A 144,179-nucleotide genomic window follows, 5' to 3' on the forward strand; every position below is an offset into this window, starting at 1 on the left:
AATATATACTGTAATAGCAATTATAATGTTTAAGAATGACAAAAGTAATAAATGAGATGGTAGTAACCATTCTGACTATTTAAAATAATATACTAGAAAAAAATAAGATTTGTACTACCCTCGAAGTGATACGTAAATATACAGCAGCAAGGTCCTCTAAAAATACATTTAAATGAAAATATTTTACTGTATCAATTACAGAATAATGTTTCTTTGACCAAAGTACCAAAACAGCTCATGTGCCAGATCAGGAAACCATAGACATCAGGTCTTCCTTCAAAGAATGATACCATAGAGATCAGTTAAGACTGAGTTCTGACAGAGCTTCTCTTACTGTTCTCAGAGATTTTCACTGATAATGTCTGAAGACTGTAGGATAGCCAATGTCATTCCAATCTTCAGAAAGGGAAAGAAGGAGGATGCAGAGAACTATGGGCCAGTCAGCCTCACCTCTGTCCCTGGAAAGGTGATGGAACAGTTTGTTCTGGATGCCATCTTCAGGCAATTGGAAGACAAGAGTGTTATCAGGAGTAGTCAGCATGGGTTCATCAGGGGAAGATTGTGCTCAATCAACCTGGTAGCCCTCTATGATGTCATTACTGACTGGGTGGATATGGGAAGAGTAGTGGATATAGTCTACCTTGATTTCAGCAAGGCATTTGACACTGTCTCCCACAGCATACTTATAACTGAGGAAGTGTGGAATAGATGAGTGGACACTGAGGTGGGTTGAGAACGGGTGACTTGCAGAGCTCAGAGGATTATGATTGGTGGTGGAGAATCCGGTTGGAGGCCTGTACTTAGTGGTGTTCCTCAGAGATCTGTGCTGGGTCCAGTCCTGTTCAACATCTTTATCAATGACCTTGACGAGGGGATAGAGTCTACCCTCACCAAGTATGCCAATAATACAAAGTTGGGAGGAATGACTGACACAACAGAAGACTGTGCTGCCATTCAGCGAGACCAGGACAGGCTGGAGAGTCGGGCAGAACGGAAACAGATGAGGTTTAACAATAGCAAGTGTAGAGTCTTGCATCTTGAGAGGAATAACCACAAGCACCAGTACAGGTTGGGGGATGACCTGCTGGAGACAAGCTCTGAGGAGGGGAATCCGGGTGTCCTGCTGGATGACAGGCTGCCTATGAGCCAGCAGTGTGTCCTGGTGGCCAAGATGTCCAAAGGCATCCTGGGGTGTGTGAAAACGAGTGTGTCCAGCATGTCACGGGAGGTGATCCTCCTCCTGTACTCTGTCCTAGTGAGGCCTCTTTATCATCTCATGACAGTATATGTGCTGGACTGCAGTTATTTAGCAACTCACTAGACTTGGTCTGAAAATTTCTGCAATTTCAATTCTCACTTCATGTATAAATCTTCATAGTTGATTTTGAATCTTCAGAAGTTATTTCTGTTAATATATATATAACTTCAGGTGACTCAATATATTAATGCATGACTTCTGACTCTTGATCTTCAACTGGGATAAACTTTCTCTACTGCTCTATTATGCCACCCATTCGAGTTGACAGTATATAAACACTCCAAATTCCTTATGAAAACAGCACAAAACCTTCAAATAACGCTGTTTATGTTTTTTTGTTTGGTTGGTTGTTTTTTTGTTTTTTGGTTGGTCGGTTTTTCTATATATAGTTTGGTTTTGGCCTGTTCTTCTTTGTAGTTGATTGTTGGTGCTTTTTTTTTTTCATTATATTTGTCTCTGGCTGTTCATCATAATATAATATCTGTGAATTCTATTTTTGTCACAAAAGATTTAAATTTGCAAACGCAGACACATCAGGATTTATTACGAAATTATTCCCCCTCTAATCTCATGGAAATTTCTCAATAACTCATAGTCCAAAACCAAGAGTCTGCCATGCTTCATTTTTTATTCATGTTTTTCACATTCATTTTTGTACTTAATCCTTTTAAAAACTTGTATGCACATACACACACAGCTTGAAACAGCACGGAGATGATCTCAGGGTTCTGCATCTTATATATTATACATGCGCTCCATTTCCTTACCTTTTCTTAACCTGAGTGCGCAACAATCTCAAACCAAATTAATGAATCTGAAAGAAAATGAAAAAATAACAGAGAAACCCTCAGAGATAAAAGGTACAGTATTCATTAGCCTGTGCTTGGTGTGTCCAGCACCTGAGCTATCACTACTTTGGAGTATTATGAGGCCTACTTCTAAAGTAATGTCTCTTATTTTATTACTTTGGACTATGGTATCAGAGGCATATGCTGATGGCATGGCAGCAGAGGCTGAACCTTTTCTCCAGTGTTCTGTTGCATTTTGTTGTGACACAACAGATGGCAACAGAGAGGCAATACGACAAATGGCATCTGATAAGGAAATGCGTATGAAGCAAAGGTGGGTAATTGAATTCTTCCATGTGGAAAAAATGGCACCCCTTAACATTCATTGTTGCTTGATGATTGTTAATAGAGACCAAACAGTGGATATGAGTACAGCGAGGTGGTGGTGGTCCATTTCAGTAGTAGAGACAGTGACAGTGTGTTACCTAAACAGGCAAAATTTTAACAAGCAAGTCATGAAGGCGCTTGTTCATTACTGGTGAAAATGCACAGCTAATGGTAGTGACCATGCTGAGAAACAGTGTTTCATAGCTGAGAATCTGCTATATCAAATAATATTATTCTACTCTTTGTATCTGTTGTAGATTCAATGGAAATGAAGATATTACTTCTGAAGCAACCTACATACACTGTGTGGGACAGATAAAGCATTGCATTGTAGAATTCCAATGGGTGAAATTTATATAGTGTTACATCAAAGAATAAAGAGATAAATCCAAGACATAGATGTAGCAGCCAAGAAGCCAATTCTCTGACATTTGAAAGTACTTTAATATTAGGTAAAAATTTATTTGCAAGTATTCCTTATATATTTCCTCAAAAATATTTCTGTAGAGGCTATTTAACGGCAAATGTTGAAGCTAACAAAAAAAAAAATCAAAACTTTCTGAAAAAGTAACATAGATGTTTTGGCATCTATAGACTTCCTCAAATTTGGTTGTATGACTTCTGCTAAAATCAAGTTGGGTTTCCTGTAAGTTATGTCAATTTTTAGATTTTTGAGGTTAGTTCTTTTAGCTCTTCTTTCACATTACCAGTGAGGTTAAAAATCCAATACTTTTTATCAGATATATAAGATTACTACACATCACATTTTTCTTTGATGCCATTCATTTGATGTAGTTCAAGATTTGAACTAATAACTTTAACTAATAACAAGATTTGAAAGAATGAGAACATTTAAGTTTGCCAAGAATTTCATGGCTTTAGCAAAGCAATGCTGACTGTCCACAAAATACTAAAATCTGGTTCTACTAGCCCAGCACTTATACCAAGAAAATACTATACAATAAATACTGGAGATTTTATACCAAAGAAGTTATAAAAATATATATATTCTTCATTATAAAATAAAGTATTTTGTTTTGCAAATTTTAAAGGAAGAAGAAGGTGTTTTAGCTGTCCGTGCATTCTAAAGGCAGCTCAGTAAACTAGAAATGCCGTGCTCCCATTGACTCAAACAGCAAATTAGCTGAAACAAAAATAAAATAAAAATTTGCTACCAGAAGCTGCCATTTTAAATGTTGATGGAAAATTTGATTGATGAAAAGAGTATGCCTGTATAATAGTAAGAAAGTGAATTATTTGTTATGTTGTTGTTGTTGTTGTTGTTTATTTTTGTCTTTGTTCACCTTCAACTGACTGTGACTGTACTGAAAAATAATATAAAGAAAATGGTGCTTGAACCGTATCCTAAGAAATAAAAGGTTCCACTTCTTTCCTGCTTGAAACTTAGGGTAACTGCTTATCTCAATTAGACTAAAAACAAGAATGAATCCCCGAAAACTTGATTTACCAAGTAGTGTGCTGTGTGACACTAGTACCCTTGAGAAAAAAAAAATAATCATAAAACATTCATAGAATATTTACATGGCAAAATGACAATACAGAAATGTTTTGCTTCCCGCTTTTTTTTGTTGTTGTTGTTGGTTTGTTTGCTTTTTGTTTTTCAGTTAGTAGGGACTAATAATGGGATATAAATTGCATCGGATAAATAGTTTTATACAGCTTTATTTTGAAAAATTATTTTAATTAATAAAATATCCATGGGACCAGATGGTATTCACCCTAGCGTACTGAGGAAACTGGCAGAAATGATAGCCAAGCCACTTTCCATTACTTATTAGCAGTCCTGGTTAAATGGGGAAAGGACAAAAGGTAATGGCTCAAGTTGTGCCAGGTGATGTTCAAGTTATATGGTAGGATAACCTTCTTCTCAGAAAGTGTGGTGAGATATTGGAACAGGTTGCTCAAGGAGGTGATGGAGTCACCATCTCTGGAGGTTTTCAAAAAACTTATAGATACGTAATCCAGCGACGTGGCGTAGTAGGCATGGGTGATGGGTTGATGACTGGACCAGATGGTCTTAGTGGACTTTTCCAAACTTAACAATTTTAAGATTCTGTGTGAAATTCAACACAGGAATCTGTCAGAAGATAGCTTTCCATTTGGAACAAAAAGAAGTTATAGAGTCTCCTTCTCTGGATATGTTCAAGACCCTCCTGGATGCTTACCTGTGCAACCTGGTTTAGAGAGCCAGCTTTGGCAGGGGGTTGGACTAGATAATCTCTAGAGGTCCCTTCCAACACCTATAATTCTGAGATTATAATTCTGTGATTCTGTGATCTTGAATGCAATCAATTAAGTTGATATACTTTATATAAATAATTTCAAAACATTTCCTTTGATACATAAAAGAGAAAATTATGTAGAACTTCATATAGAATCTTCAAGTGGAAATATCAAAGTATGTTCAGACATAGAGATTTAATTGCAGCACTTGCATGTAAAGGTTTAGATTCAACCGTGGCTTTCTCCAGCCAAAGCAAATATAAGATAAATTCTCCGTGTTACTATGAAGTAGCGTAAGAGAGCTATGCTGTCAACATAGAAACTATTATTACAATGCTAGGAGCAAGGGTTCTTAAAATAAGATTTCCATATTCAACATGCTTTAGTTTGGCTTCAAATTACCCACATCTGAAGCCTTTTAATTTAAGTTTTTGTTTAGAATGAACTTCAGATTCTGGTAATATAGTATCCTTTACCTGTTAAAGTTTTCAATTAACTAATACAGATGTATGGGAACGATTTTGCTTCCTGAATCAAAAGGACCACATTCAGGTGGACTTTTAGAATCTCCATGGACAGAGACCTTACAGCCTTTCTGGTCAGCTTGTTCCTGTGTTCAACCACCCTTATAGTAAAAATGTTTTCTCACATTTAAGAGGAATTCACAGTGTTTTCAGTAGTTCCCATTGCCTCATCCTGTACGTGAGTACTCCTGAGGAGAATCATAGAATCATAGAATGCCCTGGGTTGAAAAAGTCCTCAAAGATCAACTGGTTTCAATCCCTCTGCTGTAGTCAGCATCGACAACCACTAGACCAGGCTGTCCAGAGCCACATCCAGCCTTGTCTTGAATGTCTCCAGGGGTGGGGAATCCACAACCTCTCTGGGCTACCTGTTCCACTGCATCACCACCCTCTGAGTGAAAACCTTCCTCATAACATCTAATCTAAATCTCACCTGTTTTAGTTTAAAACCATTCCCTTTTGTCCTGCCACTATCAAATCTTGTAAACTGTTGTTCCCCCTCCTGTTTTTTTGTTACGTCACGGTGCCAAATTTACAAGCATATTCAAGATCTGGACAAGTCTTACCAATGTTCTAACATCACTTAGGAATGATTGCCTTTATGAAAATGTATGTGCACACAGATTGTTGGTTTCAGTGTTATTGTATGCTATAATTCGACCAAAGAGTGGCCAGAGTTCCCCCTGGAGTAAGAGACGATGTTAGGCCAATGAATTACAACTTATAACCCTTTAGTGTCCGAATTCTTTGGAGAATTTAAGCTGTCTTGCCTTCAGAATTAGAGGAAATGAGAGGAAATCCTACTACACCCAATCACATTGATGGGGTAGTGTGATGTTTTCTATTCCAGTTACTGCTGAGATAACAGTTTCAGCCAGATCTAGCATCAAAATCATGACCAGATTTGTATAACCAGCAGTGTGTTGGAAGGCCTAGCATATCATGCAACTGAAAATATTGATTTGGAATGATTTTGGTTTACTTTGTCTCCATACCAGTACGGATTATTTTGTTATCAAAAAATAAATAAATAAAAGGTGAAACTACAGAACTCCCATGCTGTATTATCTGATAGTGTGTGGAGACAAAAAGTGTGAAATAGATTTAATACAAAGCCAATTTCTTTGATTAAAAAACAGGCTCTGCTTGTTTTCAAGTTATAGTAGGTGATTGTTCTGTAACTAATGTCCCAGACAGTTTTGCTAGAGTCAGTCTTCAAAAGCACCCTCAGTTAAAGGCTATTTGCTTTAATTTTGGATTTGACTGTGTAAACAGCAATTCCTAATGGTATTTACTTGCTAATAAGAAGTACAGCCATGTTAAACAGTACATGTCTATCGTTTTTTTTTCCTTTGTTTTATAATTTAGTTTTGCTAGGCAAAGACGATTTAAAAACACAAATCAGATGCCAGGGAAGAAAATATTTCAAAGGCTCTGTACTTGGAAAATGCATAATACTTTATTATTAGCTGGCATAAAATTAGCAACCTGAGTTTTTCACTCTGCCTTTCAGAAAAACAATTGTTTTTGATAGTGGAAAAAAGGAAGCTAAAATTAAGACATGGGAAAGAAAAAGTATGGAAATATTTTTATCTTTTGCAGTATCATTTTACAAAGCCCATGATTCAGGATTTCATACACTTGATTTAGAGAATTTCAGTAGATAAAAAATATTCAAATTCACCCGTGGAATCTTTCAGATTTTTGTCAGGTCCTTTTTTAATTGACAAATTATCAGTTGGAATAATGTAACTAGAACATTGTTTTGGACATTATGTTTAACTATTGCTACCAAGTAGGAAAAAGAAAACAGAGGGTCTTGAATATCAATTTAAGTAGGAAAACAAGTTATAAGCATTCTTTTTCTGATTATCATTCTTAAACTTGCACCACAGCTAAATTATTGCTTCAAGGGGTTAAAAAAATAGAAATTAGTATTTGTGGTTGCAGTTTACAGTTTTGTTCCCTAAGATAATTTTCAGGTTAACTTTCTTCAAAGGCCATTTGCACTCCAAAGTCAATATTTTTACTTGTACATTTCTTTAACAGTTTGCAAAAACGTCTGGTCTTATATTTCAAATATTCTTATTATGTTCCAGCTAAATGAATAAGCACATTTTTTTCTCTTAAACCAATCTTTTCTAGCAGATTAGGCATGTGGGAATGTTAAGTGTTCTACATTGTCAACAAATATCTCCTTCTTAAATTCATAAAACTGTAATAATACTAATAAAATATAGCAATAATTTCTTAATAAATATACAGTAAGTTGTTACGAACAGGCAGAAGAGAAAAATACATTGTGTCCGACTGCTTCATATAGCATTAGAGTATTCATGCCCTGAGACATTTGGGGTTTGTGTATGATTGAGGAAGCCTGAGCTCCAGTTGTAGTCCCTGGAAAGAGCTGTGTTCCTCCAGAAGAGCCTCTCAGCTCCTGAGAATGTGCCTATGCTCCTTTGTGAACTGTATACTGTGGCCTGCATTTAGCTATCTGGTATGCAGCACGTAGATTAACTCTTTAATAACCAGAACAGCAGGTAGCAGAGCATTTGTCAACCTGTTCACTTAGAATACATCTGGGTGTGTAGATTGGACAGTCACCTCTGTAGTACAGTCATAGCTGAATGCCAGAATTGGACACAGCTCAGCCATCCCCTCTGTGAAGCACACAGAGTGAGTGCAAAGCATTTTCTGAACAAGATCCCAATACTTGTATGAGAAGTGCAGCAATTCAAAATGCACCACTGAGAAAACAAAGCACTTCTGACATGTTCCATCCTATAGGGCTCAATTTCTACTCTAAGATGAAGACTAATTAACAAGAAGAGAAGAGGTGCTAGATTATGTCTTTAGACCAAAGGAGTAATGATTGCACCCTGATTTTTTGTCTTCAGACTCACTAGAAAGAAGTTTTAGAATGGGTTTTAAAGGTAGAGCCAGCAAAGATGTGAGTATCCTTCCCAAACCTGAAAAAATGTTTTGGCATATATGTAATTAATATTCAGAGAACACTATCTGATGTTTTCATGGATGCCAGTCAACCTCAAATGATCCTGTCCATAGCCCTGAAATCTGCCATTCTCAGTCACTGCATTTGTTCTTCCCAAACTTTTTATTTTATGGCTTTTCTGTCTCCTACTCCTGCTTTTTATTTTCACTTCTACTCAGAAAGGAGTATGTGTCACTGGTTAGGTAATGCACTGAAGCGGTCTCTAAATCAGTATCACAATCTCCAGCTTCCATAAGATCTCACCTTCAACAAAGATATATTTTTCCAATTTTTGTCTCTCCCTTTTTCCTCTTTCTCACACTACACTGTATAAATTGTTTTCCTAAGTCTGGTCTTTGTTTATAAAAAATTCAGGGTAATGAAGATATCTTATACCACCCATGTAAAATAGTGGGTATGTTTACATCTCTCTATAAATGATGTTTTAACAATGGGAAAAAAATCCAGAAAATTATCCTTTCAATTCCTATAGAGGCAAAAATCTTTCTTCCTCATATAAATTATACTTAGATGAAGTCAAAGGCAGCAGTCACTAGTATAGCAGTAGTAGCAATAATGATTAATTGTTATGTTAGTTTATTAAGGCACAAATTCTGAAATCAATTGTGCAAAGTTAAAGAACTGATAGCAGTAATAGTTCTATGTGAAGTATGGTAATAGTGGGAAATTATTCTTAACGCGCTTCTCTTGCAGGTCAAAGTAAAATATTCCTCATGTGGAATTTAAAACTCTCAAATAAATCTAGTGTCTCAGGGGAGTCACTCTGTAAGGGAAATATCAGTTTTCACCAAGACTGTTTCAATTAAGGGTTTACTTACATACCAGTTTGCTGAGGGGCACATGGGTAAATAAAATAACTGTCCTTCAAGATCAAAAATCTTTTCAGCATGCGTATATGCACACACATACAGTGTTGCATCTTCCCAAGGTTGTTTTTTTGTGTGTGTGATTTTTTCCCCAGTTTATTTATTGCAATTTGAGACTTGCCATCTATTTTCTGAGGTTTCTGTGGTTATTGTAGTCAGAGGTACCAATACTGCAGTAAAGTGAAGAAAAATACATCTCATATTTTCTATGTGCGGTATAAAAAAATCCAGACTTATGCAGATTTTTCAAGTATTGGTTATTTTATAATTTCCTTCCTTCTCTCCTATTTCCAACCCTTGTCTAGATTGTATGCATGCCAGACATAATTTTCAACAAAGAAATATTGAAATAGGAAATAGTTCAGAGCATGTTCTTGATGTTGAGTCTGCAAATACTGTAGTGCAAGTCTTCCACTTCAAAGATATACTCAGACTTTAGGAGTCATTAAGGAGGATGGACATACTGCAGGTTGCAAGTAGCATCATTCATTTTTTTTTTAATTAGGACCACAACTACCATGCAAAAATGTCAATGCTGAGCAAGGACAAAATGCAAGGAATCAACTTAAGAGAGAACAGCTCTCTGATGTTTGAAACCAGAGCAAAGAAAGGCTAGCATGGAAGAAATTTCAGTAGTTCCTTGCTACAGTGACTGAACAATTTCTGGCCAGCAGAGATGCGTGCATGTTGTGGTTTATCTTGGCTAAGCACCACAAAGTGATTTAAACACTGCCCACCTACCAGTGGGACAGGGGAGAGTACTGAAAAGAAACAAAAACAACAAAGTAGAATTTATGAATTGAGAAGTAGAATTTAGATAAAATTCTAGAAGTAGAATTGAGATAAAAACTGTTTACTAAGACAGAAAAGGAGGAGAGAAAAAAAGTAATGGTAAAGATAATTTTATATATTATACATACATACAAATACATATACATATACATATATTATTACTTTTTAAAATAAACAAAGGATGCATAAAGAATTTTTCCCAACCTACATACTGATGCTTAGTCAGTCCCTGAGCAGTGACTTCTCCCTTGGCCAATTCCCAACCATTTTTCAAAGTTTTTTTGTGTGTTGTCATATGATATAGAATATCCTTATGACCAGTTTAGGACAGCTGTCCTTGTTCTATCTCCCTCCATTTCCTTGTGCCCCACAGCCTCCTTGCTGCCAAGACAGTGTGGAAAGCTGAGAAACTGAAACATCCTTGGCTCTGTACAGCACTGCTCAACAACAACCAAAACATTGGTGTGTTGTCGACATCGTTTTTCCCCTAATAACAAAACATAACATCATACCAGACTAGAAATAATAAATCAACTCTGTCCCAGCTGAAACCAGAACACTGCATCAAAAGAAACATATAATATATATAATTCCTCCTGAGATCAAAATGTATACTGTTCCAAGTAATTTTTCATTGTTCATGGTAAGACTTAATCTGACTTCCATGGTGTACCACAGAAGATCAGTCCTATAGATCAGTCCATATGATGGGAACATCCTCCTTTTGGAGTGTAAGAGAAGGAGTGACCATACTCTTTGTGACATGAGAGAGAAAGTTTTGAAGAGAAACACTTCAATATCTACAGATTACAAAGGCCATACTTCCATGAGTGTGGATTTGGTGAGGATAACACTTTTCTTGTTTGTCTTTTCTTAATATAGTTTCAATTGGCACTCATTTTAAAACATAATTACTCTAAATACAATATTGGTATTGCTTCCTCAATGTCTTCAGGGGCTCATATTCTTCATTGACATTCCAGATTCTGGTGTATAATGACTTGAGCCATATTGTCTCTGGGGAATTTCTGGAGGTTGAAGGCCCACCAGTGGGACATGTACACAGCACTCAAAATTGTCTCTCGTATAATAGTGCAATGAATAAAAACAGGAAATTACTTCTGTTCTTTAAAATGCCAAGTCTGCCACATAAAATTATCAAAGTCTGAAAAGGAACAGTATGTTCATGTTTCATATCAGAAGTTCATAATAAACTAGAATGGCAAAGAGCTGAGTTATTTGTAGTTTGCTTTGAATAACTGGCCTAGAATTAGAGTGTCTGAATTGTCTTGGCTTGAAATAAGGATTTGAAGATTCATGAGAACTTAATAGTGCTGGCAGGATAAGTAGTATCTGACTTTAATAGGATCCTCCACAGTTCTAACACTTTGATTGTATTTTTAACCAAACAAGTACATAGAGAGAAAGAATATTGGCTTTTATTTGATGTACATAAATTATGTAGAACTTACTGTTTGGAAACCAGAAGAAATCTCCAACTCCTATCCTTATACAGAAAAAAAAAAAAAAAAAGCAACATGAAGCACATTAAAACAATACACCCTTTTCCTTGTCATCCCTTGAATATAAACTTGACTCTTTGTTTCTGATACTGGCCTAAAGATTGCTTCAATGACATTTTTGAAATCTGGCGAACTTAAAATGACAATTCTTGCTTAAAGTATGGGGGTGTTTAATATTATTTATTTATTTGATGTCTGAAGAGATTATTGCTTTGGGTATATATTTTATTTTGTGTTGATGCAGGTGAGAGTACATTTTAAGGAGATGACGGGTGGGGAGGAAAGAAGAATATACAAGAATTGCAAGGATTATAAGAGGTCAGAGGCTTACACTGTCTTGTATCTGAGGTGTGGCTGCACCAGAGCTGAGTACAGGGGGATGATCACCTCCCTGCTCCTGCTGGCTACACTATTTCTAATACAGGCCAGGATGCCGTTGGCCTTCTTGGCCACCTGGGCACACTGCCGGCTCATGTTCAGCCAAGCATCAACCAATACTCCCAAATCTGTTTCCTCTACACAGTCTTCCAGCCTCAAACCTGTAGGGCTTCCTGGGGTTGTTTTGGCCAAAGTGCAAGACCCAGTACTCACCCAGGTCTTATTAAAACTCATCCCACTGGCTTCAGCCCAGCAATCCAGCTTGTCCAGATACTTCCGTAGGGCCTTGCTACCCCCAGGCAGATTGTCACTTCCAGACAACTTGGTGTCATCTGCAAACTTACTGAGGGTGCATTCAATGCCCTCATCCAGGTCATCAGTAAAGATACTGAAGAAAACTGTCCCCTCTACTGACCACTGGGGTACACCACTTGCGACCAGTTGCCCAATGGATTTAAATCCATTCACCACCCCTCTACAGGCTCAGCCCTCCAGCCAGTTCCTTAGCCAGCCAAGAGTGTATCTGTTCACTCCATGGGCTGCCAGCTTTTGCAGGAGAATACTATGGGAGACAGTGTCAAAGGCTTTGCTGAAGTCTAGGTAGACAACCTCAACAGTCTTTCCCTCATCCATCAGATGGGTCACTAGATCATAGATGGATTAAAAATGTTCATAAACTTTTCCATACATTTTATGCAACATCTTAAGTCTTTTAAAAAATCCCATTCTTTGTTTATCTGAGAGGAAATAGGAATAATAAGGAGTGTCAGAGGTCAAACTTTTGCATACACTGTGTAGTTTTACAGGGTGCCGAATTGATGAAAGAGGAGAAATCTAAGACTATTATAATTTATGAGTCACAGCCTTAGAAAAGCTGGTAAACAGATGCTCTTTTCTAGCAATAACACTGATTCCTGAGAATCAGAACTAGGCAGTGGTAAAAATACATTTTATTATTCATTAGATGCCAGAGTCCGTGGAAGGAATTTCAGTGCTACACCCCAGTTCCTCCAGCAATACCTCACATAATCCAGAAAGTTTTTTTTTCAAGGCTGTATCACATTAGTGACTGCAGATAGAGAAGTCTGAACTCCACTTCCCAAGAAATCAAGAAAAGTATTGGGAAACAGAATTGACTTCTGATTTAGTAACCTTTGTCCAAGGTAGCACATATTTATTTCAGGAAGAATTAATCCAATAATCATTTTCCTGAATTGTTCCAAGTCATACTGTTAGATCTAAATGCAAAAATATCATGTTAGTAGGAGATTTTTCTAAACTTGATTAAGATTTCTACCATCACACTTCTCTGATAACATTGCATTAATACAGAACTCAGCCTTCTGGAGTGGCTTTAGAAGAATAATACACTTAACCTGAAACAGGAAATTGCCTCTTTTCATTGATGAGTCTATTACATGGATGTATCTTAGACTGCAAAGGGATTGCATCCAGTATTATTGTATAAAATCATTAAAAATGTAATTACAAAATATGAATTTATTTAATAGTTGCTCTGATTAGATAGTATAGGACTAGTATTTAGAAACAACACCAGACTGGATGTAGGTTTTGATAATTCATAAAAGCTTTTCTATTCTAGCAGGTCTGAGTGAGATATGACCTTCAGAGATAATTTACAAAGTTAGATAAGTGATGTTTTATAGTAAAAGTTTCTCAACTTGAAACAAGTTAAATAATATATCCGGGAATTACACTTCTCTTCTATACCATACTAATATCTCGTCAATACATCAGCTGGTGCATCTGGGACTTCATTTCCTTATATTGTCTCTAACAGAGAAGATACCTGTTTAAAGTAGAAAATCTTGTTAGCAAACTTAACTCCATGACCCTGAATTTGTGTTATCAAATTGCTATTTATTTATTTGTTTGTTTGTTTAAATTGTTATTCCTTCAGGATTTTAGCAGCATAACGGAATTTGAAAAAAATTCTGAAGGAGTCATAGGGACTTGGCAACCAGGACTTCTTTGCCATTCAGATAGCTGGATGTCTTGTTAGGTATTCCTTCATCAAGGCTGCTAAAATCCTCTCTTTTATATAGCTGCCTTTTTTCACAATGCTTGTTAAAAGTCTTAATCTTCTAAACCTCAAACCCTCTCTCAAAGAGGATTCAGACACGTATCAAACAAAATCATGGAAATTTTGAGTTTTATTTTATTAGGAAAATGAGCTGAAATGCAATAAGCAGCAATAGTAGAAGGGCATTTGAATTACAGGAACCAAAGAGAGGTTTAATCTATTAAGTAATCTATTAATTTTCTCACTGTATTACTGCCTAGTCCTTCCTCAGAACTAGTTTTTAATATCTGAATGTATAGATCTTCCACTCACTACTTCCTTTGATATATACTGTTCCCTGATATAACATATCTCACTGATAGGAATTTATTCCATCTTAATTTCAACAAATTATTCATAGAAATGTTCTCCTTTGCCATCATAAATAATTTCTCTTCATTCTTGGATTGAAGTCTCAGCCCTTCAGAAATTGTAAAAGTTTATCTGTACTAGGTTCAGAATTTTATATTTGTTTTTATGAGCTTGAAATACTTTAGAAGGTTATATTATCACTTACGTAGACTAGAAATATATGTCTGTTTTAATCAAGCAATGAAGAGAGCTTACAGGAGATAGAAAGACTTAAATATGAAATCAGAACACCTCAATGGAAAGGCAAAGGCACTTATCCAATAAGCTGTCATACGTCGTCAAACAAGTTAGAAAAAAAGACCATCACACAGGTGGAAGCTAAAAAAATGTTGAACAGTGATTGAAATATATAACACAAATGACCTCTTAGAATACAAAATCCCTCCCTTTGTTGAAATGTCCTTGTGAATCTATGTACGAAGCCTTTAGAGCTGAGAAAAAAGGACAAGTGTTTTCCACTTGTTGTTCCACTCCAAGTTCCAGGGTTCATGATTATCCTTCAACGTTTTCCTTCTCTCTTATCTCTACCATGACATTCAGAAGGAATAATTATTGCTTCAGTTGCAAATAATATAAGAAGCAGAAAGTAGAAGCTGAAAGGCAAAGAAAGAATATGTTGGATGATATAATTTCTTTTATAAGTTTCTTTCTTTTTTATTTTTCAGATTTCCTCTTAATATTTCTGACATTGTTGAACTTTATTCCACAGTTATGTTCATGTCACTAGTTTTGTGCTGTTGCACGGGTAGGTAAGTTAGAGTAATAAAATACTGAAAAATCAAAATCCCTGGTGACTACGAAGTGTCACAATATCCACCCTTTCAAAGAACATTCAATCGTTATGTGTATGAGAACATAACAGAGAATTCCAAGTGGTCTTACACAAAGCAAGCTTTTCTGAGTTGAGATTCCTATCACTACGAACTAAATAATTCATATGATTTTTTTCATTTTTATGCTGTTTTCTTTCTCATTTCTTGGGCTTTCAGAGTACAGGTACAAATATCACAATGTGGTAAAGAGCACCGGTGAATATTGTATTGGCATCTGATACTGAAATGCTTTGCTTTTAGATAACAATGCCAAAGATAAAAAGTTTTTGCAGTGATGGAGTGGGTTTACCTGTAATTAAGGGCAAAATCATGTTTAATATAAAAGATCCTTGGAATTTTTTTCACATTGTATTTTGCAATATGAGCCTAGAGAGAATATTTTTCTAGCAAGATATTCTGGATTATTTGCCGTAGATGAGTATTTTCAAACCACAGTAAGAGACACATAAACCAGATATAACTAATTTCTTTGCTTGAAGATGTGTCTGTTACTGGATCAGAACAACTCAAAAATTATAAACCATTGAAACAGTCAACAGAAAAAGGCTAAATATGCCATCATTCAATATTAAATTTTATAAACAACTAAAATTACACAAATCTTGGGATCTTAATCTTTCAATCTATAGTTATTGCCTAGCATAATAAGAAAAAATTAACCCTCTACAATTATGTAAATATATACAGATGAAATTGTTTCATAGTCTGCATTCATTGTTTTTCATTAGTCTCATTATTCCTACCTTATTTACAGAAATCACATTTTCGAAAGATGTAGACATTTAAATAGATCACTGACTAGATCAAGTACTCGTTGTCTTAAGATAGAAATCCCATCTTTTTTGACTTTTGTATATGAACATGTTAGAGAGTCTGGGAAGTATGCTTATGTGGATGCAGTTTTCATATTCATTGAGGATGCTAGTCCAAGGGTAGCTCTCATTGCAATACTCAACCACAGTCTGAATTTAGATTAACCAAAGTTGCTAAAGAATCCAAGAAACCATCTGTTCAGATGTCCTTTCAGTATCATTTGAACTAGCAGGAATCATATTAATTAGTACTACTACTACTACTACTAGTAGTAGTAGTAGTAGTAGTAGTAGTAGTAGTAGTAGTAGTTAAATACAAGGTTTCCCATTTGCCTACATTTGCTAATATCTAGAAGCACCCATTCTGAAGAGCACAGTGCAGTCCTGCACTTTGCTCTGGGGGCTAAGCTGAGGCCCAGAAGTGGTACTTTCTCCAGTCTGATTAACTTGAATGGATTGTGCATTCTCTGGACATAAATTTGGGAATAATGTTGAATTCCTTGCATAGTGAAATGCTTCCTGACACTTTCTTTAAAACACAAGTAGAAAAAATACTATTAATGTCATCAGCATCCTTCACATAAATCTGCCTCAGGTTGTGCATGAAATAACATTCAGTTTTTCCTTGGTGTAAGGGAAACTGAGTCGCATCACTGATGTCCAGTGAAGCACCTCTGTCACAGCACAACTTAATGATGACCAGGGTTGGGCTAATGCTTCACTCTTATGATGAAAATCACACTGCCACAGGAAGGAACTTAAGCAGGAGAGGAAGAGTAAATTGCATGGTCAGTGGAGCATGCTTTTGAGAAGTAAGACTCTGGAGTACCATTTCAACTTCCAAACAAATGACAGGAAATTCAAACCATGATCATAACTCCAGGGTAGGCAACATTTTGTAAGGATTACATATACATTTAAATACTCAGATTTTTCTTGTTAGCCAACATTTTATATTCATCTTAAAACAATTTCAAATAAATAATAATGTAATTTAAAGTTTGAAATGTATTTATTTTCTCTGTATTCCAGAACTCTGCATAAGTTTTTAATGCCCCATATTACATGTCCAACTCAATTGTAAATTGTAGATTTCATTATCCCTCTAGCCATGAAAATTTAATCTCTGATACACCAATAGGAAACAGAATTTAACAGAGCTTTAGCATTAATCTTCAAGGAATTAAAAGTTTCCTCGAGTAGAAAAGAAAATATTTTTATCTCCAGAAGTCACACAGAATATTGGTAAGCATCAGAATGATTTTTTTGTTGTTGTCTCCAGCCATTAGGCAGTCTTTAAGGGAGCAAATCTGAACTCACTATATATATTTTCATGGACTCAGCAGAACCTTTTTTGATGCCATTCTAGCTAAGAATTTCTCATTAAAAATGATGGAAATGCAGTTCAAAATAATGGAGTTTTCCATAATGTTGTGAGTTTTTCATAACCAAGATCTTTTCTAAAAGTATTTTTAATGTTAAAATATAGATAAATGCACTTAGCTTTATTGCTTGTTCTTGAGATTTTTTCATAAAGCAAATGGATGAATAAAAAACAAAGAAAAATCAGATTAAAAGTACACCAAACAACAGGTATTTGTTTTGTTCGGAATGTTTTTCCAAAATTATTCAAAATGAGTAACAGCAGCAACAAAAGCCGATTAATCATGATTTATATTCACTCATGTAAGAAGTTAAGGAAACATCAGGAATTAAGATGAGGATTACCTTTCTACTAGAGGTGCAGGACAGAATATTTTTGTGACTGAAAGGAGAGGGTAAATTCAGCTGTCAAATGAAAATTATTTCTACTTTTTTAATTTCAATTTATTTGCCGAGTCACTTGGAACAATAGAAGAAGAACAAACGAAAAGTTAGAGCTCATATACACTATATGATGCACCATGCTTATTCTTAGCTATGTCAAATCCCAAGCATAGCTGCAAGCTAGCTTGGGGAACACTATTTTCTTTGTCTATACGATCTAGAAAAAATGGCTGATGAGACAGTTATTTTCCAAATAAAATCTGTAGTATAATAAGCTTTAATTATGTTATGAAGATGGTGGTTAAAAACAAATTTTACATTTATTTTTCCACATAACATTTATTTTAAAAGTTAAGATATTGTTTTAATTCACATTTTGGGAAAAACTTTTTCTATCATTTAGATTTCCCAGTATCCATTAGAATTTGCCAGAACCTTTTTGCAGCCTAATTAGCCTAATTTTTAGGTTACATTTCCTTTTTTCTCTCCTTCCTCCTTCATCTGATAGTATCAATAGATTATGCTACTTAGCAGAAGGAACCCAAAGATGACTCAAAATTGATGCAGAGATTCCTTTTTTTTTTTTTAACATCTCTTTGTTTTGTTTTGCTTTTTTCCAAACGAAATCTATAGACAGGAATTTTTAAATGGAATGAAAACAATATAAATTATGTTCTTTCTGCCAACAGAAGTATTCTGTTGTTCCCATAACTCTATTGTATATCACTGAGATAGAAACACTGTTTGTCTGTCTGCGTAATTTCACTGTCTGCTCTAGCTAGAATACCAATGGCCAAAACATAAAATATAAATAGTGACACATAACGATTTACACTAAGCCTGGTACACTTGTGAGAGGTCAATAAATGCCTGGAATATTTTTGTCTAACACGTAAATCTAACATGTAAAAAAAGCCTAAAGCCATGTGTATACAAGGTGATGATAAAGTCAACTCATTGTTGCTAGTGTACAATAATATATAGGAATAAGTGCATTTAATTCAGTATTCATGAGATTCTGAGCCACATTCTCCATGGTAATTAAGGTATCGTTTCTGACATAGCTTGTTTGTATTAGTGATGCTATTTCATGTTTTTCAGTGCTTCACAAAGTACCTCCACTGAAACCCAGAATTTACCCCTTCATTCAGCAGATTTTTGTGTGGTCAGTAGGGTCAAAGTTCATTCAGATCTGTGACTGGTAAGGTGCAACGCAATAGGTTTTCTTTTGCAAGGATAAAACTGAATCTAAATGCAGAGGAGAAGATTTCTCAGCCAAGAAGTGACATGAGTAAGTGATCATGCTGCCTTCAGTTACACGTTAATATAGGACAAGACTGCTGGAATTGGTGTAAGTGCAGACAGCTTTGTATTTCCATCAGTAAGTGAAGAATTTTTGACCTTCTGTAGTATCAGGTAGATAGGAGCTGTACTTTCTGCATCTGAATGCTTTTTATAGCCAAAGGGAAATAACCCACAATCATATAGGATCACAGGAGTTGGAAGGACCTCAAGAGATCATGGAATACAATCTCTCTGCTAAAGCCAGATCCCTACAGTAGGTCACAGAGGAAGGCATCCAGCTGGGTCTTGACTAGTTACCTATGAACAATACAGAAGTATCTTACATTTCAGATGTAATTCAGACTAAAAAGGACTTGCTAGTCCTTCTCTGACACTGCATTTGTCACCGTAGGCAGATTTCAGTATCCCGCCAGGAATATGGTCCCAGAATTGAGAACAGCCTCTTCTCCTAAGCCATGCCTTTCATGGACTAACACGTGTAGCATGTGCTTTGCATAACATGTGCAAGACTGCCAAGTGCTTGTATGACATCAAAAACTTTATTTTAATCTTCTGCTTAGCCTACAAGGCAACAGTAGGCATTACTGCACCTTATAACCAGGAAAGATTGCAACAGACACATTCTGTCTGTTGCTCTGATAGACACATTCTGTCTCAACAGTCTCTCTTTTCCTTCCTCTGTCTGCTGGGACACAGAAGGATGGATAACTTGAGCCATCCTTCAAAATCTTCCTCTAGCAGCTTTCAAGATAGCTCTGCTCAGTGAGGGTTGTCCCTGTCATTGTAAGTCTCAACTCCTTGCACCCAGCATTTCCCCATGCACCACTCCTTATAGAGCCTCTGCAGACTCTCAGAGCTCATGCCTTCAGGCACTGTAAGCCTAGTGAGAAAGTATATTTTTGTAGATGCCAGAGACCATGGAGGACTTAATGTCTCTCCGGTATGTTAAATTTCTCCCATTTTTAGATCTTTTCTTCATATAAGGAAGGGGTTGTCATATGAAAACAAAGACCCTTACTAGCTCAAAGGAAGACTTAGGAGGCAGAAGCTAGCTCTGCATAAAACAGGATGTAGAGAGCTGTCTGCGTAGAGTTGAAAGAACCACCCCAAAAAAACCAAAGGCACAAAATACTTAAATGAAGCACAGCAAAAAGGAAGCCAACAGGAATGGGGCTTTCAGAAAAGGATTCTTAGACAGGAGCCTGGAGTAGGTTGTAATGTCACCTCAGCACTAAACTTTACTCACAGCCCTGTAGATTTAGCAGCCCCTAGAGGGGACAGTATTTTTCTGTATGACTCATTTGTTTAAGACTTTGTGCTAAAGGAGTGGGAAGTAATGAGTGTAACTACTGTATAGGGTCACTGCATCCAGTTGAACAGTTATTGGTTTTCAACTCACTAGTTGTCCTTTACAGAGATGTGAAGAGGCATCCCTGTATTAGATTCTGAAAAGCTGATGTCTCTAGCTGATATTACATAAATGCGAAATATTACATTATTTTAAAACATACTAACATTAAAACCTGAGGTATGAATACATCTTTATTTTCTTAATTTCAGTGGAAAGCAGGCTGAAGCTGAAAATAAAATATGGTTCCTGGATAGTCAGTCTACTGTATACAGTGGATGGGGAAAACTCAATGAAACCCATTCACAGTAGGTTAAAGTTGGCCACAGGAACAGCTGACATTGGAACATTACTAGAGAGACCATGTTGTTGTCAGTTTATTAATGGATTCATGAACAGCAGAAATAAAGAGAGCATTGGGTTTTAATTTTAGGTTATATTTGTACCGTACTAAACTGAAGAGCCCAATGACGTCTGTCTCAACTAAGAGGCACCACCTCTGTTTTTTTAGCAGACCTTGATATAAAATGATTCAGTACTGAAGAAACGCATTGTATAAAATATAGCTCATGTGCTGTACATCTCAGTTAACAATACACACTACTATCAAGAACTGGTACAATCTTATTTGTACTTACTTTCATTTCCTCTAACATACTTAGAGGTGTTCTAATGTGATGACAGCTAAACAATGATTGGCTGGACTTTCTATCTTCCTTAGCACTGTACTTCTGCAGGAAAACAGCACAGCTCTGATGAGAAATTGGTGCACAGTTAAAGCATTTTGTACCCATTAAAAACCAAAGGGTAGGTATCGAGGGTAGATGGGATTAACTAGCAGGGCTTCTTTCCTTTTTTTCTTTCTCCTTGCCTTCCCTTCCCTTTTTCTAGACGTGATGCCCTTCGTTGGATGCTACAAGGAGGCAAGATGATGATCAGATTGAAAATCCTTGCAGGGTTCAAGAGTTAGACACAAGAAAATCTCCATGCAAAGTGTCTTCAAACATCAAATGTATTTGAAACTTTCTTTTGAAAATTAGATACTCTCGTTCAGTTTTTCTCGTGTTAAATATATATAAATTATTATATATATTATAAATATATATATATATAAACTCTCTCTCTCTCTCTACATACATATAGGGTTTTTTTTTCTTGTTTATTTTTAATTCTGCTGCTTCTGAGCATCAGTCACCTAGGTAAATCTAAATGATATGCGTGAATTTAGATGCATATAAGAGTATTGTATTTCATGTAAATTTCTTCTGCAGAATTATTCACAACTCAGAAATGTTTCATGACATGGTCTTCACTATTCCCTATATATATGGCACAAAAAAAAGATAATTCAGATTGGACACATATAAGCATCTATGCTTCCATGGGGGCAACTCATGTTCCCTCACATTCATTTAGCATCTCTGTCCTTCTTCATCACAAAAAAAAAAAAGTCCCAGAAGTCAGAATTGTACATCTAAAAGAAGACATACGCCTGCTTGTGCCCACCATGACCATTCTTGTCTTGACCTGTGCAGCACTACATGAGTTGTGTTGCGCCTCTTTGCTTAAGATATGAAAATTACTTCTGAGTAAAACTTCTGAATAGAAGATTCAGTCTACCTAGTTTAATTGGTTTTTATTAACTGTTAAGAATATAAATAAGCAGCTTCTCTTCTGTAAAAAAGAAAACAGGAAACAGCACTAATTATATTCAAAACTGGTGATAATGACGCCAGAAAAAAAAAATCTTTCAAGCTAAATTCTTAGCTTCTTAGGTAATAGGGTAGGGGGAACCATGGATCCATGCTCCAGGAAAAGGGAAAGTGGAAAAAGGGAGAGGTAAAGGAGATGGGCCTAAAAACAAAACAGCGGCAAGAAACTGAGAAGAAAGCTCATTTATTAATAAGGTATTGGAATGCAAAACAACACAATATAATACAATATAATTGGAATTGAATCTAATAAATCAATACAATGCGAGAGAGAGTGTCCATAAACAGAAGACCTTACTCTAATGCTGAAGACGAGACGGCCAGGGAGCACACACACTGTTGAGAGGAGCAGAAAAGGAGAAAGAGGCATCTCTTAACCTGCAAACAGTTACACCTTTCCCTCAGAATGAAAAACAGGAGGTAGGTAGTAGCAGTAGTATAGGGGGTAGGTAGTTTTTTTCTCTTCTGAGAGGCATGTACCTGGAAATTTGGCAGTCCACAGAACTGGAGCATTAACCCTTTAACTCCCAGTGCACCACATGATGTTATGACATAGAATACCGATAACAAAAATCATAACATCATGATGCTTAGAAATAAAATAAAACATTGCAGTTCAAAAGACTGATCTGAAGTCAAAGTGATCATTTTTTGCATATGGGAATTATAAAAACTTTTGATAGAAGCTGAAGTTTAATTTTTTTCTTATGATCACGATGGGAGAGACAGAAATGTAAGGAAGTTAACATGTGCTAGAGAGTAAAATATTATTTTAATAATTCCACTATTGAATGCCCAAAAGTACTAGTTTGCCATTCCATAAGTTGCCACCTTTTCCAAGCACATGAGAATAGCTTGTGTATACTGTACTAAATCTTCTTACAGTAAAAAGCATTTTAGTCTCAAACTGTGAAAATTAAAGTTGACCACATGACAAATCTCCTCTCCACAATTCATTCATAGATTTATTGTTGAAAACAATACATTTAGCCTAAAGAAAAGAAAGTTTTTATTAGGTTGAATAGAGCATAAGTGCTCTGACAATTATTTTAAAGAAATAATGAGGCAAACTAACACTTCAGAGAAAGTGTTTTCTAACAGGAAGCAGGCAGGATAATATTTGTGTTTGTCAATGTCAGATGTCATTAAACATCCATTTCTCCAAACAAATGCTTTACTCTCTCATGTACACAATATTTTGTTGTTGTTGCTCAGCTACTGATCTTTAGTTAAGAGTAATTTTCTTAACTTTTTGTTTTTCAACTATAATTCTCATTTTTTGATGAAAATTTCCCCACCACGGATTGATCACGAACAGTTCATTCAGTACTTCAGCCTCAGGTAATTGCAATTTAGAGCTGTGTTGCTTAATTGTAATTATTGTCTTATGTCACATGTTGTTTTTCCTGACTGAATGAATTTAGTGATTATAATCTGTCCAAGGGCGTAATGAGGTCAGTAGAGTCTGTGTTTCCCAGGAACAGGAATTCATTTAGTGAGCAGTTACAAATAAAAACTGCATCCTGAGGGTGCTGAATGCATTGTCTTAAAGTTCCATGTGGGGAGGAGCAGGTCGTTTTTATTCTGTCACATTCAAGGAAAAAAATCACTTATACACTAGGTCCCATTATGTCTATGGCCTCAAAACAGATGGGATGAAGAATTTTTTTTCTTAGTTTGAACAGTCAAATTGCTACTTTGGTCCTACTTTGGCTGTCCCTACTACAGCAACAGGCTTAGACCAGAAGACCTTTGAAGATGTCATCCAATCTTAGCCATTCTGTGGTTCTTTAATTCAATGTGGTGCTGTGAATTTTTCTAGCATATACCAATTTTAAGTAACCCAGGAGCAGGAAAAAAAAAAAATTAACCCGCTTTCTCCCAAACCAACTGCTCAGCTTGTCCAGGAGCAAGAATGAACTTTGAAAAAGATACTATAAGTAAACAGGGGTGAAGTGTTTTGTGGTTGCTGTTTGGTTAGATTTTTAGCTGTGTGTATGACAGTAAGAATGTTACTGGAACTGATTATTTTCCTACAATTCTTCCACCATATTCTCACTCAAAATATGGTTAGTGAACATATTTTGGACCTCAGTATGTAAGAAGATTGTCTGTGAAATGATAAAGAAGACATGCATTTGCACTCATGTGGCAAGCAAGTCAACAAACAGAATGAAATAGATAAATAAATAAGCACTCAAGGACCATTTTAATTTTTACCTGTAAAAAGGTGGGGCTGAGAGGTATGTGCTACTCTGCAGAAGATTTTATATCAGTTGTTTTGGAAAGGTGAGACAGTGAAGATTTAAGAAACTTGTCATTCATGATAAGAAATCTATTCATAAGACACAGATATTTCCCCCCAAAAAACTCACTGAAATGGCTGAAGAAATTCAGCTGCCTCCTAAAAGTCCTTTTTTTCCCTTGCAAATCTCTCATCTCCAAATTTTCCTTAGTAAAAGTCAATTGGTCACAGAGTTTACAAAGTATTTTACTCTAATACTTAAGGTTTACAAAAAATGAGTTCTCATCTTAGAGTTGGTAAGATTTTGTAATTCTATTTTCAGAAAAATTTGGTGAAATATTTTCACTAATTAAAAAAAAGAGAACAGAATTCAGCTTTTCTGTACCGATTTTTCCTCTATTTCCCATCACTTATAATGATTACACCCAGTAAAATCTGGATTAATAGTGAAACTGAGAAGTTAAATTGTTTGCCTGAGGTCTAGATATGTGATTTTCTCCCATTTCTATGCTTTTTTTTCCCCCAAAAAACTCCAGTTCTTTTCTTATTTTTATATTTCAAAATTTAACACCATTTCCAGATCTTCCTGTGCTCTAAGATACATTTTCTTTTTGCTTTGTCAGAAGGTAGAATTATTCTACATTACACACTTTTATGCATAATAGAGAACATCTCCATACAACGCTGACCTTCCTCCACTTTCTCCAAACAAAAAGATATTTTCTTTCACCAGAAGACTAATGCCATCCTTTCAAACCTTGTTTCAAAGTTCCTGAGGGGCAAAACCTCTCAGCTTCTAAAAAATGTGGTTTTTAAACTATAGCCTAGGATCACTGGGGAATTCCTCTGGATGACCACAGTAAGTAAGTGAGAAAAGTATGCTGACTGAAAGCTTACATTCACTATTCTTAGACCTATTACCTCTGTGGAAAAAAATATCAGGTGTGTGCTTTTTGTAAAAGTCAAAATCCACATCTAGACTCCCTGAACTGTTTGTAAACAAACACTTGCATCAATAAACATTTATCCATTTTGCTTATTTTACAGTGTAGTAATGTAGCTATCATTATTTAAAGTACACAATTAGCAAGAAAAACATACATATTAGGAAAAACTAAAGAGAACGTGAAGTAAAATTACATTAAACTTTTAGTTAAAAGTGGAATGGGCCTCCAGGGTCAGTTCTTATAACTCTGATCTGTGGAGGCAATGAATTCCAGGGCAGTCTCTAGAGAATATCTTATCTAAGTAAGCGCAAAGCTTAAGGCCCTTTGACAAATATCTGGCTATCATTAAGTGAGAGATTGCATCTGGAAGAGAAAATCCATATACAGGAGTTAATCTGCGTATGTTTTCTATAAAACCCACATGGCAAATATTCTAAATTACAAAAAAAAAAAAAAAAAGAATTAATCCTCTTTCAAAGTAAGTACTATTAAGAAGTCCATTGCCTAATCTCTGTATTTTACTATGATGCCTCCAGAAGTTCATCTGAGTGCCTCCATAAACTTAGTGTTCAAAACTTTCTGAATCTAAATCACAGATGGCTTAACTTTTGCCATCTCTTGGCATGGATCTGTTACCACAGAGACAATCAATTAGTCTGAATCAATGCAGTCTGAACAATGGAGCAAATGGAAAAGTTTTCTCAGCAAGAAACATTCAATTTCATTCTTGAGCAAAGATAACTCAGATTGTTTATTCTGCTTGCCAAGCAAGACAATTCCATTGTTTGGGACTTAACAGGCATTGTGTCAAAGTATATGAAAACACGTTTTTGTTTCCAGCAATGTTAAAGCATAGCACTCTGCATCATAAATCTGATAACTATTATGCATCAGGTCTTCTCAACTTTGAAGCGTAATATTTGCCATCATGATCTTGTCCCATCTCTTCACTTCTACTGCCACAAATAATTTACCTGTTTTTTAGTATTTTTATACTAAACACTATAAAGAACAGAGTAAAGGGTTCACAGTCTTGAATAAAAAACAATAGTAATTTTAATAAGGCCACTCAGAAAGTGGACTTATAAAGAAAAAATTTGTGTTATGTGATATGAATGCAGTGGGCTAACTCTATTTTTTAATGGAAGAACAGCAAGTAAAATATAAAAATATGGGAGGGTTCTGATGTCTACCTGATTACACTTAAAATTATTGTCCCATTACCTACCTGATTCTGATATAGAAATCCTTCTAGCTTTTTGTCCCGATTTCAGCTGTGACATAGGTAATTTTCTTCATGGTGTCTAGTATGATGTTATTTTTAGTTTTAGAAGAAAAACAGTGTTGATTGCACACTGATTCTTAGTTGCTGCTGAACAGCAGCATACAGAGTCAAGAATGTTTCAGCACCTCAAACTGTCCTGATAGTGAAGGAGATGGGAGAGGGGTCAGAATCAAACTATGTGAATTAAATTGACCCATGGGATATTACATACTGTGTAACATCATGCAAAACTATAAAACTGGGGGTAGTTGCAGGGAGGGGACTACCATGCTCAGGGACTGGCTGGGCATTGGTCAGTGTGTGGTGAGCAATTGCTTTGTGCATCACTTGTTTTGTGAATGCATATGTATATACATGTTTACACACACACATATATATGTCTATTATTACCATTACTGTTGTGTCTCTCTTCCTTTTCTATCCTCGTAAGAAGTTTTTATTTCAGCCTACAAATTCTACTTTTTTTCCTTGATTCTCCTCCTCATCCCACTGGGAAGTGGGAGACCAAGTGAATAATGATGTGGTGCTGATCTGCCTGCCAGATTAAACTACAACAATTTTCCAAGTGATGCAGTTTCTGATATATTTAATCCATTGTTATTTTTTTCCCGTAAGATATATTGAAAGACTCTGTAACTTCTGATATCTTGGAATGTTTCCAAAATGTTTCTGTATCAAATCCAAGTTCCTTGGCCTGAGGTTATCACATTCCTTTGAGTTCAATCCATTGTATTGAATATTAGGATTGTCAGAAGGTGATTAAAGATGTGCTGGTCCATCCAGTCCTAGTCCCTGAGCTAGGATTAAGCCCAGGGACATCTACTTGCTGTAATTATACATGATTACCTACAAATGACCTTACAATAACCACACCCAGCCCTTACTGAGTTCATGAGTAAATTTTGCAAATATGCATAAAGTAATTTAAGAACATAAATTTGCCATTTAAAACAGTTAAAATTAAAAAAAAAATAGTTGTTTACATGCAAGGTTGCATAAATAAGATTGGCTGACTTTAATAAATTCCCTCTCTTTTTCCCCATTGACTGCACTCCCTGCTACAAGGTGCCTTCTCACATTTATAGCTTGATTGCAAGAAGACCATAAAATGCTACTTTTCTGATAGCAATTTACATGTACTTTGTGTAAAACAAATACAAGATTATTTGTATGACCTTAAGAATGCATTTCCATTTTTGGAACCTTTTCATCTTATAGTTGAAGTAAAACACATTTATACATCATATCAATTTTCTGAGAGATATCAATGTCTTTAGTTCGTAATCAAATGTTATTAAATCTTTTATTTTCTAACTTACGCATTGATAGCAAGTAACTGTATTTTGAGGGTCACAATTTTGTCACAAATAATTTGGCAAATCTCAAAAGAAAATCATCTACTTTCTCATTTCCTAACTCCTCAAAGCTGCCTTTTGAATACTCTATTATTTTGAAAATTTTAAACAGGTGTAAAGCTGGCTTTTTTGATTAGGCAGCCAGTAAGAAAGGATCCATTTCCAGCAACAATCACAAGGATCTATAGTATGCTGCAAAAGCCTGAAAGTTAAATACTCACTTCAGAAACTTAAGACTTGACATTTATTCCAAAGATGGTATCCAGTTATTTTTGCTCTTACTAAATAATCCTTAAGCTTTGTTTTAATATTCTTCAACTTTTCTCTGCTGGCTATGTTAAATTAAAGCAGATGAGTTAGCAGTGGCCTGTCTGATTATATGGTCAAAAAATTTTGGAAAATCTATATTCTAAAGCAAACTTTAATCTGTACCAAAATTTGCCATATTTAATGTATCAAAATTTCCATGCAATAGAAATCAAAGCTATTTTTTTCATCGAATCAGGAAAATAAAGATTATTTATTTTGCAGAGTTATCTAAAGCACAGGCCTTCACAGCAATAAGTAGTGCAGCTAAACTCATATTAGTGTACAGAAATTGTCTCGTTTTGAGATGCTCTGAATACTAAGAATAGAAAATTTAAAAAGAAAATCATTAGATACAATGAAGTCTTCCAGGATCTCAAACTCAACAAGAGCCCCCCCAAAAAATGAAAATTTGTTTAACAGTAAGGGATATTACAGTACATGAATGTGAACACTCATTGGAATTTACTGGTAGTTTACTCTCAAATTAGAGGGATATATTCAGTATTATTCCATAGCTGCCTTTCTTGGGTGTGGTCTATTTTTTATTAATGATATGCACGACGAAACAGACAGCACATTTGCTTAATTAATATAAGAACAATTTATGCCAGGGCAACCCAGAAATATTTGTCAGGGCAGGGTTAAAATTCAAAGTTGCCAGAACAGAAATGGTATGAAATAACAGAATTTGCTGCAATAAGAGAACCAAATGTTACCTCTAAATCAGAATAATCAATTGAATAAATGTATGAGGAGAACAGATCGACAATGGCAAGAAGAGATCTGAGAAGAATGAAAACTGAATGTGAAGCACCACTACTGTATTCTATCAGTTTTAAACTGTATACATCAATCCAGGTTGGGAGATGATCTGCTGGAGAGGAGCTCTGCAGAGGAGGACCTGGGGGTTCTGATGGATAACAGATTGACCATGAGCCTGCAGTGTGGTCTTTTGGCCAAGAAGGCCAATGAGATTCTGGGGTACTCTAAAATGCATGGCCAGCAGGTCAAGGGAGGTGATCGTCCCCCTCTACTCTGCCCTCATGAGGCCTCACCTGGAGTATTGTGTCCAGTTCTGGGCTCCCACTTCACAAAAGGGATCTCTCAGGAGTTCAGCAGAGGGCCATGAAGATGATAAAGGGACTGGGGCAACTCCCTTATGAGGAAAGGCTGTATAACCTGGGTCTGCTCAACTTGGGAAAAAGATGGATGAGGGTATCTGATTAATGGTTCTAAATATCTAAATGGAGGTGGTAGGCAAATGGATGAGGCCAGGCTCTTCTTGATGGTGTGTAGCGATAGGAAAGGAGCAATGGCCTGAAACTTGAATATAGGAAGTTCCGTACAAACATACAGAAGAACCTATTTACAGAAAGGTTGATGTAGCACTGGAACAGGTTGCCCAGGGAGATTGTAGAGTGGAGATATTCAAGACAGGTTTGGACGCCTTCTTGTGAGAACCTGCTTTAGCAGGGGAGGTTGGACTCAGTCCCTTGAGGTCCCTTCCAACCCCTGCAATTCTGTGATTTATTAATATTACAATGTAATATTTTTAATCTTTCACAACAAAATCCCACTTACATTTTAGATTTTGGTACACAGTGTGTTTTATCTAACCATGGTGGCTACATAGTCAGATTTAGTCAGTAAATGAATCAAAAGCTCCAGGGGATACTATGTGCTATTGGGCCAAGCCAAGTCATGCTGTTTGGAGACTCAGTAAATACTTAAACCACAAAAACTGGATACATTGAACAGTTTTCCTTCAGGATTCATTTCACTACGAAGCTGAAAGATAGAAATAAAAACCAGCAGTAACAGTCAGAAATCCTGTTCAGTTCCACTCAGACAATTCTACCAAGGAATTAAAAATAAAAGTTGGTCATTTGTCATTACTATATCGTTCTAAGCAATTAAGGATCACTGGGATAAACAACTTCTATAACACTCTCCAAACTCACCGCATTTGTATACCTGTTTAAAGAAAAAGAAAAAATGTCTTTTTGAGCCTCTTTTCCTTCTTTTGATTACATACTGTTTATGCAAGAAATAATTGGAAAACCAAAGTTACAGAGGGAATTAATTTAATTAATCAAATTTCAAAAGTATGATAGTTAGGGACGAACAAAAGAAACTAAAGAAATTTCACTTGCTTTGGTTATTTTCATCAATTGCACTGTAGGAGTACATATGAAGGATCAGAATTTTTTAATTCCTACAACTACTAATATAGTTATTTAATTCCTGACATACACCATTACCTGGTGTATGGAGCCTGCTTTGGCAGGGGGGTTGGACTCAATGATCTCTTGAGGTCCCTTCTAACCCCTGTGATTCTATGTTTCTATGATAGTGATGTGACCCTTTCTGAGTTAGAAACTGAGAATACACAGAAAGAAAGATAGATCCTAAATGGAGATGATTCTGCCCAAGTGTGTACTAATCACAGACTTTTTTGAATGAAATAAGAACTCTAAATGCATTAGAATAATAAAAGTCTTTTCAATTGGCATCATTTCCCAACTTACGGTTGTTACCACACTTTCACTCCCAGCCAGTGAGTAACCATGTGTTGGAATTGAGTTTCTAGGAATGCAGGGTGGGTTATTTCTCAAAATTACCTTAAATTTTGTAAGTTTTCTCTGATGAGACATTCCAATAGTGCTTCATTTTTAGATTTTTTACATGAAAAAAATTGAAGGTTTAAGTTTCTCTGAATTTTGCAGTATTTTTTTGTTATTTTAAAATGCTCATTGCAATTAAGCAGATTTTCTGCAGCAAATTGTTATTATTCTTATCCATAAATTGATTAACCCATCAAAAAGTATTTTCAGATAAACTAGCAATATATCATAAACAAGGAGCAAGTATGCATTATGTGAAGTATCACAATAATATAATCAGACAGAAAGCACTAATTTCATTGTCAGATACAAAAGCAGCGGAAACTAACCTAAGTTATAGACACTTCAAGAACTTTAAATATCATGTTATACACAAGTAGTGTTTTAGATTTCTATAAGCTGTGACTTCTCAACATGTCACATATTTATGAATGATAAGCTAACTTAATGTTGCTGTGAGAACTGCAATGTCATTGATAAGTTTCTGAATTGTGCTTGGTAAGTTCTCAACACAACTCATGAGAAATGTTGCATAAACAAACTATTTATACAAAGTTTTTTTCCTTTTAAAATGTGTGTGTGACTGCATGTAAAGTGGAAAGGCATTCTGTGTCTCCTTTGAGTATGTGCAATATTTAAATCCTTAAAAAAAAAAAAAATGGGAGAGAGAAATTTTAGAGAAAGAAAAAGATAAATTTTGATTAACTGCAAATTGATATAAAGGCACAGAATCATTTCTTTCAGCATGCAATTTGAGGACCAAATGCAATAATATGGACACATCTGACATTTTGCCAAATGCTTTCTGAACTGATTGAACACTGAAATAAATTGGTGTGTTTTTGTCCAAAGAATAATCTTTCCAGAAAATAATTAAATCTTGAAAATTTCTCGTCAGAATATTTCTCCTGACCCACAATGATAGACAAGTTAATCTGAAGTTTCTCAGTATTTTTCAAATTAGTGAAGGGCTAGAAAGTAAAAGTAATAACAATTAAAACACACACACACACACCCTAAACAATTTTGAGTGCTTCTTCAATTATTTTGTCAAATGTATGTAGACTTCTGTACAGACCTGATCAAATATCTTTTATCATGAAGGAACATCCACATCAAAACAGGTATGTTGAAAAACTGGATTCAGTTTATGGCAGTTTGTCCCATTGTTTTTTCACAATTAACAGAATCTCTTTGCCAAACTGTGTTTTACTTAACCAGGTATAAGTACAGAGAAGAATTCTGAACATAAAAGCACTTTACTTAATAAAGAAAGCATAAGCAAGCTTATAGCTGACTCATATTTTCACTATTACAGAGTTTCCAGAAAATTAATTCTTGGAGAAACTAGGACACTTCAGTCAAAACACTGGATGTTCCATGGGCATCGGGTATAGTACTGGTATAAAACCAAGTCTATTTCAGCTTCCTATCCAACCTAGTAAACACATTAATGGAGTGAACAAAGCTATGCTAAAGGCTTTGCAGTTACATTTTTGTTTCAATATATCTTCTCTGCAGTAGTACATCTTTATTGGAAGTCTGCAGACTGGCTAATGATTGTTGTGGCATCTGATCAGGAAAGGGCCAATCAGCCTAAAGGTTATACTGAAGTCCAGTGTCTTGAAAGTAAAGTGCATAAACGGATTACAAACTGAAATGCATTTATGTCCTTGCTTAAAGGCAAGTATGTGCACAGACATTACTGAATTAATATTTTTGTGATTGCTCATTGTCTAGAATAATGGCTCTTTCACAGTGCAAGATTCTTATGTAACTCCCATTTACTTCAGTGGGAGTCTTTTATTAGCTTCAAGGAAAATGGGAATGTTTTATTTGCATGCAGAGCTAGATGCCACCAGTTCCCTCATCACCTGACACTCAGCATATGCTGAAACAGCGTTCTTAATGAGGAGAGGAGGCAGGATGGAGGGGGAGAAGGGACTAAAGCCCATTAGATTCCCTGTTAAATCCATGCCTGGGACATTATGAAAGGACTCAAAGAAATTGTAATGCAATAGTATCCGGTCCTCACAACTATTTGCTCAACAGTCAGTGACAAGTTCAAATGATGTAATGCTTCTAGCATGTACATTGTTACTTGAGTGAGTTGCTAATTAATACCACGTTGAAAGAACTTCAGTTGGGTGTCAACATACCCAGAGTTGGTCTCTGCAGCTTAGGGAATGTTTGTGCTTCAGCTCCTTCTGTTCTTACTGTCTGCAAAAAGTCTTTTCAAAGCATGTCTTTCCCTTTTCTTTCTCGCCTCCCTCCCAACTCCCGCCTCAAATTGCCTCAGGGCTCTCAATTGCTGCATGCAGCACATTACTAATGCTGCTGCTACATGATTTTAGCAAAATGAAATTTCTTGTGTCCTGGAAGATTATCATTTGGTTTTTGACAATGGAAAATCATTCTGGCAGTACTTTTCTGGACAAGACCTGGACTGTACAAATACTGATAAAATATAATGAGAAAATTCTTTGTGAATGATTGCCCCAAAATATCTGTGAGAAAGCGTGAAGTACATATCATATGCTCTAGGGATGCATGTGAATTTTTTAGATGCAGCTGTTCTCCAACATTTGGAGTAAAAAATCATTTTGTCTGGTGTTTAATTCCCATGCTAGGAATTAAATGGTTGTCCAAAGTCTGGAGTAAGCCCACTACATAAACTAGAGGCTTTAAACTTCAGTGACATTTAGAGGTCTAATACCTACATGTGATTCCTATTTGTGATTGAAGCAATAAAATTAGTAATCAAAATCCTTTAAATAATCTAGACTATAGAACCTCCTTGCAGTAGTAATATTTATATTTTTCACTGATTTTTCACTTTCCTAATATGTAATAAATATTAATTAATTTTCAAAGAAAAGGGACTGGAAACACGACATCTAATGCGCATCAATAGAATCACTTATTTCCTTCCAAATACATTAGTTATTCCCTACAGAGATGAAAAAAAATATTTGAAACTCAACCTTAAATCTTTTAAGTGTTTCTCTTTTCTATTTTACCTTTTTTATTGTAGACTAGAGCCAAGTACATTCATTCCCATCTGATTTATGTAGAAGATTTATAAATCCTGTCTTCATTTCATTTGTTTTAAATGTAGAAAAAACAATCAAGAATTAACACTGAATTACATACATGTTCCTCATTGCTGAAGTTACTGATCAGAGTTAATATGAAATAAATCCTTATAAAAATATATTCACAGAATTAGTGCTGTCACAACTTGTAACTATCCACTCACATGGGTATAGAAACACATTAGCCTGCCTGCATCAGGAGCATACTTCCGAGCCAGGGTCTGGCACTATATTACAAGCTTCAAAACAAAGCCAGTAACTTCCACCAAACAAATTTTTTACACCTATCAGCTCCAGGCAGTAACATACCTAACTCAGATATTGAATTATTAGAATCCATCTACTTAAAACACTGCAGTTTCATTCAGGATGTCTACTTTATAGCAATTTCATAGGAACTGGCTAAAACTGTATCTAATCCTTATGGATTCCAATTGTCTTGCAAAATTACCTGGATACATTTCAGTAAATTACTAGGAATTGTAATATTTCACCATAAGTACTAACATGCAATTTGTAAATATCCCATTCCATTTATTGTTAGAGAGATAAGAGATCCTAAGAGAGATTGTCTTAGTTTTGCTGAAAGGCATCTTCCTGGGGAAAAAAAACAAAACACCTGCAAAACACAAAACATTATATATTCCTAAATGTAAACTGTATTTTCAACTGAAAGAATATCACAATGTCTTGAGGGCCATGCCTATTAAACAGTAACAGAAAAAGTGCTTCATATCATTTATCGCCATAGTTAACCCATGAAGGCTATAAAATTAATCTAAGGCAATAGGACATAAGTCAATGGCTAAATACAGAAATAGTACTACTTTTGTAGTATTTTTAGTTAAAATATCAATTGTGATTCTTGTGAAAAATGGAGTGTAAAGAATGGATCAGGGACTGATAGAAGTCCATAGCTAGCGTGTCTGTATGTCTTACTATTTTATAAATAGGACTACTAAAGTCATTTCAGGGAAAGTACTCAAGTGTCTATAGCCAGATTTCTTTCTTATAAAAGATTATAATTCAGTGGATTTTTTTTTTTTTTGGATAATACACATGGAATTGCATCTTGTTTTAGCTAGCTTGACATCAGACTTGTTAAATGAAGATTTAGTGGGCATTTCATAGATTTATATCTTGTAAGAAGTTCCAGTTAAGCTCCTTATCTTCTGTGTAGCAATGCCTCAGTTGGTGAAAGGAATCAAAAGGAAGTTTATGATGAAATTTGCCTGTATTCTAGCTTTCGAAACTAGTAGAAACAAAACTTTAACATTATTTTACTAATATTGAAAAAACCATCTTTGGATACATAAAGATAGAACCTTAGTCTGTCATCTTCGCTTAAGTCAATTCAGAAAGCCTAAAATACCTAAAACAATGCTTATTCTCCTGTGGAATCTGACAATGGTGTATAATTCTCACCAGTGATAAGAATTTCAAAGGTCACCCTTACACAAGCTCCCTAAATAAATGGTCACAACACCAAGCCTGTCAGAGTTCAAGAAGCATTTAAACAATGCTCTCAGACATATGCTTTGAATTTTGGTTGGTCCTGTGGGAAGCCAGGAATTAGACTCAATAAACCTTGTGCATCCATTCTGCCTCAAGATATTCTACTATTCTGTGATCCTAAAAATAAGTTATTGGTCCTTTCTTTGGGAAGCAATACAGATGTGCTGAGGGACTACAAAAATCCTGGTCTTGTTACATGTTTTTCTTTCATACCAACTCAACTCTTTCCAGTATCTTAAAGCATGTACAAGATGGCATGATGACATCATCAATGAACACAAAGATATGAGATTAAGAAGTAAGGTGCAAATGTAATATTTCTATTAATAAACTAAACATGGACCTAAGGTCAGTTGTCTAGTCCTGAGGGCATGATACGCAGCTCAGCTGAAGTAGAGATAGTTTCATATGTTTTCCAAATGTATATGTCTTTCCTCCAAAACAATATAATGCATTCACAGTTTACATAGCATGTAACATTATAGTATCATATTTGTAGATTAGACACAGGTCTTATGGGATACCTAAGAAGCCAAAGGGATAAGTATTACAAAAAACCTATGATTAGTCTCCCTAGGAATGGACCAGAAGAATGACAGAAATATAACATGTCTTGGATTGGAAGAGATCTTAAAGACCATCTAGTTCCATCCCTGCTGCAGTGAACAGATTCCTTCTTATCCATCAGTTTAACCAGCATGTTCTTGTCCAGCCATGCTGGTTTTCTTTCTCCTCTATTTGATTTCATATGCAGTGGGATGGAGAGTTCCTGTGTTCTCAGAAAAGTTATTATGAGGATTAACTCTTATTTCTAAGACATCAGACATTAGACAGTTTCCCTCAGGGTAATGCCAGACAGAATGATGTAAACTGCAACTGCTGGTTCATGACTCTCTTAATGACAAATGCCCTGCTTCCTCCAAGACCTAAAAGCCAGCTGAAAAGGTCTGAGTAAGAAAATGACCTGAAATCTCTAATGCAAAAGATGTTTTATCTCATGAAATACCTGCAATTTTTTCACTGTCATTCAGACCCACTGTCATTGATTGCTTTCTTGGGGTTTGCTTCATTTTGGTTAATACCCACTGAAAAATAATTCAAAAACTAGGTTCAAAAATCATCTTCTGCAACATTTTTATTTCGTATAAATACAGGTAAGGTCCCAATATGGCAGGAAGCAATACTGATCTAGATGTGCTCCAGTTTTGTTCCAATGAGACAAATTGGGCAACATCTTCAGTAGGTATTAACCATCGTTACTTTATTGACTTACGGAATTTCTTTAAATTTTACAAATGTTATGTTTGACTCAGTTTCTCTAAGATGGAGATGCTAAACACTTTACATATAAACACAAAATCCCTGGTAGAATAATGTATCATGTCTACATATAGCTGATAGAGGACATTGTTTTAATCCAGCATTTTTTATCCTGTTCAACATTTTCATGTATCTGTCTGTATGAGTTAAATCTGATATTAAGCAGTTCTGATAATCTTCCAGTTTTGAAAGTCAACTAATAATGGAAGTTTTTACTATTTATGATTACTCCCCCAATGAGATCAGAATGACTAATGAAAGGTATCTAGTTCTGTAGAGATAACAGTACAGGGCTTGCGTAATACTTTGTGTACAGTTGGCAGCACACAAAAAGATTACCATTCATAATAGACTGAGTGGTTATTAAATGGTGTCATAAATTAGAAGAGATTCTGAACGGAAAAACACAGACAGTGAGACAGACTGAAGCTGCTGTTATCAACTCAATTTAGATTTACCAAAGGACTGAAGAAGACAAGCAGCAGATTCAATAGCCACAAATTTGTTCTCCCTTCATATATAGATGTGAAAAGCACAGCAAGTTTACTGTTGTTTAAAACTGGCTAATCCCCCAAACTGATGAGCTGTGAAATGTGAAAAATTATCATGTGAAAAAGTAAATAAGAAAGAACTAACAAAGGGTCCTATTTGTTTTTGAAATTCAGAAAATAATATTAGTCCAGAAATACATTGAATTTTCAATCAGTGTACTTCCTACCATTGTCTAGTAGCTGACTTCTCTGTTAGTGTGAGAATAACTGCATGAGGTTAAGGGCCATACCTTAACATTCATAAGTAATTTGAGGTATAATTACATGTTAAGTCCTCCACAGAGGCATGTCAGCTCTGTTCCCTGTCCTATCTGCCTCTCAAATTTGTTTGATTCCTGTTCCTTCCACAAGAATTACATGCAACCACTGTTTATGCCAGAATAGACTGTGAGACTGTGGTATAACTAAAATATCTCGAATGAGCTAGATTTTAAAAAGACAGTAATCTGTGGGAAGAGAGCTGGAAAGCAGACATAAGTTTAGTGAGCATGCCAACCTTAAACAGAAGCTATTTCTATTATGTGTATCAAGCAGGAACAAATCTGCAAAGAACAAGTCAAGATATCTCAACATATTCTTCTGATTAGAGGAAATGGCAGACCACCCATACAGGAAAATTTCTGCCTGATTTTTTCTGCAGGGTCATGCAATGTAGACAGAGAAATCTGTATTTCTCAATCACGTACCTTTGACAGATCTTATGTAGGGAATTAAATGATCAAATTTCTATGAAAAAGATAAGTTACACTGCTATAACTCTAGATCAACAATAGATTCTATGGTATTAAAAAGTTGAAAGAAGGTAATGTATGTTTGAAATATAAATACATTCAATAGAATATATTTTTTAAAAAAATTGATGTTTCCATAAAGCTTTAGTATAATCATAGAGAATTAAAGAAATAAAAAGACTTCCAGACATTTTCAGAGAGATTAAATACAGAAAGGAAAAAGAAAAGGATTAGTTATAAGGAAATCTTTCACTACCACACTAATCTTCTGATTTTTGAAACTGGTTTCCTCTGGTGTATGTTTGATTTTCTTCATAGCATTTGATATAATCCTGTGCTTTGGGTTTAGGAGAAAGACAGTGTCGATAACACACTGATGTTGCTGAGCAGTGATGTACAGAAAAGGGCAATTCAGTTTCTCAACATTTTGTATTGTCCTGCCAGTAAGGGGAGCAGGCTGGTTACAAGGAGGTGGGAAAGGACAGAACCAGGACCAAAACTGGCCAAAGGGATATTCCATATCATATGACATCATGTGTTAAAACTTTAGAAGTGAAGGGAATTGCCCAAGGGAGCAGCCGCTTATCAGTGGTTGTCTGGGCATCAGTTGGAGGATGTAGAGTATGTTGTGTAGATGCACACGTTGTTGGGCAACATTTGTATTTTAAGTATATATATGCATATATATAATATATACGTGCATAATATTTACACATATATCTATGAAAATAATTACTGTTGTTTCTCTCTTCTTTTTCTGTCCAAGCAAATAACTTTTATCAGATTTTAATACACATTCTTTTTAAATTCAGTACATACTATAAATCTTTTCCTTACATGCTCAAAACTCAAAACAGTTTCTAATAGAAATAATTTTTACAAAAAAAAAAAAGGTAAGAATAACATTTAAGTTAAAGTTATTATCCATTTGTTTAGAAAATATATGAGGGTTTAGATCATAGAATTACAGAATTTCAGCGGATGGAAGGAATCTCCAGAGATCATCGGGTCCAACCCCACTACAAAAGCAGTTATCCTACAATACATCACACAGGTAGATGTCCGATGGCTTTTGAATACTCCATAGAAGGATACTCCTCAACCTCTCCTGGGATCCTGTTCAGGTGCATTGTCAGTCTTACCATGAAGAAGTTCTGCATGTTGGTATGGAACTTTCTATGTTCAACTTTTAGGCCATTACTCCTTGTTCTCTCGCTACACACCACCAAGAAGAGCCTGGCCTCATCTATTTGCCTCTTATCTCCTTTTAGATATTTATATATTAATCTTGTCTATCTTCTTTTTCCCAGGCTGAACAGACCCAGGTTACTCAGCCTGTCCTCATAGGGGATATGCATATACATATATAGAATATAGATATAAAGAAAGAATTCCTTACTTAGAAAAATATTATCATTCATCATCACTGTGCCAAGGGAATTGTTTGTTTAAGGGTAAAGAAAAAATTCTCAGTGAAGAACTGATAATGTGATTCAAGTTTCTCTGGACCCTCACACCCTTGGGGATTACAGCGAAATGATTTCGCAGTATCCTCTTTTAAACTATTCAACAAATTATCCTAGGAGAATACCAAAACCATCCAGTTTAAAAACTGAACTCATCAGTCTTTATCATCACTACTAAAAAGTATTACAATTTATTTGGCATAAAAACCTTGTTTTGGCTTTTATTTTGTTTATGTAAGCATATATATATATAGGCAAAATTATAGACAGAGTAATATTTGTAAGATTCGTAGATGACAATTACATAGATGTTTAGAAGCTTGTTTCTTACAACTTTCTTCTTTTATTGTAGAGTCTTTCATAAAGAAATATATAAAATGGTGTGGAATATTTCCTTTGTAAGATTGTCAGTATTGGCAGCATGTGAAGCAACTTCATGGAATACTGTATAAAATTTATTCCTCTCATGGAATGAATAAGATTTCAGTGATGGTTGAATATAAACTACAGGATTGTAGAAAGAGCAAGGAGCAAAGACAAGGCTATACAGTTTGTAAAGTTTGTCCTCTCCAGTCTATACTGTTCTTTATCTGTAATGAGGTGAATTCTGCTAACACTTCTAACCTTTGTTCAAAGGACAATTAAAAAAGTACAAATAATTGTATTGCGTTTTAAGTCTGTAGTGCAAGCAATGCAATCTTTATGCTTGGTATCTAAACAGGGGTGAATTTCACCTGGAGGCTACTTGGTCTGTCTTGAATTTTGTATTACCAATTATATTATTATAATATATGAGTTTCACAGATGAACCAAATCCCATCTAGATTCTTCACCTAGAAAAAACAAACAAACAAACAAACAAAAAACAACACAGCACTGCTGTGTCTTCTTCAGAATTTTTCTACTTTGGAGATAACATTCAGGTGCACCCTTGAAAAGCATCTTTCATTTTACAGCTACAATAAGCATAACACAATTTAAAAGCATAGATGACACAGATCTTAATTTAGAAACTGCTGCTCATATTAAATTCAGTTACTATTCCCCTGCAGCTTTACATCGATATTGACTTCAGAGTGCTGGTAATTTTCACTAAACTGAATTACTTTCACCTACAATTTGAAAAGTAATGAGGCAGCTACTAAATGAAGTTGTTGACAAAAAAAGAGGAGAAGCTATTAAAAATTACATGGCAAATTTTAAGTCACGAACTATGACGGATAGTGTTCAAAATTGTTTTCTGAGCAAAATTGTACAAAAAATCCCATGGAAAAATCAATTTCTTCAACCATCTTTGGTGTGTATCTAAGAAATGTGACCTCGACATGATTACTTACTCTATTTCTGTTCTCTTTCTAACAGACTGTATAATTATGTCCAGAGCATTGTATCTAAGCATCTTCCATTTGTGGATGATCAGCACCTGCTATGATTCGAATCTGTTTTGTGTCATTTGTTCTTTTCTTCTCCCTAGATAGAAGTACAGATTCTTGTTACAGTAATATTTTTTGTTGTGCTGTAAAAATGTCCTTCTAGGGGAAGTTGTCCTGGATGTATAGGTAAGCATCTACAAATGAGGTTCCTTAAACCTTGTTTAAAATATTGCAATCAATACAGAGAACAGAGTACATGTACACTGTACTTTCTTTATGCATAGTGACATTCACAATTATCTGGAATTTTCAAAATGCTTAAGTCTTTATACTTAGTGTTGATTTTCCTGGATTTCTCTAATTCTTTGCAACGATGAAGAAAACTGAAACCTAGTCTTCTGTCATTACATTAGAAAATAATTGCCCATTCAAATGGGAATGATTTGTGTATACTTTCTTTTGATCTTGAAATTCACTTCTGTCTTGCTTGGGTCAGTGTTGTTTGTTAATTTCATCCAGGAACTGAATGTTCCATTGAAAGAGGCCAATTCATATAGCAATCCAATATGATGGAGGATGATACCACCGTGCTTCGCATCAGCAGCACATAATAAATTAAAATTACTGTATACTGTCCCCTGGTATACATTTGATTTTCTTCATGGCATCTGATATAATCCTGTGTTTTCACTTTAGGAGAAAAACAATGTTGATAACACATTGATGTTGCTGAGCAGTGCTGTACAGCCAAGGACATTTCAGTTTCTCAGCTTTTTGTACTTCCCTGCAGGGGAAGCAGGCTGGTTACAAGCAGGTGGGAAGGGACAGGACCATGACAGTAGACCAAAACTGACCAAAGGAATGAATGTGGGAGGAGTGTATGTTATTGACCCATCTTTCCAGAAGATTGTGTTATATGTTCAGTGTACAGCACCATGACTGTCAAGGGCTATGGGTCAAAATAGCAAATTCAATGATTTTTCAGTAGCTGGTTTGGCAGGATGTGCAGAGCAATTAAAGCTGATCATGAGTAGATGTCTGCTTATTTCTCCAATCCTAGATCGATATACAGTACATATAAAGTTTCAAAGAGGGTACTACCTCTATTAGCTAAGTGTCTAATATTTCTCCTTTTCATATCAGTGCTAATTTAAAATTCTCTTAATGAAAGTTTCATTAGGATTAGAGGGGTTTGTTTTGTTTCATATGCCAGAATAGAAGTGATAAAAGTATTTTGAAGTAAGTCTACTAAAAGGAAAAACTTTGCAATGAGGGAAGAATTAGAATTTTTAGAAGGACATTTAAAAATAAATCTTTTCTTGTGACTGAACATGTTATTGACATTAATTATTACTCCCTTTGAGCAATCTGGTGTACTACTTCCTATTTTACTTTAGAATATGTAACTGCATTTCTTGTGGTATAACACACTCAGTAGAATAGGACTATAGATTTTTTGCCATGTTATGCATCCTACCCATTTTTACTGTCATACCTTAAATGAGGCTGAAGTGTAGTTTGAATGAAGAAGAAAATTAGGAAGGAAAAAACCTGTAGTTTTATAGAGAGTTTATAATACCCGTAGTTTTATAAAGAGTCTTTATAGAGAGTTATTTTTAGTCTTACTGAGGTACATATATATTTTAATCAAAATATTAATTTCTGCTTCATATAAAAAAACTTCTCAGGTGATGTTATCATCATAAAATTATGTTCTGTAAAAGCCAGAGAAGATAGACAGGGAAAAGTCAGTCTCCAAAGACACTGCAATTCTGAAATCTAGGTGATTGAAAAGTAAATAAAATTTACATTTGTACTGAGTATCCATGTGGCAGAAAAAATGCTAATTCATTTTTAATACTGGTGCATTTGTTACTGCTACAGCTGCTCATCAGTTATTTGCCTGGTCTTAGTTCATCACTGTACATGGCCTTTAGTGCAACATCTCAGAGCCATGTAATTTTTTAAGGCTTTTTTAGACAGGGAAGCACTATGACTTTGCTCTGAACCAATGGGATAAAATCTGGAACAAGCAGCTCTGTAACAACACAGGAACCTATTCCAGTCTTGGACCAGTCCTATTTCTAGGGAGGTGCCTCATGCTTGGGGCTGGGGCTGCCCAGGTGCCCCTTCAGCTGCCCAGCTCCTGGCTGGAGCAGTGGCACAGGATGGGCTGCCAAATATTCTCCTATTTCTCATGTTTTTACTAATTAATTGTCAGATATGTAACCTATTTTTAAAGAATAAAATATTTTAATACTTGTAAAAACTATTTCAACAACAATAATAAAAATAAACTATAACTTTTTAACTTATTTTCTACAAATTGAATTTTGATTTCAGTTGCTATTTCTTTTTCAATTGTAACTAATATTTTATACGACTGCAGATTATTTTTTCTCTATAAAATTTAATGTTTAGAGTTTATTATAAAAGCAACCATACATATTTTTCCTAAAACTTTATTAGACATTAATCTTGCTCTCTTCAAGAGAATTTTACTTATATTGGAACATTTGCTCACATTGCTTTTATCCCTCATATTAATAGGTTATTCTTGCTGCATATACAAACTTTATAGTTTTGATTCTATTTACACCGAGCCTACAAACAGTAAAATCAAAATTAAATTGGATTGCTTATGTGTCTGAATAATAAGAAAGCACTGCCTATGGCAATAGAAATAATCCCATGTAATTTAGACTACCCTTTAGAAGCCTCCAAATGTAGAGGGTGTTAAGTGATGAGTGGACAGAACACTCAGTGGATGATTATTTTTTTAGAAAAAAAATGTAGGCATGGAGAGATAGACAGTAATGGAACAGAAAATAACTAAATTATTTTCCAGTATGGATTACAAGCTCTTAATTCTTTCTCAAGCATCAAAATGTTTGTCTTTAGGAGATGAACAATTATTCATATATATATACCTGTATGAAAATGATGAAAGTAGGTCTATGTTAAACACAAATTGAAAGGGATACTTTAAAATGATTCTAAGGGCCATTAAGAAGCTCTTTCTTTATAAGGAAGTGGTTATGAGTTGTCTTTTTGCTGAAAATATGTACCTTACAGTCTTGTTCCCTCTAGAGTTCTCTCACTTATGTGAAATGTAGGGTTTTTCCCTCACACTTATTTTGATCATTCATCACTAATATGGAAGGCAAGATGAGCCAACAAATAAACCCAATAATCATATAACATATAATGAATATAAATATTTGTGATTAAGGAAGAATGCCTAACTTAATTTTTAGGACTTAATTTAACCTGCTCACTCCTATAAAAAACAATGCTTCATGGAAACATATCCATGCAATAAGAAACAAAATTAGGCACCCAGTGAGCGGATAGATTTCACATCTTGATTTTATTATTTGGAGTTATCAAAAAAAAAAAAAAAAAGCAGATCTTTGTTGCAGTTCCTTCCCATCACAGCTTTTTTCTTTAAAACAATTCTGATTTTTTTAAATTCGCATGAGTCCAGGAAACAAAATGCTGGAGAACCTGCCAGATTTCAGAAGTTAAAGTATAAATTTTGCATGTACTGTCAAATGAAAGCAAACAATTTCAAGCATTGCTTGTAAGTACAGGATCAGCATCATGAACTTAAAATTGCATCCAATTTTAAATAACGTTGTAATTATGTAAATTACTATAATATAACAAGCCTCAACCTTCCTAGAGTGAAATGAGGCTCTTAGTACTCTATATCCACACCTTGACATGCATCAGTAGATCATGTCTGCACTGTACCCAGCAGTGTGTTTGCAACCATTGCCTTTTTGGCAGCCCAATAGCAGTCTGAGTTCAGGCTTTGTATGAAACCCATCAATTTTTTCAGGGCATGCTCGAGGAGCAGACAATGTCACGGACAGCAGAATGCAAAAATAACTCCCTTCCCTTATGCAGACTATTTTATCTGGCTGATATTATTCCTGTTAAAACAGAACAAAAAATGGATGGAATACGTGGTGGAGGTTAGAGCAGCCAGAGCATGCAGCAATCCCCTAAAGTATTCAACTCTCCAGATTCCAGATGAGTTTGCCACAGGAAATACTACCCAGAGCAGTTTTTAAAGGGTTCCAATAGGAAAAAAATATATGGACAATGGACAAACCTGATCACAGCTTTGCAGGCCCAGACACATGAAATACAGTGCAAGTATAGCATCAGATATTCTGCTTTACATTCCTAAAAAGTTGAAGGAAACTGTAGTCTTACTGACTTCATCACCTGACTCAAAACGTTGCAACATCTTCAGGAAAACTGATGTTAGCTCCTACAACTACTTAAGAAAAAAGAAAAGAAAAAAAAAGAAAGAAAAAAGAAAGGGGAAGGGAACGGGGAAGGGGACGGGAAGGGGACAGGGAAGGGGGAGGGAAGAAGGAGGGGAAGGGGGAGGGGAAGGGGGAGGGAGAAGGGGAGGGGGAAGGGGGAGGGGAAGGGGGAGGGGAAGGGGAAGGGGAAGGGGGGAGGGAAGGGGGAGGGGAAGGGGAAGGGGGAAGTGGGAGGGGAAGGGGGAGGGGAAGGGGGAGGGGGAGGGGGAGGGGGAGGGGAGAGGAGAGGAAGGGGGAAGGGAGGAGGGGAGGAGAGGGGAAGGGAGGGGAAGGGAGGGGAGGGGAGGGGAGAGGAGGGGAGGGGAGGGGGGAGGGAGGGGAGGGGAGGGGAGGGGAGGGGAGGGGAGGGGAGGGGAAGGGAGGGGAGGGGAGGGGAGGGGAGGGGAGGGGAGGGGAGGGGAGGGGAGGGGAGGGGAGGGGAGGAGGGGAGGGGAGGGGAGGGGAGGGGAGGGGAGGGGAGGGGAGGGGAGGGGAGGGGAGGGGAAGGGGAAGGGAGGGGAAGGGGAAGGGGGAGGGGAGGGGAGGGGAAGGGGGAGGGGAGGGGGAGGGGAGGGGAGGGGAAGGGGGAGGGGAGGGGGAAGGGGGAGGGGGAGGGGGGGGAGGGGAGAGGAGAGGAAGGGGGAAGGGAGGAGGGGAGGAGAGGGGAAGGGAGGGGAAGGGGGAGGGGAAGGGGGAGGGGAGGGGAGGGGAGGGGAGGGGAGGGGAGGGGAGGGGAGGGGAGGGGAGGGGAGGGGAGGGGAGGGGAGGGGAGGGGGGGGGGAGGGGAGGGGAGGAGAGGGGAAGGGAGGGGAAGGGGGAGGGGAAGGGGGAGGGGAGGGGAGGGGAGGGGAGGGGAGGGGAGGGGAGGGGAGGGGAGGGGAGGGGAGGGGAGGGGAGGGGAGGGGAGGGGAGGGGGGGGGGGGGAGGGGAGGGGAGGGGAGGGGAGGGGAGGGGAGGGGAGGGGAGGGGAGGGGAGGGGAGGGGAGGGGAGGGGAGGGGAGGGGAGGGGAGGGGAGGGGAGGGGAGGGGAGGGGAGGGGAGGGGAGGGGGAAGGGGGAGGGGAGGGGGAAGGGGGAGGGGGAGGGGGAAAGGCAAGGGGGAGAGGAAGGGGGAGGGGAAAGAGGGGAAGGGGGAGGGGAGGGGAGGGGAAGGGGGAGGGGAAAGAGGGGAAGGGGAAGGGGGAGGGGAGGAGAGGGAAAGGAAAAAAGGAAAGGGAAAGGGAAAAGGAGAGGAGAGGAGAGGAGAGGAGAGGAGAGGAGAGGAGAGGAGAGGAGAGGAGAGGAGAGGAGAGGAGAGGAGAGGAGAGGAGAGGAGAGGAGAGGAGAGGAGAGGAGAGGAGAGGAGAGGAGAGGAGAGGAGAGGAGAGGAGAGGAGAGGAGAGGAGAGGAGAGGAGAGGAGAGGAGAGGAGAGGAGAGGAGAGGAGAGGAGAGGAGAGGAGAGGAGAGGAGAGGAGAGGAGAGGAGAGGAGAGGAGAGGAGAGGAGAGGAGAGGAGAGGAGAGGAGAAGGCAGAAAAAGATATTGTGCAGCCTTGCTAATTACTATTTCTCTCCTCAAGAGAGAAGTCAACAATTTAACCATCTTTTCTAATCCAGTAAAGAAAAGGTAGTCAGAAAAAGAAAACATGATATCTTGGTTCATATGTCCACTGAGAGACTTCAAGGACAGCAAGCCTATTTGCAGGAAATTGAAACTGTATAGTTTATTAAACTTTGGAAGAAAGAATGCTGGGAATTATTTAAATAATGTGATGAAAAGCATTTGAGGGGGAAAATAAAAACAACAAAGCAGAACAAACAAACGAAATAACAACAATAAAAAAAGTAAAAATAAAGGAAGTCCAAATGAGTTTAATGAAAAATATATTGAGTGTGTAGAGGTCAGGGCTAACAAATATGGCAAAGTGGTTGCCACCAGTAGAGACAGAAAAGCTCAGTGGGTTAATATTTACACATATTTTTGGTATTAAAGAGGGTTTTTTGTCTCATTATGGAAGTGCTGTGAAAGTTTGAACAATAGTTGAAAGTAGAAAAAAAACATTAAACAGTAAGGGAAAGGACAAATATGTTAATAGAAAAGCACAGTATGAAAATATAGAATATTATTTTTCAAGTTATAAAAAAAGTCAGTCGTTTGGCTTTGCCTCTAATAGAAAAAAATGAGGTATAAATGGGGTAAAAGTATCATAAATGTTGTATTTGTTTTGCCTTCAGATTTGAAAGTTTTATTTTTACACTGTCTGATGTCAACTCTGTGACAGTCTTGGACTGACATAGCTTACTTTATTACAATTAGAAAAAAAGGAAAGATTTACTGTTTGGGAGACAGAAAAGTTCCTAGGTAAGAGGATGTTCATTAGAAATCCACTAGCAACTCAGAACATTTTAGTCACTGCAACATTTTTCACTCTTTAAACTACTATGGTTTTGTACACACTGTTTCCCATTGTATATTTGTATTAAATGACCAAGCACTGGCACAGGTTGCCCAGGAAGGCTGTGGTAACTCCCCATTAGAGATCTTCAAAAACTAACTGGTCATGCACCTGGGCCCCCTGCTCTGGCTGTCCATGCCTGAGCAAGGATTGGGCTAGATGGACCTCTACAGGTCCCTGCCAACCTCAGTTGCTCTGGGATGGTGTGAAATGTGATGGGTAATAGAGCTTATATAAATTATAACATTCCACATACAAAGTTTTTACCGAGATTAGAAAACCAGCTTGGCAGATGACAGCATAGTTTACTGTGGTGGACAGATGGTTTGGTTTCAAATAAATTAATGCCAGGCCAATTGTTAACTTTTATTTACTGTTTGGATAGAAAGTGTTTCTGCTTAACTGAGGAGAATCAATAATTCTTAGAAGTGTTAAGCTGCCTCAAGTATTAGGTTGCATGAATCAAAAATAAGATAAAAAAACAAATCTCTGCAACTGAAGGGAAGGAACAAAAAAAAATATCAGAGATCAGAGAGAAAGGGGAGACAGGTTCCCAGCTGCAGGCTGCATTCAGGAAAAGTAGTGCTCAGAGGTAAATTTTCACTAACTTAATGGACTGCCTCTTGGAACAAATCAAGTGTATAAGGAGCCATTATTTTTCTTTCCATCCCATTTTTGCACACCTGTCTTTAAGTCTACCAGCGACTTTGTTCATCTTTGTATTGTAGTATGAGTTTACTGCCACAACCGCAGAGGTCCTGCTCCTGACTGAGTAGGGACCTATGAAACTGACCTACAGGCTGCCCAGTCCTGTTCCACACACCATTACTTAGAGAGTTGTGGAGTGATATTTTCTTCTAGGATATTCATGCCAGGTGTTATAGCGCAGTGCGAGACAACTCCTGATGGCAACTGTTAGTTGGAGTTTCACTGCTGTGCTGCTCCTTGGAAGAATGCCACAAAGATGATAAAGGGCATGGAACACCTCCCTTATGAGGAAAGGCTGAGAGACCAGGGGCTGTTCAGCCTTGAAAAAAGACTCAGAGGGGATCTGATCCGTGTCTATAAATATCTAAGGAGTGTGAGTCAAAGGGATGAGGCTGGACTCTTCTCAGCAGCGTGTGGTGATAGTACAAGGGGGAAATGGCCACAAACTGAAGCATAGGACTCACTATCACTGTTGTCTTCTTGAAAGACAGTTATAGAGTAAAAACCAAAGAGAAGGTTTGGAAATAACAGGAAGACAAACATTGGTTTACAAAATATTGGGAGAATTCCTGAGAGGAGCAACCATAGTTACTGAAAATCATTAGTTTGTGGTCAGTTCACAAAAACAAAAAGTGCAACAATTGTCAGACACTTTAAAATAGAAATAACACTGTAAGTATTAAAAGACAGATTTTCTTTCTCTTTTTTTCCTTTATCCTCTCTCTTTCCTTCACCCCAAATGTTTTCCAACAGAATGTCTCTCTCTCAATATATATATATACTGGTTTGCTATTACTAGTAAAAATTGTGAAGTCAATAAAGGCTGATGGAAATGAACAGGAAAGAATATGGCTGTCACATTTGTTCATTTTGTTTCTAAAATTCAAATGTGTTTGTGATTTGGTAGGGCTATTTTCTCCCCAGAAGAACGTATTAAAAAGTTTACAAAACACTTCCCAGCACATCTATTGCATGAACAAGGGACAGATTTTCCAAATAACTAGGTGTTCTTTTATTCTGATGTTATGTCCTGTAGTTTATAAACCTGTAGTCCAAAAACTGTGGGTTTTTTTTTTGTTTTTTTTTTTAGAAAATCTGTGATTAGAAGTACAGGATGTGAGCTATTAGGAAATATGTATAGGTGTCTATTTAAAAACAAAATAAAACAAAACAAAAAAAAAACCATCATTGGTCATTGATATGGATGATTTACATCACTGGGTTTTCTTCTGTCTAATAGAAAGCAATATATGTGTATTTTGTCCTGTGAGTATTTCTGAAGCTGTGCTATTGATGAGAGGTTTAGATTTTTACAGTTTCATGAATAACCATAGAATGTAATCTATATTACACCTAATAATAGCAGAGAGTAAATCCACACAGCTAATTTAAAGAAGTCCTTGTTCAGTCTCCATAAATATTCATAAATAAATTCAGACAGAAAATCCAAGCACTCCTATGGGATCTGGGATGCTTTTGGGGCCAGGCAAAGTACCATTGAGAAATGACTTAACATGAGTCCCTTATGTCTATAAAAACAAGTACCTATTAGTTTGTGTGAAACTGCTCTAAAAAACTGGCCTTTTACATTATCCATTATTTTTACTGTTGTTATGGTTTTGGGTTAAATTCTATCTTTGCCTTCAGCCCACATAAAGTGTTCATGTGCTGGGGCTCTGTAGAGGTTTCTAAAAGAGCTCCATTCTCACCAGCAAAGAAAAGTAATGACAATAACATTGTTTCACGATGCAGGATAGGGTTTCTATCCCATCAATGCAGCAAATTCAATTCTCTCTTGCTTTGTTTCCTGAAATTTCCAAATTTTTAGGGGTATGCCCTGTTGTACAACCATGTAATATGAAATGTTTATTTCATTAGTAGTAGATGTTTAAAAATATCATCATTTTAAAGAGGGCATTGTTTGCTTCCTGTGTTATCATTTTGTGCTGTTGGCCAGGAAATGAGGCTGGGAATGGAAAGTTAAGCACACTCTGTTCTGAAAGTTTATGGAGGTGACAGGCTATGAATCCAAATTAATGCCTTTTGAAGAAACTTTGTCAATGTTTACTTTCAGTTTGATTTTGAAGACTATAGACTACACCATCAGCTTGTGTAAATTAGCAAATATCCCTTGAAGTCAAGTGAGCTGGCCTGATTGACACCAGCTGAAAATCTGGCTTGAGTTTTTAAAAATCACTGTGATTAAACGTCGGTGTTATTTTTCTTGAGTAATATGTTTGCCAAAGTGTAATTTGAAGAAAAACTTCAGAGATAGAAAAGTTCCAGCTACGCACCTTAAAAGCAGCTAGGACAGTGGGCCACTACAGGAAGTTGCTTCTACATGACAGTGACTAGTAGATCTTAACTTTAAAGATCTTTACATCTTTATGTCATGTTAAAAAAAGATTGTGTCCAGAGGGCAGTACATGGCACCTCAAGAAAAGGGTGGTATTAGCACTATCAAGAAAATGTGTATAGTAGAGAGAATGGAGTCAAACTGAGAAGACTAAGCCTACATTTAAAATTATAAACAGTCCTGCTCAGTTTATTCAAAGTAAAATGAGAGGCACTCTTATGTTAGAGAGAAATAAATGATTTGCTTCCAAAATAAGTATTTTGAATAATCTCTATACTTCTGTTACTTTTATTTTTTCTCTGAAAGAAACTCCCATTGTGTTGAATGTTCTTTAATTCATGCCACTTCCTGCAACAATCCTAACCCTGAATACTTTATATCCTCTATTCCACACAGAAATGTTCCAGGGAAATCAGACAAAAAATATTTTCTTACATCAGTTCATTCATCACATTCAAATCTCTGTGACTTGCAGAGCTAATGTAGAAAGGATTTGCTTTTTACAGAGAATTATCTCATCTCATTGTATTGCAAATGGCTTCACAATTTTACATGAGATCCTCTGAGTGGAACCTTCAGCTGATGTCCACTGGCATGAATAGACTGACAGAATACTTTAGCTCTGAAGAGGTCTGCCAGGAATTATGAGATTGAATTACATCCATCTGAAAAAGCAAAAGAGGTCACCACATTTAGCAGACTGTTCCATTTTGTAAAGGACATGTTCTCAGGTGGGGTTTCTGGGTTTCTGACAATGAAAATTCGAGACACTGTTTAGAGCTAGATGAAGGTCACAGGCATATATCCAGTTAGGAGAGTCAGATGATTAAACAGAAATCTGTACTAATGGAGAAAAATCTGGACATACAATGGTAGCATAACATAATGAATTTGTTTGTCAGAACATATAGACTGCCTTCACTTACAGAATGAGAAACACAGCTAATTCCTACTAACCTCTGCATGAAGCTTCTAAACCTGTAGCCACTGTGTCCACTGTGGTTTCAGCTGGGACAGAGTTCATTTTCTTCATAGTGTTTGGTATGATATATTTTGGCTTTAGGAGAAAAATAATATTGATAACATCGTAATGTTTTAGTTTCAATTTTTCCACTTCTCATACTGACATTCCAGAGATCATCTGGATGAGCATTGTTTCTCAGGTGGTGAGCAATTAGGTTTCATATCACTGGTTTTATGTATATAGAAACATTAAAATACAATTTCATCAACATCATTTCTCTCTTCCTTTTCAAGTCTTACTGAATTGTATATATTTCAACCTACAAGTTCTACTTTTTTTTTTCCCAGTTCTCTCCCACATCCAACTGGGAGTGAAAAGAGTGAGTGAAAGGCTGTGTGGTGTTTCGCTGATTGCTGGGTTAAACCTCAGAGCACTGATTGAGCAGATTACTTTCAGAGTGATAGGAAGCACTAAAGGCAAGGCATAAAGAGGAAACCTCCTGTCAGTAAATCAAAGCTGTCTCCCATAGCAGCACCACAGAGAAGCTAGTATAATGTAAGCTGGATAAGCTGGCACTAAGGTGGACTGAAAACTGGCTGAATGGCCAGGCCTAGTTTGTGGTGATCTGTGACATAAAGTGTAGTAGGAGGCTGGAAACCTGGGGTCAGTGCTGAGTCCAAGTCTGTTTAATGTCTTCATTAATTCAAGGGTTAGTCAACATCTTTATCACTGACATAGATGATGGAATCAAGTGCATCCTCAGAAAGTTCGCAGATGACACCAAGCTGAGTGGTGCAGTCAATACACTGGAGGGAAGGAAGCCATCTATAGGGACTTGGACAGTCTGGAGAAGTGGGCCTGTGTGAACCTAATGCGGCTCAACAAGGCCATGTGCAAGGTGTTGCACTTGGGCTGGGGCAATCCCAGATATTTATATAGACTGGGGGAAGAACTCCAGGAGAGCAGTCCTTCAGAGAAAGATTTGGGGATCCTGATGGATGAGAAGATGGACATGAGTCAGCTACGTGTGCTTGCAGCCCAGAGGGCCAACTGTATCCTGGGCTGCATTAAAAAAGAGGTGGCCAGCAGGGAGAGGGAGATGATTGTCACCCTGCATTTAGCTTTTCTGAACCCTATCTGGAGTACTGCATCCAGGCCTGGGGTCTCTAGCAAAAGAAAGACACAGAGCTCTTGGAATGGGTCAAAAGAAGGGCCACTAAGATGATCAGAGGGCTGGAGAACCTTTCATATGCAGAAAGATTGAGGGAACTGGGCAAACAAGGGGGAACAATTGTTTACACGGGTTGATAGTGATAGGACAAGGGGGAATAATTTTAAACTAAGACAGGAGAGATTTAGGTTAGATGTTAGGAAGAAGTTTTTCACTCAGAGGGTGGTAATACACTGAAACAGGTTGCCCAGAGAGGTTGTGGATGTCCTATCCATGGAGGCATCCAAGGCAAAGCTGGATGTGGCTCTGGGCAGCTTGGTCTAGTGGTTGTCGAACCTGCCTGTGGCAGGGGGGTTGGAACTAGATGATCTTTGACATCCTTTTCAACACAGGCCATTCTATGATTCTATGATTAATCACTTGGATGATGGAGTAGAGTGCACCCTCAGAAGTTTACCCATGACACAGAACTGTGAGGGGTGGCAGATACACCAAAGTTCCATCATGTCATCCATAGGGAAATGAGCTGATCATATCCTCATGAAGTTCAGCAAGGAGAAATGCAAAGTCCTGCACCTGGGAAAGTCAGGATCATTGTCAACAGGATGAATGAGGTGATCCTTTCTCTCTACTCAGCACTAGAGAAGCCACAGTTGGATTACTGCGTCCAGTTCTGGGATTCCCAGTACAAGAGAAACATGGACATACTGGAGAGAGTCCAATGAAGGCTTATAAAGATCATTAAGATATTCAAGCATCTCTCCTATGAGGAAAAGCTGAGACAGCTGGGACTTCAGCCTCGAGATGAGGTGGATCAGGGAGATATCACTAATGTTCATAAATACCTGAAGGGAGGGTGCAAAGAAGACGGAGCCAGGCTTTGTTCATTTGTGCCCAGTGCCTGGACAAGAGTCAGTGAGCACAAACTGAAACACGGGAGGTTCCCTGTGAGCATCGGGAAACACTTCACTGTGTGAGTGACTGAACACTGGAACAGGTTGCCAAGAGAGGTTCTGGAGTCTTCTCCTTGGAGGTATTCAAAAGCCACCTGGACATAGGCTTGGGAACCCTGCTCTGCATGTCCCTCCTTTAGCAGCAGTTGGACCAGATGAACTCCAGAAGTCCTTTCCAACATTAAGCACTGCTTAAAATCATCTATGACTTGAATGTCCCAGTGAAATGGATTAGCTACCTTAGAAATAAAGCTATCTCCTTATTAAAGCATCCAGTACTGTGATAAGACATTCAGAATAGGCAATGCTGATCCTTCTTCAGCAAAAACATTTGAAACACTGACATAGGTAAAATTTTATCATGCTACAATAATCTGGTGAACATACTGCTAATTTCAGAAATATTCTCATACCTTGGAATAGCAGAGCTCTTTGTATCCCAGTTTCTTTAGGAGCATTACAGGTATTTATGAGATTATTCTGTTAAACGATTTACAACGGTTTATCTGAACAGATAAACTAACCTTTCATTTATCAAATTTTGAACATTTTATCTAACAATAAACAGCTGGAATGCTGCATAATATGTTTTGCTAAATTGTATAGAGAACGAAAATTCTCTGTTGCCAGAATTGTCACTGTGCTGAAGACACCTTTGTTACCATGCTTCCTCAGACAATCTCATGTTACTCCCTCCCTCTCTCTACTCTCTGATTTCACATGAACATTTCTAGTGATAGAGCCCTGCAAGGAGTCTGCCATCCCTCTCACCCTGCTGTGCAGTGCAGTGCAGTATCACCTCAGACATCCTCTCAAGATTTTCTGTTTCTTTGTAACTCCTACCTTTTACTAGGAAGGAAAAGAGGCATTTATGCCTTGCTGAGACTCAAAGGAGGTTAGGTGGGAGGAGAGACACGACTTCTATTTCACAGTCACTTCTGTCACTAGGTGTGAGTTGTGAGAGTGAGAGTTGGGTCACAACTTCAGCTGCGCAGATACTTACAGTAACTTCAGGGTCAGAACCAGAAGTTGTACTGCATAACAAGTATTCCAGCTAACACATGCCATTTTGTCAGTAGCTGAAGGAAAGAAGCTATGTCCTTTCGCTGGCTTTTAAGGGACAAAAACTGTATTCCCTGCGTGCAGAGTACCTTCCTTGCACTGTGAGACTAATCCCCACATTACTGCATCCTTTATAACTCTTTACGAATGTATAACACACTGGATTTTCACTCCTAACACATTGATGTCTGGGAATTTGTTTGTCTGGGGACTGTGATTTTATTGATCAATGAAGTGGTGGAAATCAAGCAAAGGGAAGAGTTTTGAGCTGAACAGACTACAAGAATTTAAGTTCATTTTTAAGTGTTCCCTAATTCATTTCAAATAAAATCATTGGTTGGCAACTTCATATCTACAATCATAAATAAGGATTAGTACTAGAAATTAAGAGAAAATTGATTACAGTTCATTATAGAAGAGTTTATAAATACTCACAAACAAACCTAAGCAGTTTGGGAAGCCTTCTATGACAGTACTGTAGAATACACTTTCCATCCTGGCTTCTCCTTACTGAACATTTCCTGTCCTGTTTTCTGTAGAATGTGACCTTATCTGAAAGTTATTTGATTTATGATAATAACCACACAGTTTTGAAGTACTGAAATTAATCTTTATTAAGATGTATTCTTTGTATTCTTCTATTCATGGATCACGTGTTAGGTGCAGTCATGTAAGTTTGTCTTCTAATACATCATAATGCTCTGCTTTTCTTTAAGAGGCACTTCCCATATTCTCTGAGGCCTCAGGTGTTCCAGCCTTTAGCTGCAAACTAGTCTCACTTTTCCTGTTAAAGCCTAAATCAGTGAAGATTATGGATATTATTTAGAATATTTTAAAAGATATTGACTAGTCTGCCTATGCTTTTGGTTAGTGCTAAATAACAAGCTGGGTTGGATACTCAGCCTTCTAAGGAAATGTAGATTGCAATTTTTACAGGAGTTGTTCTGAGTTATTCTATTCTGTACCAATATAAGAAAAATAACAGCTGAAAGTATTCTGAGAGATCATGGTAGAAATGGTGGTTTGCCTTAAATATATTTTAGTTGTTTTTATTGGACTTCTCCTGGGATAGTAATGAAAACTACAAATTGAACTGAGGCATTAGCAGAAAAGAACTCTTATCCAAAGAACAATATGTATATTGTGAAACAGATGCAACAATACATCTCATTCTATATATAACTTCCTCATTCCTATGACAAGTTGGTTCACATTACAAAATAATTAAAAATTACGAAATAATTGCCTTGTAACTTATGGAAAACTGCTTTAAAATGATGTGGGTTTTGAAGCTGTTGGAGAAGAAGCTTCCAAATAAGAATTAACATTTGTCACAAGCTAAAAGTACTTTATCCGCATAATCTGCACATCACTGAGTGCATCTGATATAACATGCATAAATTCTCAACCACTGGCAGCAGGGCAAATTTTATTAGTAGTCCCCCAAGTCTTCTGTGCAGTTATTCCTTTATATACAAATGCAAACTGATCTAATTTACTCTGTAATTTTTACTGGATAAGAGAGTGGGGCTCAGAGTATTTCACAAAACTATTCCTCATCTCAGTTATAGCCAAGCCAGAGTAGGACTACCACCTCCACTATAACAAGCACTAAATCAACTCATACAATGTACTTCTTTGTGCATGGAACTGGGCTAAATCCAAAATCTGAGACTAAGTCCTTTTGCATAAAACGATTGCTCTCTTTTTGTGCTTTGTGCAGCCTGCAGCCCAAAGGTCTCAGAGTCATTCTGACACAACAAAAGAAATGCTTATTCAGACATGATCTTTCAGTATGAATAAAGAAAATCACCCACCACCAACTAGAAACAGATGGTTTTTAACAGATAAATAAGGAATGGAGATTGAACTGACTACAGAGAGATTTATTTAACAAATGTTTCCAATTTCTGTTTGGGATGTACAGTAGCAGTAATTTATGATAAGTCAAAGCCAGCTTGCTATTTACATTGCATGTAAACAAGCCTAAGTGAATAATTAAGCAACCAAAGTAGTTGTTTTTCAAAATTTTGGTTAAGTTTAGGAGATTTGGTAGCTCCCATAACTTCTTTATTTCTTAAGAATAATAAAAATAATTTGCATTACTACAAATTCTGTGGAGTTTTTCATACTTTGGAAGTAATTGGAAACAGATTCAAGAGCAAACCTAATGCAAGTTCTTGCATTTATTCTAAGCTGATAACCCTAATAAGGATATTGTCCCCATAAACAACTTTCATTTAGAAATATCTGCAAACACAGCAAATAAAGTATTTTAAATGTCATCTAAAAGACAATGCAGACTTCATGTCTTAGCTTCAACAAAATTTCAAGATCATTTTTAATATTGTTGGTGTTTGATTCAGCAGTTCCTGTTCAGATGGCACAACTTTCTGAACATCCTACTAAACAGCCATCATATGGAGACATTTTTATTTCCTTATAATGCCTACACTTTAAATGAAATCATTGGATTTTAAAGCCCAAGTGTTATTGGCATAGAAAATTAAAGTATTTTGCATGCAAATAAACTTATTCTAGTTGTTTGGCCAGTGTATCTCAGTTCTTAACTAAATTTCACTGCTAGCCTTCAGACATTCACACCATTGTTAGAGAAGACAAAAACAATACTGGAAAAATCACCAGAAGCAGATACTGAATTGAGTAACTAGAGTAATTACTGCAGAAGTCAGTGTGACTAGTAGACGTGGAGCATGACGACTGGACACTTGTTTGCATGTTCTTTACCTTCCTTCCCTGGTCTTTCATATTTTACTGTACCTTATAACAGCCAGTCAGATGAGGGCTTTCAGGTACTGCTAGCTTCTGAGTACTCAAGGCTCATTACTAGCACTTTGTTCAGAGTGCTGTTATCATTTTATGATTTGGACATCCATCTCCCAGCAACCAGGCTAAGATGAACAAGACATTTAACATGGATCATTGAACAGCTGATGGCAAATTTCACGTGTCACATTATCATCCTGTGTTAACACAGAGCAGGAATCACATTTGATTGTATTTTCAAAGGGCATGGCAAGCACCTCTGATTTAATAAGAATAATGTCAATAATATCAATGGTGACCATATTTAAAATACCAGTTTTGTCATTTATTCATGACAGTAAAGACGGGCAAGAGATAAGGCTGACATCATGGTTACTTTTCCCATATTTATGCCTTTATAAAATCATATGCAATTTTCTGAACACTAAATATGCTCTCATCTGTACATCTAAAGCCCTGTAAGATGCATCTTGTACAGTGAATGAAACAAAACTCTCCTGGTTCTTCATTCCTTGTTCAATTCCCTAGTTTCACAGATGCTATAAAAGGCCTTAAGATAGAAAGTGTGACAATACAGCATTTCATACAGTATTTATGCAAATTTTCAAACAGAATGTTGCACTGTATGAATAAGCTTCATCACTTCCAAATATTTACATTTCTAAATCCGACCCTTTGTATTACTACAGAAATTGCAGGAAATAAACCTTCTGTTGTGTATTCACAGGAAGCTGGCTTATCTGAGCTTTAAGCCAAATTCTAAACATATTTCCACAACAGCAACTGCCACACAGAAGATACTGTTTATGTGAGTAACTTGGTTACATGTCTGCTAAAGGAAATAAAGTGCCATGTATTTACCTGAGCATATGCAACCATACAGGAAAAACATTTAAAAAGCAGTTATTATTTTTCTTCTTTTCACTGGCACAGGTTGGGGGGTGACCTGCTGGAGAGGAGCTCTGAGAAGGGGGACCTGGGTGTCCTGGTGAATGACAGATTGGATATGAGCCAGCAGTGTGCCATGGTGGCCAAGAAAGCCAATGGGATCCTGGGGTGCTGGTGTGGCCAGCAGGTCGAGGGAGGTGATCATCCCTCTCTACTCTGCCCTGGTAAGGCCTCACCTGGAGTACTGTGTCCAGTTCTGGGCTCCCCTGTACAAAAAAGACAGGGATCTCCTCAAAAAAGTCGAGCAGGGGGCTACAAAGATGTTAAAGGATGTGAAATACCTCCCTTATGAGGAAAGACTAAGAGACCTGGGGTTGTTCAGCCTTGTGAAAAGAAGATTCATAGAGGATCTGATCCAGGTCTCTATAAATATATGAGAAGTGGGAGGCAAAAGGACGAGGCTGGACTCTTCTCAGCCCTGTGTGGTGATAGGACAAGGGGAAATGGCCACAAACGCATAGAAATTTCTGCACAAATGTGTGTGGGAACTTCTTCCCAGTGCAGTGACGGAGCAGTGGCACAGCTGCACAGAGGGGTGGTGGAGTCTCCTTCTCCGGAGACGTTCCAGACCCGCCTGGACGCCTACCTGTGCAACCTGGGCTAGGGAGCTGCTTTGGCAGGGGGTTGGACTCCATGATCTCTAAAGGTCCCTTCCAACCCCTACAATCCTGTACTTCTGTAATTTTATTACTGTTATTATTTATTATCTCCTTATAATCCATACAAAGATGACAGTCAGGTATTTATGTAAAATTGGAGACTGGGTGCTTCATCAGTTTAAAATCCACAAACTTACGTACAAATTAACCTAAACTATGTTTTGGGCTAAATTCCAAAAATACTTTATGCATAATTTTTAGATCAGACTGTACATGGAAATGAGACACTGAGAAGTCTGTAAACATTCTTAATATTCTTCACTATTCACAAAGTTTGAGAACTGCTTCTCACTGTCCTTAGTTTATGTCTAGATAGTAGTCTGAGCAGTTTGCTGGCACGAACATGGGTCCCAAGTTCCCTGAAACTAAAGTATTCTCATACTCTTGTCAAAATGGCGTGACCCTCATTAAAAAATAACTTGTGTCAGACCCCATTGCTATCATACTAATTGCTGCTTAGTCAAAGAATTAGCCACTCCTTCTGGAAGAAGTGCAGCATAGCAGAGACACCACAGACGATGTGCACTGCTCTATTAGGCAGGTAAACTATACTTCACGAATACTTGATCCCTCTCTAAATGATTCATATGCTTTTCTATTGAATGGATTTGAAAGTTGTAATAAAAAATACCTGGAACCTATTTACTGGTGTTTTCTAGGAGGAAGCTACAGTTTATGAATATCATGAAATAAGTTTTCTTATTGTTTAGGCTTGTTATTGTTTTAAATGTCATATTACCATTTTATATCTTTCTGATTAACCAAGCAGTACTTCAGAATTTGAAAACTTACTTTCTTCCATATTTTTTGATTATGCTATGACATGCTAATACTGCTAGATAGTCGTTCACATTAGTTGTAATGATCTGGCATACACTTTGTTGCAGAGAAAAAAAAAAGTGTGTAGCTCTCACTCTACAACTGTTGGGAACCAGATACTTCTTGTCTCATTTTTGACAGTTCTTAAGCTGCTGAAGTTACCTAGGGATTTCTATTTTAACAGTTTATAATTACTGCATGATCAACATGGCTCCCAAATTTGTGCAGTGTGTGAGGAGAGTTACCTCCCATTCTTCTTTTAACAGCGTTGGAGAGCTGCTCCCAGTAACTCTTTAAATACACTGGAGGTTGCCCCCACTTTTTTTTACCACAAAACACTCTCATTGTTGTTATGCTGCCATGGATCCATCCCTGACTCCTTACACAGAAACTCCCAGCAAATACATATTGAACTTCAAAGATGAGAGAGAGGACAGAGTGCAGACACATAGAACACAAAATGACACCAAGAACAGAAAATAAACAGATCAGCTTCTTCTTAATTTCAGAAATTGCTTTATTCCATTTTATGTTCTGGTAACCTTGTTGTTGTTGTTATTTAAAGAATGGTGGTGCAAATCTGTCTCAAGCTTTTGAGTGACTTGGTGCCCCATCACAGTCAAAGTCTACTTCCTCTATGGTTTCATTTCTGAACAATGGTTAGTGACATTACTGAGTGAGCTACATAAAGCTTCTTTCAATGTCTCCTCCCCTGCCAACACCATGTTTCATCTCCCTCATCAGTTAAACAGATTTCCCAGCTAGAGTAACAGGCTGGACTGAGATGGAAAAAGGTGGCAGTTGATTGATTTGCTTGTTTGTTTTTATAACATTGTCTTTCCTACGAGTTTACCTTTACAATGATAAAACAATCTGCTCACAAATACCCTGTCTAGAACTTGAAAAATGACAAGTCTTATTCAGAGAATTCCCAATGTTATTAATACAATTTGTGTCTCTACACTGTCTCTACAGCTTTTGAAATTTCAGACTATGTCTACTGCTCAGTTGCACAACTTGAACAATTGGTTGAGTAGAAGTAAACTCCATGTGGCTGCTAATTTTTTCTTCTTGAGGCAGGGATAACAGTCGAACAATAAAGGCCATCAAATGAATTCTAAGTAAATAATTTTTATTCAAAACAGATTAAAAAAAAACTACCAAAGCTTGTCTAACTACATGAGGTAGTACATGTAGCAAAACAGAAGGCAGAATATAATATTCTGAAGTATGAAGAATACGAATCAGTTTACAAGTTGAAAGGAAATAAATTCAACAACAGAAACAAAATATACCAAAAATAAATTTTAACAGCTTTTCAGTCTTAAAGCACAATACACTTTTCATAGAAAGAAACATAGTATCACCATTACATGTTCTTCTTATACCATAATATGGTAAAATTAATGCACAAGGCTGTTCACCATAAATGAATTTCAAAAAATGGTGAAGCAACAAATGACAATTGTCACAGGGATCCGCACCGCTATACTTCCTGGCCTGCAGGAATATTTGCCAGGTCATGAGGAATAAGGTTGTTATTTTCTTAAAATTTACCCTCATAATTTTGTATAGTGTACAGATACCATGTACAGCTTAAGCCCTCAAGCTTGCAAATAACTATGCACGTGTAGAATTCTACATTTTTTTCTGAAACCCAAAGTAGGTTAATTGAATGAGTCACATGGTAAAAGTAAAGCGCATGTATGCAGAACCGCACTGCAGATCTGATAACTTATGCCTTAACTTCAGGTTACTCCACTACTCAATATGAAAATTTACTTTCATACTAAGATCCTTCAAGGTTTTATATGTCTCACTCAATCTGCCATTCCAAGGTAAGAAAATATATGTGAAGGACTGGGCCGTAGTGAATCAGTACCTTGAACTAAAGAGCTTAGCAGCATCCAATAAACATTTTATTCCTAAATGTATTTAAGAAATAGCAAATATAAATGGCCCCCTCTTGTAGAAATATTTGTTTACAGGAAAACATACTACTATGTTTTCTCTAAAGGACTTTCTCTATATTTTCTATTTTATTTAAAAATCGTATTGAACTTGCTATGACCTCTGTGAAAACTGAAAAACAGTCTAACTCTTCATTTATGCTTGTATGTCTAATACTAATAGTAAATCATCAAAAAGCCATATATATTTTTATCTTACTTTAAGGCGTGATTTGTTATACTGAATTACTGGGATGGCTTCTTTTATGTACATTGGAAATAAAAACTCAGGCCTCCCTAGTTTTAAGGTTACTGTTAGTGGCATACATAAAGCACCATACAATAATATATTCAGATGAAGAAAACACAGAACATTTATGAGCTTTGAATTAGCTGTATAGGAGTAACTGCTAAGAAAATATAGCAATATTTAACACAGGATTCAAAATACTGTTATATATCAATATAGATTTTCAAATGGATTTTTCTCCCATGTTTAAAGATTCTTTTCATTAAAATTTATATGCAATGTAAAGTTTTTTGATGGGAAGCAGTAAATATCTTCTGTACAAGAATGATACAGCTTTATACAAAATTTAGCAATGATAAGAAATGGTCTTTAGTATTCTCTTCCAAGTGCTGTGATTTCACTTGCCTGTTTTACAGTACACTTGCTAGATTCAAACGACAGCAAATACTCTGAATGCCTTGCTTCCTGGAGGATTCTGTAAACTGAAACATTAAAACAAAAACAAACAAACAAATAAACAAAAAAAATACATTTCTGCTGTTATTTTTAAGATTATGACACTCCTATGACAACTTTTTTGAATTATTAAATTGAGTTCTAGGTTTCTGCAACTCTTTCTATGACTACTTGTAATTTTAATATCTGTTGTTTTTTTGTTTAATTTGTAACAAAAAATATATAAAAAAAATCAGATTATTTTTTCTTCCAATGACTTTATTAAGAACAATTCATAACATAAATTTCAAGTGATCCTAGATTTTCCTTTGTAATGAGGGATTCCGGTTTAATGAATAAAGCTCTAATGAAGCAAAATGCTAAAGAACAGTTTATGAGAAGAAGCAATAGCATACATCCTATGTTGATTGTTTAAGGAACTACATTCAGCTATGACTTGCAGATGCAAGAGATAACTTGCTCATTGATTGTTTATGCACTAAAAGATGTATTGTTAAATAGAATTTATATTTTCCAAAAACAGAGGAAATAAATTTAAAGTACCAAGTGCTTTCTGAGCAGATAAATATCTGGCTTCAAAAGAAACAGCAACAACGACAACAAAAAGCAATGTAACTGTGTTAGAATAACTATTTATAATAAAAACTGAAATAATTAGTCACATTTAATGGCCTAATTGTTTTCCCTTTTGCAAAACCTATTTGAGGCACATCTGAGACAGGGAAATGGAGTGAACACAAAGTAGGGAGTAATGAAATATGTTGTCTCCACTGTCATTGCTATCTTCATTACAGTTCTTCAGTTTCAGAAGAAAAAAAAAAACAATTATGGGAATGGTCTCCAAAACACTCAACAAGATGCCAAAGTATGAATAATGACTAAATTTGCAATACTTTTTCTAACTATTTTTCTACTCTGTGAGGGAATTTGGAGAACAAAAAAAAACAATAAGGACACATTCTTTCTGAAGAAACTGGAAGATAACTGGGAAAATGCCAAAGAATATGTAAAGGAAATTACTTATGAAGGAAATGAAATAAATTTTACAAGTTTCTAGGTTTGCTCAGAGGTTTATGAAAGAAAGGGGCAAGACTGCCTGACAACTGTAATAAAAATAAGAAAAAAACCTTTATCATTCTCCTGCTTCCAAGTTTCTTAAATAAAATTTCTGAGATTTTACAGGGGTAACGATCACTCATAGCTTTACAGGACTGAGAAAGTTTTTCTTAAGATTATATCCTTTTCTTCCTGTAGAACCTAGAGAGCTCTTTCAGGAATTAAATTTGATTTGCAATGTGCAGCCATGTGTTATCATCATAGAACTCACCAACATACTGAGTATAATTAAATGGACTTTCACAACACATCTGCGTCTTTCAGAAAAAACGATAAAAAACAGTCAAATCATTACGAAATAAAACTATAAATATTTCTGTGCATCATTGATGGACCAGGCTCATTGATTTGATACTACATAAACCTGTAAAGACCATTGCAGATTGAACAAATAAACCTGTAGCTAGTTACCAGTGCCAGCCTATTGCAGATCCACTAACTCAGAAAGAATAGATGACTAATATTAATTTTAAAAAACCTCAAAGAAATCAGAGGCATTTTTATTAAATATTCTGTTGCAGCATAACCAGAAAAATAAACAAGAGGGTTATTATTATTTTTTTTCATAAGCAGCTTTTTAGAATAATGATTTATGAGCTTAGAGGAGGCAGGCAGCCCTGGTACCACAGCTCCTCCAAAGTCACCACAGCTGTTATACAAGCTCTGTAAATCACCCACGGTGGCCTAATTTATTACTAGCTGTGCCCCAGGTACAAACAGACATAATGCAAGATTTTACAATCTTATCAAGGTGAAAGTGAAACAGTAATATTAGAAAAATGGCTCTGTACCTTTCTGAAAATATGCCGTTTTGGAAGGAAGCAATGTACACCTTTCTTTTGTCTACTGGCATAACATCAACATAACCGCCTTGGTTGCGGACTACCCCAGCATGTACAGCTGCCCGACAGATACTGGATATCTATGAAAGAATGAGGAGAAGTTCAGTTTTCATTTTTAATTTCAAATTTTTTTAGAAAAAAACATAATGTTTTAACCAAGTTCAAAGAAATGGAAAATAATTACACTCGTTTCACTACAGATTTTATTAATCTTTATAGTACTTAAACATGTTATATATGGATTAAGTCAATTTATAGGAGTAGAGGCACTGTCTTTACAGTAAGATTTCACAGCATGACCCAAAAATCATTTATTTCATCCTATTTCATTTCAAGAATCAGAAACATGTTTAAATTCTTGGGTTTTCCACAATGAAAGGCTCTCTCTGCATTCATTTCAGTAGCAGAAAAGTAGTGAAAACCAAACTCATGTCCCCTGAATTATTATAATTCTGTTGAATTATTATAATTCTGTTGGATCTCCAGTCATAGCTGAACAGTGGAACAGCACAGTTTTAAAGTCACTCTGCAGTTGTATGTTTCTAGGAAGAGATGTTCTACCCGAAAGGTAAGAAATAGAGGACAGTAATTCCATCTCCAGAGGAAGAACCTCAAACAGCAGTGGTCCATATTCAAGGGAATATTACAATTTTTTTGTCCGGGCATGGGCTAATATTAAAATATAATTAAAGTTATAATATGATCATCAAATAGAACAAAGAGATCTAAAATAGTTCCTCAGAAATGATAGCTGATTGATGACAGACTAAAGACTTCAGATCCTTAATTTTGAGTGAGCTGGGATGTGAAGCCTCTTCAATTGTTTGAGAAGAAGAATTTTTCTGTCACAAACTTTATGCAGGCAAAACTTTCTGTGAAGTTAACAACCATTTCTTCTGGGTGAAACCTACACTCTCTGCCCAGTAATTTCCTCTCATGAACCTATGTAGCTCAAATAATATTCACAAAAGGAGAGTTCATTGACAATCTTGAAAATGTTAACTTTAAAAACTGATTTAAACTTGCAGGTTACAACTGTAAGCATATTATCATTTTCAACATATTTAAAATCAATAGCCATAACTATGAAGCTTCTTACATAGTGCAGAATGAAGGTCCCAATCTTCCTCAATACAGTGCTGCAAAGCATAGTTACAGTTACAGTGAATCTCCACTTAAAACCAAGCTATTTTATGGAAAAAGAAAAAATCCTCACTGCAATAGGCCTCTCCTCAACCAACCTTAAATTTGAAGCCAATATAAATATCAATAGCTGGTCACACAGACCAGTGTTCAAACAAGAGCTGAATTTCTTCTTAGCTGTAACTGGAATAATTTATATCTGTTCCTGTAGCTATTTTGTAATCTTAATGCTATATAAAATCAGGAACTTAAAATACCAATGATTTTCCTACTCTTATTCCAAACACAGATGCTGCCAGCTTCAATGTTATATAGTTTGTCTTTTAATGTTACAGTATTTCTGAGAGTAATGATTAGAAACGGTTCATGTAAAGAATCTTTAGCAAAGATGCTTTGAAGTTTTTCACTCCACACTGCATTTTTTAATGTGACAGAAGGGATGCCATTTATTCACTCCTCCATACTTTTTCCCTTCCCAAATCTACCAGACTTTCATTATATCATAAACAGTAGTAGTTACTTCAGATTTAGGGTTACAGCATCCTTTATATACTCATATTATGTGACTACCTATCAACTTTTCAGCACAAGAAAGTAGAAAACTTTCTTTTTACCCTGCTTCCCAACATGGAAAGAATTGCTGTGTAGGAATTCACATCAGAAGGCTCACACAAGGCACAAAGAAGGCAATGTGTTCGATCCACATGAAGTATGAGTAATTTGTACTTTGGTTAGTGGAGAACAACACATACTCCAGTTTTAATTTGTAACGTAACAGCTCTTTTCAGAAGAGAATATTATTGTACCATAGACACAGAATTAGAGAGACTTTTGTTTTAAAGAGCTTGCAGTCTGCCTCAAGATAAGCAAACGGAAGTACAAGTGGAGGGAATTGAATACAAAGGGATTAGTATTAGGTGAAAACTCCATCCACAAATAAGTTTATAGACAGTCTATATGAATTGCAGTTGTAATTTATCTGTCACAGACAAAGTGACACTAGATGGCAGACTGGAAGAATGGGGGATGAAATAATGCATGGTTTTGCTTTAGTTATGTTAGGGACAGTCATTGCAATGTCGAAGCTATAAAAGATGTTAGAATAAAAGGACAAAAGTTCTATGTGGCACTCCTGATAAATCAGAGAACAATCCCGCTCAGGAACAGGGGAAAAAGGAGTAGCTGTAAAATATTAGATGAATTTAAGAATGAATATACGATCAAACTGAAGATAGAAAAGGAAATGATTAAATAGCTCATCATCAGTACTACCAAAATCATTTTCTAAATGCATATTTTTGATGTGACATCTGTTAATAACTTATTTGCAATATTTATGCAAGTAAATTCTTCTGCATATTAGATAGTGAAAATTTAAATTAAAAGCATCTTAGCTGTAAAATACTTTAAATGATATCAAGAACAAAAACCTACAGAAAATCATACAGTTCAAATACTATCAATAGAAACATCTGCACAAATATACGTAGGATGGATCTGTCTACATCTGAGCTGAAAGCCTTCAGAATCTTCTGTAGGAAATGGAGAGGAATGGACATCTCTGCTTGGCTATTCATCTCAGAGGCAGACACTCAGAAAAGGTCATATGAACTCTCCACTGCAGTTGTCTATTTATCTCCTTTACCACTACTACTGCAAACTGCTGTAAAAATAGCCTAAAGAAGCAGCTTCAGTGATTATATCTACCCTAGCAACACACCTGACAATGGAGATAAATAATGAGAAAGTACATCTAAAACATCTTTAAAGCACAATTCCAATACTAGTAGTAAAAGTCATCTAGGACTTTTTCCACACAAAATTAACATATACTGTAAGATGTCCTCTTGTATAAGTTAAACAGACAAAGCCTCATATATCTCATTGGGAAAATTTGGCTGTAACCTTTGACTGCAACCTCAAAACTGAAAATAAAACTGTCTTCCAAAAAATGAGCCATCACATCAGTGAATGAATCTATTTTCACTCCCCTCTTAAGCACATTATGGACCAAGTTGCACATGCATAATTTTACTAAACTGGAAGTACTTCTCAAACAGGTAACACTTTTGTCAGCAAGTACAAAAGCGTTTTCAGGATAGGGACTCAAGTTACACAAGTAACCCAATGGGTTGCCATATTACTGTTTATGACAGCTAAAAGACAGATAAAACACACATATGATAAAAATGTGAACCGCTCTCTCTGCCACTACATCCTGGCTTTTCCAGAGATGACAATGGAGAAGTATGAAAAAGAATATTCATTTAGTTCTGGCAATCCAAATGGGAACTAAACATGATGTACAGAAGACACGGCAGAGAAAAATGTTGACTAGGAAACAGAAGGACAGAGAAGAATGCAATATATGTCTCTTAAAATAATATGAGATACTTTACACAAACACATCAGAATCCTTTTGAAAATATTTAGCTATCTACAAAGATAAAAAAAATTAAAAAAAATAATAGTTTGGATATTTATTTTCAGAGTAATTTTGATTAAACAGACAAAAAATGTGGTTGCTATAGAGGCTAAAGGGCAAGTATTTCAATGAATATATATTGTCAGTTGTGAACAAATCAATGGAAATTTAGAACAAAAACTGAAATCATGAATTCAGAAACTACTGAAGACTATGCTGAGTTTTTAAGAAAATTTCCATTTAATCATCTGAGTATTTGAAGACAAAGAATTTCTGAAAAGATTTTTAAGTATACCTTTTAATGATATTAAGTGTAGAAAAAAAGATTTTTAAGTATATCTTTTAATGATATTAAGTGTAAAAAATAGCATGCGGAGGAAAACTGAATATTTATCTAATAACATTATAGCTTTAAATAGGACTTTACATTTCATTACATAATGTATTGTAAATGTACTTACATCAGAATAAATTCGTGTTCCAATTACACGAGCGTAGTGTGGATTTGCCTGCATACAGTTGTGAGGACAATACACTCTGAAATATTGAAAATAAAGGACAGCCAATTGGGAAGAATGATAAAAGAGTACTCCTATAACATATTCAATACCAATAACAATGTTGCACAATCAAAGCCATAGATGTTCACACTTTCAGAATTATGTTAAGCGTATATATAGATTCTTGAGACTATCAATGCTATTGAGAAGTTCCTTATGTTGATACTTCAGAATTAATTAGTCATTTTTGTATTATTTTATTTCTACTTAAAAAAAACCAGACACTATTTTTCCTCTTAATATCTACCTTAATCAGTGTTTGATTATGAAAAAAATAAAGGTATGAGATTTTATCTGTCCGTTCCTGCATTCCACTCTTTTGCTTACTTCTCCACATCCTCCAGCTAAAAAGCCAGGAGTCATAGCCAAACACCAGACAAGGCCACTGACCCAAGTGCTACATGAAGGGATGTTTTCCTAGCAGTTCTGGCTTTGTACTTACTTCCTGTACTGGCGGTAGGACTGCTATGAAAGTACTCCTGTGGATATCTCCAAGCTTAACTTGTGGTAAATCATGCTACAGTGTATTTACCTTTGACTCATCTATGGTTTTAAGAACTGTTACTGATTTCCTTCCTCTAAATATTGAGGCACCAGCTTCTACTGACATGCTAAAACATAGGCTTCAAAGAAAAGGAGCATATGTTTGAATGAAAGGTGTTAACTGACCTGCAGGTCACACCTTACCTTAAAAACATATAATTCAATCTTTTTGCAAATATATTTACTCAGTGACTCCTCCAAGTCTCCAAAAAATTGATAACTTCTGTGATAAATATCTGCATATTTTCCTTTTAATTTATCTCATAAAAAATACATTGAAATAACATACTATTTGCTCAAGATGCATAGATTTAACAATGAACAATGAAAAAGAAATGTAGATTTTCCTTTGCTGTCTTTAGTCTAACAAATGATTTACTAAGATTTGACAGGAGTTGAAAGAAAGATCTCAACAGGTAAAAGAAAGTAAAATTCTCCTTATGAAAAGAGCGGACAGATCATCCTCACCTGCCCAACCATTTCAACCATTTATTTAGACGAATGACTAAAATATCAGTGAAATATTCCTGCCTTCACATTTACAGCTACTGCTGTCATCTTTGTTAGTATCAACTATAGGTAATCTGTATCTGTCAGAAAATATGCAGCATTTTGTATTAATAAAAGATTCCAAAAATGTTACCTTGGACAGTGTGAAGCTGGTTTCTGAAATGGGCACAATTGTTCCACTGTTGTTTCACAGGTGATAGCTTGAACTGGAAAAAGTAAAATGGATACCAATAAGTTTGTGCTATTTAGAATATCATAGTTTAAAATAACTGAGTTTATAAAAAATAAATGCTAACCTGTTACTTTAGAGACTGTGAAGGAATTAGCAGACTGGTATTTTCTGAAGAAGACACAACAGAAATAGTCAGTAAATAACACCTCTTAATGTTTCCAGTCTTCTATGTCTTTTTAGTTAGGAGAGTATTCATTCAAAAATCTAAAAATAAACTTAAGACACTGTCCTTGGTCAATTTTTACTCATTAAACCCACCCTACCCAGATGTGAATCTTTTGATTTCAGTGTCACATTTACTTTGTACTCTCAGTAAATCTAATTGGAAAACAGGAATGCATGTCGAACTCTTTCAGTAATTTAGTTTGCTAAGAGACTAAGTGTGCTAATAGCAAATTATGCAAAACCTTTGGCTCTGAAAATATAGTAAACAAAAACAATAGTTGAGAATTTATCAGAAACACTCATCTACCAGAAGGGATCATTTACTTCCACCCAAAGATTTATTCCTACAAAAAGCTCCAAGCCTGAAAAAATTTCTCCTGACAACCTTTTTGAAAAATATCAATAGATTTTACTTTTGGATTTCAATCTATGTTAAATCACCAGTAAAACTAGAAGCTCAGTTTACTACAAAAAAAAAAGTTAGTTTTCTTTTTCTTTTCTTTTTTTTCAGTACTACCATATGTATCCACTTCCTGTCATTACATTAACTCAGGTATATACATCCTGCTGCTGTACTGCAATAGCTGAACAATTCTGCTTCACATCTCCTTTATTTTATCCCAGTTGCTATCATTCTAATGTTTTCAATGTATAACAAACAAGCTGATAATGTTTTTTCGTCATCTATAATATTATTTATAAAAAATAAAATAAAATTAAGGGAATGCTTCCCTATTCACCTTAGAAGGTGAATTCCTCCTTTGTGACCTATAGCACTGCAATTTCTATTTGGAAACCGCTTGGCTTGATTCATGTAGTTGCATGGCTCACCAATTTCATACGTGTTCCTTTACTGCTTTTCAATATGTTTTCACTAAGTTACCTCATACTTTGGTTGACAAATACTGATGATATAGGAGCAGTTGACATATGATCAACTAGTAGATATACAGTTTATAATGTTAGCCTATACTCTGATAACAGAACAGCTGGACAGAAAACAACTGTATTAGTAATCCTGAATTTAAATCAAATAAGAAAACTAGGAAGTTTGCTATAAGTTATTCTGAAATTTCTTTTTCTAAAGTGTGAATTCATAAACAGTGCAGGACAATAATGAAGAATTATGTCATCTGTACACACATACAGCAGCAGAAATTTCATGAAATAGAATTGCAGAGAGGAAGGCATAGTATTGGTCCTTTAACAGCCTCTAATACATTTTTTCAAAATATGAATTAAAAAGAGCAAAAACAAATTAGCCACTACTGTTCAAATGTGATACAACTTCTATGTGCCCATGGAAAAGAAAACTGAGAATTAATACCTAACTTCTGTGTTCTGATTCTCAGAGGATAAGTATCAAACACATTCTATAGAAGACATTCTCATGGCTTTGTCTCAAGTGGCACAGAAACACTGACATGTCAAGTGATAGGAAATCTATTCCATCCACTTTGAAAATTTTCTGAAATTTAATTACAACTGCATTTGTAAGAGAACTGAGTCCAAAAGCAAAACAGATTTAAGGATTGGAACTAGATGATTTTAAATTTCCCTTCTAACCCAAGCCATTCTGTGATCCTATGATCTGTTTATCTCTTTTTCTCAAAACATTTAATGAGGAAATAATTTTCTGTATCTTCCTTTTAAGGAGGTGTAATTTAAACCACAGTTGGATCATTTGATGACCAAAGAAGCAGATAAATGTAAACTCCTGAAGTACTACCTAGGTAGCCCAAATTCTAGGCCACTGAATTTAGTCTACCCGGTCAGAGTTTCTCTCTATTCTGGATTACATAAAATTGTTGAAGAGAGAAATTATGTCAGATTTTAAAGCATGTGCAATTGGTTAGCACAGCACATAGACAGAGCACAGCTTCTAACGCTTGCACTAGGTTCATACACAAACCATATTGATAATTCAGCCAAATGCTGTTTTCTTTCAGTTTGATATTACTCGTACATTCTTACATATACAGTACTTTTACACATATACTAAATACACATAGTATTGTACAGTTCTCCAGAATACATTCAGATGTAGAATAGTGGAGATTCAAGATACTATTAATATTTTAGATTCCAGCATATAATATTGATGCTGCTCTACCAATGGAAAATTATGCATGATATATTCCAGTTTCACATACTACTTTTCTCATTTTGCTTTTAGCATGTCAGGGATTAAATGGATTTAGCATCAAACATCTGTATCAGGACAAGCACCTGAAAAGTGTAGTTCATGTACAAATGAACTTTCCAACACACACAGTATTATCCCATCACTGGGCAGTGCAGATACTGAGCAAAGTATTTGTGCAAAACCTCACTGAACTGTAATAAAGCTATCATAAATACAAGAAGAGATGCATTTTTGCTTGGTTCATATTGTTTCTATGCACAGTGCAAGAGGATCACTTCCAAACACAATCTTGGATGATTTTTGCCTGGCTAGCTGTCATACATTACTGTGTAAATGGGCTAACATTCATGGCTAAATTACCGACTCTGGCCAAAACATTTAAGGCAATCTACTTTAATGTCAGTATATACTGTTTTTCTACAGAAATTCTATACAGTTACAAGTGAATTAATTATTCTGCTACTTTTCTATACACTATTAAACACTGGTTAAAGTTTCAAAATGGATACAGTACCTGTATACCCACATACACTTTTATAGTATTTTCATTTTTTTATGATAAAAGAGGTATGCAAAATTCTACTACCATTATACAGCTTGTATGAAATAGCAGCAATAACAGGACAAACAAATTAAAACTCTTCACACGTTTTAATTTTAAGGGAGCTTACCCAACTGATTGAATGCCATTTCTGTAAGATTTGATAAAGTAATTTTTTCTTCCTTGCCTAGTGACATCAACCCAACCGCCTTCATTGTCTAGGATTCCATAATGTATGGCAGCTTTACAAATACTGGATTGCTAAAAAACAGAGTGTGAAAAGGAATTCTATGTCAGAGAAATGCGCTACTTTCCACTGTAATTTAATTCAGCTTTTAATTACATCATTAAAACCTTGGCAGGTAGTCTATTAAGTCTGAAATGGTCTACATAGGTATTATTTCAAACAATGAAAAGATCGCTTTGCCTTATTCATAGATAAAATATACTCATTTACAATATACTTCTTCATAGTAGCTCTTTTTTTCTATACTATTTTTCACTTAAACATGAAAAATTATACAGGTAGATATTAAGCTTCCATAAGTAGATTTGTCTTACTGAAGCAATTGTCAATTTGTGCCCACAAACTGTCATATTTGTCCTGAGTTTGCACCTTCACAAATTTCCACCCAAACATTTGAGCATGCAAATTTTCATTCTCTTCATGTGCAAGAGGTATGAAGTACACATGGATAGTAAATGCAGAATAGAAGGTGCAAACACAATCTGATGCTATCACTTCATTTCATATCATAATCATTTGATGTAGCTTTCGTTTATGCTGAATGGTGTTTTCTTCAAAATCCATTCTTAATAAAATTTTCCCTAGCACTCCAGAAAAAAAATATATTTCATTAAACATTGTTTGAAAACTTATTTTAAAATGTTTACCATTTCATAATGTACACTTCCAATAACTTTGGCTTTGCTATCCAAACAGCCAGCAGGACATTCATACCTAAGAAAATAAAATATAACTTAGAACTTCATATTAAAAAAAGGGAAAGTATTCCAGTTTACATACTTCTAGAATAATAGTCTTTTAGAATAATAACAATCTGTAACACAACCATAAAGTAATGACAATTGTAAAATTGACCATACCTATTGCAAGTTGTCCCTTTGCACTGATCTCTTAGCCTTACATCGCATGAAACAATCTGAGCTAAAACAAGAAAAGAGCAATTTCACTGGAATTAATTTGATACTAAATAATTCAAATTTGTTGACCACTTGAAAATCAGCTAAATTTCTTACACATTTGCTGTGTGCTTATTACTTCATTTTTCTCACTGTCCTCACTGCCTGTGGAGCCTGAAGGTGAATGAGTTCTTGGCCGACTTTGTGCAGTAGCATCTTGGGCTTTGGATCGTTGTCGTTCAATCTCATTGGTTTCCTCTTCTGGCTCATGAGGAGAATAAGGTCTTTCTGAATCTTCTATTTCAGAAAGCAAGTGAGAAAAGATTTCTCAGAGAAAATGTGTCTGTGAAATGTAAAACCCTTAACATGTTTTCATAACACAGTTTTGTTCTCATAAAATGGTCATTGAATATATGCAAAAAAGCAAGGAAAAATTTCCACTGTTGCAAAGGAAGAAGAGTTCAAGCATCATAATACATCTCAATTATTTTTTGTATGCTGACATATATAAACTCCACTACAATTTACAGGAAGGTCTATAAATAATATACAGAATAAGTGTACATTTCTGTATACTAAAAGCTCTCAAGCAACACTTAAATCAGCAGGGACTCAGTACACTCCACTCTTTATAATGACACTCTGCCTCACATATCTATCATACATAGTATATGATCTCATCCATTACGTTAAAGTAGACCCCTACCACGTCTTTGACTACATACATAATATATTCAATTCCACTAAGTTAAAACATAATGAGAAAATAAAGCAAAAGTTTACATTTCTTTCCCCAGTTACAGTTGTACTGTTAAAATCCTACGTACCTCTGTAACAAAGATTTTCTCTGCAACCTCCTCCAAAACTAGGGGGACATGCAGAACAAGGACGGCCAGGCTTATAAGGAGCATGACCCCACCAGTTACCCCTTCAAACAAAACAAAACAAAAATGTTATTAAAATGTGCCATAGTAAATTAATACATTAACAATAAGCATCATTCAATACTGGACAAATATATTATGAAATCCAACACTAATGTAGACCAAGGGATTTCTTCAATAAATTGAACAAACTATAAGTCATTTGGAAGTCCACCAAAAGTATCAGAAATACAGCCATTAGTTGCTCTAATATGTGTGTGTGTGTGTGTGCATTTTATACTGGCATTGCAATCTAAATCTAAATTCCTCAATTACATGAGAACAGGCTCAACTCCCCTAAATGGAATAACCTATGGGATATGACCTTAAACAGCAAATTCAGGTTATACATTCTTTAAGGTCAGGATTAGGAGATACATTTATTTTACAAAAAAAAAAAAAAAAGAAAGAAAGAAAGAAAGAAATGTCACTCTACATTGAAGGCCGGATAACCAAAGTTCTTCAAAGTCACAAGAGTATTTGCACAACTAAGACAGCCTTGGAAACAATGCTCTACTTTGTAAGAGGACAAAAAAAAGAAAAAAGAAAACTCAGACTGATTTCCTTTTGGATTATTTCCTGGATTACTACAAAGTATTTCCCCCCATTCAAGATATTTTTGGGTGTCAGAAGACTTACTTAGGAGAATAATTGCATACAAGGTAGACTGCTTTTGGCCAAATCTGTCCCCAGATGTTCATATTATGACACAAATTAATTGCACAACCTATTCTGCTACTTGTAGCCCAAACAACCTACAAAAAAGAGAAAGAGAAAGACGTGGAAATCAAAGCTAACTAACATGAAAACACAACTTCAACATATGGAACTCTAATCACAAGAGATGCTATATTCACCTGTTACATATGGGTTGAAGCAACCCAGCTAAATCTACAAAAGGCCTCTCACGATATAACTCATTATTATAAAGAAAAGCTGTATGTTGATAGAAAGTACATGGTGCATTTAAATTTATCAGTAAGATTCAGTTCATAGATTTTAAATAAATATGCTTTCATGATATTGCAGTCTAAGGTGTCTGTGCTCCTTTATGCATCTACTGAAACAACTTTTATTGCAGAACTCAAAATAATCTGGGAGACAAAGTTGAGAATGTTCAAAACAGGCAGAAACATCAGGTGCTAATCTTGTACTTATTTAAGGAAAGTCAACTATGTAGTTCCTTATGGACTTCAGAAGTTGAAAAGGATATGTACTGTGAAGAAAACAGTAACATAAGGAGGTATACATACGTATCGTAGGTCTTCCATGTGACAGAGAAGTGTAATTATAGTTACTTTTAAAGAAATGGTAAACAAAAATGTGGGAAAAATTCTCTTTTAAAATTAGATACAATCATAAATTGCGATAGCAAATAAACAGAAAAGAAACTTAAAATTGAACATTTTGCAGTTTTCTAATAACATATCAAAAATTCTATGTGGATTTTAATATAATCTAAGGATCGTGTATTTCCCATTTAACAAAAACATAACTGACCCTCCTCATAAAAAAAAATCGAGGTTACATACCTAGACTTCACGAGTACAAAATAAATCAGTTCTTATGCAATTTCAAAACCTTGCTGAAGTTAAAGAAACGTGTTATAAACTGTACTTAACTGTTATTTGACCTGAGGAATTCACCTAAGAAAGCTTTTTTCATTTAGGCATGCATTTTCCAGAAAGGAGTACCAGCACGCCAGCTGGCACAGAAACGAGATTATGCAAAGTGCACTGAGCAGCCACACTCAGTACCGGGTATTGTGAGCTTTTTCCTTAACCCTGTTAAGGAGGTGATATTCATGAGGAAAAAATCTAAAGATCTGTATGACAACCCTACTCAACATCACCAGTACCCAATGCTTGTAACTATACAGCCTAGTAAAAAGCTCCGTTCCTGCTTTAGTACCACCATATACATGGTAAGAATAACATGTTCTACATGCCATGCAGTGAACTAACTGGAGGTTAGGACTGCTCATTTCCTTTCATAGCTGACAGAACACAAAACCAACCTACATACCTGTGTATAATGTGTACAAACAGGACCAGAGCATTTGTAAGGACAATATGGGTTGCACTCATGAGGATGTGGATACGTGAAATCTCTCACTTCATCATACCATGCTTGGACGTGAAATGTTGGAGGTCTGTACCTATGAAAGCCAGCAGTAGTCTATTAGATCAACAAACAGCTGCGAGTACAACCATTGATAGATTCTATCATATCCTTAAAGTAATAAGCAACTCCTAGGTTTCAAAAAATTATAATGGAGTATTTAATAATATCTTAAATACCTTCCCCAGTGTGCCCCCAAATTCTGTCCAATGGACGGAAGGAGGCCTGCAGGCCCATGCTCCCACAGACATGTTTCAGCCCATGATTCAGCAGATCTCTCCAGCTCTGTATCCCATGTCTGAAATTTGAAATAAAAGAAAGTGACACCTCTTCAGAAATACCTGATGGGTACACAGACTTTAAAACAGAAAGACAAACCAAACGAAAACCAGGAAGATTGTAAATTTTTAAAGCTTCTGTTACTGGGACAGAAGACTAAGAAATAAGTGACAGTGCAATTGTGTGCCTATTATGTAAGAAACAGAAATGTTTCCAAAAGAGGGAAAAAAAAAATTAATCCCTTCCCAGATTTCCCTTTTAGAAAGCATGTGCAGGCATTCTGCAGTGAATAAAAGACAAACATGAAACTGAAAGGCTTAGTGCAACTTTCCAAGCTAAATTAAGTGCATTTTCTGTCTTGTGAGATTTCTTTTTACTAACAGGCACTTTTCTTAGCCAAAAGAGTATTATCTAACACACTTTCAACATAAGGCTTTATTTCCTCTAAACCAGTAGTTTATTTGAAATGAAAGTGATTTTCTCTCTCTTTTCTATAATCAGCTTTCATTGAAATAATACACAGTCCAAACAGAAAATATGGAAACCAGAGCAACCTTTTTAGTCATTGTTTTTATGCCTAGGTTGGTAAAAAAGGAGACACTCAACGTTAGTAAGAAGCATGTTTGGGAAAAGTTAAATAAAAAGTATCACAACTGTTTATCCTTTTCTATTCTTTAAAAGATATGGAAGAACAGGTTTGTAGCTGAAAGGCAAATTAAGTTTCTCCTTTTCAAAAGCATACTAAAACTCACTTGGCTTTAAAATTTAAACCGTGCTGTATATGTTCAATGTATCACTCTAGAGTTTACTCAAAGTAGTCTTCATTATGCAAAGTACCCATACTGTTCACTGGCCTTTTAAATTTACTGATACTTGCAGAAGAATTTTCTATGTATCTAACTCAGTGATCATAATAGTCAGGTTAGGAAACTGAAATATATCCAAGAAGGAAGAAAATTGCTTGAAAAAACACAAATATTTCATCATATAAGACGATTTCTTTCCATTAGACTGCATTATCTAAGTAAGAATAATTCAGTATTTCCAAACCGAAATTCTCATGTAGACACCGTAGATCATGTCTACAAATTTTTGGCAGAGGTAAAAAAACTCTTAGTACAGCCAAAGAATACAGAAATATAACAGATATGTGCTATTATTTATTTTTCTATTAATTTTGATATGCAGTTTTCACTGTATTAGATTACTCATTAACAAAACATATATTCTTGGTTATGCAAGATGATGATCATGGAAAGATTATTACCACTCTATTTAATTCAAGTTTATCAGTTCTTGGTTCTCATCAGAAGTCTCCAGTGCTACTGCATTTCCATTTTCTCCATTATTATTAGTAAAAAAAAAATTTGCAAGATACATTTTGATTCTCAAAACATTTATTTTGACACAATTCTTAAACAAAATAATGTATAATAATGACATAATAATGCTCTTAACCTACATACAGATACAAAACTCACCAACTCTACGGTACAGTAGGAATTTTCTATTTGTCTGACTGGGTCAGGATTTAAATGTCATAAACCATAATTCTAATCTCAAATCAGAAGTTTTGTATGAGTTTGTATAAATCTTTTCCCTTTCCTCATCATACTATTACAAACAGTCCTTCCTACATCGTTAAAAAAAAAAACAAAGATTAACACGTTTCTTCCACATACATATAATTTTCTTATAAGCAGTAGTACAATTGTTTTGCTATTCTGCTACAGAATTACAACACTGTAGCATTTTAAAATAAATGCCATTCAATTTGTACCCATACATACTGCACAACATTAAGTCAGTTAAAAATCTTTTATCACTTAGATTTAGTTCTGAATATGAATAAATCCAAATATAAAGTTAACACATATCCCAAGGAATTGCACTTAAGAATAGTTTTATCAAATGGATCTTGAAATACATAATTAGAGTAAATGAGACTTCAGTTAAACCAAATATGCGCACCTTCACACTCTTGGAACTTCCTATTTCCAAAACCAGGTAAATTTTCTTACAACTCCTGTGAACCTAAGAACACCAAAATACATTCTCTTGTAAAGCATCCTCCGACAAGTTCACAAGGAGCTGACAGAGTGCTTATGGGTTATGGTTAAAAGGAAGTCAGGAGAAGGAGACATAATAGTGGTGGTCCACTATACAACACCCAACCTAGAAGACTGAGAGGATGAGGCCCTCTATAAACCAATAAAGCAGCTTTGTGTGCATAAAACATGGTCCACATGGGGGACTTTAACCACTCCAGTATCTGCTGGAAGGACAGCACAGCAGAGCACCAGCAATCAAATTGGTTCCTGGAAAGTGTTGATAATAACTTCCTCTTTCAAGCAGTACAGGATGAATCAATGAGAAAAGGTGCTATGCTGGACTTTGTCCTCATCAATGAAGAGGGGCTGGTGAGTAAGAAGATGCTCAAGGGCAGCCTTGGCTGCAGTGACCACAAAATGATGGAGTATAAGATACTTAGGGCATCAAAGAAAGTGTTCAGCAAACTTGATACTCTGAACTTCAGGATTGCAGACTTGGAACTCTTCAGAGAACTGCTTGGCAGGGTGACATGATATAAAGACCTGGAGGGAAGAGAAGCCCAAAAAGAAAGTCTATAAGGAATGGAAGCAGGAATGGGTTACCTAGGAGAACTACAAAAAAGTTGTCCAAGCAGACAGATGTCAGGTTTGAAAAGCTAAAACCCACACAGGATTAAATCTACCCAGAGACATAAAGGGAACAAGAAAAAAATCTATATCAGTGATTAAAGGAAGGCTATGGAAGACATGGGCTTTCTAAAGGAAACAGGAGAAGTGGTTACGAGGGACATGGAGAACACTGAGGTGCTCAGTGATGTTTTTGCATCAGTCTTCACCAGCAAGGGCTCTAACCACACCACTAAGTTGCAGAAAGCAAAGATAAGAACTGGAAGAAGGAAGATCTGCCCGCTGCAAGTGAATGCCAGGTTCAAGACCATCTAAAAAACCCGAAGGTGCACAAGTCCATGGACCCAAAGAGATCCAACCACAAGTTCTGAGGGAATTGCCAGATGAAGTTTCCAAGCCACTGTCCTCCATATTTGAAAGGTTCTGTAATCTGTTGAAGTTCCCACTGATTGGAAAAGTGTAAACAATCTCAATTTTCATGAAGGGAAAAAAAGAAGATCCAGGGAGCTACAGGCCAGTCAGTCTCACTTCTATGTCTGGCAAGATCATGGAGCAGATCCTCCTGAAGGCCCTTCTAAGTTACATGAAATTAAAGATGAGGTTATTGCTGGTAAACAACATAGCTTGTGGCCTTTTACAACGGAGTTACAGTATCAGTGGATAAAAGAAGAGCAACTGATGTCATCTACCTGGACTTGTGCAGTTTAACTGCTCCTTGCCTTTAGCCATAGCATAAAATAATGTTACTTCTGGCTGCTTGCCAAACCAGAGATAGGCATGCTTTCCCATTTCCAGGCCGCAACCTTAGTTGCAGCAAGGAAATAATCTTTGAAGCAGAACATGGGCTGCAGTGAAGCTCTTTGCAGAAAGCATAATGCAAACTATTCTAGCAATTAGGAGCTTGGGCTTCTTGAATACTTTTGCCTGTTGCAGTTAATCCTGACTACAGAAAAAGATGGTATGTGAACCAAGGAGGCAACTCCATTCTTCCCAAGAATATGTGCATGAGATTGTCTCAGACAGGAATTTATACAATTAAGGGCAAGAGGTTCTAAGTTATGGCTCATAGTGTAGTTATCAACTTATTTCTTTTTACATTATCTATACACATATACACATTTTTACATCATTTATTCTGTCATCAACTGTTCTTTAAAAACAGCTTTGGTACACTTTTATAACACTGGAAAAAGAAAAAAATATATAAAACTTGAGAAATTCATGTTATAGTACTATTGTAAAATGTCTGAGACTTTATCTAATGGCAACTGTCAGAAATCAGAATTTAAACAGAAGCATAAAAAGAAAAGTTTATAAAAATACAGTATAGAATTTCAACACATTTCATACATTTTGATTTTAAGTTTAAACGTGAAAATTCTGATGAAAAGTGATGAGAATTTTTTATGAGAAAATAATCATAAATCTGATAGCAATCAGTTGGTACTATGTAAGGATTTCTCAGTTATACTGCATACTCAGACACATGGTAGGATGAACAATTAACAAATAACTCCACCTTCAAAATACTGTGAGACACTGTGGAATGAATCACATATCAAAAAGCTTGCATATATATTTCAGTTTTGCAACAAACATTTCCACATGTCTTACTTTCTCCCTGATGTGTGTACTACAGAATTAAGTCACTTCAGAACAGTCAGCTGTTCAGGAAATTCTCTGAGTGTGCCAGAGAAGAAAGGACTCATTCATTTGTTTCTCAGCCTTTAACACCTAAATCCCTTATTTCTAAAGCCAGACATAAAAATTAACTGGCATGGATAAAGTGCATATATAGCTATCATAGTTTATTGACAGAAAGAGTCATCTATTATCCTTCCAGACAACATTAATTAGAGTCTGCATGAGCCCACCATGTCTGCATGCTGGTGAAAATGCCTTGCTAATGGTGGTGACTGTGTTGAAAAATAGTGTTTAGTACATGAGAATCTGCTCTATCAAATACCATTGTAAATGACAATATATAAAAATAGGAGGCATTACTTTCAGCGGAACACTCGGTACATACATATTCCTGATAACTGCAGCTACAACCAATGTCAGACAGGTAGGTTCTTCTGAAGGCAAAGGATGAGGTTCCTTCATTCTGCTTTACATTCTGGACAGGAAATTACTGCCTACTGGTCTGGTTCCAAGTGATGGAAAGATTTGTGAGTCCAGCTCTACAAAATTCTCTAGAGAAACAAATCATGCTATTTGGGTTTCACTGAATGAATGGAAATATTTGGAATAGGTTTTAGTGATAGCTGATCATAATTTTAGAGACGCTCACTGCAATTCGATTGTTGATATCATAATTTGGAAATATGAAAAGAAAAACAACAGAACAGGCATAGGTAATATAAAGATTGCTGCTACTGAAGAACAACATCCTGCCAGGCAGACTCCCTCAAGCAAGTGCTTTTTTGTTTTTTTGTTTTTGTTTTATATTTAATCAAGACTATCTCCTAGCTTTTAACCTTGCCAAATTTACTCTTCCTACAAGCCCCCAGGACATACAGACATAACTAAGTTCACAAGCAATCTGCGTCCTTATGACAAGCAAACTTTTCTTCTAATGAAATAAGCACATTCAAAACAGAACTCAAATGCTGGGAAACAGTCTCTTGGCCATTCACAAGAACATATATTTATTTGTAGAAAGGTACTAGCATAAGCTGATACTCTTGTATCCACATATGTGACAGAAAAAGTATATAAACTTTTCAGGTATCATTGCTGGGAAGCATGTTCCCCCATATACAAAACCCTTAGTTGAAGGTTTAGTGATGTTCTAGACTTGATTTCATTACCTATTCTGAATAGTTTACCATTGACAAAATGGCAGGATTAGATGTTTTTGCTATCCAGATAAGTACTCAGAGTAAAACTGCTATACCTAAACATATGAGAGCTGGTGTGTACAGCAAGGGCATTGGCTGAACTTACAGACTCTGTACATATTAACTTTTCAGTTAGAGGAGAAAGCACTCAGCCCACATACTTCAGCCTTACTGTCTCAGTTGGGTTGTTTATTCACTGTCTTCTTCTAGATTTGGAAAATAACTTGCATATAATCCAAGTATCATGATTATTTTCAACATTTCTACATTACTCACACTTATCTACTAAAACATTCCCATTCATGAAATAGACAGGAAACATTGCCCGTTTTTTAAGACTCTAAATACCATCACATACACCATGACAGAAGTCAGACCAGATGAGGATTTTTCAATGTGAGGATTTTAATTTAGATCAGGAATGTGATTTTGAAATGAATCTCCTGATCAATCCCATTTAAGTGTACATCACAGAGCATTCTTGGGGTACAAACTGGATTCCTTGCAGAAAATGCCAGGAGCTGTGGTTGTATTCTAAGAGTACATCTAATGCTTCATAGTTGTTAATGGGTTTTCAATCCATACCAGCAGATAAGACCCAGATCAAAATAGAAAAGCATGAAATGTGAACAGCATGAATGTAAAGCCCCCAGTACCAATTCTTTTGCTTTACAAAACCCACTGTTGTAACATAACACTTGCTGACACATGCACTGCCTTTCTCAATATTTTGTTAAAATTGTATGCCAGTAACAATCCTAGGGCTTTGCTAACCTTATGCTAAACTAACTGAGTCTAGCACCACGCTGACTGTTTAAACTAAATGGTGAGAGCAGTTACTAATTCCAGTTGCCAATTTTTCTCAAGAAAGTTTTATAGGCTTTGCAGGAGTGATGTCACATGCAATGCAGATCTTCTAAATATTCCTAGTTTACAACATATCACATTAAAATAAACCAAAACTAACACCAGATTAACTTCACAGACTGAACTACAAATTGTGGTATTTATCCACTGCCAATATGGGGTTCAAGTAGCAAGTATATGCTACTCAGAACCAATGCTCTGCTTATTGAAAAGGTGTTTCAGAGAGGATACTGCAGCTTACAGTACAACTCAGCAACAGCCAAACCAATCACATGGGATAGGATTAACCTCCCTTGAATTTAAACAGGCTTAAAGTAGATACAGGCATCTGAGCTAACTATCTTAATTAACTTTGTAGTTACACAAACAAATAAGCATCTACAGAAGGAGATAATTGTAACTACTCATCTTTAACTGAGAACTGTGTGCTGATTTCTCTCCACTAATTATAAAAGAGCTTGGCTCAAATGCAGACATCTATACCAGACAACAAAAACCCGGTGAGATAAACCTCACTATTTATATTACGTGAGTGTTAAATCAAAAGGAAATTCTCTACACAAGGCAGAGCAGCATGACTGAGTCCACCAATTACAGCAACAGGTGTTGCATCAGAACTGAGAAGCCCAGTAGTTCAAACAGTGATAACATTTTAATTGGAGAGATTTTCATGTGTGTAGGAAAAAAGAAGAAATTGTATAGAAAGTAACTGTATGGAAAGAAAAAAATGAGCTAAAATTTAAGCTGAGTAAAGATGGAAAAGTAAGTACAGTGGGCACCACTGAAAGTAAACATTTACCATGGCATAGTATAAATACTTCATTGCTGTATACGTTCTAAATTTAGGGAGAGAGTAGCAAAGTAAATACCACAGTACAGTATGGGTATTTATTTACTGTATTCTTTAAGACCAATGATACTAAGAAAGAAAAAAAAAAATGAAAGAAAAAAAGATGAAATATTGATTAAGAAATGCCATGTGCAAATAAGAAATCCACTTAAGAACCAGAATTGTATTGTCCACTTTTTAGTAATTAAAACTAATAATGGTAACTTCTGAATAATATTTATTGCATTTTTCTACCAAATTTTAGTACAGTAAGAATAAAGAGCGTTTTCTTGGTATGCAACCTAAACCTCCTGCCCTACAATGGTAGCTGCTACTTGTTATTGTTTTGTTTTGGTTTTGTTGTTGTTGTTGATTTGTTTTTGTTTTTTAATGAAAAAACAAACCAAGAAATCACTCTCTTTTCTGTAACAACCCTTATTTATTTCCCAGATTAAACAAACTCAGCTGTTTATCTCCTTCAGTCCTCTTCATAAATCATACATTCTGCATTTATAATCAATCCCATTAATCTCTTTCATTCACTCTGAAGTGGCTAGGCCATTCCCAATACACAGCCAAAGCTGGACATTACATTTCAAACAAGGTCACTCTAGTTCCACACAAAGAAGTCACTCACATATTTTTGCCTCATTATTTTCTAACTCATTGCAACTCATGGACTGGCTGGTGTTACTCCTACCTATTACTACCTATTACTTATTCCTTGCATTCCACCTGCTTGATACTCTACTTACTCTACATCTTACAGTTAAATTTACTTTATTTCATCACATTCATTCCAGGACATTACCTCCACTTGTCAAGTACTGATAATTTTAAAACAGTTCTAAAACAATCTCAACCTGCTAAGGTTACTGCAATCTCCAGCTTTCAAGTGCATTCCTTGCTCATCTCTAAGTCATGCTTAACTGAAAAGGGAAGCGCTCTGACAGTACCAACTTTTTTGACCCCTTGCCTGTTTAACACCAAGCTTCTGTCACCTTTAACTTGTGTCTGGTAGGGAATGTTATAACCTTTCCAGAGTCAAAGATCTGACACCTACTACACTAGTTAACTACCAGGTCAAAAATGTATAAAAGATTGGTCTAATATGATCTCTTCTTGAGGGATACTGTCAGTTTCCCTTGGTTTCACTTTCAATTAAGGAGAGGGAAGGCATTTTCATCCATACATAGGCTGCTGAGGGAAGTCCATCAAAACTGACAATAATTAGTACCTCTGAAAAGACACTTACTAGCATGTAACTGATACAGTTACCTTCAGTCATTTGAGTCCAAAAATATCAAATTCTAGGCTAGCCTGAGGTCACTTGCATAGTATATAGCAGAGTGAGCACAGGACCCCATGAGTACCAAAACACCAGACAACTCTCCTTGAAAATATACAAATGGCCATTCTAATAATTACTGATATACTCCTTAAACAAGAGAAAGCATAGGTAAAATCATCAAACTTTCCAGAGGCAGGAAAGCTAGGCATCCATTTTCTGTTGGAGGAAGAGATCCTGTCTAGAAGTAAAGAGGTAAGAACCTTACATGCTACCACATGGTAGACAGGAGTTCATAGAGCATTAAGCTGGGCAGAGATCCCTGAATAGATCTTGAGGTTTCGGCTACTCTTTTGGAAGAGAGCAAAGAGCAGGAAAACTGCGGCTTTTGCCTGGAAACAGGAAAGCAATATGAGGCCAAAAATATTGTTCCCAAACACTGAATAAATCCCACCAATATTTAGAAGTATCTCTCTATTACAGTTTCATGAGTTTGAGCTTATGTGTTCAAAAAGTAAAAACCAGGAATAGGAATGAGCAGACATGACTAATCACATTTAATTTTCTGTGTACTCTAAGAGTGTTAAAAACACCCTTGCTGGAATAGTCAGGTTTCCAAGGTGTTCTGAAACAGTACATTTACTTTGCTACTTTTTAAAAGCAGTGCATAAAGACTTTCTATTAGAAGATGACTAAAAAATCATCTATTTGCTTCTATATTCTGACACGAATGGAAAAGAAACAACAGTGATCATAGATGTGCAAACCGATCTTGATTTCTGCATTTTGTCCATTGCCAAAGCATGAATTGCACATTCATTACAAACAGTATTCATAAATATGCATAGCTAATTATAAACTGACCACAGCACAGCTCCTTGCCTCAAATCCTAGTACTTATTACTACTACAAACTAGCTGTAACTGATTGCTTTCATGCAGCAGTTTAACAGATGCTACAGAATTTCCTGGACTTTGAGCAGGAATTAGCCACAGTATCTCAAATATGTGTCACAATGAATGTTCGCTTTTAAAAGGTAGCCACCATAATTTGATATTAGTACAGCAAAAGTGGACTGAACTTACTTTCAGAGATCACACAATGATTATATGTGACAGGGCCCTACTGAAAGAAATGTTTAAATAAAATTTAAATAAAGGGAATTGGAAAATATATCTTAAAGGAAGAGTATTTAACCATTCAGGCAGCCAACAAGGTGCTGGGGATGTATATACTGCATTACGTAGTAGGCATCATTTTCTTGAAACTTTCTTGAAACAAACAAAATTCTGGATTTAATGCAACCTTCCTTCATAATAAAGTAAAAATTGGCCAGATAAAAGATAGTCCTCTTGATGAATTACACCCTTTTGACTATTATAGTCACTCTACTTCATGCCAAATCTAAGCTTGAAGATTACTTTTATAGAAAACAGGCTGAAGACATATCTAGCTTTTTAATGACTTTATTTAAGAAATAAATATATCCTTCATTTTTTCCCCTCAGTTAAAAATGCTAAAGAGGGTGTCATGAAGATGGAAGACTACATGGAGTTGCTTTCATGAATCTCACTGATTCTTACTGTGTTTAGTCTATTTTATATTTAAGCTCTTGATTAATATTTTTTTTTTTGTTTGGGAGGGCAGAGAAGGAGTTCTCTGAAAGCAAAATAAAAGATAAACAAAATCTGTTTTCTGTTGCTAATTATTTTCATCATGGGAAGGCTCACAGTAAGCCTTTCTGCTACTTTCCACTTTCAGTTTCTTTACTTGGAGTTGCTTAGTTGTTGTTGGCATTCTATCAATAAAAGTTATAACATGGACTTATCCACTCTCTTTCTTGGCCACTTCAGATTGCACAATCCTCTGCTAAAACAGCCAGAGAGAATACGAGGGTAAGTCAATGTCACTGAGCTCTTTGATGCAGTGTCAGTAAGCTCTGAGCATGGGCAAATTGTTGAAGCACTTCCACCAACCTTTGAAGTGGAGCAGGAAAGTGGAAAACCAGAGGGAAAGTAGACAGGTTCACTCTGAAAAAGGCTGCTCTCTTTTTGTCAACTACAGTGCTCTCTGGACATTTAAGGGATTCCACAAACAAAGGTTTTCTGCTTGAAGGGAACAGGAATTGTTTTTAACCAAGCAACACAGACTTTCTGCAAAATGGACAAGACAAATTAAATTGAGACATATAAGATTTTTATCAGTAATGTCTAGTCATTTTAACAGGAGACTGTCATTCAGCAAATAAAATTTCATCACATCTACTGCAAAGCCTCTAAGCTTCTTAATGTTATTTCAGTTTGCCACACATTGAAGCACTGAGACTGACTCTTGAGCATATTTCAGTTCTATAGCTACGTAGGTGATAGAATGAAAATCTCAGTTGAGAGCGGATAAACATGAAGAAACCTGCTAGATCCAGATTTATACAGATCATTATACAAAGTACCATAAAATTGCTGAAATTATTTCAATCTCTATCAGAACAGGAATTGAAATTATCCATTGTGATGACATGAAAACGTTTTTCTACTATTCATGCCAGAGCTCTCAGTACTAGTGGGTTCACCTGATCCAAAGTCTAATCATCTGTTTTTAAAAACAGCAGGCATTTCCTTGAGGAAAATGAAGAAAAATCCAAATTAAAAATATTTACTGTCATTCATCATTTTCTTCTTCTGAAGTCTACATGAAGTTACTGAAATCATGTTGCAAGTTCTCAGGACCCCAGAATGAGGCCCAGTGGAAGCTAGTAGTCAGTCAGAAGACAGTTTTGAAAGGAAAGATACAGTATCAGCACTTGCAACACAACTCTAACATAGTTTTCAGAAAGATTAGACCTTCTGAGGAAATGTATCAGAACAAACTAAGTATATTTCATGTTTACTCATGAACAAAATATGGATGCAGTATTGCTATCAGATGCATATACATGACTACCCTTAAGAATCATGAAGCTATACCAAATAAATACACTATTATGAACTTTTGGAAAAAGTACTCTTACAAGAGTTTTATTTTTTGCAGGAAAAATAAAACTTAGAAGCAAGACAGGGGCTTTCTGAGGACATCTCTAACAGGTAATGGCAGGATCCGGACAGAAGACTAAAAATAGTTCCATGAGAAAAGACTTCCTTGCCTAGAAAACATTGATGTTCCCCATTACTTTAATTAAAAAACTGCAGTGTTTCACTAGTGCCAAGAAACACCAGATTGAAATACTTCACTGTTTACTAACCTAAGAAGCTCAACACTTTTCAGTACAAAAAAGGAACATACAAGAAATGAAGATCTCACATGAGCTATTCAGCTTATTCACTTGGGAAAACAATATTTATTAAATATTTCATATTTATATGAAATAAATGACTGAATACTAAAAGAAAGGTTTTAAACAGAATGCATTGCAAATTCAGAACTCAAAAAATTCTTCTTTAAATTTTATTCATGGTGGGTCCCAGTTTGTGGAGTGTAGCTGTTTAAAATATAAAGGAATTAACAAGATCCTTTATCCATCTTACAATGACTACTTTTCAAGTGCTAATCTCAGTTTTCATGGATATGTTCAAATGTATTAAGGTACAATGCTGACACTGAAATTAACCAAAAAGACTATTTCATTAATTTAGTCTGTGAGATACACAAAAAACAAATATATATATATATTTAAGTACGATTAGGTGGTAGAGAAGCAATAAGATTATGATACCTAAATATGTTTTTCAAGTTTTATTAACACTTTACAATTTAGTAATGATTTATTAACAATGTGTGTCTAACTAATTGAAGGTACAATAAGGCTTTTCATGTCAATCCAGTTTCAAAGGAAAAACCAGTATACTGATTGGCTAACAGTCTCTTGTACAATACTGATGACAGGAGAGTGCAGAAGTCTGTCTAAAGTCAATTTACCAAATAAGGACAGAAAAAAATGTGTTGCCTTATATATTCCAAGGCTATTGCATACACTGGCAAGTGTATGAGAAATTATGGCATTTTCCATTTTTGTCTTAAAAAGTATGCCTGTGCCAAGGGAGGCTGGGCAGTAACAGACAGCAAAGCACAGAACAGGAACTGGGAGGTGCACCAGACCAGCTTCAGAGCAGAAAAGCTTCACTAGGACACTGTTCTGGTCAGGCTCATGACTACCATCGTAAGTTTGCTTCAGTTCCCTGTACTACCACAGACATCTTTTCCACAGTTACCACAACTGACTGATGAGAAGGCCATACTGGGCCAATGGATTGGGACTGGAAATGTTGAAAGCATCATCTAATTTCAGCTCGGGTGCCTTGGAACATTAGCATGGAAGCGTCATCCTTAACTGCTCCCTTAGTGCTGTTAATCCTTGCACACATCGTGAAGAACAAAGGTCCTTACTCCTTTCTGTATTAGGAATTACTTGTTAACTGTACACAACAGAACAAACATCCATAGAGTATGGACTTGCCATATATTTTCATAACAAGCCATTCATCATAACCCCAATTAAGACTTTTTTTTTCAACTATCAAGTTGCAATGTTGACAATTCAAAACATCTCAGTGCTAAAGGAAGAGCTCTAGGAAAGAATGATCTAACATGCAGTAATCATAAGTTCATAAGTAATCATAAGGCCACTGCAGAGGAGCTAACTGAATGTGTTAGACTGCTTTTCCCTACAAAGGAGCTCAGGCAGGTCTTCCCACCAGAAACATTCTATACAGAGAAACAGACAGAAGTTGCACCTACATCAGAATTAAGCAGGGAAAAAAAAAAAAGAAAGAAAGAAAAAAAAAAAAAAGGTAATTGATAACTCTAACACTTCAAGTTGCAAGGCCTGGATAGTATGATTCAAAAATATGGAAGAACTTAATTGTGAAACTGCTGAATTACTGTGTAGTGTACAAAATGGCCTATCAAAAGACAGTATATGAGTGCTAATATTTTCAAATGCTTCCAATGGAGTATGAGAAACTACAGACCAGAAACTGACTTCTGCTTGGATGACTTGATAGGATAAGTCGTAAAATAAATACCTAGATAATATATGCTACTCCCAAATCTATCACACTTCTTCGAAAGCATAAAGATATGAAAAAGTATAGTAGAGTCTTTTTGTAAAGTCTCTCACTAAGTCCTTAAAAAACTGAAGAAAAAAAAAAAAGCTGTAATGAGATAAAGACATGAGATAAAGAAATAAAAGGTCCAGTTTAAAGGAAAAACATAACCATAGTAACAGCTCACATAGCATTTAATTATGTAGACAGCTCTGCAACATGTTATCACAAATACATACACGGACTCAAGCATTTAGATTCACATTTAGATTCACATTAAAAAAAGTTCCTTCTGGAACTACTGGGAGAAAAATAAAATAAAATAAAAGTGCAGGTTTAGGAAGTCCCTAAGTTGCTGTTTGCTTGAAGCTGGAAGTTTCCACTGCAGAATTTTCTGTTTCCATACTCTACTCTTATCCTCTTACCCTAGGAATCCCCACTGCTCACCACTAGAGCCAATTACTTGGGAAGATGAACTTTTCATCCGGTTAGTTCAGCCAGACAACCATGAGAATGTTCTGTTTATTACACATAGCCACTAAACTTCACTGCTGTTAGTAACTTCAGGTCACTGAACTGTTATAATCTCATACCCTTCTTCTTTTACAAGGCAAAAGGGTAAACAAAAGGGTAAAGTTTACAGCTGCACAGAAAACCAGTAAGTCAATCTTTTTTTTTTCTTAATGAAATCAAGATCTTACATGCTGAAGTCCACCGTCAAATACAAGGGAAATCAATGCCATGCCAATGAGCTACAGAAGTCTGTACTAGAATACCACCATACACATACTATGTTGTATCACCCCATGTCCCTGTCACAAAGGCTATATCAAAACTGCAATAAGCTGCATGACATGGAACGTTATGTCATGGTATATTCTTTTTTGTCATCATGCTGTATCATCTACGTGCTGATAGTGTACTGGAAAATACAAAGTGTAAAAAAATTTTCTCCTCTGCACAACTCAAAAAACCACAGCATTGGACCTGCAGCTCTCTCAAAGATATGGCTAGGTATGGCAAGCAAGGTACAGGCATATCTTAATCATACTGCAAAGATCTCTGGTTTTTATTTTTAGAAACCCAACAACATCCATGCTGTATTAAAAAAAAGTAACCAAATACAGTTATAATTCCAAACATACTTTGCTCTTTGATCTTTCTGTGATTCACAGAACTGACCCAGAGGTCACAAAACCTTGAGAAACCAGATCTAAGAGTGCTTATCTCTTTGTCTGGAAAGGCAGCATTTGCACATACCTTAGTCTGGAAAAGCAAAGTGTAACAATTAATTAATTGTAATTAAGGTAACAATATGTATATGTCTACATTTGATTGTGGATAAGAAAACAGCACTAATAATTATGCAGCTATAGTATCTGTCATAAGTTATGACAGAATTGACTTTGCCTCTACAGTTAATCTCTTGCATATATACTCTGAAAAAATGACTGGACATTAGGCTTTCCAAATTTTTGTTTGTTGTTTTGCCCTCTTAAATGACAAATCAAGCTTCCTTGATGAGCTGCTGCTACTTACTGCTCAGACTGTGGCTACCCATCTCATTTGCAATTCTGTACTCAATTTCTTGAGCTATTAAGCAACAGAACAGCCTTTATGACATCTTGTATAGAAAACGAAGTAGACAATCACAGTCACTAACTGTATCATGAAATGTATCTTCCACCATTCAAATTCAGTCACTATCTTCAGCTCAAGCAGTAGATCTGCTTCTTCCTAAACCATCCTCTTGGTTCACTGTCTTTGCTTCCACTTGCTTCCTCCAGCTACAAACTCCCTTCCCAAACAATCCCAGACATAGCCTTTCCAAGTAGCCTCTTAGCAGTGCTCTAAAACTCATCCCCTAAACTCTGATTTCCCAGTTTTTCTCCACCCTGAAGGACCCAGCTCTTCTCCTAACTACAGGTGCTCATTAAACACTCTTTTCCTAAATGCTAGTAACTCCTCAATATCTTCCCAGCCTCCTTCCAAGCCCTTTTCATAGCTTCTTTCCCCTGAACACATCTCCATTCCTCTGATCAACCAGTAATTTAATAGTTTTTTCTACTGTCATTTTAAAGAAAGGTCAGACAGCTTGTTCTTAAGTTTCCCAGAAAAAAAGAAAAAAATGAAAAAATGAAAAAAAAAATCAATCTGCATTTTTAAGGATGAAAAAAAAGTTAATGCACATTACTGAAAAGTATGAAAAAAAACAACAAAATATTTAAGGATATGTACAGACAATTGTAACTGAAAGGGTTAAATATTATCTTCTTTTTGCTTGGAGATAGAATGTAGCAACTAATTCTTTGAATGCTCTTAGCCTAATATAATAAAATTCATATAGTAAATTCAAGATAAACTACCTTTATTGATGACTTAAGCAAACGTGGTTTCTCCACAATGCATACATTCTAAGTTCCTGGCAATTACATTGCCAAGCTGAGACATCACTCCAAGCTGGGAAAGATATTTAAGTCTTGAGATGTGCTAACACTATCCACACAAAGAAAAGTGTTATATTTGGTGTAGTGTTTAGTGTTAACAAATCTGTGTATAGCAACACATCATATGATGAAGGGTCAGATAAATAATAAACACTGTGGATACAGGAGTAAGATTTGAGCATTTCTGAATACAGAAAAAAATGTACCCATTCTTGTCAAAAGCTTTAATAAACTGGTTTCATCTCATCAGTGAGGAGGGAAATAGATAGCATTGAACTACAGCATGAAATTGAAGTTCAAAAAAATAGGAGATCTAAATCTACAAACAAACCAAAATACAGAAGTCTGTATATGTTTGTATATTTTACAGAATACAGAATAAAATACAGAAATAATGTATTACGCTATTAATCTGTTGAACATAGGAACATACAGAACTCCAGCACATGCCAACTCAAACAAGACTTTATAGGAGCCTCTTTTTGCTTGAAAATTGCATCCAACCTAGAAGCATGGGAGAAAATTCACGTTATTTTGAAGCATCACAGTTCACTGCTCTTCTCAGATGGTAACTTCATACGCCACAGTCAACTATCGTGAACAATGCTATTTTGGAAATTGGCCCCTTTTTCCAATTGCCTCTTAAATTTAGGAGAGCTATGAGAGATTAAACCTATTAATGTCAATAGAATACAAAATGATCCATACACAAGCATTTTTATCTCAAAGTTCACCCCTGTACAAAGTAATATATATATATTAAAATAAAAAGAGAGAGAGACAGAAATAAGCACTCTTTAGAAGAAATTAGGCAAGCTAAGACTGAAAGAATGCTGCTTTAGAGAGCATCTATTCTAAGAACATTTCTTTCTGCATGTGGCTATCAGTTTTTCCTTACCATATATTCCATATTGGAAGCTGGTGGATACACCTGACCCCGTAATTTATTATGAAGATCCAAGATACTTTGCATATCACTGTCTGTGATAGCCCTTTTCCCTCTCTGCTTGGCGATCCACCACTCACCATCTTCATCCATGTATTTTTCCAAAAGTTCCTCTAAGAGCGTGGCATTGGGTAGAACCATTGCAGAAACTGCTTGAGCTATGAATAGCAAGGTAGTTACTCTGAGCCATTCCTGCACTACATACTTCATGATGAAGGATCTCAGAATGCTCAGGAGTTAGCTCCAAGACAAAGTCTTTTTTCCAGGTCTGTTGGCTGCAAATGCATAAGAGAGAGTAATGTAATTTGGATGTTGAAGCACCGGTCTGTATGAATTCATTAAGCAAAAAAAAAAGTCAAACTGTAGTGTGTACAGAGTTGGCCACTGTTGATTTAGAGGGAGAAGCCAGAATGCCACCTTATTTACACTAATAAATACAAACTGCTGTTTGGAAAGATTGCTTATCTTCAACCGTATGAACTTCAGTTGTCTAAATTCTTTCATATGGATGCAAATATTCAAGTGTCTGCACACAAGAAAGCATGCTTTCTGTAACTACTTAACAGAAGCCAGACATCTATGTAGATTAGCTGTAGATAAGACTCCTAGTACTGGAATTTATAAACAAAAAGCATTCAATGTCAAAATGTGAAGTGAGAAACACAATGGAGTGTATATAAAATATCCCTTCTTGATGCATTTCAAAACCTGACTGCAATGAAAGCTTTAATTTTACGATTTCCTAATACCTAATAGAACTGAAGTTACTCAGATCTGGCAAGAAAACGGGGAGAGCTGGGGGTTACCCCATTCATCAAACAACAACAACAAAAAAGCACGGACAACACTTGAAAAAGTACTCCTGCATCAAGAACGCAGCATGCCAACGATGTCTGTTACGTGACTGAGCGACGCGGGGAGGAAAGCCACGGTGCCTCCCACCCCCTAGGGGGAAAAAAAAGCGTGAATCCCGCCACTGCCCGAGCCCGACCCGCCGCTGGGAGCACAACAAAAAGAGGCGGAGGAGCAGCGCGGGGCTCTCCCAGCACAGAGCGGCCACCACGGAGCCGCGTCCCGGCCCGGCCCTGAGGCCCGCGGGGAGTGCACCCCCCCCTGGATGGAGCCTCCGCCCCCGGGCTGGATGCTGCCCTTACCCTCCGGCGGCTGCCTCCTCTCTCCAAAGCCAGCTTTGCTCCGCTGCCCACCGCCTCGCCAGGCCCGCTCCGGGCTCGGGGGGGCTGGGAAGGGGGCCCCGGGCACGGCCTCGCCCCAGCGGTGGTTGCTGGGTTGCGAACAAGTCGTACCGGCTTGCTCGCTGCCGCCCCTGGGAGCTCCACGCTTCTTTCCTCCAGACTCCCGCCTCGCCGGGCATTTATCGCGGGCGGTGGTGACGTGAGGCGGCCACCCCTCCCGGCACCCCGCGGGGCGGGCCGCGATCCGGGCTCCGGACTCCGGGCTCCGGGCTCCGGGCCCCGCCGCCTCCCCCCGATCCCCGCACCTGGGCGGTCGCGATCTCTGCCTCTGCCTTGTTCCAGCCAAAGTCGTGGCTCAGAAAAGGTCGAGAAGGGGCCCTGCTCCCTTGCCACCTCCATCCGTGGGCAGCTGGCGAGAGGATGCTGAGCGGTTGGATGGCTTCAGCAAAGCCAAAAAGCTGGGTGTTCAGCTGTCAAAAGCACAGGCCGTGTGAATGCAGCAAGAGGTATCAGGGCAGGAATTTTGAATTGTGGGTTCAGACCCACTGCACTACCAGGCTTTGCTTCACAAAATAGAATGGAAAAGCTTGTGGCAACTTATTTTTCCAGCAAAACTGTGTATAAGAGGTGCCGTTTTGCATTATATTTACATCAAAGTCCTATAGCCCTGTTATTATTTTTTATCCAAGCCACTAGAGACAATGGTTTACTTATTTAGTATAATTTGTTGCACTAAGCTAACAGTGGGATTGACCAGCTTCCAGTCTTCACAGGACTGCTGTACCAGCTTGCAAAGGTTTTCTGTATTTTCGTTTTCAGCTATTGAGAGGCTGAGGTTAAAATTCATCAGAATCCAGCTGGCTTCAGGCCGGCTCCATAAATGCTTCCAAATTTCTTGGGCCCAAGAGAAACAATGCTGTGCAAGGAACACACTGCTTCTTACTGAACCCTCTCTTTCTCCCTCTTAGTTATAATTTCCTTAAAAACTTTGAGTGTCACCTGTCTTACAAGCTGCCATGGTTACTCTGCTACTTATGCACCACAATATGTAATATGTAATTATGCTCTATATTGGTTGATCTTTATTATTATTATTATTTTTTCTGAGCAGATATAGGGACTTCTGCATCCAAGTATCATTTTCATAGCAATGTCATCTGAGTTAATATTCCACACTGCATTGGATACACAAATTACATGCAAGATATTTTCAAGATTTATGCTCCAGGATACCTTAACACTGCCAGCTGATCAAGGGTCAGGAATGTCCCACTGCTCTGCACTGATGCAGCCTCACCTTGAGCATTGTGTGCAGTTTTGTGTTCCACAATATAAGAAGGATAGAAAACTACTAGAGAGCATCCAAAGGATGGCTACAAAGATGGTGCAAGATGTCAAGATGTATCTGTAAAGTCACTGTTGTTTTTTTTTCAGCAGAGAAAAAGAGTCAAAGGTGGCTCATAGCTTCCTCACAAGGGGTTTTTCTACCTGGTGACAGCAAGAGGACCTTAGGGAACAGCACTAAGCTGCACAAGGCAAGGATCAGATGGGTTTTAGGAAAAGGTACTTCACAAGAAGACGGTCAGGTACTGGAACATGCTCTGCAGGGCAGCGGTCATGGCACCAAGTCTGCCAGAGTTCAAGGAGCATTTGGACAATGCTCTCAGACATAGGGTTTGGATTTTGGGTGGTCCTGTGTGGAGCCAGGAGTTGGACTTGATGACCTTGTGGGTCCCTTTCAACTTAAGGTATGGTATAATTCATAGGTTCATTAGGTTGGAAAGGACCTACAAGATCATCTAGTCCAACCATCAATTCAATTATTCTGTGACATCTGTCATTATTTATAGAGAAGAACAAGCATGACTAGTAAGTAGCCTGTTCATCCAAATGAGTATGAATAAAGGGGAAGAAAAAAAAATTAGAACTTGAAAGAGTCATCTTGTTTGATGTAGTTACAAAGACATTCAGAGACGAAGTCTTGGGGTTGGAAGTGATCACAGAATTGTAGGGGTCTTAAAGGTCAGCTAATCCAAAGGAGCGTGGCCAGCAGGTTGAGGAAGGTGATTCTGCCCCTCTAGTCTGTGCTGATGAGGCCTCACCTGTACTACTACATCCAGATGTGGAGTCCTTAGTACAGGACAGACATGGAGCTGTTGGAGTGTGTCCAGAGGAGGGCCACAAAAATGACCAAAGGGGTGGAACACGTTTCCTACGAGGACAGACTGAAAGAACTGGGGCTGTTCAGCCTGGAGAAGAGAAGGCTCCAAGATGACCTGATAGCAGCCTTTCAGTATCTAAAGGGGAGCTACAGGAAAGAAGTGGACAGGTTCTTTAGCAGGGTCTGTTGTGATAGAGCAAGGGAAAATGGTTCCAAGCTCAAAGAGGTTAGATTTAGGTTGGGTATAAGGAAAAAGCCTTTTACAGTGAGGATAGTGAGACACTGGAACAGGTTGCCCTGAGGTGTAGTTGTGCTCCATCCACGGAGACTTTCAAGGTGAGGCTGGATCATGCCCTGGGCAACCTGATTTAGCTGTGCTTGTCCCTGTTTATTGCAGGGGAGTTGGATTAGACCTTTACAGGTCCCTTCCATCTCTAAGGATTCTACTATTCTGGTTCCAACCCTCCTGCTGTGGACAGGATTGCTATGTGCTAAATCAGGTGGCCCCATTCAACCTGACCTTATATGCCTCTGGGGATGGGGCTTTCACAACTTCTCTGGGCAACTTCTTACTTCTCCAATGTCTCATCATCTGCTGAGTAAAGAATTTCTTCCTAACACCTAGATCTCCCCTCCTTTATTTTAAAACTGGTCACCCCTGTCCTATCACTATCTGAACATGTATAAAGCCAGTCTCCATTTCATACATAAGCTCCTATTAAATACTGTGACCATCTAACCTATTCCTTATCCATCAAACAGTCTGCCCTTCGAATTCATATAACTGCAACTTAGAGATAAGATTTTGGTGTGGGACCTTATCGTAGGCTTTTTAAATGTCCAGGTAGACAATATGAGTCATCTGTCTACTGATGCTGTCACTCCATTGTAGAAAGCCACATGATTGGTCAGGTATGATCTTCATGAAGTTTTGCTGGCTGTATTGAATCACCTCCATGCTTTGCATGTGCCTTAACATGTCTTCCAAGAGGATCTGTTCCACAGTCTTCTGTGGCACAGACATGAGGCTCAGTGGCCTGTAGCTCCCCAGGCCTTCTTAAAAATAAGAGCGATGTTTCCCTTTCTTCCAGTCTCCAAGAACTTCACTTGACAGCCACAACTTGGCCCTTCATCAGCCAGCTACTTCCAGGGCTTGAGATGCATGGCAATGGACTATAGGGCCCATAGACTTGTGCACATCCAGTCTTAACAGGTGGTCTCAGACTTGCTCTTTGCTTGCAGTGGGAAGGATTTGCTCCCTCTTATTCCACCTACAGGTTCAGCTACTTGAGAGACATGGGACTGACTGCCAATGAAGACTGAGGCAGAGAACTTGCTGAGTACCTCAGCCTTCATGTCTATTGGCTCCAGTTCTCCGTTCAGAGGGAGTACACACTCCTTGACCTTTCTCTTCTAACCAATGTACCCATAGAATCCCTTCTTGCTATTTTTCATATCCCTCACCAGGTTCAGTTCCATATATGCCTTGCATTTCCTTATCTTACGTCTACATCACCCATACCAAACCATTTATTCTTTATAAAGGTACAAGTGGTACATCATTAGAAAGCAGCAGAAAAAGTTAATAGTTATAGCTGATTGTGGATATTATCATATCCAAGAAACTGAAAAAATCTAATCTGAGGGAATGATGATATTTATGGAGTTCCATGCAGTCGCTGGGAAGTTCAGTAGTTGTCCTTGTACATTAGCACTGGACACTTGCTGAACTTGTTATATAAAACATAAAATATCTTTCATTCTCAGTGTTCATCACACTTTTCAGAAAGCACTTGTTCATATTTGGTCTTTGTCGAATTGAATACTTTATAATGTTATCATGCAGGTTTTTAAATGAATTAAATAAATAATACAGAAAGAGAACGTTCTCATTGAATTTTTGTTTGTTTGTTTGTTTGTTTGATTTTTGTTTGTGCTTTTTTTTGTTTGTTTTGTTTTGTTTTTTGGTTGGTTTTTTTTCAGTTCGGTTAATTTATCAGTAAGTGAATAAACCCTTTACACTCTGTGACCGTGCCCTGTGTATTTGATTTATGGCTCTATGATTTGTGACCACATAAAAGTGTTGTGACTTTGAAAAATGGGATTTTGGTCTATCCACTAATTTTGTTTGCACATAAATGCAATTGCCTGAATCCGTTGTCTTGATCATCTTCGGGGAGATAATCTTTTCCCTTTGCTTTAATCTGGATTGATTTAAATCTCTGACACTGTGGGTATAACTACCATCCATAATTTAAAATTGTTAAAACAATCAATTAGGCACCATTACATCTCCTGAAACTAAAACTAACCATCTTCCCTTCCCAGAGGCACATGCAGACAAGACTACATGCAAACTGCATGAATAACAGTTTTCTAAATTGCTGATGCTTAAACATAAAAACAAAACAAAACAAAAAAACTGAAAAAAATCACAATGGTGCACCAGATACATGCTGGATGAGCAACAGGAATATGGCACTGAAAAAATCTTGGAAGGGAATATTTTTAGCACAAACTCTGGCTAAAATGCTTTCAGTTTTGAAGGGAAGAGTACCTTCTGCTGTTTGAGCCTTTCCAACAATCTCTGTAAATAAAAAAAGAATTGGATGAGGGATATTTTACTTCATCATCAATGTTTTCCTAATAGATAACATATGCAGGGTTCTCAATTGTGGATAATTAGATAAAGAAAAAGGGGCACCACCAAGTAAGTAAGAAAGCAAAGCAGACTCTACTACATATAATGCATACTTAGCAAATCTAGATTATTAAATCTGGGCTTTTACATAAAAACAGAAGGAAAACTCAAAACCCAGACTATCTTTCTTTTGATTTTTAACATCTTTGGTTAATATGCCACCTGGTTTACTACTTGACACTGCAGTGTCACATGTACAAAAATGCTGCTATTTCAAATCAGGCCTGCCCCATTGGATTCTGTGCCTTCTTAGTTTCATCTTGTGGTAACTGCCTCCAGCTTCCATAAAAATGGCAAAGCAGGAGACTTCTTAGCAGACAAATCTGTAAGTTAGGAGAGCAATTGTTACATTTCAATATCTGCTTGATGCAGAGTGGGCTCGAGTGCTCCTTTGTCAGAATAAGCCCACCGTGATTTTGAGTGATCTGATATGATTTTGCTTTTGGTGGTAGTGTTTAATTTTACAAGTAAATATAGATGAAGATAGGAAAAGAAAAATGAAGTATATTTAACTGTAAGTTGGTGATTAAAATGCAGAGAGTGTGGTCAAATCCTGGCTTTTAGCTTTTGTCCAAACTTCCTCTAGAGGTTTTGAATTTTTTTTCCTGAGCAGGTTTAAAAAAAAGTCACAAAAGGAAAAGACAGTGAAAGAAGTAAAGGGAGGTGTGGTGGGAACCTCTTAACCAAAACAAAATTATTTTAATGTTGCAATATTTTTTGATAACTGGTTTCCTTCAACTGAAAATGCCTCACCCAAATCCATCATTGAGGACAGCTTTAATGGTGACTGAGAGGCAGAACTCAACAAAAAAACAATGCAACATAGCTTTCCTGTGGCCAGATTTCCCAAGGTAAAAAAATGCGTAAACATCCCACATAATCTATCAGAAATTTACACAAATGCCTGAGTGCTCTCCATTATACAAGGTAGCACTGCGAAACATTTCCTTTTATGAACAGGCTTTACTATGCACTGTTTAGTACAGTTTTTGCCACATGCTGTTTGGTAGTTCACCATCAGAATTCACAAAGATCATGGTTCCCCACTGTCTCTCAGAGGAGCCTGAAAAATATTTAAAAGATCAGCACTTAACAACGACATTCATAACGCTTCAATTATATTTGCTTTTGGGAAAAGAACCATAGCTTTTATCATGGATTATCTCCATCACTATGATGGAGAGCAAAATTGGCAAGAATATTTTTCTGTACTGTCTTCACTGGCTATTTCTCCTAAGTGACTGAAAAATAATCACAGTTGTCTGTGAAAGAAAATGAAAAAATCAAATTTCTATTGCATTTTAAAGATACATAAAATAAAAGAACAATTATTTGAACACAATTTTTTATAAGTTAGAAACAGGTAACATGAACATTTTACTTTTATGTTACCAGTTTAAAAGGATTCAATTTAAGATTGGAATGCAATGATTGCATGAGGACAGAAATAAGATTGTGTTGTGGCATTATTTTGAAAAACATTCCTTTTTGGCTATTCACAATGATTGGAATCAATTATTTCTACTTAGGGGAGCTTCTACTTTGTTTATAATTGAGATTAAGTACAGCTAACTTTTTCAGCTTTATTTTGTTCAAGATCAACAATAACATTTATCATCTATTAACATTCTGCAACTAGTATGAAATCCAAAGAAGTCTTCAACCAATGGAGAAATCACCGAACCACAGGATCACAGAATGGTTGAGGTTGTCAGGAGCTCTGGAGACATTTACCCCAACTCCTCCCTGCTGAAGCATGGATGCTCAGAGCAGAGTGCCTAGGGCCATGTCCAAGCAGCTTCTGGATATCTCCAAGGAGGAGACCCCACAGCCTCTCTGGGCAACCTGTGCCAGTGCTCCACTATCCACACAATAAAGAAATGCTTCCTAATGTCAGAGCTAAAAGGCACTGGGGAGATGGAATAAGAGGAAGGCAAGCTATCATTAAAAACAAACAAAAAAATTTCATTATTTAAATTTTTGTAAAGGTATGTTTTAGAAGAATAATACAGGAAATTGTTCTAATTGTGAAACATTTTCCTAATTATACATCTACTGATTTTTTCTTCAGAAAGTATATTATTGACCAAAAAGAAAAAGTGCTGAAATGAAGAACAGTTCCTTTCTCACGGAAATAATCTATTTAGATATTAACAAATATATTCATTGATGCAATATGCTTATTAATAAAATATAGCAAAAGACAAGCACATACTCGCTTTCTTCTACACAGCATCACAGGAGATAATCAGTCAGTGCCTAAAAGACTAGATTTCAATTCCTACTCATCTCTAAAAGTATTTTTGCCCCATTGTGCTTAGTTAGTTAATACCAACAACCCCCCCCACCACCACCACCTGTACCTTACAGTGTCAAGATGGAATTCTCTCTGTCACTTCTATTTTACAAAATAACCAAGTATGCTTGGATCCAGGAAGATGTCTATTAATGGTTTGTAACTCAGTGATGAGGATACTTCTGAACTCACAGAGAAAACCCATGTCTGCATTTAACTGATTTGAAATATATAGTATTAATTAGAGCAAGCTTTTTTTTTTTTTTTTTGTCTCCTCTTTTTCAAGCTCACAGACAAATGCTTGTCTCATTTTTTATTTGTTGTTGTTGTTTGGTTTTTTATTTGTTTTGCTTAGTAGATATACTCAGAGAGTTGCAACAAATTCAGGCCTTAAGGACAGTCCTTGCAGTCCTGTCTCAGAAACATTTTGTTCCAAGTCCAACATTTTGTTCCAGCTGCTGAATGATTTGGAATAGAACTGGGAACTTTGCTGGTGGTTTTTATTGTCTCCAGCTCTTTGCCACATAATTTAACAGAATAATTTAACAACACTAATTGTTGCTCTTGTGCTCATGGTATTGCTTCAGGGGCAGGATTTGAACAGCTTTTACTCCAAGATGAGTGGATATCATCCTGAGAAGTTTTGAACAAAACATGGTCAAAAATGAATGTGCTTATACCATATGGTTGACTGTTTAATAATAAATTTATTTGTATGAATTATTTGAACTGCATAGCTGAAGAAGCAACTGAAGTTTTCACCCCTTTCTGCCAGTTAGATTAGAGGATTTAATTTCACTGTGGTTTACAGTTAAATGGTAATGGCACAATCCTGTTTACATTAGATTCTCTGAGAGTAATTAATTCAGTCTTTACTCTAGAAAAGAAATGTCTTGATTTAGCCATCTCCAGAGCATGTTAAACTTTCTAGTGAGGTGGGAATATCATTATTTTTCAGGTTCACTGTTAAATGTAGTACTTCTATAAACATTTGAATTACAGTAAACTGTGAAGACAAAAAGGAAGAAAGATGTTTGCAAATGTATGGAGAAGTATGTCCTTGGACCAAGATCTTTCCAATGAACATTATCTGGGGGGTCTATATCTTATGATTTTTGTTTTTGTTCTTCTCTTCCATCTCCATCCTGGGAATAAATACCATCTGCCCAAGCATTTTAATTGCTTGCCGTAGTTGGATGGCACTGAATCACAGATGTGATGTGAAGTTTAAATATTTTAAATCATTTATTTTTCTCAACATCTAATTCTAGTCAAAGGAAATATTAGAATGGTGAGAATATATAATGAACATGAAAAGTACCCCGCTGATTCAAATGCATGGTCTATATAGCCCAGTGCTCTGTCTCCAATGCTAGCAATGGAGGAGGTTGTGCAGAGAGCGTAGTGAGCAACTTTCCACTTTTTGTTTTCCTTGCAGGCTGAGCTGCAGACCACCAATGGCCAGCCTTGGGAGAACAAGCCCTGCCCCACTGCCTCTGTTCATGGCAGGGCATACTGGACTCAGGAGCACAGGAACTGGAGATCTTCACTGCCTCATCTGAGGATGAGAAGAGTCATTCACTGACCATTTGAACTTCTGCAACCTGTGTCTCTACTGATAACACAATCATCACTCACAAGTTTTTTATGTTACTCTACCACCAGGCCCACAGGATATATCTATCCGTAATTTGGTGGTGGTAGTTTTGTAAAATTGATAAGTATGCAGTTGGCCTGATATATTTTGCCAGTGATGACTTCTGGAGAGCCTGCAACTCTACTCCCTCTTAAAAGCACGTGGAAACATAAGAAGAATGGCTGTTGGCATTCTTCATTCTGCAGTGATTAATAGATCATCCTCAATTGGGGAAAATAATACAGATATCTGTGCCAAGCTCTTTTGGGCACTGAACAAACTTGAAGACACAGTGATGGTGAGTAAGATACTATGGGTATCTGGAAGCCACTAACTCACACTCCAGATAGTGTATTGCCAGTAACTTCCAGACTGGCCTTTGATGTATGACTCTATGTGAAATGTGCATTTTGCTTAGTGGAAGGAAGGCGGACACCCATTTGTGTTAGGACCTGACGTCCTTTTAAAGTTTGCCTGCTTTATTCTTCAGGGTTGCAATAAGTATGGGAATCAAGTTTTTACTAGCTGAATCAACTTTTACTCAGGTAGATAGTGATTGGACGAGAGGAAATGGTCTTAAGCTCAAGGAGCAGAGGTTTAGATTAGGTGTCAGAGGGAAGTTCTTCACAGAGACAGTGGTGAGGTGCTGGACCAGGCTGTGGATGCTCCATCCATGGTGGTGTTCAAGACAAGGTTGGATGAGGTGTGAGGAGCAGCTGAAGTCAACTGATCTGTTCAGCCCAGTGCAGAGGAACTGAGAGAAGGTCTCACAGCAGATGCAGCTCTTCATAGGGAGTGGAGGGGCAGCGCTGAGCTCTGCTCTCCATGACAGCAACAGGGCCAGAGGGAATGGCACAGAGCTGTGTCAGGGGATGTTCAGTTTGGGGACTGGGAGATGCTTCTGCACCAGAGGGTGGTCGGGCACGGATACAGTCTTCCCCACGGCAGTGGTCATAGCACAGAGCTGCTGGAGTTCAAGAACTGTTTGGACACTGCACTCAAGCATAGAGTTTGATTTTTGGGTGGTTTTGTATGGACTCAGGAGATGGACACAATGACCCTTGTGGGTCCCTTCCAACTCAGGATATTCTGTGACTCTATGAATCTATCTCTAAGAAGCATATTTTAACCTTGAGACATCCTCTGCCATAATTGCAACTCTATCTTAGAGTCAACTTCTGGTTCCCACACCACACATCTTAAAAGCTGTTTGCCATGTTGAATTTGAGAGATGTAGGGGAAGAACAGGTCTACTTCCTCACTTACATTATAATTGAAACAAAATGGCAAACCCAGCTGATAGTGGCTTCAGTAGAGCATCTTCATCTGTGAAATGTGTTCAGGTAACCAAAACTAAATAATCTGTAACAGTATCTATAAAACATTGCACCACCCAAACCCTCCCTATCAACCATCTTGGCAGCAACAGTTCTCCTAGAGGCCCAGTGAAGCCAGCACTTTTGCCTAAGTCAGACAATACATCTAACATCTATAATGATAAATAACAAATCCTGTCATGAAATGCATAATGATGTACTGGGCTTTCATTCATTATAATCATGTCTTTTTAATTTGGGCAAAATCAGGCAGAGGCATCATAACTCTATTGATCATAAGTGTCATTCCCCTAGAGGAAGGATTTTAGGGAGCAGATGTCCCCAGGAACAGCAGAAGCCAAAGGAACAAAAGAAATACTGGAGGTTATGTCTATGATACAGCTAGTACATCTAAAGTATGAGACAGTTTTAAGTCATTCAGCATAATTTGTATTATTTAGCTATATTAGTTCTGAGTTGGTGCTACGATTTTGCAATACCATAGCTAAAAGGTCAGGTGAAATTACCTTCCCCCACATCCCAATACTAAAAGTTGAACACTCAGTATACAACTGTTCAAGGATCAGTAATAATATTTAATTCTGGTTTTATTTTGGCATGACTGAGCATTCTAATTTTTCTGTTATAGGTTCTTATTAATCTCTTCTTCTTTTCAATAAATTGCTCATACCCTGCTGTGCAAGAACAAGATCTTTATAAATTATACCAGCATGGATATTTATGATCCATTTATTAAGAATTAATTTGTCATCCTACACATCACCTCAGTTTCCAATAGCAACTTATTCCAGTTGGAAAAAAAAACAACGCAATGTTTAAAATAAAGAAATTAAGATTATTGCATGTTATTATATTTTTTCGATTTCCAGATAAATTTAATTAAATATATAATTTCACCATGTCATGAAGGGAAAGAATGGTTTAAAAATGGATTAATAAATAAAGATTTAATTAGAATTACAAAGGACAACTAAAACCATGAACTTTGTCCATTGGAATATTGCTCTTTCATAAGCAGATCTTTGAAGAAGGGGCTCATTAGCATATTTCTATATTTTGCCCTGGAGCACTTCAGCCAGACTTATTCAAGTTTCATTAATATTTTAAAATTTGTGGCAAAAATGTAACTTTAATTATAGGTTGGATTATTTGAAAATTAAAATACTGCCTTTAGCTGTACTAAAAGAACACTCAGAAGAGACCTTGTGAGAATCTTATTTCTCCCTAAATCCCACAAGATGGAATCAATTTCAGTTTTAATTAATAGCTTATTTGCCAGTCATTTACAATTCAGTGTGTAGCCTTGACTGTTAGCACCTCTAAATACTCATTCCTAACACTGGGTAAATTATTTTGCAGTATCAGGAAAAAGTCTGTGACGCAGTGTCTGTTTTGGAGGCACTGACAGCTTTAGGAATCGTTCCATGTAGCACATTTTGTTGTATCAAGGGAAGATCATAAAAGTGCAAGACTGGCAGTCCAGCCTGCTGCAGGCAAAGCAGAAGGAAATGTTCTTTCTTCATTTCTTCTTTAAACTTAACAGTGTCCAGTGTTGATTTAAGGACACCATCCAATCACCAGATTCTCTTTTCCACTTCCTTCTATTCCTCTCCTCCACAATTCTATTCTGCTGTGATCTTCCACCAGCAACCAGGCCCTCTACTCCCACTCCTTCACAGCATGACCAAGTCCATTATATTCTTCCGCATCAGCTTTGCTGCTGTGTAATACACACCTCACATTGGCAACTCCAATGCCTCTTCTTCTCAGTAGCAATCTCTTCACAGGTCTCAAACTTCCTACCTCATCTCTCAAAATACCTGGACATGTTTTTTAAGTAGATACACAATTTATTTACCACTTTTTTGCATGTGCCATATGAGTTATGCATTATAAAATCTTGTATTTGGCAGCAGCATGGGTGTGGGTACACAGATGTCTGGAAAATATAGAGATGTTTATTGGAGAACTCCTTTTCCCACTAATCTCACATTTAATTGATCTTCCATACCCTGATGTTCTGTACTCAGTAATTCCACTTTTACATCCACAGCTGCTGCAGAGGACTGCAAAGCCACACAGCTAAAGGAGCTACAACAGGAAGGCACAAGAGGATTTGAGTTGCTTTGAAAGCATAGCACCTTTACAGAGCGTAGGTTATTTGCATCAAAACACTGACTTGTCCTCTGAATAGCTAGGTTATAAAACAAAATTAACTGCTTACAGAATGTGGGGCCCCAGGAAAGGAAGTTCAAGCAAGTCATATAGTAAACGTCTTGCAAAGAAGCTTTCAGATTTGCAAAGTCAATTGGCACTTTCCAAAGCAGTGTCGCCAATGTCAGCCAGGCAAGTGCCATTGAAAACACCACCAGGGTAAATACTGAAAGGTCAGCTTCCCTTTTGTGCCAGCTGTGTGTGCCTGTTCTCCAGCCTTCTCCCTCTAAACAGACTGATATCTGTATGTGCACAAATATTAAAACATACATTCTTACACTGGTGCCAGTGCCTGTTTTTCTTAAAGAAGCAATATTTATATATGCAAACAAGACAGTTACAGAGGGTATAGGCTGCAATATTTTAACACTACAGTCCCTCCTTGGCTTAAAAAACAAAAAGGGAAAAGGAACAGGTTTCTGCTGATGTGGATGACAGCTTTGGGATTTTGGCATCTTGGCAGTAGTATGATACCTGACCAATCTGAGGATAAACTTTATGAGCCATACAGTTTTTTGCAACTGGTCCTACTGAGGATGTTATAAAATTTCATAGAATCAAAGAATCCTTAGAATTTGGAAGGCACCTGTAAACATCATCCAGTCCTAGTCCAACTCCCCTGCAATGAACAGGCACATCCACAGATAGATCACATCCTCCAGGGCCTGATCCATCGTCACCTTAAAAGTCTTCAGGGACATGGCATCCACCACATCTCTGGGCAACCTGTTCCACTGCCTCATCACTCACACTATAAAAGACTTTTTCCTTATATCCTTATATCCAGTTTAGTGCAACCAAATGGAAGGAACAACATTTGATCAAAATTTGTTGCCTTTGGAAAAGAAATCTGATGTGGATTCATTTTAATCAGTTTGTACCATGCAAGAAATACACTGACTGCAAAGGAGTTTTGAAATGTCCAAAATGCAGTGAAGCTGCTAGAATTATGGTCTGGATCTTGCTGGGATCAGAGAGGTAGAAGGCTTTCTCACCTTTCTGGCACACATCAAGGAGAGTGCATAACAGTCCATGGATGGTACAGTATGATTGCACAAATGATAAATATTAGGGTTGGTTTGGTGAACTGTTGTGTTGGCCCCCATATGGGAAAGATATCACTAATGATCTAGAAGAGTAAATTCCCCAAATGCTAATGCACAGGGAAAATGAAGATTTTGATTCCTTCTGGATTCCGCTGTACAAATCAAAATGATTCAATAATGAAGGAGAACAAGGAGCTATTCCTAAAATAATACTGATGGTTATAGATATGTCATTTTCAGTTAGAAAACATCTGTGTTTGTGCTTCTTAGAGTTGTAATGAAATGGCACATAATTTCTGATCACTTTAAAAACAAGTCTACCATTAGGAAGGTAATATTTTAATATTTGAGTTTTTCTCATTTTGTGATAGTAGATTGTGTTATAGTTATGATATGTGTATATTAGTTTTTAAAAATATCTCACAATAGGTCATTCAATATCAGTAAAATGGCAAAACATTTCGAGTTACATGTAAATTTCACAGGGCATGTAGTAGGGAGTTTTTATTAAAAGGTGCTTATGCCTGGAGTTTTTCTTAGAAAATTTTCAGAGGTAGAAATTATGAAGCATGATGCCCAGGGTTTTGTTGAAAACTTGCAGATGACAATTTTTTTAAAATTTGTTGTGTCACTTTTCTTCTAAATATTTCATATCACATGGATTTACAACTGAATTGCTACTTATAAATGATAACATATCAAATTATCAAAATAATGATCGTAATAAAAGAGCAGACAGCACTAATGTGGTGACTCACCTGTAAGTGGACAAATTTTAACTCTACTTGCTCTCTCCCCTCAGTCGGCTTTCCTCTTCTCAACAACTTCCTGACACTAGTACCATCCATTCAGAGACATATGGTAAAGTTTTGAAAAACGATCGACTCACATCTATACTTAAGTAATCACAATAAAAATAACTTAAATTTCTAAGTTTACCAAAATATACATTAGAAAAAAAATGCCCTGAGAGAGTCTATACTACATTATTTCCAAATGTATAATAAATAACACATTTCTATAAAAATGCTAGGAGAACAAATTCTTCCAACATCTGACTGTTTAAGAGACAAATCACATAAAGGAAAGAGAGTTAAGTGCAGGAAAGATGTTTTGGCATTGGTGATGTCTATAGTGTTTTCTCAAGGAACCTGAAGTTTGAAGTCCTTCTGATTTTAAAGATTTTTATGAGTATCTTAAATTACAGTATATCTATTTCCATATGTAGAAGAGTGACCTAGAAAATATGAAAAAAATATTCTTTTCAATATCCAACTGCTTATCCAACTTCCATATCTTGCCATGTTGATGCTCTCAGTGCAATATCTTTATCAGTTCTAAAAGAGCTCCATGACTAGTTCCAACATTCTCTTCTGTGTGAAATGCCATTCCCAAGTCTGTTTGGTTAACATTTATTCCTTCTTGCACTGCAGACATTATTTAACCCAGCCTTTGGACACCTGGTCCAAACACATCCTTAAACTCATAGTGCATTTGGTAACAAAAGACAAGTCCCACTTGCCTCCCATCTGAACTGGAAGTATCTTATAGTCCAGGGGAGCCATCTGGAAGGCCATCTGGTGGTTCAGATTTGGTGAATAGACATCTATTTTTGACAGTGTATTAAAAAATGCTTAAACAGGACTGATATATTTTGAAGTAGTTCTAGAAGACAAATTTAAATAAGCTATGAACAGTTGCATATCATACACTGAATACAGGGACTCTACTAAGTTTAATGGAATGTATATACGTACATACACACACACACACGCGCATATATATAATCTATTTATTTTTACTTCACCCTATATTTTGTGCACTTTTATTAAAATCAGAAATTTTCTCCAGTCAGCCATTCACAAATATTTTACATGGTTTACTCCCCACGATATTGTTTTAGCCATTTGTTGCCTGATAGAATGAATTTTCTCACACTCTTTCAGCTAACAGATTTCCTTTCCTTCTTTTAATCATCAGCTTTTATTCTCTGTTACCTTTCTTACGCTCATTGTTTTCATTTTTGGGTCTGAGTGCGCATCTGTTTCACTGTCATTAAAAGGCATAAGCCTGTATTTTCTCTTTTTGATGTCTACATTTAGCATTGCCCTTCAATAAGCGATGAAGTACAATATCATTAAATATCACTGCTATAAAACAGTTAATAAAACAGAAGTAGAAGTTGCATATCATGCAGTGAGAGTGTGTGGATACTGACAGATAACAGTTTATCTAAAGCAGGATCATTTTCCCTTTGCTTCTCATCTTTGTCTCTTCGATTGAGGCCTACTCCTTTGTTGGCTACAAAATATAACCTGGATCCTGATTTTGATTCACTTGATTTTCATTTGGTTTATTTTGTGTTATAAGGCATACTAGAAATACTGTACAAGATCAGTGTAGTACAAAAGGAAGCACCTTTTCAGTTTTCTATAAGGAACTGAAAAAATTAGTCTGACTCAGTTTTCTTTTGTTATGTTTTTTTGTATGTTTTCCATTCATTCTTTGAAAGCATCCTCAGTGATCTATCTCCTATGGATAGCAGCAAACTGACATGCTTATGTCATTTCCAATGCTTTGGGTTCCAGGTGCACCATTTATTTGTAGCTGTATCAAAGATCATTTGCTTCTTTGACAGAAGGGAATTCATAGATTTGTTACTAATCTCTGGGAATAAGATAGGTGGAAAAGCAATTCCTTTGTAAGCCTTAAAGTCCATCTAATATATGAAATTTTGGCTCAGGAAAACTGATGAGCTAAGAAAAAGATCAGATATAAAAATAATTAATTAAATTATATTCTTTTTTATTTACTAACCCAAGGTTTCTTGGTAATGAGACTAATTTCACTGAAACTCCTTTATTTTTCCCAGCTAAAAATGATAATAATATTCATTAATGAGATCATCTTTCTTATTTACAGAACTATTATAGATGTATGCAGATATAGTTTCAGAGATTCACTTAATTTTTTAAGAGTTCATTTAAATTAACAGCAGACTATATCTAGACTTAAATTTGCCATTTTTTAAGCAATCTAACACAGAACTCTTATTTTGCATCATCATCCTTTCAAACATATAAAAACAGTATCACTCTCCATGTCATGGCTATGCTAGAGTTGGTAATTCTTTGTGATTCAAAATAAACAAAACACTCTTGTGTTTGTCAGTGTTTCTTCCTGGAGTGCTGAATAAGACAAGTTATTTGTGCTTATTAGTTAGTGCTACTTCTCTGTCTTTTTATTCTCTATTTCTGCCTTCTTTTGTATGACTTTTTAATTAAATCTTTTCTATTAAATCTTGTCCTTTCATTACTTATTAATGTTTTCATTTGAGAGGCATGATTTTCTCTTCACACAAAAGCAGAGTCAATTTATTTCAATAACCTCATTTAGAACTAGTTATCAGTAATAAAAGAAATAATCCATTCTTTAGTTATGCAAATTGAAATGACAACCTCAGAACACGTCTTCCTAATACAATGGTCAACTGGTCCCACCTGGAATTTGGCTTTTGCTTCATGAACAAATGGGCTGAGTATTAATGTTACAGCGTCTGATGGAGGATATTTACAACTTCTAACTATGAACAGTTGACATAGATGGCTAAATGACAATGATTTCCCTGTCTAATCAGTGATGACAACTATTTCAATTTTGAAAATGTCTTTGAACACCAAAGATAACCTCATCTTGGCCAGCCCTCTGAAGAATCCTGCACTGACTATACAGGAGCTCAGATGCCTTCTTATGTATTTAAAATTCAGCAGTTTTAATAAGCCCTTCTTTACTTTTGTACAAATAACCAGATCTCATTAAACATTGTATTCACAATAACACGTTAACTGTAACACATTTTAGCCACATTCTCATAGAGATGTTTTCTGGTGACATGTCTGAACTTTTGTCACCTGCACACATCTATGCATATTTAATCCTTCCAGCTACTTTTCTTGTAAATTTTCTTTCATCAAGTAATTATTTAAAGAGAACACCAGCATTTTTTTTTTGGTAGCTTGTCAGATATTTGTCTAATTTTCTCACCTTCTTTGCATTGCCGGTGGTCTAACTTCTAGCATTTCTGGTCCTACCAGCATAATAGCAGAGTATAGTAACATTCACACTTCCTTTCAGAAAATATTTCCCAAATAAATCTAGAAGAACTTCATACCACACACTGTCTTTGTTTATCTGATAGTTTCCTATATGCAGTGAGCAATTCAGGAACATAGTTTCTACCACTAATGACAAAAAGTACTGATCAAGGATTGTTTCTTTTTTTTTTTTTTTAGAACCATATGATAAAGCTCCAGGTAATAATAAATGTATGTTAGCAGTCACATAGCCACAGATAATCCAAAATTCCTAATGATACTTGGTTCACCATGCCTTGCTGACACATCAACCTGAAAGGAAAAAGTGCACACAAGATAGTTTGCAAGTAGAGATCTCTTGCTTTCAGAGAGACAGCAACATAACTCTGAAAGTGTGTATATGAAGTTCTGTACACAGAGTTTTGCCATCCAGAGATTGAGCTCAAGTACCATCAGTGGCTTTACCATTCCAGTCTAAACTAAAACCATCTGTAGAACGAAGTAAAAAAGTAACTAACACCAGTGAAAAATTGCTGAATATTATTGAAGAATGCAAGTGAATGGATAGACAGGAGGAAATGATTTGCAAAATAAAGGATTTTGGTACTTGAATGAAAGGAGAGGTGAACTTTTTCGGAGAGTATTTGAGCTACAAACTATCGTTTCCATCTGACTCAATGCTCTGCTTCAAGTTTCTCCTTTTCCTTACCTTAGTGGCTCTTGTCTAATTATAGGTTAGCATGTTAAGAAGGAGTCAAACAGAATTGCCTTCTGTATATTGGATTTTACATGCTAACCTTTGGCTTCTATCCCCACCACAACATCAGACTGCTTGTATAAATGGTAAAAGAAACACACTGGGCCTTGAAGACAAACAGTAATCACCACTCCAGCCACAGCCCCACAGTGGCACAACCACAAAACTAGCATTCATAAAATAAGGAACTACATACAAGGAGCTACCTACTCTGAAAAATATAGACTTTTCAGATGCTAAAGGTGTTAAATATGTGTGAGCACATTTTCACCAGAGTTCCACAGAAGGTAATAGTGATATCTCAATGGCTATAATTCTGTAGCTATGCTGCATTGCAATACTTTGAATTTATCTGGTTTAGCTCAAAAATGATATAAAAAAGTAAATATTGATATTTCATTTAATTGTAGTATCTAAGGAAAAGAAAGTTTCCCAGAGAAGTATATTGGGAAACTTCTCTATTGTACTTGATTGATGTTGTAGTGTTCTCAGTTTCCCAGAGAGCTTGTGTACATGACTGGATAAAGTATCTGTGCAAGCATCTTAGCAGTGTTCCCCAAGTCCTTTGGCAGCATACAGTATCGCACAAGATGTGGCATCACATCACCTCTTGTGACAGGACACTATCTCTCAGATGGAATTAGAAATAGATGACAGAGCTGGCCTGACAGCCACACTGTGATGTGGTATTCTGGAGCTCAGGAGATGAACTGTTGACTTTTACTGGAATGATACAAAGCCTGATGTGATATGAATATCACAGACAAAAATCATAAGGAATAAATTCAAGAAGTACGTCTCAGATAATTTTGCAATTAAGAGCCTTCTTCTCATCCTCTTTCTGTCTATTGCAACAGTTTAGAATGTTGTAGTTTTACTCAACAATTTGTCTTTTTTCAGGTTTGTGATACCTTGCGCTGGTACTGATAAGCAGGAACAATTCACAATTAACTGAACTTATTCACTTTTTTCTCCCTTGCAGCTTTCAGTATGTAAATGCACTCTGCATGAACTGATGTCATTCATATTATCCATTAACATGGCTTATTATGTTTTCCAATCATGTGATATAATCCACATTTTTAAGCACAGCCACAAATTTTAAACGTGCTTTTTCTCAAGCTTGAAACATGCTATACAGCCATCATGAAGCAAATAACAGATTTCTTCCTGTCTTGTTTCATGTTATCTCATATATATATACATGCAGAAAAATTCTGAGCAAGGGAAAAGAGAAAAGGGCCTTTCAGAAAGAGTCTTCTATTTTGGAAAAGAATTTGATCTTTCTTTCTTTCTTTTAATTTGTGGTTATATATGTTTTTTGCTGAAATCAGTTTTCTGCACTATAATGAGATTTTGTTCAATTAATCTTCTAGTGTACAAGATATTTAACCTACATTATAGAAGTTGTTTGGATGTAAGAAATACTGAGGATAATAAAGTAATAGTATGTATATAACTGTTAATTTTAACTTGTTAGATCACATTTGCAACTGTCCCTGATAAAATGCAAATCACAGTTTTGTAATTTCTCAAGGGCAAAGTGTATTTCACCAAAATAAATATTTCAATGATAAAAAAACAGACCAACTAGATGAAAGAAATCTCTATTGAGACACCATTATAGTTGTCAGTCAACATCATACAGATTATACTGCTTTTTATTAGGTTCTTAATAGAACTGCAAGTGCAAATACAAAAATTACTTTTGAAAACATTTTCAACTTGTCTTTAGCAGAACTATCAAGCCATATATTTTCAAGGATATTTTAAGCATAGGATAAACTAATTACTTTTAAATATTTTTAAATAAATATATCTCTCTGATTTTATAGAGTTGTTTTTTTTTCTCAGCTTTTAAGCTATCCACTCAGCCTAAATTTGTACACATATACTTAGATTCTTTGTAAAAATCTCCATAGTCAGAAAAGAGTGTTGGCCTCCACCGGAAAAGAAAATAATAATAAAAGAAAGAAAGCAGTTTAAAGATCTCAGCAGCAGTTGTAGTACCTAGGCAAACACCGAAATATCTTGATAATTTACAGAAAAAAAATAAGGATCTGTAACACAATGTAATACAGATACAATATGTATCCTTCATAGTTGTATACATCCCTCAGTGGTATGCCCACTAAGTGAATGAGCATATTTTCATTTCCTTCTTCCTTTCAGTTCTGATTGAATCACTTGTCACATGGTAAACTTTTGAAACCTCTACAAGCCTAAACAGAAACCTTTGTACAGCCTCAGAAGAGATGAGATACTATGTCCTGTATTAACCACCATTACTACCTCGTCTAGGAATTTCTACCTGACCCAACCTTTCCTCAGCATACTGCAACTCAAGTATTGACTAAGACCTGAAGCTTTTCCCTTTTGATTTTCACGCTTTCTTCATCTTTCCAAATTACAAGCATATATTTAGATTGTGGCAAATAAACTCAGTGCTACTAGTGAGCAGTGTGCAGCTTTTTAACAACACTATGATAAGATTTTAAAAATATTTATTGATATAAGTCATGCTGAAACTGTGAAACACAACCAAATTTCAGTCCAGGTGACAAGAAAAATCATCAAGAGATACAAAACTCAAAGGTATTTTCTCATGCCTAAGGAAGTCCATGAGTAGCAGATTGCCAAAAGTTTAATTATACCAGCTTTGCTCTTATGTTACTCCTGAAGCTTCCATGCTGCCTTTTTAGAGAGAAGCAGATATGTATCTTTGTTCTTTGTGTTCTGTATACTGTATAGCAAATTTTAGGTACCCAAAACATATGAGAGGATAAAGTACTCATATCATAAAAATATACTGTAACAATAATTTCTGGAAAGCACTTGAGGAATCAAACAATGAAGCAATGAGGCATAAGATACTCACTGTTGGAGGTGAAATCTCTTAGCTAAAAGCTAATGTAGATTATTTACTGTTGACTCGTGATGGTGATTTGCCTTTTGACCAGTAAGTAATTCACAGATCAGGAGGGAGGTTTGCTTCCTCATTAGATGGATAACAAGCATATTAAGCAGATGCTCAACATGAATACAAACCAATAATGGACATCCACTAAGGACTTTTGAAATTTATGGGTAATTTCACAAACACTGCATAGTAGTTCAAACATTTACTAGCAATAACTGTTTATATTTCATAGATAAAGAGAAATAACCATTCTGTTTTTATTTTAAAGACTTTACATATATCCCTTTCATTGTCAGGTTCCTCATTAGATCCTTCCTGCCCTGGAATGACCTGATATTGTGGCAAAAGGCAGAGATATAAACTTAGCATCTGATTTGTTCTTACTGTTTTCACTAAGAAAAGGTACTAGTTTTCTGGGCAATGTTTCCAGTTTGTCTTTCAATGAATGTCATTTGGTACTCATGGCTGAATGAAAATGGCCAACCTCATGAGATATGAGACATTTTTAAGGACAAGCAAGGAAAAGTGATAGTATAGTGAGCAATGGGAGTTATGTACAGGAAAAAGGAAATTATCAGAGTACCTGCAGAATGAAAATTCACTATCAACAATGAACTTATTTTTAGAATATATTATAAAGTAATGAGATTCATTTGGAAGAAACTTATGCAAATTCACACATTGTTGCAGTATACAGCTGGGGAAAAAAACAATGGAGGGAGTTGTAGTAATAGAAGAAAATATATAAGATTAGAAGAGAGCATGGGGAAGACATATCCTTATGCCAGTGAGAATAGGAGCATTTATTGAGAGGATTGTATCTTATCTAACTCAAAATTGACGAGGTCAGGGGAAAAAAGTATTTTTATAACATTAAGCTGTGACGCTAAAATGAGTACTCTAAACGTACTTACACATCAGATGAAAATGAATATAATAGGAATAACATTAATCTGTGTTACTTATTGCCTTAAATGCCTTCTCCTGTGTAACACTAAGGACTTGTCTTTTATAATTCAGTTGCCTATCTTCCATTTGCAGCTCTACATCATTTCACTCCATCTGCCTTGGCCAGCGTATTCCGTAGCTTCTCTGGCAGTATAATTCCCTTGCTCTTAGTCACCTGTTCCCACAGTCTCTTACTTGTAAATCCCAGAACAGTTGTTAATTCAGGGTCTTGTGTAAAGTCACCCTGAAAATACATTTCAATTTTGTCTCCCTTGTGTATGCACTCTTATGACACTCAGGAAGACATCTTCAAATACAGCAGTCATGATATCTACTCATGGCTTGTGTCAAACTGGGACTTTGCTGAAATGAGAAGTGAAAGAAACAGGTGAAAAGTAGTAGGAATCTTGTGCTTGCCTCTGTGATACTTGTGTGGAGCTTTCAAATTAACAAAAACTCAAAGAAGACTCCTTGAAGGAGCATATTAGGACTAAGCACACACAAAGAGTTCAGTAAGAATAGCTGTGCATAGGAAATCAAGATATACAGAGGTAAATGGAGTACTTTCAAAAGCTTAATTAAATTATATCTTTAAAAATAAAGTCAAAACAATAGCATATTTGCCAAATGAATATGTGTGGAAAAAGAGATCAATAAATAAAGAAGCGCTATGCTGTGCAGTAGTGACTTGTTTACAGATAAACAAAATATAGTTCCAGAATAGGTTAATATTTTACTTCCCTTCCCATCAATATTAATTAAACTGAACATGAGGGTAAAGATAGAATAGATAATAGGAAATGAGAAATAAGAGCACAGAAACTAATAACCAAAGTACAAACAAACTTCTGAACAGTTTGCTGTGTTCCTGTAGGCCTCATGGGAAACTAAAGTTTGAGCTAGATAAGGAGGGAATTAGTTCAAAAGTTGACTGACCAGGGGGATTAAAGTAATAGAAATGGAAATAAAATTCAAAAGTGTAAGGTGTAAGGTCATGCACTTAGGGACTACGAAGAATCCCTGCTACAATCTTGGAAGTTTATCTGCTGAGACAGGCATAAGAGTGGGAAAATTTGTGTATGCTGGTCAGTCACAGAAAATCTGGAAGATCTGATGTGTCTGTGCATAAGAGAAAGAAGGATATATTTGCTAAGAGGTAATGAAGTAAGTGTCTTTATATGCATCTCAGGTAGAGCTCCTTGCATAACAGTAGCTGTCTGTGTCCTGGCAAGGTGGTTCAGAATGGGAAAGAGACATAGCAAGTCCATTAATAAGATCAAAAGAACAAATCTTTTGTATAAAAAGTGACAGCAACCAGATTTTTTTAACAAATCAAAGGTTGAGATATTTGCTATAAAAATGACTTGAGGGTGTTTTTAGACCTAACACCAGGAAGATAATACAGCTGTTTAAACTAAAGGACAGTGATGAATCAAGACAAAATCATAAATTAACTATGATAGTAATGAAGCTGGGAATTAGAAGACAGTTTTTAACTAGACACATGAGGCTATCAGGTAGGTTTTTAGTAAAATACCTGGAGCAAAGCCTAGGCATAGCTAATCCTGTTGAGAAATCTAGGTGTACAAATATTCTGCAAATTCTTTGGAGCTGAAGGCGATAGCTGTGATTTGAAAAGAAGGATTAACTTTTAGCAAGTCAAAGAATTGTTATAGAAAGTACATGGACATCATGGGGTTGGCCTCTTCTTCCAGGTAACTGGTGATAGAATGAGAGGTTATAGCCTCAAGTTGTGTCAGGGGAGGTTCAGGTTGGATACTGGAAAAAAATTTATTTCAGGAAGCGTGGTCAGGCATTGAAACAGTCTGTCCAGGGAAGTGGTGGAGTCACCATCCCTGGAGATATTCAGGTAACATGTAGATGCAATACTAAGCAAGTCAGTTTAGTGGGCATAGTAACAATGGGTTGATGGTTGAACTAGATGATCTTAGTAATCCTTTTCAACCTTAATTATTCTATCATCTATGATCTTTCCTTGACAGCAGCTGAGGCTTTACTCTTCTTTTAGAGCAATGTATACATGGAAAGTGTTGGACTAAAGCCCATAAAGGAAATATAACAGGAATAGAAAAAGTTCAGTTATCAAGTCATTGTGTATATTTCCCAGGTGTTGCCATATTTTTTTAACCCAAAATTGCAGTGAAGAAAGACTTTATCTGTGTCTCTCTGTATCTATCAAAAGAGAGCTTTATTGTTTTGTTTTGTTTGTTTGTTTGTTTTCACATCCCCAAGACTATAGTAAATAGAGAGTGATATTCTAAAGAATTTTTTCTTCCTGACTTTGTATAGATAATATCAAGGAGACTATGGAGAGCTTTGAAAATTTACATGCATCTACACACACATGCACAAACCTTCCTACACTCTCCAAAGAGTCCAGCTATCATCAGTTTGAACAGTTTGAGTACTTGAAATATATACTTAATCCACAGTTCCCAGACATCAGTGTCATGTTCTGTTGATGTGCCACTGTTCTATAACTCAAGGGGACAAGACAATAATATGTGAAAAAAAAAACCAGGAAAACAAGTTTAACCAATAAAAATAGGCCTATTTATTTTCTTGCCTGATTCACATATACCTTTAATATACAAAAAAACTTCATCTTATTTCAAAGTCTTCAATAATTTTTAATTGTATATAAAATCTCTCGTGCTTTTCATACTGAGAAAAAGCAACACCCATTCCATTCCCTTGGTAGATCTGATTCTTGCAGTCTTTGTCCTAGCTGCCTGAATTGCAATGGCAACAGACAGTAATAGACTTCCACTAAGGATGGGCTGACAAACAGGCACCTTATCTACACTAGTACAGTTACAGCTTCATTTTCACCTGCCTTCTGATACTGTATCCGAATGTTGCTGTAGTTGGTTGGTTGTAAAGTTGTCAATTGCAAATACCAGTGCTCCAGTAAAGGAGCCAAGTGTTTGTGAATGTAATTCTTGACAGAGAAGGGCCTCATTCCTGTGTCTGCCCAAACACATCTTGCCCAGGATCAAAGAGATTTTGCAGACTCCTTAATTCATCTGTGCTAACTTATACCAACAAATCCATGATAAGTTCTTTCAGATCTTTAAGGTAAGTACTTCCTGAAAAGATGTGCCTGGCCTAGCCAGAGCCATCCCTTTCTACAATGACAATTGACATTTGGTACTATCTGGCACCTAAGTGATGTGGAAGAGCTGCAGGAATAATCTCTCTGCATCATCATGATTAGATTTTTATATAAAAAGCTTGAATGATGCAGATAGTGCTTCCTGGATTATAAGTGATACTTGAAGAGAAAGAGGAGAAGAAAAGAACTTTTTTTAATATTTATCATTTAAATTACATTGTAGAGAAAGAAGTTACTACTTTCGTAGTGTCTTTTCCCAAGTTTCAATCATTTTCTCCTTGAGCAAATACAGTTAACTTCCAAATTAATTCATTGACTCTATTTGCCTCTGTATCCTCTTTTTTTTAGGAGTTCAGGTTTTTATCTTTTTTTATTCGCTCATCCCAGCCTGGCTTAACACTGCAATTTCTGGTTCCTAATTTGGTTTTCCTTGTAACCATGTGTTGCTACATACGAGAAAAAAGCACCAGGAAAGGTTGTGAATCATTTGTTTTCAGTGTTACATTTCCATTTAGCAGAAGTTACTACTCCTCCTGGCTCAGGATTATCTGATGGAAGGAGAAAATGTTACACAGTGCTTAGCACAGAACTGACCCTTCTGGCAACGGGAAAATCAATTAGCAATCAGTAACAACCTGAGATAAAGTGTCAGAATGAGAGAAAATAAACTTTTGGCTATCATGATTTGGACCTTATTATATCTGTTTTTGTTGTTGTTTTCTTGTTTGATTGTTTTGAACGAGTCAGATCTCTTGTGAAGCAAGGTATCTGTTTCCAGATCTGGTTAATAGTATCAATTCCTCAGAGAAGCTAATGTTTCCAAATGAGGAGCTAATTCTGAATAGCAGTGAGTACCTCCAGCTCCTTGTTTACAAGAGATAGTTCAGCGCCTCAGAGGTCTTATTTTGTGAAAGTATCCATTATCTCACCTGCACTGATTAAGATTAATTAAGAGGATAAAATTATGAACACTCACTTTTCAAAGTACTCCATATGCTGTTAAATGACTGTTTTCCTGGGTAAACTTTGCCAAGACCTTAAGCATTTAGGATTTTAAAAGGCAGCATTTACTGATATGAATTATGCCATTTAACAGCAGAAGTTCCAGAGTGCTACTCACATGAGTAAGAATTACAGTTCATCCATCATTAGGAAAGCCATCAATAAATAAATGTTAAAATGTCAATACATATTCTTAAAGCTGCAAAGCAAACATTTTAAAAGCGTACTAATAATTATGCCTGCCAAGAAACGAGCTTAATGAAACCCTTCAGACTGGTGCTGGAAGAATTTCGCTTGATACAAGTGGAAAAGTTGTGCATATTAAGTTGATGAGAGGGTCACTCAAGGCAATGTGCTTGCATATACATGCCACAGATTCTTCATATAAAGGAGAAATATCAGTAAAATTAAACATAATGAAGAAAATTTTAATATGGAGAAAAATATGTTTAAACAAATTAGGATGATCTTAAGATAATTATTTTTATGTTTTTCTCTTTTTCTCAGTAAAAAGTGCTGTTCAGGGGAATAGAATCTATATTACTTGGGGGAAAAAAATAACAGTGTTTTGGTATTTAAAGCCCACAGTCAACACAAGATTAAAATGTCCATTCTTTTCCTTGTGTCTTTAAATACTAAAATGCTGGTGCTTTTGTGTAGATGATGGCAATTTTTTTTACTCTTTCTACTCACACAGGTAAAAACTACTTCTATGTGTAAGAAGTACTTGCCCAGACAAGATGCCCTTTCAATATATTTCTCAAGCTTGATGGTAAAATGTTTAGAGAATGACCTGCAAAGCACCAGGATTACTGTGCTCAAAGTAATTTCAGCTTCCACCATGAGGCCTCTCACTCTGCAAGACTTCAGCTGCAGCAAGCTGTTCCTCTTCAGGATGTAATTAAAGGTTACTTCACACAGTTTTCTTTACCTGCCTAAATACTTCCTCTTTCTCTTCCTTCCGCCTTGCCAATCTTTGACATACAGAAAACTGCCAAATGCCAGATTTCTAAACGAAAATGTAGAAGTTCTACTTCTTCCTCAGTTGTATAAATACGAAGTTTTAAAAAATATTAAACAAAGCAGCTGAAACAATGCTAGTTCATAGGTAGACTGCTCCCTCTCCTGGAAAATTTGCGTATTGCAGGAGTATTTTTTAATATATCAATTATTAAAAAACAAACAAACAAACAAAAACAAACAAACAAAAACCTATTCTGTGGTAGTGCATTATACCATGGTATTGCATTATACCAACTACAGTAAGGAAAATAGCATATTAAACATGTAATATAAACAGATATGTATTTCTACAGCTCTAACTGAACCTGTCATTTTTTGTTAAGCATATGAAAAATGTTCACAAGATCTTTAACATACCTCTACAGAAAAGAAGATAGGAAGCTAATCCAATCTCCAAGAAAACTAAAGCATTACTTTACTAGGACGCCTCTATCTTCTATACTTCATGTTATTGCCTCAATCAACCTGAGGTCACCTCTGGTTCTCAGAGTTTGCTATGCCATGTTCCTGATCAATCCTGAGGCTTCCCTTAGCCTTAGCTCTGAACTAAAACTAGTCAGAAGCCTGTATCTCTGCAAATCACCCAATCAATAATGCCTTGATGTATCAGTTGCAAAATGGACAGAAATACTATTTTCAGCATTGCCAGTGCTCCATGATTCTGTTATGAAGCTCAAAATATTTGATTTTTTTTCCCATATAGCCACAGTATATATATATATATATATATATATATATATATATATATATAGTTTATACATATAGTTTATGGAGCCAAGTGTCCATCAATAAACTAAATCTTCGTTTTGAGACTTTTAGAAGCTGCTGGAATAAAATGTCAAAAATAAAAACCTTGAAAGCTCAAAATCTGGGAGGACAAACCCCCAAATCTATAGCCAATTTTGAAGTTAATACTACATCTGAGGGTTCGATTTAAGGGTGCTTTTCTTGTTTTCCAAAGCTTGGGACTGACATTATTACCTTAAGACTTTTCCTATTGATAGTGCAGGTTAGCTATTTTTTGGCTATGAAATTAATCTAAACAGAAAATGATAAAAATTTATGAGTAAGACTCATGATTTCATTTTGCCCTTTTAGAACTATGTGGCATAGAGATTCTTTTTTCTTTGTGGATAAAAAACTGAGATCTTACAACAAATTACTAATTTCTGAGTTTCATAAAAGTAGTAAATATTATGAGAGGGTCAATGAAACCTATTTTTATTATTAGCTGAACACATAGTAGAAGCCCGTGCCACTCAAAGGTATAGACGCTAGCAAAAAAGGAAAAGAAAAATAAAACATTCACCCTTCTCCTTTAGATTGTTTGGAAGAGAATACTTTAGACAGAGATCTGAGCAGCAAAGGTAAGAAGGGGCAGAGGAAGATATGCATCTGCCCCTTCTACTACTGACAGAACTTGAAGGTGGACAACTGGATGTCCACATTTCTTACCCCCATGTTCAGGGAGAAATTTCAATGGATTTTTTTTTGTTGTTGGTGGTGAAGGAGCATTAAAAACATTGCTCTTAAGTGATGAATGCATACAGAGGTGACTTCTTCTGGCCCTAATTCAAATCTGCCAATTGCAGATTATAAGGAAGTTCAGCTCTTCTGGATGAATGAGAAATGCTGAGTCATTACTTCCCTGCAAACTCCAACACTTTTACTCCTCTTCTAGAGGAGCCAGACAGTATCTGAGTTAATACCATTAGTTTTGATTTCACAGAGGAATTTTATGGATTGTTAGGTAATATGACAGCACTTCCTCCAATAAGTGTATGATTCAGTATCACCAAATTGAGTGTTCACCAAAAGACCTCCACAGCTTAATCTCACTCCAATCAATAGACATTTCTAGTGAATAATGGAATAATGGAAAAGATTTTAACACCTTTTAGTAACACCACAAAATAAAATAGAGTTTCCTTTTCATCGAAGCCTGGAAGCCTGGATCAATCTTGATGGGCTCGAGATGGGAAGACTGAGCCAGGAAAGCTGTTTCTGACACATGGTCTCCAGACTCACTCCACCCTCACATCACAAAATTAAAGTCAGTCTTTTCTGATTCAGGACATCTTCTGATACTGTAAGTTAGATTTAGCGAAAAGTATGAATTCAGAAGACAGAATCCAAGACAGAATATAATTAGTGTGAAGAAGAGGAACAAGAGAAATGAAGAACCCTCAAATTCTTAGAGATCTTGTGATTGTGTCTATTCATTTCAGATTCAGATAAGAATTTGGATTCCACATTTAACATCCTAAGCCTCTGGGCTTAGGAAAAGTCTCGTCTGAATAAGACAGAAACATTCCCTTAAAATTACACAATCAAATCTTGCTAGGAACATAAGCTATATAACTGCTTTTCAGAAGTCTAATGAATATTACACTCCCAAGAAAAATATTGAATGACACAGGCTTCGTGACACTTATAAGGGCTAGGAGAAAGTAAGAAATTCTTCTCAAATGCTCTTAAACATATGAGTCACCTGTGCTTACAGATAATGTAAGTTGGCAAATTTCACTATCTATGAGATCAGACAGTGGTTGGAATCAGGAATTCAAAGATCAGCAAAAATCTGTTGGAAGATGCACTGGGGAAAATGCATTGCCTCTGGGGAAAGCTCTGTCAAGTTACATATATATCTCCAGGCAGAAAGAAAGAAATGAAGATGGATGGTAAGCAAGAAGGAAAGAAAACATGAGACATCCACAACAAATACTCTAACAGGAAAGTAAAATTGAGAGGAAAAGGATACAGTGGAGAACTCAGAAGAACCTCCAAGGAGAAAGATATTACAAATCAAGAATTTATGTGAGATTACAGCAGCTAACAAACACTGCAACACTGAAGTGCTTCCCAGAGCATGGAGCTTCTGAATGCCTTATTGAAATGTCATGTAGTTATGTTGTTACAGTTATTTTTGGAATCAAATATTGCAGTTTTCTGTTTAAAAAACATATTGGGAGCAAAATGACAAAGAATGGAACACACCTTTAAAAATCTGATCAGTAGAACCACTCTGTGATCAAGACCTCATGTACACTTTGGTGAAAGTCTCCTTATGAAAATTGATCATTAAAAGATGTGAGAGTAAAAATTAGACAGATTCTAACTGGGAGGAAAGCAACATTTTTGTACTACAAATACTGAGGTCTTTTTTCTTTGATTCTCAGGTGTCCTCCGAGTCAAAACCAAAAACAGATATTGCTGTATTTTATAATTTTATAATTAGATTTAAACTGCTTAAGATTGGTATTTATTCTGTGGAAGTTGTTTAAAAGAATTAGCACTGAAATTATCAGAGGTAGACTTTGAAGTTCATGCCACTTAAGATGAAGTGATGGAATTTCACACAGGCATTGATAATATTGGTTCTCTGTGAAGACTGTCAATAGCTTAATACTGTTAAGAGAGGGAGCACTATAGAGATGATCATGAAACATTCAAGTGAAAATTAAGTACCTACCAGACACAGCGAAATCTTTAGCATCAGTGTATTTGTTGTATTAATACATTCCCTTCCCTTCCCTCCCTCCCACCCTCACACCCTCCCTCCTTCTCTATTTATTTTGTTCTTTCCTTCTTTCTCTCTCTCTCCCTTCCTTTCTTCTTCCCTCTCTCTGTTGAAAGTAGAAATACCAAGAGGGCCTGCATTTTCATTACCTGTGAAAAAGAACCATGTACACTGTAGAGGTACGGTCCTGATTTTGCAAGTTTCTTAATGCTTCCTGGAATGGTCTCAACAACCACATATTCCTGTTGGCTTTAAGTCTGGAACATCTTTGAAACTGAGCCACAACAGTACAAGACATAGCAACACAGTTCCATTTGCTTGCTAATACAACTGGAATAGTCCATTTTAAGATTTATAAAATGCAGTCAGCCTCTATAAAGAAATAACAAACAAAAAGGACAAGGACACAAAAGGCTGTTTCCTGTAAAAAAAAAAGAATATTGTGGATAACCATGTAGACCACTGATTCTCCCTTTGCCTAATTTAAACAAGTTCCAATCAAGAAGCATTTCCTCTGAATAATGGAAAAAATTGCTACTATTGTTATATCACAACTGTTGGCAGTGCTGTATAAAAATAGAAAGATTCCTCTTCAAGGACCTTATTTTTTTTTAAGTGCACAGCAATTTTAGAAAGCTATTTCAGCATTTGCATGAAATACAGAAGAAAATTTATCAAAGTTTTCACAACTGTTCCTTCATAGCAAATAATGGAGTGTAACTGAAAACAATGAATGTCCCACATGAAAAATAATCAAAATATTTCTCAGCTTTATTTGTTTAATGAACAATTAGTTGCTGTCACAGGTTACATAAATAGTAATTTGACTTTTTATGTAGTTTATTTGTGATCCTGTACCATATCAAATTTTTCCAAACTTTTTTGATTTTTAGATTGTTCTTCAAGTTTTACTCATATGATCTGCAACACTTCCTCCCCTTTTAGGCTCAAATCACTTCTACTGATGTAGTTGTTACTGAATATATCTTAAATGTCTTTGATGTCAAGTCCACAGCAGAAATCATTCTTCTCATTATTTATGAACTTAGTCAGTCCCCTGCTGCTGTCAATGATCCAGGTGCTGGTCTTGACCACTCTTGCTCCTAGTCCTCCTTACATATGCCCCTAGTCCTCAGTACATTTGCAGTATTCATCATGAAAAATATATAGTCAGCCTTGTAGGAAGTATTTATGATCACTGTCCTTGTTCCACTGCAAAGTTTTTCCATAATTCTCACTTTTTTTTCATAGTATGCTGTCTTGAGCCATTTATTCTTAGATGCAAAACCATCCACTCTCCTCCTTCTGGTCTAATATCCAAAACAGGCATGTTACTAATACTAATACTTTCTTCTCAAGTATTAACTAATTCAACTAATACTTTCTTCTCAATAATATTTTCTTACATGACTGTGTAAGTTACCTGCAGTCACTGAAAATAAACACTAGAATTTGCTCTAAATAAGTCCTCATCCTGATATGAGAAGACTTCAAGTTATTTCTTAAATGGAATAATTAAATACAAAGAAAGATCTGATAGATATGTTGAAAATATAAAAATAGCATCAAGGGAGAAATTCTAGACATGAAGAACATATTTTGAAGACATTCTTTATGGTCTCCTTCTCTCTCTTCTTATTTATTCTGCCCATTTACTATATCCTTGGCATGTTCAGTCATTAACAGTTGATGTGCAGTGTTATATTTATTTCTGTGTTATTTTTGGATACTATTCCCTGAACAGATGATCACAGTGTCGCTGAGGTTGGCTAACAGTTTGCTTCATAGCCACCAATATTTTATTGCTTATTTTATTACTTGACTTTGTGGCACGAATTCTTTCCTTGCTTTGTTTCTGTCTTGGGTTATTGTTATTGTGATGAGAGAATTGTTTTTTGCAAAAAAGTATAACTTTTTGACAGCAGCAATAAGAGTGAAGGCACTGCTGCAGAAATGTTAAGGGAGTTCAAGAGTGAGACAACAAAAGAAATGCCAAATTTCTGGCTCATCAGCCCAGCTACTGTTTTCCCTATGGAATCCTCCCTAGAGGCAGATCTAGGTACTAGAAGTTGCATAGACTGAAGAGGAAAATGAGCAAGTTCATGAAAAAAAAATTACAGTGTTGCTGGAAACAGGGTGGCACTAAAAAGCCATCTCCTTTCCGCTAAAAATAATTGAGAGGTGACAAAGAACTAGAAAGAGGTAGTTAGAGAAATAAGTAGTTAGAGAAAGGAGAATAGGTTCAATAAACCTGTCCTCTGCCATTCTTATTTTTTGTGACATAGTTAAATGGGACTGAAGATAAAAACTGACATAGACATAAAAGGTTCTCACACTGTGAAAAGAGAAATACATTTTAAGAGGTTTTAGCACACATTTGAGCATGTTTGAGCATATGTTTTACCTGAAACAGATATTAAAAAATATTAGTATCATGATACTTCTGAAGTATCTTCTTCCTGACACCAGTAGTATCAACGATAAAAAACTGACTCTGGAAAAGCAATGAGCCAGGTTTTTTTATAAGATATATACCATATATGGAAGATGATACTTACACTGTATAACAATCATTTTGAATCAAATTGCTCTAACTGGTAACCCATACCATTCAAAGGTTCACCTGTCTTCATACAAAATCACAGCTAAGAAATTTGTCTGAGCATACATAAATTATCTGAACCTTGTGGCCTTGAAAGCCATACTGCATCTTCTTCCAAAGATCATCCTCTTTTGTTTATTTTTTATTTAATCAGTCTGAAAATAACATTATAGCAGATTTTTTGCAATTCTGTATTTCTTAGCAAGTATAAAGCCATATGACATCTTTGGTTTTCACCATTATTTGTTAAATGTGAATAATAGCTCAATTTACATTTACTTCAATTTCACACTGTGACTTATCTTACTTTTTATTATAATTAGTCTTCAAATACTCTGAGTTCTTTGGAAATGCAATGCTAGGATGCATACAGCTTGTTTTATACCACTGACCTTCATTTTTTTTTATAAACTGCTCATTTGCAAAGGCACTGAACTAACTAAATAACATGATTATCTGAAAAAGTTCGTATGGAGAAATGTACATTCATTTACTTTACTTAGTTCTTCAATCATTTCATATCTTGTGTGCTTCTATTTATTTGCTACCTATAACTGAGGCATCTATTTAAATCAGGAACATGCCTGATGGCACAGTCTACACGTGCTGCAGTGTAGATTTATTTTTATTTTCCTGAATCTGTAAAAAAAGAACTAAAACAACAAAACAACAGAATGTACTCACATGTAAGATAGATAGTGACTTTTTAGGCAGACTTTTTAATCCTCCTCTGTCCTCATTTCCTCATGCTGTCACTAGACATTATTTCATAAGGAGCATATGCTATCAGCCTTATCTACTTCATCGTGAGTTAGAACATCAAAATGCAGACCTAAATTTGAATGTGAAGGCTTTCATTTATTGTGTGAGGCTAGCCAATGGAATTAAGGAAACATGATGGCCCTATGCTTTTCCTCTGAAAAGACAGTATAAAACATCATAAAATGTTTCTGAGCCAGTGAGCAGAAACTTTGAAGGAAGCAAAAAAGAAGCTTACCTTTGAGAAGATTGCGCTGGTCTTGTTCCAGACTCCACAATGTGTAAATAGACATAACCTCACTGGTAGGAGAACATAGGCAATAAGGCTGTAATGTTTAAACCTTTTGAACAAGCTATTTCAAGGGGGGCAAAGTATAGTAAAAACAATTATAAGCTGTTCACACCTTGGCTAGAGAAATCTTTGGATATGCGGCACATAAAGTGATGGCAGAGGAGGAAATGGCCTTCTCCATTATCAGTGACCGCTACCTTCTGTCCTGGTTGTAAAGAATTATTGTTTAAATTCCTTTTACAAATCTGAAAACTGTCTGAGCAATATGTTTTTAAAAGTTTTCTTTGGATATTTTGAAAATGTAAAATCCAAAAGAAATGGTTCTTTTGAAATTATGTTTTCTGTTCAACAGCATATATGCACCTATGGATATGATATATTTGTAGGCTTGTATTTCTGTTGAGAGTGAATCTGTAGCCAGCTAAGCAATAAGTGGGAATAAGATGTTGAATTCCCACAATTACACCATAAGAAAGCAGTGTTTTACTTCTTTGTCCCTGAAAGGCATCCCTATTTCAAGAGCTTTTTGTGTGGTGTGTGGGACTCAATACTTCTGTTATTTCTGTTTGAGCTTTAAGAACTTCTACTTCCATCACTTTACTATTCAGTAAAGAACAGCTGGTATAATTTCTGCCATATCATTTCCATAGTGCTACTCAGATACTAGATAAATAAATGTAAGGGCAGAGGGGTGCCCTCCAGCTCCTAAGGGTGAAGGAGCTGTCCCAAAACAACTCCTCTCTGTCACACCACAGGGTTTTTCACTACCTCCTGCTTTGCTGTTGTTCAGAAAGAGCACTGACTGGGTGGCCAACACCAGTGAGACCCCAAGTACCAGTGCAGTGGGTGATAACTAACAAGAAAGTTATCAGCCTTCTCTGCACGAGCTGTGCTTCAGTGCTACTGTAGAGATTATTGTAAAGATAATTTCTTGATCTTTCATTTTTATGCCTCTCTGCGGAGATCTGTCTCTGTAATTCTGATACTTGTTGCAACTGACTTCTTGGTGCTGTGTCAAGGGCACAGCAAACCTTCAGATCATCAAACAAGCATTGTGGACAGATTTAGAAACCAACAGAAAATTTTATGTACATTGTATTTTCTGCTCTTGTGAGACTAGTTTCTGGTTTACTCCTCTGTAAGGTAGAAATGGAACTACAAAAGAAATTCCCACAATGTGAAGCTCTTTTATCCTTCGAAGTGGAACAAGCCTGTAAATGTTGCAATGACCTACCACACAAAACAGTAACAGCAGCAACTATAAAATAGATCCCACCAATCACTTCAGGGTGAACAGAATGTTGTATTTCAGTAAACATTTAAGCATTTCATGAAAGGGTACTTCTAACTTACAATTTATTTTGAAACAAAAGAAGAAAATTCTGATAATTGCATGCAGCGTGTTTGTTCGTTTGTTTGTTTGTTTGGTGTTGCACTGTTCTCTGTATTATTGTAGTTCTAAGGAGAAAGATTTCTTATATATACAGATACAGTTGAAAGAAAGCTGTTAAAGATACACTGGAAGCATATTTTCATTAGATAGCTGGAGTAAATATAGTTTATTTTCTATGCCAGCTTGTTCTGGATTACAATTCCTAATCCATTTTCTAATACAATGACATTAACACTTCATTTTCTATTTCTTCTCTGATTTTACAGTGCTCTCTGTTTGTCTCTGATGGGCCAAACCTCAGTAACCTGAAGTGTCTTTTACATATTGTGTATTAATTTATGTTAGCTTTTTACAGACACGCTTACGTAAATACAAGGTAAATGGATTTTCTCACTTGTCATCCAGTCTTACTCATCCCTACTTCAATTCCTTTGTAAGTAAAATAAATAAATAAATAAATAAATAAATAAATGGAAATAAGAATCACATCAAGTTGCTTATTCTGAGGCCAGAAAAATATTGAAAGTTTATACTTAATATTCGGGTGGGGGGAGGGGCTGGGGAGGAGTGGGGAGGAGGAGGGATGACATGCATTCATTTTAGACACTCCTTGCCTCTTGGCTTGCTTTCATAACAGATGAAAGCCCATCCCACAGTTTTACCTTGGCCCATGAAGTATCTGAGTGCCTCAGTGACTCCTCTAATGCTTCCCAGGAAGGTTTAGTCATGCATTAAATGAGTTCTCTAAAAATAATATTCAAAATCTTCCTCAGTATTTGTCCTCAGAATGTTTGCAAAGGTATCTTTAGGAAAAATGCAATTATTCTCTAAGATGAAAGAAGAAATTCTCTCAGTAAACTATTCCCTTTTCTTAAGAACTATCTTCTCCAGTTGGGCCACTAGCTTGAAGTGGAAGAGTCATATCCTGAGGGCAAGAGTAAAGCTCTCCCAGAAAATATGGGAAAACTGAGTGTTTTTTTTCCAGGAAACCTTTTGCTTGCATAGTCTTTCTATCTTCTTCTAATATCAACTGGAGTTACATGTCTTAAAATGAAGGCTCAGTTATTATTTATAAAATGCACTAAAATTGTGACTTTTTAAGATTTTTTGAAATGTTTTAACATTTAGGGATATTTCTTTGTAATATTCATAGCTTCATCATTAGTCTGGAAATAAATGTTATGGCAGATAACCTCCTTAAGAAATGTGCTAGATTAATAGTTACACATCATTTGGTACTACGAATAAACCTGGGCTTTGTTGCTGAGCTTCTCTGTGAGGGAAAACACAAGTTTCGTTAAAGCTTTAAGCACAGTACCAGAAGTAAAGGCAGTCAGTGCTTACCCCTCAAAGCAATACCAGTTTAAACATTTGAAGCTGAGATCAAAATGTAGCAGAACTCAAGGAAAAGAAAATATGCATATTACTGGAGTTTACATCTTTGACCTATATCCAGTAGTTTGCAGACATCTGAAGTGTAGGGAAATGTAAACAGTACAATGCAATTCATCACTGAACAAAATTTAGGTGGCACTCAGTTTATTGTAGTTTTATCAGTGACTTTAACTAACTGAATATCAGTAACATCCAATTGATATTTGTTTGTGAAAAAAAAAAAACCTAACTCTAGCTTTCCTCATAAGGAGAGATATGTTTAGGTAGACTACTCACAAAATTAGGATTACAAAACTAAAAAAAATAAAAGTTTTGGAAATGGATTTAGAGAGAGAAACTGTACTTACTTTGAGGGAAGTCTATGAAAAGCAGGAGTGTTGGTTTCGTTTGTTGGTTTGTTTCAACCTTGCTTTTCCTATACACAATGCAATATCAAATATACTACACTATTATTACTGAGTTTCCTTGAGTCGAACTCTTTGTGAGCAAGAAATCTTTGTGTTTTGTTCCTTCAAAGGAGAGGCTATTCAAGAATATGTAAGTGCCACATTCTTCTCGGGCTCCATCAACTCCGATAGAAGGCAGAATTTTCTGACTTGATACCTAATTACTGACATACAAAGTTTCATGTACAAAAGCTTTCTCTTATATTTGATATAAGACAATGAAAGACAACTATCTTTCTTTTTATGGAGAGCTCAGATTCTTTGATGGAAGAATTTAGTAGAGGAACATTGGCTTTAAGCTGTTTCACTTGTTTACCTTTTTAAATTGTAAAAACACTCAATATACTTTACGTCCAGCAGATGGCACTAAAGCACTGAAAAGCTACCGAGTTTTATTATTATTATTATTATTAATTATTATTATTAATGTCTTTTGCAGTGAATATAACAATCCACTGCCCAGTACTCCCCCGTAACATCTAGTAAGTGTAAACCTCCTCCCAAGTTCTGAGCTGCTGTATTATAGGAAACTGACATTTTGGTTTGCATCACAATATACTCTTTACTCAGATCTTTTGGGGTGATAGTTTTTTCTGCTTCGGTCGATTCCTTTCTGAAATCTTGTCTCTCCCAGAAGTCTGTGCCTCTTGTATGGTTAGACGTTCCTCACTGTTAGTAAGTTATAGAGTCACAAACTACTCCATATTGGAAGGGTCCTATAGGGATCACTTGAGTCCAACTCCTGACTACACACAAGACCACCCAAAAAAGCAGAACATGTGACTAAGTTCATTGTCCAGACACCTCTCAAACTCTGGCAGCTTGGGGAAGTATCCATGGCTCTGGGCATCCTGTTCCATGCCAAGCATCCCCTGTCCCTAACCCCCAGCTGTCCATCCCCTGACACAGCTCCATGCCGTTCCCTCGAGCCCTGTCGCTGTCACAGACAGCAGAGCTCAGCCCTCTGCTCCCTATAGTAAGCTACAGCAGCCATCAGGCCTCCCCTCAGCTCCTCTGCTCTGGGCTAATCAAACCAAGCGGCCTCAGTTGCTCCTCTTTTGTATTTTTGTACTGTTGTGCCCAAACCAAGTGTTGTAAGTGAGGCTGCACAGCACTGAGCAGAGCAGGACAACCCTACCCCTTGCTTGGCTGGCAGGGTACAATTGCCTTCCTGGCTGCCTGCACACTTTTGACCATGCTCAGCTTGCTGCCAACCATGATCCTCAAATCTCTTTCACTGGAGCTGCTCTCCAGTGTTTCATCCTCTAGCCTGCATGTATTCTTCACCCCTTCCCAGGTGAAGAATCTGACACTTGTTCTTGTTAAACTTCATGCAGTTTGGTGACTGCCCAGCTCTCTAGTTTGTCTAGATCTTTCTTATTACTGTATAAAAAGAGTAGAATTTGTAGCAGTGAAGGGATGGAGTTGTGTTTGGAGTTTGGAGGAGGAAGGTTCTTTTCCACTGTATGTAATATGCCAAGTTTTATTTGGTAGCAGTAGGAGTTTTAAGAAAATCTTTGAACAAACATTGTGCATGTTGTTGAATGATTCTCTCCAATGACCTTGCTGATGACTTTTCACTGTAAGTCTTCATACTAAAACTGATAATTTATTTGCACTTCAACAAAGAGTGAGCTACAAAAACTGATTTCCTATTTTTATGCTTGTCTCTCCAGTCTAGCAAGTTTTTTGAAGGAAAGTACCATCAAGGCCATGTTTGCTATTTAATAAATACCTGACAGGGTAGAAGGAGTGAAATATTTCCTAAGGAGAATACATGTGACATCTTATAGCCAAAAAAAGACATGCACATTTTATAAGCATTCTTATGATTTTTGCCACCAAACACAAATTTCATTTTTCACATAATGGGGAACATATACATATATAATAACAAATTTGTATTCATAGTTCCTAACTTACTACAGTTACAAAAAGATTTCCTTTATGGCTGCTTGCAGAAGCAGGCAGCTTTTCTTGGGAAAAAATGAGGTTTTGTCCTCTCTTTCTATGAATGGTTTGGTAACTTTATAAGATGGTATTAATACAAATAAGAGCCTGTCACGTTATTATCTCTAGATCTATCTGTGTCTGTGACGGGAACAGCAGGCCCACAGGCCCTCAGGCCCAAAAAAGGGGGAAGGGAAAAAAGAGGAAAGGGGGAAAAGAAAAAAAAAAAAAAACAACAGCAATAATCAGAGGAGGAAAGTTAACTGTAATTTTAATAGCAGAAATAATTGAAGTTAATTGGGATTGAAGCTAATAAACAAAATAAATGAGAGATAGAGTGTCCAAAACCAAAGACCATGTAATAGTGAGATGGCTAGGGAGCACATACCACGGAGACAGGCAGTAAGAGAAGGGGCAGTCTTGTAACTTGCAAGTGGTTTCATCTTTCCCTCTAAATGGAAGATAGAAATGGAACAATGAAGTCTTCTAGGATATGTAGTTCTTCATTTCTGAGAACTAGGTACACAGAACTATCAACAGCACATGTAACTGAGGCATTAACTCTTTAATGCCCAGTTGCACTACATGATGTTATGATGTGGAATACTGATAACAAAACATAAAATCATGACAGAGCCCTTGACCAGAATACCAGAATGAAAGAATAAGAGAAGCACAGTGAAGATAAACTGAAAATTAAAGTAGGGAAGGTTCATAAGCAGTGATTTTAGCTGTCACATAATGAAACTTTCTTCAAGATAAGATTTCCACTTATTGCTTTAACTGTTGACCTCAGCTATCTAAATAAGGATTCAGTTTAATGTTTGTTGTGGATACTTTGAAGGCAATTTGAAGGCAAAGGTTTCAGGGTCGTGCTACTAGTGGCGTATACTACTGCTGCCTTTCTAGAAGCAATGAGCCGAAATACAGGCCTGCCATTTTGTGGTACCTTGCATGCAGTAGCTATTCCACACAGTCTTTAAAGATTACAGTTTAGAAGACAGAGTCAGCTTTTTTGCTTTGGTAGTAAAAAAATTAATAAAATTGACCATGCTTTTGTTTGAACATCATTTTCTACACAGTCATTTTTTCCTAACTTCAATACTCATATCTTTTTGGCCCTCACCTCTTTCCTGTAACAACGTTATAATAGCTCAGTGGTTTGGATGGAGATAATACATCTTTGAGTATCATGTCAAACAAAGACCAGCATAAATAGTTCAAAGAACTGTTCTGGCATTGGATCAAAATTCACTTGACAAAAACTGAACTTGTATTTATACAATAAACTGTGTTAAGCAATGTAATTATGGTTCATCATGTCAACTTGAATAAACTTGAAAGGTTTCACTATTTCTAATGCCACTGTAAGAATGTACCAAAAGTGAAAAACTGAATACTGTGTATTTTCTATTGAACCACAAAAGAAGTTTAAGTCCAGATAATGCTAAAGCTCTCATTTAAAAACCACAAACTCCTGAAAATGTAGAGTTAAGGCTAAAAATACAGTCTTAACTAGTTTTGTTGTGTTTAGGTATTGAAGAGGTGCAACTGCAATACCTACACAGAATGGGGTTAGTTAAGGATCCTAAACAGAGTATGAAAATATCCACAGACACAGCATTATATGTCGCCAGTCCCATTTATGGATACTGCTATGTTAATGACACAATGTTTGTTTTAGAGGCCACCAAATGTCTTTGCCAGATTAAACATTCGTAATCTGGAACCAACTTTAATATACTCTTTCAAACGGGAAAGCCACAAACAGCTATAGGCAACATCAACACAGTCTCCCTCAATCTGTTAGTTTGTCAGAATCACAGACAAGGTAGAGCCAATAATAATAAGCACCTTCCATGAGGACATTAATTAGAATGTTAAAGTAATAAGATTCTTTGCTATGGACAAATCTGAGTTCACTATGCTGCAAGAAAATTCTACTCTATTCCAGCAAAAGATTAACAGTAAAAAGAAATCTATTTAATGAAATGGAATGAAAGTATAAACTTGCTTCCCTCTTTTAATCCAAAGATGTTCATGTTTCATAACTTTTGGATACACCTGTCTGTTCTCTCCTGGTTTTATCCTTCAACCCTTGCATATCTTTTTATTTGTGCCTACACAGTAAATCTGTTCACTTAAATGTAATAACCACTTTCTTAGATGAAACTATGGTAATTATGTTGTATCTGATCTTTAAGCACTGAATTAGCCTTTGCTGTTCCATGGACTTCTGATGTTATTCTAAGAAGGCAAATGGAGAAAGAAGTGGAACAGGAATACAGTGTTTATCTGATCCAACTTCATCAACAGAAATATTTTTCCAGACAAACTGCTATGAATGAATAGTGCGTTAGGTCAGTTGCACAAATGTAGGAGATCTAGCCATGACACAGTTCTCAGTAGAAATGTAGTTCAGTTCATTTTCTGTGAAAATTCTTAATTGCTTCCTTCCAGTTTTGACATTTCTATCCTCTACTGTTTACCTCTGCAAAGGCAAAATATTTTCCAAAGTGTTTCACCTGAAAAATAGCTTTTCTAATGATAAGTGAGTAGTTCTGAGTTTGTGATTGCTTCTGAGGTTGCAAAATGAACATGGGAGTCTGCACACGTGACGGTTGAAGTTGCTATGAGACAATCTAGTAAATGTATGAGGGCTGGTCCATAGGTAATGTATCCTATTATGTTACGCTGGCGCATAATGTTGGATGCAGATGCTAATGAAGTGGCAGCAGAGGCTGAACCTTCCTGCCAGTGTTTCGTTACAGTTTGTTGTTGTGTGACAGATGGCAGCAGAGGAGAAGTTTAACAAAATGGCATCTTAACTGGAAGCATGTATGAAGGTACAGAATTGGATTCCTCCATTCACTGATACTCACTGAATGTTTATGGAAACCAAACAAAGAATGTGAACACATTGAGGTGGTGGGTGGTGCATTTCAGCAATGGCAACAATTACAGTGGTTCACCTCCACTGGTACAAATTTTTACAAATGCTGCATGCAGGCTCTTGTTAATGGCTGGTGAAAAAGCATAGCTAATGGTTGCAACTATGTTGAAAGATGGCATTTTTCAGCTGAGAATTTGCTCCATCCAACAGTTTTATTGTGCTCTTTGTATCTGTCATAGTTTCTGTGGAAATAAATAAATTCTTTAGGGAATTAACGGACCTAGTCACCAAGCCACTCTCTATGATATTTAAAAAGTTGCTGCAATCAGGTGAAGTCCCTGCTGACTAGAAAAAAGGCAACATCACACCCAATTCTAAGAAGGGTAAAAAGGATGGCCCTGGGTACTACTGATGTGTCATTCTCACCTCTGTCCTGGGAAAGATCATGGAGAAGATCCTCCTGGAAGCTATGCTAAGGCACATGAAAGGCAAGAGGACAGTAATACGGGAGAAGCAGTGTGATTTCATTGAGGGAAAATTCTGTTTGCTAGTGGCCTTTTATGATGCTGTCACTGCATCAAGGAACAAGGGAAGAGCCACTGATGTCATTTGTCTGGACTTCAGTAAAACCATTGAAATGGTACCCCATAGGTTCATAGGTACATTAGGTTGGAAAGGACCTACAAGATCATCTAGTCCAACCATCCTCCTAACACCATCCCTACCCACTGAGCTACTAAATCAAATTCCTTAGCACCTCATCTAAACGCTTCTTGAACAGCGCTAGGGATGGTGCCTCAACCACCTCCCTAGGCAGGCCATTCCAGTGCCTGACCACTCTTTCAGAGAAAAAATTTTTCCTCAAATCTAATCTAAATCTTCCCCGGCACGACTTGTGGCCATTCCCTCTCATCCTGTCATTATTTATCAGGGAGAAGAGGCCCACCCCCTCCTCACCACAACCCCCCTTCAGGAAGTGTTAGAGTGCAATAAGGTCTCCTCTGAGCCTCCTCTTCTCCAGACTAAACAATCCCAGCTCCCTCAGCCGCTCCTCATAAGACTTGTGCTCCAGACCCCTCACCAGTTTTGTTGCCCTTCTCTGAACATGCTCCAGGGCCTCAATGTCCTTCTTGTAGTGAGGGGCCCAAAACTGAACACAGTACTCGAGATGCGGCCATACCAGAGCTGAGTACAGGGGGATGATCACCTCCCTGCTCCTGCTGGCTACACTATTTCTAATACAGAAAAACATCCTTCTACGGATTTGATGGGTGGACTGTTCAATGGACGAAGAACTGGCTCCAGGATCCTAGAATCCTAGAATCACAGAATCACAGAATCACAAAATCACGGAATCATGGCATCATAGAACGTTTTGGGTTGGAAGGGTTCCAACCCCCTTGTTACAGGCAGGAGTACCTCCTTCTAGACCAGATAGCTCAGAGTCCCATCCAGCCTGGCCTTAATTGTGATGTTCTTCTAACAGCTGGGAGTTACCTTGATTCATGTTCAGTAATATTTTGATAACTGAAAGGATAAAGGCATTCTTATACAAATATTACAGAGTAAGTCTCCCAGAAAGGGAGGATTTATGGAGTTTATACTGTCAAATTATGAAGAAGTGGACTGACTCCTTTACTGCAAGTTTGCTTACCATGAAGTCTGAGAAATTTTCATTACTTTAAGTTTGATATAAACATGCTATACAATATAAGATGCTCTTAATTTAACAAGTATCTTCTTTGCAACCTCTTAATAGCTGTACGTGAAAGATATGGGCACCAACCACACAGCATGTAATCACAGCAACCCAAAACTCAGTAACTTTGTGGACAGTCATTGCTTTGCATAACCATGAAGACAGACAAACTGCCATTATGAACATTAGGAACTTTCTGCCAAACAAACCTGAAAATGCTGCACTATTGTTGCAGGTATTTTGTATGGCATTAAACATAACAGTTTTAAATCCTTGTTTTCTAGATATGGGTTATATGCTTAAAATTATCTGCCCTGTTTTCAGACAACAGCTTCCTGAGCTGCTCCAGACTGCATGATGAAGGAAACTCGGAAGAGCTTGAGATAGACATGTGCCTGAATAAGAACAATCAAAACACTAGGCAGTAGAGAATAACAACTCAATATATTCAGCAGTAGCAGTGGCTATAAAAAGCAACAAGTGAGGATATATCACACATTCAAAGAACAATCTATTTCCCTCTGAGACTTGCTAAGGAAACACATACACTGGGTTTAGTAGGAAATGATCTTCACACCAGACAGCAATGAGAGGTCTTTTCTAAAACCCATATTTAGAAATAGAAAGATGCAAATCCTAAGTCTCTTCTGAGCATGGAGTTCACTGCTATTAAAACTGAAGTCTAGTAAACAGAGGAGTTACAAACATAACTTTTTAACATGCATTCTTAACCTTAAAGTGAAAATGTTAAATTTAAAATAAAGTTTCTTCTATTCCAGAGAAGTCAGGGAATTTTTTTATTTGCATTGTTTATTAGAAAGCAGTTAGGTTTAGAAAACTTAATAATAACAACATATGTGTGTAATAAGGCACTTAATAATGAAATAATTAAAATTGTTCAGGTTTCGCTTTTGGCAATTGAGACATGTTTTTACAGTATATAATAGTCTGCAAACACTAGAGTATTACACAGTCCAAAATGTGTTACCACTGAAGTACCTGGGTTTTTTGGTTGGTTGCCTGCTTGGTTGTTGGTTTTTTTACAGTGGTTACTTTATTAATAGATCCATACCATGGACAACATATGACTCTTTCAGGATCATGGCTGGAGGGAGTTGCACTGACTAATAAAATTAGTTCTGAGTGATGTTATTGATTTCTCTTCCAGAAAATAAAAGATGGCACTCTAGAGGATCCTGATATATCTCAAAATAAATAAACTCGTTTATAGCTTTTTATCACATTTCTTCTACATTTTTAGGAATTCAGACAAGCAAAAGATTAATAAAATCAAACTCTGACTAAGTGCTTTGAGCTCCAATGCATATATTTGTAACCAGTTATCAAAAATACAAAAAAAATATTCTTATTTTTAGAATCACCTGTATATTAAAAGAAAAAAAAAATGGGATCCCTATTTTATCTTATTTCCTGATCCATAAAAAGACAGTTCTAGGTCATTTTAACCAACATCTGTACATATAGGGCCAGTAATTACAGAAAGTTGAAAGACATCCAGAAACTCATAAGAAAGCCTCTGCCTCTTCTGGTAAAGCAGAAATGAACTCCAACAAACAAATATTTACTCAGCTCTGTGAGTCGTGAGTCACAAATGCTGTAACTTCAGGTTACAGTTTAGCCTCTAAGCTGGTAACACACATCCAGTCCATGTTTACTAACTACAGGAGTCTGCTTCATGGTTCTTCTGCTTTTCTCCAACAGTAGAAGCTCTGTGACTTGATTATGTATTTTTTTAGGTAGAAATATAGGAAATCTTTTGTAGACATTTTTGACATAATATATTTAAGAATATAGTTAATTATTCTAATATTCAATATGAGTAAAACCAGCAAGAACTGGCCTGCTATTTTTGTGCCTGGTCTGAATTAGACATAGTCTTGAACTCATGGACTGATCCAACACCTTCTGGAGTCAGTGGAAGCATTGTACTCTTTTTCCATAGATGCTCTCAAATTACTTTATTTTTTTATGTTTAAGGAAAAAATAATAACTTTCTATACTGTTCATCACCAAATTAAAGGCAATTAATGCATGTAAAAACAAACAAAAAAATCTTAAAATATATTAAAAGATAACATTTATTTAAAAGTGTCTTTTCCAAGCCAATTGTTGTGCACAATCTTCAAAAGATTTGTAATTTAGACTATTCATATGGTCCAGAAGACAAGACTCTGTTCACAGGGTATAATTTTTGGTGACGTGCTATGAGAGTTGCTGTCTGCAGGGAGTAATGATCTGTGACCACAGACATACTGACCCCAGCATCATCAGCCAACCACAAACACAGCACTGGGATTTAAATGTGGCTTCCAAAACCACAAACCTCCACCCACTGACCTAAAACAGCAACTCTACGAGATCAGCTAATAGAACAGATGAACAAACACGGGAGGAGGTGCATCATGTTTTTATTGCAGCACACTTGTACTTCACTGATCACATCATTAGCAGGTACCAGAAGGTTAAGCAAAATAAAAATAAACAGAGGCTGTACAGAGGGAGATCTATATTTGACAGCAGCTTTGGAACACAAATGGTTCCTTTTTAAGTAGACAAGCCTTCTCCTTGGCCAGTGTACCCTTTGGAGCCTATTCTCAATCCTGCCTAATTCACAGTGATTCAGTATTTTCTGCCTTCATAACTAGAGGTGGGGTACTGTGATAGAGCCAAATAAATAAGAAAATAATAAACTTTCTAGAGAAAATTAAAGATTCAAAAGGTAAAGCAGAGATACTAAAATAATTACTTTCATCTGAGAAAAAAAATAGGAAAGAAGGTATAATTTACATAAATCAAGTAATGTCAGTCAACATCATCCATTCCAATGTACTTCTGCCTTCCAAGTTTCCATAAAAGCATATTAAAACTGGAGAAAACAAAATGCTTCATCTGATCAGTCTTTATTGGGAGAGATTCTTTGTCACATTTCTCTATTCACTTGTGATACTATTACGAGAAAATATGTATATCTTCAACACAGTGGTTAAGAATGAAATCAGGAGGAAGATGCAAAACAAGTTATCTTCAGCAAGACAAAAATTGAGAGGCTCACATTAGCTAAATGGAGTTTTGCAAACCAGCCTTCAAAAGCTTAAAAACTCCATCTGATGAAACCTATGTAGGACTTAGGATTCTCTCTGTAATTCTTTTTATCCATAAGTAACACATTTTTTAAAGTCAGGTGATATCACCATTTGCAGAAATACAATAGCTGGAAATTACTGGATTAAAAAGAAAACATAAATTAAATATATGCATTAGTTAAATATAGAATGATTATATATTTAATTATAAAATTAGCAAATTAAAACCAGATGTTTATTGGGTATAAAATATTAAATTCTATTGATTCTGTCATTCTGGATCAGGAGAAAATACAAACATACGAACATAGGAAATAAGAACAGCTCTAATGTCTGTTTCCTTTTCCTGTCTCTGTCTTTTGACCACCTTTTCAGTTTTTGTATGATCATCACACCTAGAATTACTTAGGTACCTAAATTCCAGTAAAACTTTGTTTCTGGCCAACGTTAGTGGGCATAAAAACACCAACTAACACTATCCGAACTGAGACTTTCAGAGCCTGTATTTCCTTTACTAACTTTGTGAAGGCACCAAAGCCTTCTTACTAGCTATGTACGTATCTGTCTGTAATCTGACAGCATGAACTGCAGAGTTCCTTTCTCATCACCCAGTTCCTTCAGGGCTCATGAAACATGCATTCCTCCACTTTCCTCAGTTTGATTTGCTAGATGATCATGACTGTCAACACCTCCCCACAGTGCTCTCTCCCCACACACATTCTCAAACTAGCTGAAAGAGAAATTCCTGTTTTACTCAGTAAGCCAGTGATTAAAGCTCTGAATGCTTTCAATATTTTTGATCCATACTTCACCAGTTTTTTCACACTACCAGAAGACAACATAAACACCCAGGCCATGTCATATTCAAGAACAATCTCTGTGTCACTTCTCTCATATTTCACAGTGAATATCTAATTTCGTACTGAAGCAGAAAACATGTGAACTGAGAATGATTGTCATGAATTAAGGGACTTCCTGGAAAGGGTAGACAGTGACATTCAAGCTTTCTGTAAACTGGAGCCTTTTGACAGGATAAAGCTTTGCACTTTCATAGCATCTCGTAACGATCTGCTATGGAACACCAATGGATAAAGGTAGCATTCTGCCTTGGGCTCTCCCTAGTGTACCCTGTTCACCTGAGAGGTTCTTGAGAAGTTCCTCCTGGGAATCAGAAGCTCACAGTCTGATTACTGTATCTATGTCTAGTTTCCTAAACACAATATATATTTTCGTTAAAGTCAGTTTCTTTACTCTTAAGGGAGGCAATGTTGTTTTATTGATATAGCTAGAACTTCTCATTGCTGGTTTTCTTTCACTTACTGATAAATAGATAACTAAAAGTATGAATTTATGTGACAATCTGTTAATGCAGTTCACTATG

At 36.4% G+C, this 144,179-nt stretch overlaps 1 protein-coding gene across 2 annotated transcripts; it reads right to left on the minus strand.

Moving 5' to 3' along the window:
* Positions 1-61,144: 61,144 nt before the first annotated feature.
* On the minus strand, positions 61,145-94,551 carry CRISPLD1 (cysteine rich secretory protein LCCL domain containing 1). Of its 2 annotated transcripts, none has more exons than XM_065752411.1 (14): positions 94,234-94,551; positions 77,245-77,363; positions 76,970-77,102; positions 75,584-75,699; positions 74,849-74,949; positions 74,139-74,318; positions 73,986-74,046; positions 73,773-73,839; positions 73,009-73,139; positions 70,091-70,134; positions 69,928-70,000; positions 68,643-68,718; positions 64,563-64,693; positions 61,145-62,681 (listed from the first exon to the last, which is right to left on the minus strand). In XM_065752411.1, the coding sequence occupies exons 1-14, from the start codon at positions 94,489-94,491 to the stop codon at positions 62,630-62,632; spliced, it is 1,542 nt and encodes a 513-aa protein (XP_065608483.1). In that variant the 5' UTR covers positions 94,492-94,551; the 3' UTR covers positions 61,145-62,629. The 2 variants fall into 2 exon arrangements, with proteins under 2 accessions (XP_065608483.1, XP_065608484.1); XM_065752412.1 differs by having other exon boundaries at positions 94,362-94,419.
* Positions 94,552-144,179: the final 49,628 nt, after the last annotated feature.

The sequence above is a fragment of the Cyrtonyx montezumae genome, unplaced genomic scaffold, assembly GCF_038088225.1.
Source record: "Cyrtonyx montezumae isolate F1298 unplaced genomic scaffold, pur_monq_1.0 scaffold_8, whole genome shotgun sequence".
In the NCBI taxonomy this organism is placed as follows: domain Eukaryota; kingdom Metazoa; phylum Chordata; class Aves; order Galliformes; family Odontophoridae; genus Cyrtonyx; species Cyrtonyx montezumae.

Bases quoted from the DNA above. Each gene is read 5' to 3' on its own strand.
- CRISPLD1 (XM_065752411.1), bottom strand. From the start codon at position 94,491: ATGAAGTATGTAGTGCAGGAATGGCTCAGAGTAACTACCTTGCTATTC. The intron at 75,700-76,969 runs GTATGTAGGTTG...TCTTTTTTGTAG, and splicing joins TTTGTACACATTATACACAG to GTTGTTTGGGCTACAAGTAG. The intron at 64,694-68,642 runs GTAAGTACATTT...ATTCTTTCATAG, and splicing joins GAACACGAATTTATTCTGAT to ATATCCAGTATCTGTCGGGC.